Source organism: Chrysemys picta, chromosome 14 (assembly GCF_011386835.1).
Source record: "Chrysemys picta bellii isolate R12L10 chromosome 14, ASM1138683v2, whole genome shotgun sequence".
In the NCBI taxonomy this organism is placed as follows: Eukaryota; Metazoa; Chordata; order Testudines; family Emydidae; genus Chrysemys; species Chrysemys picta.
Window position 1 is genome coordinate 8,893,548 of NC_088804.1, and position 130,559 is coordinate 9,024,106.

Consider the following 130,559-nt stretch of genomic DNA (forward strand, 5'->3'; position numbering starts at 1 on the left):
CAGACACACCGCTTGGGATCTCATTTCCCTTGTCCCAGCACACATGGCTGTTCACGGACAATTGCTTGGAGATTGGGGTAGCTCCCTTCATAGGGGTAATGACTTGTCTAACAGTCACAGAAACATTTTCTTCACTGTCACAATTCTTCACGCTGGTAACAGGTAAGATATAGGGATACTCACGTTCCACCAGCCTTGCCTTCCCAGACTGCTGATTAGACAAAGCCATCAGCTCAGAAGGCAGCCTATGCTCATCTAAACTTTCTTTGTCTTCCCCTCCCTTAACAGATAAACTGCTGTTTCCACAAATAGTGTCTTATTACACTGATCTACTTTAAGCACATCACTTTTACCTGGGTCAGGCTTACTTTCCCAAGCTTTACTAGCCAACAATTTATCACTCACCAGGACTGTACCCCCTCCTTCCTCAGTTCGGGCTTTAACCCAATCACCAACTTCAATTTACTCTAGAGAAACATCTTCCTGAGCCTTATCTAATGCCAGATTCACTTCTGAGATACCAGGCAGACACTCAGAAATTTCTTCCACATATGCACTGCTTCTTAGTACAGATAAACAGCTATCTTCCCCAGACAAACATTTGGAGAAACCCTCCATAGGCAAATCCTTGCCCCTAGTAGACACAGATTCAGGACTATTTCTTTCCTGTGCCTGGTTTATGTCAACCTGACTGAACAAAGCTTTAATATCATCCCCAATCAAAAGATCCTTAGGCAATAACTTTCTAACACCAGCTATATTCTATTCAAGATGGATTCTGCCTAAAGGCACACGTACAGTAAACTCATAGAGGATTACAGTATTCACACTCTGATTTGGTAAATAATCTTCCTCTTTGACAAGATCTGCTTTAACGAGAGTTAGAAGCTGTAATTTGTCCTAAACCGCTTTTCCCATTGACTTTTACATTCTCTGCACAAGTTATGGGGTTACCTTCACCTGAGCTCACAGTAAAAGCATTTACATGAAAGGTGGCGGTGTTGGGGTAAGTTTGGTTACACGCAGACAGCTGCTTAGAGTCAAACATACCAACATTGTTACAAACTGGATAGATTCTGTCCCTATCCTTGCTGTTGAGAGGAGCTGGCTTTCCAGGATGATACAGTTCCGTTTGTTCCTATATTCCCTTGAGTTGGAGCTTAAGTCTGTCCACTTTTGCCTTCGCTTCTAGTTCCTGCAGTTGAATATCTGCCATTCTCTGTTCATGGTCAAACCACAGGCGTTCTCTTTCAGCAGCTTCTCCTTCCATAACAGCTATGTTTTGCTTTTGTTCAAGTTGTAGCTGCTGGTTTCTCACTACAAACATTTTCGCTGGGTCTGCTTCCTTAGCACTGGTCATTAACAGATTTTTTTCAGTTCCTGCTCTGGGGCCTTTTTCTTAAGACAACCCCCTCTAGGCTTTTTCTGTCAGGAACTTGATCATGGGTCTCTTACTGTAACTGATTTTTAACCCTTAAACTCTCCAATATCAAAATTAATTTTTTTGACAAGCGTGTGATTCTCATCCAAAACCCAATTAACCTGTGGTAATGTGTATCCCAGCACGACTACGCCACTGTGACCAGGTTCCTACTGGGGGTCAGCTATGGTCACTCAATTAGGGTGAACTGCAAAGAATGGGGCAGCCAACCCCCCAAAAGCTGGTGGATATTCCAATACTTAGATTTACCAAGCCAGCATAAAACAGCTTCTTTATTACCTCACAGGTTACTCAGAAGTCCAAACAACACAGTTCCCTTAAAGTGATGCAGCCTCAGGCCTCCATCCAGGTACCCACGTCAAATATGATGAAAATTTTTGTAAATCTTATTTCATCCTATAAAAGAAAAGGTTCTACCGATCCCAAAGGATCGGACACATTACTTCCCAGGTTAATGAATGTTTCAGATCTTACCCAAATACACGCTACAGCCAATTCTTATTCACTAAACTAAAATTCATTAAAAAACAAAAGAGAGAGAGAGAGTATGGTTAAAAGATCAATATACAGACAGACATGACTTCAGTCCATTGAGGGTCAGATTCATAGCAAAGATGGTGAGTTTTGTAGTTGCAAAGAGTTGCTTTAGAATTCAGTTCATAGGTCCTAGTCCAATGTCCATATCTCATATTCAGGGTGTACCAGCATAACGGGGACCTCGGTCTTGTGACTCAAAGTTCCCCTGATGAAGCCTTTGCAGATCTGAGATGACAGAATCAGTACCCAAGGATCTCTTATACAATTTCATGTCCTCTTTGACAAGTTGGGAGTTCCTCAGGGAACAAAAGATAATTAGGATGTCTTTGAAAGAGGTCTAGCACCGGTATTTAGCTATACGAATTAACATAAGGCCATTTGCTTGTTCCTCCACCATTCACAGATTATTTGCTATACATTTCAAAGAGAGATGAATACCGAGATAGCATTTAAATGAATTGTAAACATGGGCTAAGATCTTCTTTTGACCTCTAAATTATCAGAATAAAGGATAGACAGGGACTGCTGATTTCATTGTTGACCCGACTCATACATCGGTAAATACACAAAAACCCAAACATGATCTCCCCACATGTCTTCTGTGGGTTATTTATTTTGCGGGATGTTTAACTCTTTCTAGCCATGTATCATGGATAGTGTCAACAAAACTGTGTGTGTAGCTGGTGGCACTGGGATCGACTGGACTGCAGAACAGTGCAGAGAACAAACCAAGAGGCCAAAGACAGACGACTGCAAAGTCAAGGATTCTAACTGCACCTCAGGAGACGCCCCATCTCCCTGCTTCTCTTACGAGGAATTTGACCAGGTTGTGGGAGCCGCAGCGAGTGCAGAGCTCACAGCGCTGCATGAGGATCTGCTGAGTGGGGATTGGCACTTCCCCCATCAGGAGGAGACCCAGCTGCTGGATGAAGGGCAAGAGGTGACCCTGGGGGTGAGGCCGGTAACTGAAAGAGGCAATGCTGCCAGAGCAGCTACAGCACCTCCTGGGTCCGCACTCGGAGGGGCTGTTTGGGGACAGCCCTGGGAAGCAGCGCACTGCAGAACCAGCCTCACAGCAAGCAGGACCAGCTCCAGGATTTTTGCCACCCCAAGCGGCGGACACAAACAAACAAAAAAAGCCGCGATCGCAATTGCGATTGGCAGCACTCCGGTGGCAGCTCCACCGCACCGCTTTCTTCTGCGGCGGTAATTCAGTGGCAGGTGCTTCTTTCCAAGAGGGACCCGCCTCCGAATTACCGCCGAACAGCCCAATGTGCCACCCCTTCCCCTTGGCCGCCCCAAGCACCTGCTTGCTGGACTGGAGCCGGCGCTGACAGCAAGCACCAGAACTGGAGCTGGAGCCTGGGAAGTTTCTGCCGCTGTGTCTGCTGAGGGCCAGTGGAGCGGCGGCAGGGCCTTGCTGCTGGCCTGTCTGAGAGGAACAGTTAACAGAACAAGGGCAGCGAGGGATGCACTGGAGGCTGGAGGGGTGGGTGCGTGTTCACACTGGGCAGAGTGGGGTTCCCCTCCAGCTGGAAGGGTCGGGATGGGTGTCCAGGCTGAAGGACAGGAGAGGCTGGGTGTAGTGGAAGAGGCCAGAGCAGGATATGTGCTCTGTCACTAGACAAGACGGTGCGGGATTTTAAGGACTGTGTGCACTGGGGGTGATCAATGGACCATGTGTTGGGGTGTTTGTTACAGGTCAATGCCCGATGTCTGTGATATAAACTGGTCCCAAGGAGGGGCGGTACTGAGGCCAGGGAGTCTCTCATGGAGTCCTTAGGGCAGGGGTCCCCAAACTGTACAGGACCATTGGAGGAGGGTACGGGGGGGCTAAGGCCAGCCCCCATGGGGGTCAGGAGGGGAGTCAGGGAGTGGACCCCCTGGTGGAGGGTCCACTCCTAGCCTCATCCCCAGCCTCCAACTCCAGCCCCCAACTCCCAACCCTGCTCCTGCCTGCGGCCCCGACCACAGCCATGGCTCCACTCCCAGGCACAGCCCCGACCCCGGCCTCAACTCCCAGCCCCGACTGCAGCTCAGCTCTCCGCTCCCAGCTGCGGCTCCCAACCACGGTTTCCGGAGAGGGCGCAGACACGTTCCATTATGATTGGGGGGGGGGAGGCGTGATGGAAAATGTTTGGGGATCCTGTCTTAGGGAGATGGCAGGGGAAGTGGGATGGGAACGCTGGAGTTAGCTGCAAAAGGGGGCTGGGGCAAGGTGGAATCATTCACAATGGGGCTTGTCATAAACAGATAGTAAAGGGTTAATGCCTCTTTTACCTGTAAAGGGTTAAGAAGTTCACCTAGCCTAGCTGACACCTGACCAGAGGAACCAATGGGAGGACAAGATGGTTCAAAGGGAAGGAGAAAAGTTCCCTTTGTCTGTTGAGTTTCACTTTGGACCGGAGTGGGAAAGCTCCAGAATTCAGCCTCTTATTAAGTAGTGAGTATTAGTGAAGGAAATAAATAGGTTTAGGTTTATTTCTTTGTAACCTGTCTTGTGCAATTAGAGGAATAGTCAAATTGGGTATTTGGGTATTTTTTTGTGTGTGTGTGTGTGTGTAACTAAGGGTTTGCCCAGTGGAACATCCTCTGTGTTTGGAATCTGTTGTCTGTGAGAGTAGCTGGTATGCTAATCTCTCCCAAAGGTTTTTCTTTTACCTTTCTTTTCTTTAATTAAAAGCCTTTTTCTTAATACCTGATTGATTTTTCCTTGTTTTTAGTTCCAAGGGGGTTGGATCTGGATCCACCAGGAGTTGGTGGGAGAAAGGAGGGGGGATGGTTAATTTCTCCTTGTTTTAAGATCCAAGGGGTTTGGATCTATATTCACCAGGGAATTGGTGAAGAGTCTCCCAAGGCTACCCAGGGAAGGGAATTAGCACATTGGGAGTGGTGGCAGCGGACCAGATCTAAGCTGGTAATTAAGCTTAGAAGTTTTCATGCAGGCCCCCACATCTGTACCCTAAAGTTCAGAGTGGGGAAGGAGCCTTGACAGGGCTACTCAGCACGAGCAGGGGGGGCAGGATCTAGGGTGATCATAAAACAGCTTCTTTACCAGCTTTGCTGACACAGCGGTCAACATCTCCACTGATTTGTTCCCACAGACGTCAGTGGAGTTCTGCCAGCCGTGAATTCAGATCAGTCCATTGTTTTTTAAACTATGGCCAGGTCTGTGCTAGAAAAGCTTTGCTACTCTAACTACACCGGCAAACCCTCCTAGAGGAGACACCGCTCATAGCCGGGGGAAAGTGCTCTTGCTAGTACAGCTTCCACCAACTCCTTCAGCAAAATAAGCTACACTGGCCACAGCACTTTCCGGCTGGTAGAGCATCTACACTGGGGCTTTTGCTGATACAGAACGTCTTCATAAAAATCACACCACTCAGTGACAGTGCTGTGCTGGCAGGAGTTTCGAGTGTACACCTGGCATAAGAAGAAAATGCTGTAAATTGATTTTCAATGATGATGCTCAGATCAAAACCAATAACCCAGTCATTACCTCTCTACACCCTTTAATTCCACAGAAAGATTTGTTACAGTTCATCCCTCCTTCCCCCGAAACACTCGCTTCTCTGAAAGAGCCAAACCCCCCAAACTCACCAAGCCACGGAGACAGGAGAAGTGGCCAAAGCAGAGAGAGCCTTTCCAGCCGGGCTCTCATGTTCCTTCGAGAACCTTTCCGTGGCAGCGCTGTCGGGGGCCCTAACTGAGGAGGTGTCAGATCTGCTGCTAAAACAGCCGATGCTCTTAGTTCTTGCAGCTCATTGGCTGAGGTAACCCCAGAGCCACTGTTGCGCTCTCTCTTCCCGGCCCCTTTCCGCGCTGTCCCTTACGAACTCTCCTCTGCTCGATGGTATTTTTATCTGCTGACTCTTTGTTCCACGTGTGAGTTTGCTGCCGGTATCCCCTGCCCAGTTCCCTATTCTGTCACACTGAATGTTCTCAGATCACACAGACCTTATCTGTAAAACTCTACACTAACCCGGCCTTCTCAAAGTTTGAAATTATCAGACCAGCAACGTCCATGGCCCTGAATCTCCCTCGGCAAGGTCTGAGTAATTTCTTTTCCAGTTGTAATCCCTCAGAGGGGGTGTAGACAGGGGCAGCTCTAGCTTTTTTGCCGCCCCAAGCATGGCAGACAGGCTGCCTTCGGCGGCATGCCTGCGGGAGGTCCCTGGTCCTGCAGCTTCGGCGTACCCGCCACTGAATTGCCGCCGAATCCGCAGGACCAGCGGACCTCCCGCAGGCATGCCGCCGAAGGCAGCCTGACTGCGGCCCTCGCAGGGACCGTGGCTTGCCACCCCAGGCACAGGCTTGGAGCACTGGTGCCTGGAGCCGCTGCTGGACATGGATCAAGGTCCAGAATAACAAATATACCATGTAAAATACAGGTGTCATTCCCAAAGAGTGGTGCAGTGGGGCTGTAGTACAAAGAGTGAGCAAAATGGAGGGGCAGTTTTAACTTTGCTTTTGAAAATCTCATCAGGTTCTAGTCCCTTCTGCAAAACTAAACTCCAAACCCAGCCATGGGTCACACCTGAGTCCTATTTTACCAGCGCCCTCCCCCCCCCCCCCCCCAGATCATGAAGGGTTTGGGTGGGCAGTTCTGCTGTTGGCCCATCAGTCCCTCACACTGACATGCTGCCTGCATATGGAAGGCCTTGGTAGCTGCAGTATTAAATCCATGATTAATCCAGGAGATGGCAGACCAAGTGCACAGATACGATGTCCCTTCATACAAAATGATGCAACTTAACTCTGCACAGGAAATGACACACACCTGGCAATCTAAGTTTGAAAAGAAGAGTGTGTTTTACTTAACCAGAAGAGCAGTGCAGTGTCCATTGGTAAATAAGCAATGCCCCAATGGAGGGTAAGCAAAGCACGGGGTCACCCCTGTGAAGGCAGGAGGAGAGCAGCTGTACCTGGTGTGATAAGGAATGTCCCTGGTGATCATGTTTGGGAAGAAGGCAACACCGTTGGCCATACATGTCTAGGTGTGAGCAATGCAATAGGTCTCAGCTGTCACGACGGAGGTAACGAAGTATGTCACACCTGCCAAGAAGAAGGCAATGCAGAGGGCAAAAGGAAATCTCACGGTACTTCAGACAGACTAAGGCGAGATCTACACTAGTAACTGTATTCCGTGTCCAGGCGTGTGGTTGTGCAGTCACCCCCTGTTGTCCCCCAGAACCGTGTGTCTGCAGGCAAACAGAGAGCGAGGGAGCTAGGCCACCTGAGGGGTGCGGTGTACATGCCTCCGGCTGTGGCCTGTCCCCGTCCCCATGCCAACTGGCAGCATGGACGGGGTAAAGGGAGTGTACCAGGTCTCGAGTTTCAATCGTCCTCCACCCCCAGTCGCACAATGCACTTTTCTCCCTGGTCCTTACCCAATCTGTAAAGAGACGTGTCCCGTTTTCACCTGTAGACATGAACTGCGCTGACCACATCAGAACAGCTTTCGGCTGCACTCTTTGGTCAGTACAGGGGAACGTGGATCCTGTTCCAAGAGCAGCCACCTGGCTCACGGGCCACGCGTGGGTGCTGCTGATCAGTGTGTGGCTGGAGAACACCTTCTTCCCCGACTGCCCGGAGCAGCAGGAACATTCACCTGTATCGGGAATCTCCAGGGAGGCTGGAGCCGGTGGGCATTGAGCGGGCCATGGAGCATATCAAACACTTGAGGCTCCTGCAGTGGAGAGCAAAAGGCTCCAGCAGTTGCTGTGGGAGGCCTCGTCATCGTCCATGCCCCTTCTATGACGAGCTGGACCGGGCGCTGTCAAGGGCTCCCAGTCCAGAGCTCACGACCCCTTCCTCAGCCCTGCGGCCTCATTGGCTGATGGGATGCTGATGGGGGCCAGGGCGAGGAGGCAGCGGGAACTGCAGAGGACGCCCCAGAAGAGCCGGAGGATGAGGAGCATGTGATTCTGCTCCGCTACCCAGAGAAGGTGGTTGAGGAACCCACCCCACCCCCGCAACAAGCCCAAGGAGAACCTAGAACTGGTAAGTTTCAGTGGACTCCTCCTCCCCCCTCCCCCCCCCCCGCCAATATCCCTCTCGCTCTGGTGCTATATTCCTGGTTGTAAACCCAACTCCACTTCAGTCCTTAAATGGCCCCTGAGCAAGACGCGGCTATAGATCAATGATTTTATTGATTTCCAATCAACCATTATTATACCTTTGGCAGAAGCTGTAAAACAGATTAATAACGAACAATCCCAGTCCTGGTGCTGCACAGACTCGGAGAATGGAGGGGGTGGGTTTAGAAGAGTTCCTGTTGAGGGTGGGACCGTTGTAGAAAATGTACAGTTGTTTGTCTAATAGCCGTTTCCTTTCTTACTTCAGTTTCAGTGCTTCTCTTCTCCCCCTCCCCCAATCTTACCGTCCACTTACAAAGAGGAACTGCACAGAACAGGGGTGGCGTCTAGGGGTTAGGTCCAGGGAGGGGAAGGGGACACTAGTTATCTGAGGAAAAAGTTAGTCCCAGCAGTCCGCTCTTCCCTGGAAGATTTCAAAATTCTCCTCTCCCTGTCCCTGGGGTCTGGCTTCTCCCCGCACTGAGCCATGCTGCACAAGGTCGGAAATGAGGGTGCATAAGGAAGCCGGTCTGGCAGCTGGATAAACACAGTGCGATGTCCCATTGCTATGGACAGGTGAGGAGCTCATGGTGCTGCTCTGAAACTCCAGGGAACCAAATAAAGGGGCCGAGTCTCTTTCTTTCCCTGTACTTTTCCCTGGTGTTTTTGTTTTTTGGCGGGGATCCAGGAAGTCGGGGGCAGAAGTGGAGAATCCACAGGACCTGGAAGCCAAATGATTCCGGGGGACAACTAATGAGATAAAAGGGACAGGAGTGAGGTCAAAGGGTCAAACGAAGGGCACCAGAGGCAAAATTGCTGGAGCTAGAGGATTGCACATGTTGCTCCTGGCTGGCCAAAGGGAACTGCAGCACCATAGCGAGCTCAGTGCTGGCAGGGACTGGGGGAGCGAGAAAGGGCTCCTGGCTGGCTGCTGGGCCTGAACTTAGATGAGCCCTGAGGTGAGGGTGAAGCTTTGTCAAAGGCTGGGGCCATGGGAAAGTGGCCCAGGAAACTGAGAGCAGTGTTGTTAAATGGACACGGTGGCACGTGGCTGCTCTTCTTAAGATCCCTGGACTGGGACCTGGAGTAGTAGATGGGCCTGGGTCTCCCCCACTCCTCCAATAGGCCAGTGAGGAACTGGCTTAGAATCAGACAGCGAGAAACCCCTAGAAGGGGAAATGAGCTACTTCGTGGCCCAGCTGGGACCAGAGTAGACCAAGAGGGCGAAACCATTGCCTCCAGGGAGGAAGCCTTGCGGGTATGGCTTGATACCGGGACTGGGACTATTTAAAGATTGCAGACACACCCAACCAGAAGGGGGCGCCCATGAGAGGTGGGTGCCATGCCGTTACACACCGATGAACCCCTTCATGGAGCAGAAGGCACAGCATAGGGAAGAGGGCTTCCCTAATGGAGAGACTGATAGAATGGCTGAAACAAGTTTTGTGTCAAGTATCAGGGGGTAGCCGTGTTAGTCTGTATCTACAAAAACAACAAGGAGTCTGTTAGTCTTCAAGGTGCCACCAGACTCCTTGTTGTTTTTTAAACAAGTTTGGGATCCATCTGCTACCGTGGCCACTGCACCTGTCTGAACCACCCCCTACTTTGGCCACCGCCCCAGGTGCTGCTGAGGCAGAGGACCCAATCCCACCCAGAGTGACCGGGCAGGGTCTGCAGGACTCTCAGGACCACACCCTCCACTGGCACCCAAAACCCCTCACAGGGGGACCCCCATGAGCATCCATAAGGGGAACAACAAGCCTATAGGAGTCCTGGAACCTCACCAGTTGCCTGCCCAACAAACAGTATGCAGGAGACATCCCTATCTGTCCCCAAGATCAATTATCCCCCCCTTGTCATGGGGACGGCAAGGAGGCAGATGCAGAGACATTAACATTTGGCTGTTGTTCATGGATTCGGTCCCATGATGTTTTGTTGGTTTCCATCTCTTTCTTAAAATATTTTACTTACACCTTCCATATCGGCCTTTTATTAAATGTTAGCATTTCCTTGACCTGGGTGACGTCCCTGCTTCCTAGCCATGGTGAACATAAGATGTTTTCAGGCTCAGGATTGGGGTCCAGAATTCACAGCACATGAATTGGAATGGTGTAACTAGTTTGACACGAGTCTCATGAAAATTATTGTTTTCCTTACAGCCCCAGCTTCTGGGGGTCAAGAGGATATGTGTTGAGTTCAGCCTTCATTCTTAAAGAAAAAATAAGTTTCTGGCCCTCATGTGACCCCAGTGTACCCCAAAATTACTAACTTTTACATAATCTCATTGTTTTAAAGTCAATCTCATGACTTTTGGTGAGCATGACTCATGATTTTTGAATATTTGGGGTTGGCAATACTGTATCTTACTGCACATGCAAATGTCCCACACCCACTTCCCCTCCCCACATGGGTTACAAAAGATCCAAAGTCAAAGATGGGGAAAGTGCAGCTAGTGTCATGTGCTTACATAACCCACCGTTATCACCAAATGTAGCGGAACTCACAACACAGACAATGGGTAGAGAAATGTCTTTGCAGCTTGGTTGATGTGCAGAAAAATGAAATGCAATTCAAGTACCAATACAGGCAGCTGCCACCACCCTGTGATTAAAAGGCCCTTCCTAGTCCCCACTTCCCAACCTTGACCAGTTTCAGACTGAGTAGCGATTAGTGCTCAGTAATAGCCATTAAGCGCACTTAGCACTGCTGACAAAGAACGGTTAAAAAAATGGGTGCATGTCCCCACCCCCCACTTCCCCAAAGCAAATGGTGCTAAGCTGGTGACTGAGTACTGCTGATAAGAGGTGTGTGAACAGCTAAGAAAAAAGAATCACACAATGACTGTATTACAACTCAGCCGCCACCCTCCAAAGCCTAAAGATGTGTTAACCCAGAGTTACCCTGTTAAAACTTGAATGTGTGAATTGTCACAGGAATGAACACCCTCCCAAAGGTCTGTAGCCCCCAGGTATGTGCCAATGTTCCCTCAGGAGCTTTTCCGGCAGCTGGACAGGGTGTGATAGTGCCCCTTGGCACAGGCAGATGTCATCCTTTGCCTCCCTGCTGTGCCAAGATGCATCCAGATATGGCATCCCTGATTTCACTTGCATGCTGGGAACCAAGGCTAGTGTGCACATGGGTGGGATCTGGCTGTCTGTACAGAGTTTATAAATCTGACTTGTCTGGAGCCACTTTACCCTCACAAATGTTGTGGAGCGAGTGTGTCATAGGTCGCACCCCCACTCTGAACTTTAGGGTACAGATGTGGGGACCTGCATGAAAGAATCCCCTAAGATTAATTTCCAGCTTAGATCTAGTTGCTGCCACCACCAAATAGTTTAAACACACGTTTATGGGAGAGTCGTTTGGAAACTCTGGCCTGGTCGACACTACGAGTTTAGGTCGAATTTAGCAGCGTTAAATCGAATTAACTCTGTACCCATCCATACAACCAAGCCATTTACTTCTACATAAAGGGCTCTTAAAATCGATTTCTGTACTCCGACGAGGGGAGTAGTGCTGAAATTGACATTGCCGATTCGAATTAGGGTTAGTGTGGATGCAATTTGACGGTATTGGCCTCCGGGAGCTATCCCACAGTGCACCATTGTGACCGCTCTGGACAGCAATCTGCTCTAGGCATTTTCAAAACGTGGTCCTGGGGGGTGGATTCCGCTGAAGTCCCCTATGAGGCCTGTATCCTCATCCTCCTACTCCCAATAGATCACTGCTTGAAAGAAGCCTTTAGGAGAAATCACAAACATTTCTTCTTTTTACTTCTACTACTGTATCTGCTGATCAGAAAATTAACTCAATAGGTTTTTTTAATTAGAGGATTGGGCCAAAAGAAATCTGATGAGGTTCAACAGAGTCCTGCACTTAGGATGGAAGAATCCCATGTACTGCTACAGACTAGGGACTGACTGGCTATGCAGCAGTTCTGCAGAAAAGGACCTAGGAGTTACAGTGGATGAGAAGCTGGATATGAGTCAACAGTGTACCCTTGTTGCCAAGAAGGCTAATGGCATTTTTGGCTGTATAAGTAGGAGCATTACCAGCAGATCGAGGGACATGATCATTCCCCTCTAGTCGGCATTGGTGAGGCCTCATCCGGAGTACTGTGTTCAGTTTTGTGCCCCGCACTACAAGAAGGATGTGGAAAAACTGGAAAGAGTCCAGTGGAGGGCAACAAAAATGATTAGGGGGCTGGAACACATGACTTATGAGGAGAGGCTGAGGGAACTAGGTTTATTTAGTCTGCAGAAGAGAAGAATGAGGGGGGATTTGATAGCTGCTTTCAACTACCTGAAAGGGGTTTCAAAGAGGATGGAGCTAGACTGTTCTCAGCGGTAGCCGATGATAGAACAAGGAGTAATGATATCAAGTTGCATTGGGGGGGAGGTTTAGGAAAAACGTTTTCACTAGGAGGGTGGTGAAGCACTGGAATGGGTTAACTAGGGAGGTGGTGGAATCTTCTTCCTTATTGATTTTTTCAGCCCTGGCCTGGATGATTTAGGGGATTGGTGTGGCTTTGAGCAGGGGTTTGGACTAGATACCTCCTGAGGTCCCTTCCAACCCTGATACTCTATGATTCTATATCTTTTATTGGACCAGCTTCTGTTGGTGAGAGACAAAACCTTTTGAACTACACAGAGCTCTTCTTCAGCACATATTCTGGGGGAACTGTCCCTCGCTCTCTCACTAACAGAAGTTGGTCCAATAAAAGACAATTGACGGGTCCCTTAGAATATGTGCTAACTGCTCATGCTAAACTATCGGTCTGGTCTTGTATTTCGCTATGACACTCTTAGGCCTGGTCTACACTACGACTTTAATTCGGATTTAGTAGCGTTAATTCGAATTAACCCTGCACCCGTCCACACAACGGAGCCATTTATTTCGAAATAAAGGGCTCTTAAAATCGATTTCTGTACTCCACCCCGACGAGCGGAGTAGCGCCAAAATCAATTTTGTCAATTCAAATTAGGGTTAGTGTGGCCGCAATTCGATGGTATTGGCCTCCGGGAGCTGTCCCAGAGTGCACCATTGTGACCGCTCTGGACAGCAATCTGAACTCGCATGCACTGGCCAGGTAGACAGGAAAAGCCCCAGGAAAATTTGAATTTCATTTCCTGTTCATGACTGCTGTCTTGAGCTGAGCGGGCTCCATGCTTGCCGTGGTATGGCGTCTGCACTGTTCACCCAGGAAAAAGGCGCAAAACGGTTGTCTGCCATTGCTTCCTGGAGAGGGGGGAGGATATACCCAGAACTACCCGCGACAATGTTTTTGGCCCCATCAGGCATTGGGATCTCAACCCAGAATTCCAATGGGCGGAGGAGACTGCGGGAACTATGGGATAGCTATGGGATAGCTACCCACAGTGCAACGCTCCGGAAATCGACGCTAGCCCCGGTACATGGATGCACACTGCCGAATTAATGTGCTTAGTGTGGTTGCATACATTCGAATTTATACAACCTGTTTTCCAAATTCGAATTATATAAATTCGGATTAATCCCGTAGAGTAGACATACCCTTAGTACCGTGCCCAGGCCTGAGGAAGCATTTGGTGCAGCTGGAAAGCTCGTCTCTCTCACCAACAGAAGTTGGTCCAGTAAAAGATATGACCTCGCCCACCTGTCTGTGTACAAGCAGACAGTCAATGCAAAGAGCACCACCTACTGGCACATAAGCTATTCATTTAGGATCAATACTACACATACTTCAATAAGTTGTTGTTCTTCACTGGAAATGAGTGCTGAGGCCAGCTCTGAACAGTCTCTGATCATTAACGTGCTGTAGAATGAGTGTTCTCAGATGTGACTGTCTGCCCACACCCTGCTCCTTTTATACCCTGTGAACAGAGGCCATGTGCAGGGGAGCTGGAATGAGGGGTGCTGGGGGTGTGGCAGCACCCCCTGGCTTGAAGTGGTTTCCATCACATATGGGGTTTACAGTTTTGTTCAATGGGTTTCAGTCCTCAACCCCACTATACAAATTGTTCCAATGTCACTGGTGACGTATGCCGGGGGGGGGGGCACATGGGGTCACATGCTCCCCAGATTTGCTGCTTGGTTTGTACTGAGCATGCTCAGTAACAGCTGCTGAAGCCGCTGCCCTCACTCTGCCCCCCACTGTCAGCAGGTCCGGGTCATTTCTGCCTGTGAATGAGGGTGAGGACATGCCAAGGCCGTGCGAGTTCCTGCTGTTCAGTGCATGGGAAAATGCCCAGTGTTTAACTCTTCTTATCCCCGCTGCCCCTCTTGTACGTCAGAGCAAAACCTGATACAGCTCGGTGGAGTCACGGCCTTTGTGAAGAAGGCAGCAGCCGGTGCCCGTGCTTCGGGAGAGCGTCGGGGTGCACAGGGCGGAGAACCCGAAAGGAGGAGAGAGCACAGGTGGCAGGAGAAGGTGTGAAAACTCCTCCCTCTAGTTTCACTTTTGAGCAGCATCATCCTCTAGGTCAGGGCAGCGGCAGAGGCAAAGAGCAGGTAAAGGTACAGGAAACCAGCTGATGTCTCCTAGCAACCTGTCTAGGGCCTGCAACAGAAACCCCCCCAGTGTGGGAGAAGCAGGGAGACCTGTGAAGTGACTCCAGGGGAGGAACTTTTACAGGCAGATGGAGAATATGCGGATGAGATTCCTCATTCTGAGGAATTTGCAATCTAAGGAATATCCGTGATTTTTTCTCAATAACAAATAGATCAATGGGCAGTACTGGCAAGAGCTGCCCCTTTGACAGGAATTATGGGATGGTTTTAGTTCAGGGCTCTTAGAATTATAGTCCTAGCAAGGACTTAAAGCAGGACTGGAGTGAGCATAAGGCTGGGTGTTAAAGATGAGGGCTCATGCTGGAAAGGGTACTTTTTGGTCTGAGGGCCACATCTGGGTATAGAAGTTGTATGGTGGGCCATGAACGCTCATGAAATTGGGGGTTGGGGCATGGGGGATGCTCTGGGCTGGGACTGAGGGGTTCAGAGGCAGGAGGGAGATTAGGAGTGGGTCAAGGGGCTGAGGTGCAGGGGGGGTTGAGGGCACTGACAGGGGGTGCAGGCTCTGCAGTGGGGCTAGGGATGAGGGGATTGGGGTGCAGCAGGATGCTCCGGGCTAGAATTGAGGGGTTCAGAGGACAGGAGGGGAATCAGGGCTGGGGCAGGGGGTTGGGGCACAGTGGGATGCAGACTCTGGGTGGCGCTTACCTCAAGTAGCTCCCGGAAGCAGCATCATGCACCTCTCCAGCTCCTACGTGGAGGCATGGCACTGGCCAGGCGGCTCTGCATGCTGCCTCATCCACAGGCGCCGCCCCTGCAGCTCCCATTGGCCGTGAACGGCCAATGGGCGATGCAGAGACGGGGGGCAGCGCTTGGGGCATGGGCAGCATGCAGAGCCCCCTGGCTGTCCCTACACGTAGGAGCCAGAGCCAGAGGGGGGACATGCTGCCGCGTGGAAAGCCTCTGACCCCACTCCCCAGCAGCAGCTCGAGGGCCGGATTAAAAGTTCTGACAGGCCTGACACAGCCCATGGGCCGTAGTTTGCCCACCCCTGTTTTAGACAATCAGCTGGATATGCAGCAAGATCTCCACACACTTGCAGCGTGTTCATTTTCATTTGACTCTGTTACTTTTAAAGGTTGGCAGATCATAGCTCAGGTGAGACCTTGGAAGGCAAAACATCCTGCCACACCAGTAGATCCAAGATGATGGTGACGGGCACCTCTGACCGAGAGCCTTTAGAAAGTGTCTTGTTTACAAAATCCTGTTCAAACGTTACAGACCCAGATCCTCATCAGTTCTGACTCCATGAAGGCTCTGACCCAATGTACAGTCAGTGTACAGCCCTAGGCCTTAGCCTGGGGATGGCAAAGGGATATAATGTAGCGAGGTGCCCGGCTCCCTGGCCTTTCACTGAGAGTTGTGTCTAAAACTCACACTGGAGCTTCTGGAAACCCTACCTTTTACTCAAATACGCTGCTTTTAAAATAATGGAATAATTAATTTCATAGTGGAAAGAAGAAAGACCACGAATAAAAGAATTTGTTTTTGGTAATGAGTGTTTTTTATCCACATTGATGAACTGCTGATTTCCTGCCAAACTCTCCCTCTTCAGATAGACTGATACCGACACTGGTTCCGTTACACATAAAAAGCCCCTGGCACAGCAGCAGCAAGAATTTACCCTTTGACTTAACTTCCCCTTTTCACGGTGACTCATAAACTTCACTTTCCCACAGCAAGCAGCAGCCATTTTCACTGGGGAGGATCTGGCTTTTGCTAATGGCAAAAATAATAATAATGCACTGTCTTGTCAATAACCAAAGTCGGCTATTTCTAATCTTGTGGCATTTGAGGCATTTTAAGAAGCCCTTAAGTGGAAGTATTTGGTGTGGTAAGATGTTTATGCATGTAGCGCAGCGGTTCCCCGCTCCTGCCCTGCGGGGCTAGAGACAGCCCAGGAGAGGGCTGTGGCTGTGGCAAGAAGCCTGGGCTGATTGGGGAAAGTAGGCTCAGCCGGGGCCATGCCCCAATCAGGCCCAGCTGGCCCCTATAAAAGGCAGTGAGCCAGAGACCCAGGCAGTCTCCTCTGCCTGTAGGGGGGAAGGGCCTGGCTGCAAGGTGCCAAGAAGGGAACCTAGATTGGAGCAGGGCTGGGGAAAGGCCTAGGGATTCGGGGAGCTCCGGCCTAGGAAAGTCCCAGGCTGCAGGCCTGGTAAGGCCCATTAGGTATTGGGTTGCAGGGGGCAGCCCATGGGTAGGCAGAGGCAGCAGGTGTGAACCCCCTTTGTCTATGATGAGTGGCTTACACTGCAGTCCGCCCCAGTGAGCGGGGGCTAGATGGGGACTGGCAGTAGCTGAACACTGAGGCAAAGTGGGGATAGGGGGTGGGGGTTCCCCTGGGAGGGGGAGACCCTGAGACTGTGAGGGGTTACTGCCAGAGGGGCAGCACCCCAGGTAAATGGGGCACTGGGATCTTCGGAGGGACATGGGGGTCAGCGGTAAGGTGGATCACCGGCCTGCAGAGGGCGCTCTGGATGCTGGGAGAGCTAATTCCCTGAGGACGACCAGCAGGAGGTGCTACAGGCGGTGAGTCGAGCCCCTTACAATGCAGTATTGTATAGTAATGGCCTAAACCACTAGCAGTAATTCTGCTGCAAGCTGTAGAGTTTAGGGCAACCGCTGTATATTTTGTACACAGCTTAGTCATTCAGTGTGGTGTCTCTCAACCTCCAACTGTCATAAGGGGGGACTAGACAACAGGGGATAGATCACTTGAAATTGCCCTGTACTGTTCATTCCCTCTGAAGCATCTGGCACTGGTCAAAGACAGGATACTGGGCGAGATGAACCATTGATCTGACCCAGCATGGCCAGTCTTATCTATATTGTAAGGCACATGTAGAGTCTTGGTGTAAATGGGTGAAAACCTTAATGACTTCAGCCAGGCTTGAATTTGGTCTCCACCCAGCATATGTGGTGTTCATGGTGGGTATTTAGTCACCTAATTCTTCTTCTGGAAGGACTGCCTCTGCAGATTTGCCCTGGGTGGATCTGCAGAGGCCACATATCCAATGAACAACTGTTACCACTGAATAACCCATCGTTTGCATTAATGAAACTGATGGGGCTAAAGACCTACCCCACATAAGGGGACCAAACCCAGTCCTGGTGCAATCACAATGCAATTTGATAGCTGTCTTTTCTTTTGGGAGTTCAGGCTTGAAAACTGGTGATGCCATGTATTAGTTAATAATGAATTGATGCAGGTATTAATAATAAGCAGAACATTTTGCAGGTGTTCACATGGTTGCTGTGCTGTTTCTTCTGGTTGTCTCCTTATGGCATCCATGAGTTGTGATCTGCACCAGTTATATCTCATGCATCTGCAGTAGTCATACAAATCAATGCATTATGGGGAGACTTTCAAGGCACTCCTGTTGATTTTTTGGGGGGTCTCTCCATTTTTGGGAGCCCAACAGCCCCTTTGGGTTATTTTTTCTGGGGGTTTATCGAAAATTATTGGGGATATTTTCAAAAGCACAATCTATTTAAACCACTAGAAATGATGGCATGTTTTTTTTTTAAATTACACATTTCCTTTTTCAATTTACAGTAAAGCCACACAGACCCACGGGGACAAATCCATTCCTGGTGTAAGTAGGTACAACTCCATTTCAATCAGTGCAATTGCACACACTTAATCCTGGCCTAAACTTGCTGTAAAAGCTTTAGTTAATATTTAAAATCTGCTGGCGAAGCAAATCACATTGTTGTTGTTTGGCTCTTAAGTGGGTGGAATCCAGGGAAGCTGAATTCACTCCCAACAGAGAAGCCGACTTTGTGCTTAGAAAGATTCAACAATCATGTCAGTCTCATTCATGAACGTATGGGACATTGCTCTTGAGCCTTATCAGCATTATTGTACATCCTCCAGTGTAGGGAGCATGGCTCTTCGGAGGCTTTTCTTTCCTCACTCAGCACAGTTGGCATCTTCAGTGGAGGACAGTGCTTCCCACAACAAGATGGCAACATTTTCCATACTTGGGTGGCTCAAGGGCTTGGCTCTCGGTCACTTGTTCAAGTACAGTGCTGGTAAATAGCAACTAAAACTTGCTATAATCCGATGGCTGGTGAGTTTGTTAAATGAATTTCTGGTCTCGACTCAGTTCCTAGTGAAACACTGTCCACAGCACAACCCATTTCCTGGCTGCAATCGCAGCACATAGACCAAGAGTAGATGGGTTAACAGGACTCTCCGTTTGCCCACAGAATTGGTCTCTCCAGATCAGAGTTGAGGCATGTTGGTGGAGCAGGAAATGAGGGAATCTTGCACTGCTACTTGCTCCGTTCATAACTAGTGGACTTTGATCTCCAAGGACATCTTTTACTAAGAGCTAATTCGTTGCTCCATGGAGATTTGCATTTAATGGACATGTGAAATGCTGGTTACCCCTCCGTTAATTCCCACTAGCTCTTCCCCTAGCGATGACGAGGGTTGACTTTTGCGTAGATGTCATTGTCATCTCTCTGTTTTGGCCGTATCTTCACTTCCGTGTAAACAACCTCTTCCTCTGCGTTTGTGTCCCTTTTGTGGAAGTTCAAGTCAACGTAAGTCACCTCATCAGCTGGTAGAGGAGAAGACTGCAAAGCAAGACGAAAATGAGTGAAGACTGCTCGTTCCTGTCATGCCCATATCATACTGTTATAATGCTAGACCATCTTCCATTGACACAGGCATTGTAAAAGAGTGTGCTGACTTTTTAGGAAGCTGTATTCTGAAACACCTCTAATGTTCCTGGAGCATATGCTGCATTCTCCAGTGTATTGAGGTTTCTGGAGCTGCATAAGATTCCCCCTGCCTTGAACTTCCCAGTCCCACTGCCAAGAACCAATGCTGCATTCTCTATTATCACTGAAGATCCTGTGCAATCGCTAATTTGTCCTCTTTATCTTTGCTCTAAGGCTAATTAATTCTTAATCCCTTCTAACTTTTTAATGTCGTACCACTCCAATCCTATTCAGGACTAGTGCTGCATTTTCTGTTACTCTGAAGTTCTTGGAGCTGCTGTCTGTAAAAGCAGAACCGATTTCTTTATTACCTTGTATTCCCGGAGTTGATGCTCTACACCCAGTTCCCTTATGCTAGAGAGAAAAATTAAATGAGGCTTTTACGATAAGCTCTCCAACTCACCGTCTCCATCTGATTCATCTCTGCCTCTGACCTGCTTTGAAGTGGTCCTGGAAAAAAAATGAAGTTGTGGCCAAGCTGGTTATTCTCTGATGACCTTTGGGTCACTTAACTGAAGGAGTTAGTTGTCAGTCTCGTTAGTTCATAGTGGAGCAGTATCTACAGCCCACACGTTCCCACCCGAGCAATTGCCAATAATTGGTGGCTTTGTTGGCAATCCAGCCAAAGATGGAATAGACGTGGAGACTGAATCCACCTTTCACACCTTGAGGTGCTTCCTCAGGTCAGGGAGGAGACATAGAATAGTCCTACCATTGCCCAGGCGGCATCTGTGCTTAGGTATGAGACTTCACTAACTAGGGCTGCCAGTTCACCACCGCTGCTGTACGTTCACTGGCAAAAATTCCCCAAATTACTCTTTATTCAGCTAAAGGAAGGACACAAAGAAGAATCTATCGGCATCCTATGAGCTCCCCTCATGCAGAAATTGCTTACATTTATTGTCCAAGTAAATCTTACCTTTGGAGCACTGTCTCCATCTCCACAAAAGGATACCGAGCACCAGCAAGAAGAGAAGTGTCCCAGCCACAGCTCCAGGAACAATGTAAGAGCTCATTGGCCTTTGGTCAGGTGCTGTTGAAAGAAACATTAATTAGCTGCTGTCCTACTAGACGGGGCTACAGAGGCAGGGCAAGTTGAGTTATTACACTCCCAGCACCACTAGTTCTAGGGAAAGACAACATAGGTTGGGTCAGGCATTAGCACCTCTACAGGAGTCCTACTGGATAGGGGCAGGGGACGACGCTGTGAGCTAGGTCACTAGACTACCACCACCCAAGGAGTCCCGTGGAGAACAGCCGAAGGAGAAAAGGCAAACTGGGTCACTGCTCCACCACTACTGGAAGAATGATAACCGACACCAACCCAGTAGATTCATTTGTCAGAAGATGGTATTTGCAATCAGCTAATCAGTTAGGATAAAGTAAGGAGTAGCTTACACCCTCACCCAGAATCAAACTGGAACCTGTGCTGAGGTTCAACAAGATTTCCCTCATTTTAAAAGAAAACAGTATTCTACAGTTATGGTCCAAAACACTGCAGCTTACAATAGTGGTACTGCTGTGAATGGGTTTTTAGGGCTGTCCTCTAGACACTTTTTGTTTTTGTCCAAGACTGAAAGCAGAATCAGGAATATACCGAGAGGCATTTCCATCCCACTCAAAATTGGGAAATACTGGAAATTTTCTTACGTGAGAGCCTGTCATGGTGAAACTAACTATTCAATATGGGCGAGAAGAGCTTCTGAACCTGTAGGTGTTTCTCCGAACCTTTGTGATTCACCCAGTGGCTCAGAGAATTCTGGTGGGCAGCAATGCTGTGCTGCTGTGCGAGGGACATCAGGAAAAGGGGAGAGTTGTAAGTACTTGGATGACAAAAAAAAAAATGGGCAGGATCTGGAAAGCCACCGGGAATCACTGACTTCACACTGCAAATCTCTCCATAGCTCTTCCTTCTCCTTCTGTTTGACGGCAACTCCTGTCCCATCAATATCACCCCATGCAAAGTATTAGCATCAGCTCTTCCTTTCCTAGTCCTTATTCTTCCCTAGGAAATACAGTGAAGATCTGAGAGGACAATGCTGCTATTTACCATGGATGGTCACTCTGGTTCCATTTCCACCACCATTTTTACCAAAGTCACATCTGTAGAGCCCAGAGTCGTTCCTATTGATTTTGATCAAGGTGAGAGAGGCCAGGCCCTTTGAGGAATCTAGAGCTGTTGTGACAATGCCTGTTTCATTCTTCAGCTCTTTCTCATGTCCATCAGCCTCCTTCTTATACCACGTAACACTGTACGTGGTGCTGGAGTCTTTCACCACCTTGAATCTACACTCTACAGTGAGCTTTTCTCCTTCCGATCCATTTATTACGGCAGGCGTCTGATTCACCAGCAGGTCAACAGCTGCAGAGAGAGAAGCACAAGTGACTGTACCTTGGTGCAGGAACATTTCAGTTGAGGTGTGTGTGTGTGTGGTGTGTGTGTGTGTGTGTGGTGTGTATACACACATTAAATGTCATGGATAAAGATGACTGGGCAAGATCTCCAATGGGAGGAAGCAAGATTGCTACTGTGGGTGGAGGGTGTTTCTGCAGGGCTCTGCCAGTAATTTGTTCTTATTTGTTTGCTTTTGGTTCCTCTTTACTCAAGAAGCACGTGGAGATTCTTGGGTGCCTTGTGTTTCGGTCTGGCTAGAATTACAGGTCTTTCGTAGAAAATAGGTTCTTTTTTTCACACTCAGAGGCTCGGGAGGAGTTCTTGCTACAGCCCTCATACCTGGGGTGGGGGTAATTTTCAGAAACTCTCCGTGACAGCTGCTTTCAGGGTTTCTTCCTATCCCAGGTGTGAAGTTCCAGAGCCTTTGCTGGTGTAAATCAGCAGCATCACTCCCTTGGTATCAGCTGAGGATTTGGCTCACGGATCTGATGTGAAGGACACTATTTGCAAGCAGGGCTTGCCGGTGTAGGACATTCATTGAAATGTTCTCGAATGCTCTGGTCCTGCTATTTCAACCCAATTTACTCACCATCATCTAAAACAAACTGCACTATGCTGGAAATTCTTCCCAGTTCTGGTTGTGGATCTAAGTTTTGTTTTGATTTGGGGGCAGAGGGAAGCTTGTCCTCTCAGCTACTGACTCACGTGATCAAAATAAATCCTGACCCCTTGCTTCCTACAGCATCAAGAGCTCAGAACAAAGGGGAAGATCTGCCATTGTCCCTCTGGCCCCATCCCTTCCTGTTCATGCTCTTTACTTAAAAAACAAAAATTAGACCTCACGTTTAAACATGGAGCTCTGATATCCATGGAAAAACAATACCTTCCTGCAAGCAAAGAAGGATTGTATTAGGCTTTGTAATACATTCTTCCTCTTAAGTGGTATGTAGACATAGCTCATAATGCCCCATTATGGATCCACATAGAACAGGAACCCCTGCACTACTGTGGTGTTTAAGGTCCATGTATCGCAGAGATTCACAGGAACGATCACTGGAAATTGATGCTACTCAAAGAATCTAGCAGCCAGACTAAAATGTCTTCCATTGACATATGACAAGTCAATACTCTTGGGCATTCCAGCCCTGCTAATTGGAGTCAAATCAATGATGGGGAAGCAGGGGATAGAGAAGAGTCCTGCTCGTTGGCACAGGATAGTGGCTGGAACTAGGAGCGCCTGGTCTGGTATAGAGCGGTGCCCCCAGGACTCTCCCTGGAGACTCTTTGCCTTATCAGTTCTTATTGCCCCAGCTCTCCAGCTCGGTCACACCTGCAAGTTCAGTCCCCTTCTGGGGTAACAAAGTCCAGCAAATGGCCCTCTGCGGGGTCTTCAGCCCTTTAAATTCCAGCCCTGTGCTTGGGCGTCTAAATAAACTTCTCCCCTTCTCAGGGCTTTGGCCACCCTGACCCAGGCCCACCCACTACTCCGGGTCCCAAGCCAGGGACTCTACAAATAGCAGCCACGTGCTGCTTCCTGTCATAGTTGCTGCTGTTGTTCCCTGGGCTGCTTCCCATGTAGTCCCTTCCTCTTCACCCTTATCTCAGGGCTGAACTTCTTAACTCCTCTTTTTCCTTACCAAATGCCAATGCCACCAGAACCCATCTTCTGTTCTCCCTTGAGCTTCGTCAGGGAGCACCCTTCCTTACTCCTCTGGTCCCTGCCAGGAACTGACCTGCTCAGGCCCAGCAGTTCCTTTAACTAAGCCTGCTGTGCTCTGATTGGCTGCTTCCCTGCAGCCTTTCTAGGCAGGTCTGGAGGACCCACCTTCGCTGCTCCTTTTATGGGGCCTGGTACACAGACTCCTCCACCTTGTCTCTCTAACATCCAGGGCCCCACACGGCTACAACAACACTCCATAATTTACACACCACCTATCTCTGAGATAACACTGCGTCTCCCTGTCCTAGACTATGAAGTAGCTGTGGGGTTTCAGTGACCATGTAGGAAGTGTGAGTCAGTGGTGACCACAGTGTACTATCCTGACAATGCAGATCAGAGAAGATAATGCTGCTGTTTACCCTGGATTGTCACTCTGGTTCCATTCCCACGGCCATTTTTACCGAAGTCACATCTGTAGAACCCAGAATCACTCACGCTGGCTTTAGTCAAGGTGAGAGACGCCAGGCCCGTTGAGAAATCTAGAGTTGTGACTGAGCCCGTTTCGTTTTTCAGCTCCTTCTCATGTCCATCGGTCCCGTTTTTATACCATTTAACAGAGTACTTGGTGCTGGGTTTCTCCAGGGCCCTGAATCTACATTCTATGGTCAGCGCTTTCCCTTCCTCTTCCTTGACACAGGCAGGGCTCTGATTCACCAGCAGGTCAACAGCTGCAGAGAGAGAGAAACACAAGTGACTTCACTTTGATGCAGAAACATGTCAATCAGCTGAAGTATTTAAAGAAACAGTTTTTCTCTCCAGCATTTCAGGCCCCTTTGTAAAGCTTGGCCATTAAAATATCCCCTGTGGGTGTTAAGAAGTGAACTGATGCTCTCCGGTTTGTAGCCATAGCAAGATTTCTGTGTTTCCCAGAAACAATTCTGGCCATTGACAAAAAGCAGGAAAATTACAGCTTCCTAAACATCATCTTCAAACATCTCTTCGTATGAAGCCTTTTGATACAAAGTCATAGGCAGGCCCCCACAGAAGATGAGGCAAAGTGCCATAGCAAACTCTGTATGGACTGTAGAATTCTTCCGGCCATCTGCTGGGATAACTCCTCTTCTGAGTCGCACAATGAGTGAACCTGATCTCTTTGCTGTCCTGTGTTCTAATTTCACTGGAGACTTCATTTTTTCCCTATTAAGAGTATACCTGAACTTTGAGAGTCATACGTGATTTGAAGAGAATTCTTCTTGTTAATGCCACAAAAGAAGAACCACAAAGTACCCTTCTGGGTACGTGCCACTCCCAGCTACAATTACGGGTCACTACAAGGGGAAATGAGGCAACCATTAATGTGGCTTTGAAGCTCAATTTCACTTCACATGGGAAGAAGAGGGAGGGAGGGATAGCTCAGTGGTTTGAGCATTGGCCTGCTAAACCCAGGGTTGTGAGCTCAATTCTTCAGGGGGCCATTTAGGGATCTGGGGGAGGGGGAAAAAAATCTGTCAGGGACAGTACTTGGTCCTATTGTGAAGGCAGGGGACTGGACTTGATGACCTTTCAAGGTCCCTTCTAGTTCTATGTGATAGGTATATCTCCATATTAAGAGAGCTTTAGAAAGCAGGGGTGTCGCCAAACCCATCCAAAGAGAGCTGAGTGTACTTGGAAAAGAGGACTAATGTAGGGTATGTTGATACAGCAAAGAAAAACCCACAGCTGACCCATGCCAGCCAACTCAGGCTCTCTCAGGGCTGCGGCTGTGGGGCAGTTTCATTGTGGTGTAGACTTCCGGGCTCGAGCTGTGGTCCAGGCTCTAGGGCCCTGCAGTGAGGGGGAACTATGAGCCACAGAGACTGAAGGCAACTCATAAAAGTTCAGATCAGTTTGGATAATAGTCAGATAAGCATCCAGAGTGTGAAGGAATACACCAAATCTTTTGAGCTTGCATCTCACGCACTCTCAAAAGGAGAAAAACCTACCATAATATTAATGGTGTTATCTATGATTCTGGTGACGTTCAGAGAAATTTGTGGGTTCCTGTGTTAGACACTTAGATGTGGGTGAGAGGGAAACTTGACCTCAATATAGTCACTGAAGAGCGTTAGAGCACAAGGGGGGGAAGGCAATGAGGAAACTAAAACTGGCTGATGTTGGAAAGATGCTCAAGGACAGTTATCGAGCCTGGAGTGCAGGATGCGATTCGGGTACTTTGATCTTTGAGGTTTGCACACTCTATCAGCTGCTCCAGTAGAACAAAGGAGACAAAGGAACTGCGAATTGAGAACCCAACTCCATATCTCTTGTTTTAGAGTTACAGACAAATTGTCCTCAGACTAATGTGTCTGGAAACAAACTCAAATTTGCATGTACAAACAAATCATCTCATTTCTGTTCATGCATTAAACCTGCCCCATGCTGGCATTTCCAGTTGTGACTCGGAACCATCACAGATGAATACTGGCATGCCGGGCGTCAGAGCATTTACCAGGCACACCCTGATCTTGTGCTAGGCGCTGTACATACACGTAGAGAGCCAGTCCCTGCCCGGGAGTTTAAAGTCTAAATAGACAAGACAGACAGAAACTGGGAGAAGAAATATTATCTCCTTTTTTCAGATGGAGGCACAGGGAGACTAAATGACTTGCCTAAGGTCATACAGGCAGTCTGCGACAGTCAGAAATAAAACGAAAACCTCCTAATTCCTAGTCTCCTGCTCTAACCACTACCATGTACTGCCTCTGCTGTACCCATCTGCAACAGGGCGCCTGCCCCATGGGCTGGAGAGCCTGGGCTAAGCTAACCCTGATTACAGGAGAAGTCCCACCGGAGAGGAATCAGGTGCTTCCACTACAAAAAGCAGGAAGCTGCTGAGAAGGGGGCAAGCCCAGGAAACTGTGGCCATGTGTGTGGACACTGCAGCGAGTGAGACGACTCCTGCAGGGTTCGGAGCCAGCAGGGGAGAAGCTCAAGAAGCAGGAGAAAGTGAGGAAAGCTCTCCAGGCGGGGAGGCCTGGGAGACACCCTGTCCAAGCAGGGGAGAGACTGCCAAGCCCAGTGGGAAAGGCCTGTGGAGGAGGACAAACACCAGGTAGGAGGTGCTGGGAAGCAGGAAGACAGTCCCTCGGGGAGGTAGGGCTGTGCCCAGCTGAAACTGGGATGAAGACTGGGTGAGTTTGTGTTCTGTTTTTGAAAGTCTGTGTTTTGGATTATCAGGAGTGAAACGCTGCACTGGGGCCTAGAGGGCCAAGATGTCCCTGGGGACTCAATTTATTGGACTGCAGGAGGTGATGGTTTGAACTACCTTTAAACCGAGTGAGTTGTTAAAGGGCCCTGAAGAGGGGGAAACAGGCAAGGTGCTGAAAAGTGGCCTCTGGCCACAAATTGCTACTTGAGAGCTGCTCATGTTACACTCTCCTGTTCTCAATCTCAGGGTGTCAATTGAACATCTTCCACTTGCAACAAAAATCATCAGAACAATACACGCAATATGTATCACTACTCTGGTTTCTCAGCAGCACGTGCTCACCCCATTGCCAGGAGTGAGAATTGTGAGATTAGAGGAAGCAATCGGCATTAGAAACGTTGGGTCTATCGTGACCGGGATGTGGGGTTTTCAAATGTGCTTTTCCTCTTCACTTGGCAGATGGGAAGGATCCTTCAGAGCTAGAACCAGATTGGTGGATGGCCATCGAGAGTTACAGCAGAACCTCTCTGTACATATTGCCATGCCCTCATAGTGCAGATGCCACCTAGGCATAGAATCCTAGAGCCACAGGGTGAGAAGGGGCCACAAGGGTCAGCTAGTCTCCCCTGCTGGCAAGATGCAGGATTTGTTGTGTGTAAACCAGGGGGTCTCAAACTTCCTTGCACCGTGACTCCCAGGGGCGGCTCTATGTTTTTTGCCGCCCCAAGCATGGCAGTCAGGTGGCCTTCGACAGCACACCTGCGGACGGTCCACTGGTCACGTGGATTCGGCAGTGTTTCTGTGGGTGGTCTGCCGGTCCCACGCCTTTGGCATGCCCGCCGCCGAATTGCTGCTGATGACACGGGACCGGTGGACCTCCCACAGGCAGGCCGCTGAAAACTACCCGACTGCCGCCCTCACAGCGACTGGCAGGGTGCCTCCCGTGGCTTGCCACCCCAGGCACACGCTTGTTGCGCTGGTGCCTGGAGCCACCCCTGGTGACCCCCTTCTGACAACAAAAATTACTACACGACCCCAGGAGGGGGGACCGAAGCCTGAGCCTGCCCAAGCCCCACTGGCCCAGGTGGGGGGAGGGGGCAAAGCCCAAGGGCTTCAGACCCAGGCAGAGGGCCCAGAACCTGAGCCCCGCTGCCCAGGGCTGAAGCCCTCGGGTTTCGGCCCGTGGTGGTGGGGCTTCGGCTTTGGCTTTGGCCCCAGCAAGTCTTAGCCAGACCCAGCGACCCCATTAAAATGGGGTTGTGACCCACTTTAGGGTCCTGGCCCACAGTTTGAGAACCATCCAAGACCGATGCTCTCCAGCCTCCTTTTGAAAACCTCCAGTGAAGGAGCTTCCACAACCTCCCGAGGTGTCTGTTCCATGCTCACAGTTAGGAAGTTTTTCCTGAGATTTAATCTAAATCTGCTGTGCTACAGTTTGAACCCATTGCCTCTTGTCCTGCCCTCTGTGGCAAGAAAGAACAACTTTTCTCCACCTTTTTTGTGGCAGCCATTCAAGGATTTGAAGATCGCTATCATGTCCCCCACCTTTATCTTCTCTTTTCCAAACTGCACAGACCAGCCATTGCTCATATGGCTGCATTCCATCCCTTTGATCATCTTTGTCACTCGCCTCTGGATCCATTCCAGCTTTTCTCCATACTTTCCATACAGGGATGTGTTCGATGATGGATGAAGATGTTCTCACAGAAAAAGAAGCAACTCTTTAGCCATAAGATCGGTTTAGCGCTAGGTGCAGATGGACATTGGGGGCTGCTTCTTATCCCATCCAGTGCAGTGGTGAGTTAGGTTCATCACCCTCCTTAATGGTCTTATGACAGGCCTGAGTCCTGGGAGATTCTGAACACCCCTCTCCAGGGGCATTTGGGGGGAATTTTCAAAAGTAGCTACGTGACTTAGGAGCCTAAGTCCTGTTGGCAAAAGTTACTGATTTCAATGGGAGTTAGATACTGATATACTTTTGAAAAGCCCACCTACAACTTTTGGTGCCTAAACGCCATTAAAAATCTGCCCTGCAAGTGCCTAAGTCCCCTCTGAAAATTGGAAGCCCCTAAATCACTTAGGTATTTTGAACTATGTTATCTTCAGCTCCTCACAGGCTGGAGCCCATATTTTTATGGGTTATATACTGGACACAGCTGAGAATTCAGACCCGCTTTTGCCAGCTACAGTCGTTCATTCTTTGTCCTTTAGGCTGCCATTCGCTGTCGCTCACAGCAGGAAGATCAGATAGGAAAATACTGATACTTACGAGTGATGGTCACTTGGGTTCCGGCTCCTGACACAGACCAGTTCCTCGCTGTGCTCCCCACCTCACACACGTAGGTTCCTGTATCGGTTACATTCACGTTCTTCAGAGTGAACGAAGCAAAACCCTTTTCCAAAGCCAGGGCTGCTGGGTCCCTGACTCTTTCGCTCATCAGCTCCTTCTTCGTTCCCCCAGTTCCGCTATGTTTATACCATTTCACATACAAGGTCTTGTGTTTATTCCATACCGTGAATCTACACTCCATGGTGAGATCTGACCCTTCTGACACAGGGATATTGGCTGGGGTCTGATTCACCATCAGCTCGGGAAAATCTGCAGGAGAGAAACAGACGATTGCACCTTGATTCAGGAGAATTTCAGTGGCAATGGCTGGTGACTGGGAATGTATTCAAATAAATGTCTCCCCCGCCAGTATTTTGTGTTCTTTTCCCAGCCTGGCCATTTAACATCCCCTGCTTATCAGAGGTTAAATTGATGCTTTCACTTAGTTCCACTCATAGCTTTATGATGCCTGGCAAGACCAGCAAACCATCCCCGCACCTCCCCTCCATCCCCCCGAATGTTCAGTCTGGGCACGCAGGCAGGCTTTGAATCTACCAATGGGTGTGCATGCAACGTGGGCAAGCATAGGTTTAGAGACTAATTTGAGGCCATGTGAAACATTTGGCTGTAAAGAATCTAAAATGGAAACATTGTTCCCCATTAATACCTGCCTACAGGGCTCTATCTTGCAAGGAGTTTAGTGCTTCTGAGCAGGCGTGGAGCACCCTCAGCTCCCATTGAAGGTGGAACTGAAGACACTCAACACCTTCCAGGAGACGTGTGTTCTTGTTCTCACTCGCTCACCCCCATTTCCCCAAGAAAATCAGGTAGGAAAATCCGGCACTTACTCTCGATGGTCACTTGGGTTCCTGTTCCATTCCCAGAGAGGTTCCTTGCTGTGATCCCCACCTCACACACGTAGGTTCCTGTATCAGATGAATTTGCGTTCTTCAAAGTGAGAGAGGCAAACCCATTGTCCAAATGCAGGGTTGTGATCACATCGCTGTCATTCATCAGCTCTTTCTTTAGTCCCTCAGTCCCATAGTTATACCATCGCACATACATGGTGCTGTGGTTATTGACTGTCTTGAATGTACAATTCATGGTAAGTTCTGAGCCTTCGAAATCACTGACACTGGTTGGGGTTTGATTCACCATCAGGTCGGTAATTTCTGCAGAAAGAGAAACACAGATTATGGCACCTTCATTGAGAAATAGTTCAAAGTGCCAGCAAACAAGGGCACATGTATAAAATGAATCTCTCCAGTCCTGCCGTTTAGTTTCCCCTGCTTGTTAAGAGTTTAAATGGATGTTCTTTTGTTTGGCCCCATATAGAGCTGTTTCGTGCATGTCAAGACTTTTCTGCTCTGTTTAGTGAGCAGGTAACCCCAGAAGCTTCAGTCTAGACAAACCTCCTCCAACAATGTGACATCTTACCCGAACCTTGTGTACACCTGACATGCCTGCCAAATTCCTTACATTCAAACCCTTCTTGAGACCTATTTCCCTCCACCAGCCCAATGCAGGGCAAGAGAGAGGGTGGCCAATTCTCCTTCGTTACAGAAAAATGGGATTCCCTGAAGGACGTGCAATGGGCAGTTCTGAGACGTGATGCACTTCTGCTGGCAATGGCAGGGGAGTGAGGATCGAGGTGCAACTGTTATTCTGGGCAGGGCTGTGCTTACAGCATAGTGAGAGAGTGTCAGCAAGTCTTTAGCACTGGTTTTACTGGTGGAAACTTCAGCAGCTCCAGGGCCAGGCGGCAGCTGAGCAGGGGTTTTGAGGATCTCGATGGCCCCCAGATGTTGGATTTAAGGGCCTAAAGCCCTGTGTGGATTTAGTCCTTTAATCTCTCTGTGTCTCACTTCCCAATCTACTGTTAGGACGTCTGCCCGATCTCCCCCGTTTTGTCTGTCTTGTCTCTTTAGAGTGTAAATTCTTTGGCTCAGGGGCTCTCGCACTATGTCCATGTACAGTGGAGCTGATTGCAAATGTTCTGGCAAAACTTACCTTAGACTGAAAATGCCAATGCACTGAAGAGAACTGATTCACCAAATCTACTACAGATTTGACTCCACTTTCGTCAAAACACACACCGGTTTCTGTTGGTGTTCCAAGATCCACAGGGTTCAAAAAAGAACTAGATAAGTGCCTGGAGGATGGTCCATCAATGGCTGTTAGCCAGGATGGGCGGGGATGGGGATGCCAGAAGCTGGGAATGAGCGACAGGGGATGGATCACTGGATGATTCCCTGTTCTGTTCATTCCCTCTGGGGCACCTGGCAATGGCCACTGTCAGAAGACAGAAGACTGGACCTTTGGTCTCACCCAGTCTGGCCGTTCTTATGTTCTTCTGTCCCGCAAGCCCCAGCTCGGGGAGTCGGGAGTTGAGTCTCGGCGCGGGTGGGCTCCCCATGCTGTGGCAGAGCCAGGTCTCTAGGGGCTCTTGTTGTCTGCTCGGCTCCCTGCTCGAGCCAGGGCTCTTGGCGCTTCCAGTGTCCCTGCCATGGAGCTGGAAGCCTGGAAATTCCAGGACCAGCTCCCCAGGGTGCAGCTCTGGGGTCGCTCTGCCATGCAGACTGCCCCAGGCTGGAGATCCCAGGGCCTCTAGAGTCCTGGGCCAGTGACTCCCCAGGCTGCTCTACTTGTAACTGGCCTCTGGGACTCTGGAAGCCTTTGGGTCCCTGGCCCGGGTGCAGTCCTGATCCGTCTTGGTTTGGAATGAAGCCAGTTCTGAAACAATGAAACTTCTCACAAACTGAAACCGCCAGCTCTAGTGTACAGCGCCTAGCACAGTTGGCCCAACATGTTGGTTAAGGCCTCAAAGGGCTGGTCTACACTTTGGCGGGGGGGGGGGGGGATCGATCCAAGATACGCAACTTCAGCTACACGAATAGCAGAGCTGAAGTCGAAGTATCTTGGATCGAATTACCTGGGGTCCACACGGCGCAGGATCAATGGCCGCGGCTCCCCCATCGACTGCGCTACCGCCGCTCACTCTGGCAGAGTTCTGGAGTTGACGGTGAGCACATTCGGGGATCGATATATCGCGTCTTAACAAGACGGATAAATCGATTGCTACCCGCCGATACGGCGGGTAGTGAAGATGTACCCTAAGCACCATTGCAAAGCAAACACTCAATAACAACCTGTTACTGAGCATACAACTTCATCCTGACTCTACTCAGCCCTTTGTGGGTTTGGGTTAGACTCTGCGGGGGGCTAAACTAGAGGGATGCCCACGTTTTGTTGCTTCTGTAGGTCAAGCACATTGCATGCACCAGGGACTCTTTGCATACCACTGTCCCCACAAGGTCCCTGGGGGCCACCCTCCCATCCCCCTCTATTTCAGGGACTCCCTAGCGCCCCCCCCCCATGCCAGGAGCTCTGTGTGTCCCCCATTTCTTCCTGCCCCCATGCTACAGTCCCCAAGCCAGGAGCTCTCTGTGCCCTAATCCTCTCCCTTTCCACCATTCCAGGGTCCCCCATTCTCCCTGCATGCTCGGGGCTTTAGCTGTACCCTCATTCCAGCATTATCCCCAGACCAGGTCCCCCATTCTCCCCGTGTCAGGGGCTCTGTGAGCCTTCCCCTCCCCCCTTCCCCACTATTATTATTTCTCCTCTTTCTGCCTGGGACATAAATAATCCAGAGTGTCAGCATGTTACACTCTACTGGGGGAAGGAGCAGAGATGAGATGGGAATGTTTTCCTACTGGAAAGTGTTAATTGGTGCCACAAACTGGTTCTTTGATTTAGACAGTTACAGAGGTGCTTTGCTCCAAGCTGTTACTCTGCTAAACAGGGAGCAGGCACTCCACATGTCCCCCACTTTCCCCTTTGGGTTTTCTGATTTCCCCAATATCAACAGAGTTCTGCCCAGTGATGCCTTCAATACTCCCTGAAATGTTGGAATTGATGGGCTGCGGGGTTCCAAATTATCGTGTCACAGACCAAGAGAAATGCCATCACGTTGAGTGCACTGTAGCTGTGTCAGTCCCAGGATATTCGAGAGACAAGGTGGGTGAGGGAATAGCTATTATTGGACCAACTTCTGTCAGTGAGAGAGATGAACTTTCGAGCTCCATAGAGCTCCTCCTCGGGTCTGAGAGAGGTACTCCCAGCACCACAGCAAAATGCAATGCTTAAACTCCCGTCTAGATTTCCACCACAACTTCAACAACCACCACCCACCCAGCCATTAAACTCTCTGGGGAACACTCCCACACTAGCATCAACTTCCTGGACACCACCATCCACTTCAACAATGGAACCCTACAGACAACCCTAGACAAGAAACCCACAGATCACCACACCTCCCTTCATAAACCCAGTAACCACCCCCAAACAACCAAGAAATCTGTAATCTACAGCCAGGCATTGAGATAGCACAGAATACGCTGCTAGGAGACAGCCTGGGATACACACCTTAATGCACTCAAAACCGCCTGCACCAAACAAGGACATTCTACTAGAGAAGTAGATTGCATTATGGAATGGGCTGTCCAAATACCCTGAGAGACCATGCTTGAATACAGAAATAAAACCTCCTCTGACTGCACACCAGTTGCTACCTACCACACTACACTGGAACCTCTACGGGGTATCATCAAACAACTATAACCCATACTCGATGGGGACCACATCCTGAAACAAATCTTCCCTGAACCCCCACTTCTGACCTTCAAACAACCCCCCAGCCTCTCCAAGGGCATCATCAGATGAAAGCTCCACACAGACCAGGACACACCAACTCAAAGCAGCACCAGATCCTGCCAGAACAACAGATGCAAAATCTGGAGACATATCTCCACTGCTACAATGATCAACACCCCCCACAACTCACCTTTCAAGATCCACGGATCCTACACAAGCCTATCGCAACCTGTGGGGTACCTCATCCAGTGCACTAAATGCCCCAATAACAACGATGTGGGTGAAACCAGACAATCACGATGCTCTTGAATGAACTCACACAGGAAAATGATAAAAGACAAAACCACCCTGTCTCCTGTGGGGAACACGTCTCACAGGTCAGATACAGAGTGGTCCTCATCCTCAAAGGAAGCCTGCACAACACTTTCAAAAATCGAGCCTGGGAGCTTAAATTCATAACTCTGCTAGACACTAAAAATCATGGACTGAACAGAGACTGGATTTATGGCTCATTACAACAATCTGTAATCCACTAACCCCCTTTTTTTGTCCTATGATTGCAGAAGTGTTAACGGGCCACCCTGCCTTGAATGGTCCCTTGAAATAGGTGTTAACTACTTATTCTAAACCAGCCATTCTACCCTGTATTTACCTGTGAAACTCTGAGTAAGGGCACGTCGATACCGAAAACACTGCATCAGCCCAGCTGCACCATTGTCTACACAGGAGGTTCGGTCGGTGTAACTAGCTACGTCGCTCAGGGGTGTGGATTTTTCACACCCCGGAGCAACGTAGTTATGGCAACATAGGTCTGTAGTGTAGACCAGATCTATGTTTCCAGGAGCTGAAGAAGAGCTTGTCTCTCTCACCGACAGAAGTTGGTCCAATAGAAGATATTCCCTCACACACCTTGTCTCTCCAGTTGCGTGTAAGGCCTCACAAGCTTAGCCAATTAGAAACCTCCCCTCACACCCCATCTCAAAACAGTTTTTGAATATCTGGGGCTGGACCCTGCATTCCTTGTGCAGCCAAAACCCCCACAGAAATCAGTGGAATGCAGGATCAGGACCATTGTACGTACCACAGAATGTCCCCCAGTTTTCCCCACAGCTCTGCCCTTTACACTTTGTGATGCTCCATCTCCCCCAGCACCACCTGCCCTAGCTCTCTGGAACCAGGCCAGTGTCCTGAGCTCCCTGGAAGGGTTTCGTAGAACAGAGAAGGAAATGCTGGTATTTACCATCGATGGTCACTTGGGTTCCATTCCCATGAGATGTCCCATGTTTGTTCCCAACCCAACATACGTAGGTTCCAGAATCAGTGAGGTCGGCTTTCTTCACAGTGAGGGAAAGAGACCCCTTTGCTATATCTGCTGATATTATGATTCGATCTATTACATTGTTCACCTTTGCTGTTACATTGTTTCTGGTTTTATTCCATTCAGCAAACCACTTGGTTGAATTCTTGCTTGTGTTGAATGTACAGTTGATGGTGAACTCTGACCCTTCCATTGCACGGATAGAAGGGGGTGTCTGATTCACCCCAAAGACAGCAGTAGTATTTTCTGCAGCTCCTGAAACACAAAGTTCAGTGTCACTATTTGAAATTATTGCAACAGGAGGAAGAATTAAGTCAAACAAAATTATTTGCAAATGATCCACTGCAGAATGTTTCCATTTCTCTACAAGGAAGCCAAGTGCCCGAGCAGGAACTCTCTGCTGAAGATCATGGCATGAAGTTCAGAGCAGTGAGTGTGGAGGGCTCAGACTGGGCAGTTTGCACAGGCCCCACTGGCACTGTTAGCCGGCCTGTCCCACTGGCTCCAGCCTGCCATACGGGCTCCAGGGGCCTCTCCCTAAGTCCCAGCGAGAGAACTGGGTGGCTCCTAGGGATCTAGAGAGAAGCCCAGATGCAGGGAATTGGGCCTGCAGGCCCCACGGTGGAGTGTCTGCTCCAGGGAGGCAAATCTCAAGAATGGGCCAACCAGAGACTTGGGGGGGGGGGGGCGGTCAAAGAAGTGAGCTAGAGATGGGAGACAGGAGACAAAAGGAAGGTGGAGGGGGGAGAAGACTGAGGGAAAGAGAGAGCTGGGAGTGGAAAAGAAAGGATGGGAGAGAGAGAAAGAGAGTGTGTGCAAAGCACGGGAGAAGGATAGAAAGATGTAGGGGTCTATGCAAAGGGGAAGTAAAATAGACAAAGAAAAAGGAAATGAGGTGAGGTGAGGAAGAAAGTCTGAGATGGAAGGAAAGGACAATTCAAGTTATAATTTATTTCCTTTGCACCCAGAGTCCTCAACCACCCGTAGAGCCCCACTGTTTTAGGCCCAGCACGTACGTACTGTAAGAGACCGTCCCTGCCCTGAGGAGCTCAGTCTAAACAAAGAGTGGGAGAAGAAAGTCACAAAGGGGGAGTCTACATAGTCCCTATGCACCGGGGCGCCGCCAGCCTGTTCCTGGTGTGGGATCTGTGGGGGACCCAGAGGGAAAATTAGGGACTGTGCCCCCCTTGCCACAAGGCCCCGCCCCTCTCGATGGCCCTGCCTCCTGGCCAGGTCGGAGGCAGGAATCGGACAGGAATCGGGGCGCTGGCTGTTTGCAGCCAGTAAGAGCTTCCCACGTGGGGGGATCTGACTCCAGGGTCAGAAGAGTCCTTGGGGAGCAGTGACTGTGGGGCCAGGACCCCGGAGCCTTGGCTGGAGCAGGTCAGTCTGGTCTGCTGAGGGGAGCCCTGAACCCTCCACCTGCCCTGGGCAGTGCGCCCTGGCGAGCGAGGACAACCAAAACCACACTGGTTTTGATCAAATATAAAGCACATTTATTAATTACAGAAAGGCAGATTTTCAGTGATTATAAGTAGCAGGCATAGAGATCAAAGTTGTGCTTTGTCTACACTGACAACTTTCTGCACAGTAAAGCGGCTTTCTGCCGTGTAACTGCCGAGGTGCACACACTGCCAAGCCACTTAGTGCGCCGAAACTGCGCACTTGTAGCGCTGTAAAAAAACCACCCCGACGAGAGGCGTAGAGCTTTCTGCACCGGGGCTACAGCGCTGCGGTGCCAGTGTAGACACCGTGGTGATTACAGCGCTGTGATTGGCCTCCGGCAGGTTTCCCACAATGACTGTTCTCGCCTCTCTGGTCATTGGTTTGAACTCTACTGCCCTGCCTTCTGGTGACCAACCGTGAGACCCACTCATTAAATTCCTTGGGAATTTTGAAAGTCCCCTTCCTGTTTTCTCGGTGATGCGTGCAGTGGTCTCAGCACATCTTTCCAGGTGACCATGCCTGTTCCATGCACCAGGTGATCCCTGCTTGGAGCAATGCTGAGCTGCTGGACCTCATGAGCATTTGGGGAGAGGAGGTTGTCCAGTCCCAGCTGCACTCCAGCCGTAGGAATTATGATACCTACGGACAGATTTCACGATGCATGACAGAAAGGGGCCATGACCGGGACACACTGCAGTGCAGGGTCAAAGTGAAGGAGCTGCGGAGTGCCTACCACAAGGCGCGGGAGGCAAACCGCCACTCCGGTGCTGCGCCCACGAGCTGCCGGTTCTACAAAGAGCTGGGCGTGATACTCAGTGGCGACCCCACCTCCACTGCGAAGGCCACTGAGGATACTTTGGTGGCTCAGGGAACAGTTGAGAGTGAACTGAGCTAGGAGGAGGAAATCTTGGACGAGGATGTGGAGGAGAGGGACAAGGACCCAGAGGCAGAGGACGACTCAGAGGTCAGAGATGCATGCAGCCAGGAGCTCTTCTCTACCCCGGAGGAGACTAGCCAGTCACAGCTGTCGGATGTTGGCAAAGCGCAAAGAGGAGAAGAGGGCCCTGGTAAGTGGCTTTGATTTTGGGAATCGCTGAAGCGAGTGGTTGGGGGCAGGAGGGTTGCAGAAAGCAGGCTTGTGTCTGTATGATGCATGTACCACCACATGCCTAGTCTGAGCGGCGCAACAGGCTGTTGATTGACTCTCTCACTTCACAGAAATCTCCCTCAGAGATCTCCAGGAAACTCTCATGGAAATACTGGGCAATCTGCTGCCACAGGTTCTTCGGCAGAGTTGCTTTGTTTCTTGCCCCATTAACGGTAACTTTCCCGCACCACTGTGCCGTCACGGCGGGGAGGACGGGGACCATTGCTGCACACAGGCAAGCTGCATAGGGGCCAGGGCGGAAGCCACAGGCTTGGAGAAGACCCTCCCTTGAGTCCCTGCTCACCCTCAGCAGCGAGAGATCTTCCATATTGAACACAGCCTGTGGAAAGTGTGGGGACAGGAATGATTATCAGGCCCCCCCCATAGTGCTGGCTATCCCCAAGAGCCATGTCCCCAGTGTACAGCGGGGTCCAGGAAGAGTGATTTCCCCTGCCCCTGCGGTTACTCACCATGTGGGGGGTCTTGTGGCTCATGTGTGCTTGCCTGGGGTCAGCCAGTCAGTGATAGGTGTGTGAGTACTGGTTGTGTTTTAAAGCACTGAATCAGTGTTGTCTGTGCTGCAAACAATACTGCTTCTGTAAAATGTTGCATTTAAACTTCACAGAGACGACCTTGGGAGCCCAGCCTCCCTCTTTGTTATCGATGGCTGAACGGCTGTGCAGAATTAGAAAGTGGCCACGAAGAACTAAGAAGGACTTTCTGTGTGAGATCATGATGCACTCCGCCACCGAGAAACAGGAATTGAAGGAGTGGCGGGACAGCAAGAAGAAGGACTGAAAGGAGAATGCGGCGTGCTGGAATGAAGCCAGAGAGAGGCTCTTAAAGGTTATGGAGCGCCAAGTGGACACGCTCCAGGTGCTATTAGAAATGCAAACCGAGCAGCTCCACACCCGCCCTCCCCTGCAGCCGCTGTCGCAAAACACTTTCCCATGCACCCCCCAGACACCACCAACACACTCTTATCAACCTCTTGGCTCCAGTCTGTACCCACACCATTCCAATCCTCCTCCTCCGTCACAGTCCAGCACTGTGGACTCCCAGCAGCCATTGCACTCAACACCCGTCCCTTTGACAGGGCAAGCTCATTAATTAGTTTGCCACTCCTACAAAGGGTAGTGGATGTGTAACAGCCCTTGTTAACCTGAGCTGAGATTCCCCACACACTTCACCCAAAACCACACTGTTTTAGATAAAATATAAAACAGATTTATTAACTAAGAAAGACAGATTTTTAAGTGATTCTAAGTAGCAAGCATAGAGATCAGAGTAGGTTACATAAGAAATAAAAAAAATTAATCTGCAGTCTAAATTCTACAGAATAAGCAAGATTTGAATCAAGCAGTTTCTCACTCTAGTAGATGTTACAGGCAGCTCACAATTCTTAATACACAGACTGAATTCCCTTTCAGCCGGGGACCAATCTCCCCAGTTCAAAGTCTTGGTCTTCCAACTGATCTTCCAGGTGTTGAGATGGGGGAGGAGAGAGGCCCAGGTGTGATGTCATCAACCCTCACTTATACTTTCTCTCCAAGTGCTAGAACAATGCTTGCTGGGACGTGGGGGTCAGGCAGTCCCCATTGCGTATGTGCCCTCGCTTAGGAGTCTCTGGGAGAGCCACTGGGAGAGTGGATTCTCCTTAATGGGACATTAGTGCCTCTCTGGTCAGTGTTAGTTGCTCCCAACTTCACAACACATTTCAGTAATGCGCACATGGCAAAACTTCGTTACTTCAGATACAGTGATAGTGCCTACAATTCATCAGGATATTAATGTCCAACAGATCAAGATTGCTTAAATGATACCTCCCAAGGCATGCATTGTACAAAACATCGAATCACATCACAGTGGTGAATATGGGCCTTCCAGGGCGCTATTTGGAGGTACAGAGTGTCACAATATAACATGGGGGTTCAGCCATATGGGGCACTCTACGATATTTGCCTAAGCTGTGCCTCACTGGCTACGCTGGTATTTATAGCCGTGCTGTCTGGGCGTGTAGTGTCTGTACTGTACACACTGCCACAAGGGTAGGTGTGGCCTGAGTGAGAGGAAGAACACCATGTCCAGAAGTATCAGATTAACGATGGTGATTGAATCTCCAAGCAATGTACAAAACAACTCGTTCTATAGCTAGAGCATTAACATTTGCACACACGCAGTTTGAGACAGGACTGCCATGAGCAGAGGGCAGTGGCTTGGCCCATGCCAGGAGTGAGTAAGTGAGGAATGAAGAGACAGAAGCAAAGAAAGTCAAGGAATGGCCTATTTTTGAAGTTGTGATGATGATGATTTATGCGTCTTTTAGTGACACCCAGAGGATTAGGACCACATAGTGCCAGGCCCTGTACAAGCAAATAGAAGAGACAGTCTGCCAAATCTAAAATCAGTCTGGAATTTTTCCCCCTCAATTTCCTAGCCCTCAATTAGCGCAAATATTTAGGGAAATACAATCAACTGTAAAATGTTAAGCTCTTCAGGGCAGAGTGGGGCAGTAGCCTTATCAATAAACTAGCACATCCACACAATAGAGACAAGTGCCACACTTAGGAAGGAAAAATCAAATGCACAACCCCAAAATGTGAAAAGCATCTGGGGGTCACAGTGGATCACAAATTAAATATGAGTCAACAATGTGGCACAGTTCCCAGAAAGGTTAATATCAATCTGGGCTGTATTAACAGGAGTGACATGAGTCGGCCACAGGAGCTAATTGTCCCGCTCTACTCAGCACTGGTGAGGCCCCAGCTGAAGTTCTGAGTTCAGTTCTGGGCAGTGGGCACCACACTTTAGGACGCATGTGGACAAACTGGAGAGAGTCCAGAGGAGAGCAACAAAAATGATAGAAGGTTTAGAAACCTGACCCAGGAAGAAAGGTTGAAAAAACTGGGTATGTTTAGTCTTGAGAAAAAGACTGTTTTCAGGCCCCGCCTCAGTCTTCAAATATTAAGAGCTGTTTTAAAGAGAACTCAGATCAATTGCTCTCCATGGGCACTGCAGGTAGAACAAGACCTAGTGGGCTTAATTCTCAGCAAGGGACATTTAGGGTAGATATTAGGGAAAACTTTCTAACTATCCGGGTAGTTAAGCTCTGGAATAGGCTTCCAAGGGAGGTTGTGGAATCCCTGTAACTGGAGGTTTTTAAGAAGAGGTAGACAAACACTTATCAAGGATGGTCTAGGTTTCCTTGGTCCTGACTCAGCGGAGAGAGCTGGACTTGATGAATTATCAAGGTCCCTTCCAGCCCTATGCTTTTATGATTCTCTACCAGTATCTTCCGACTCCTTTTCACCAAGTGCAAGGTCTGTGAGTGGAAGGAGCAATGCAGCCAGGCCATGCCACCCTAGTTTCCCATCAAGGGGAGTTTTGGAATGGGAGGAAATCGTATGGATTGCAGACTGCATAAAAAGACGCAAGTTCACAACCCAGATAGTTTCCCTCAGAAAAGGGAAGTTCAGACACCACTTGTGCCATGATACCAGATACTTCACAAGGCAGAAATAATCAGATAAGCTTAGCTTATCTAAGCACCGTTTTGCAGTATAAAAATCACTCATTCCATAGTAATTAACCTTTGAACTGCTTAGTGTCTTAAAACAGAATTGTCAGCTAAAAAGACATTATGTGCTCTGCAATTTTAGATGATATTCAGATGTCTTTATAGTATTTATTGTATCAGTTAGATGGTTCCTGCACAACAAAACAATACCAAAAATCCAATTCCCATCTTTCCAGCTGCTTGGATTTACAGAGACACAGTCAACTTGAAACCTAGTCAATGGACAAGCAAATCAAGTTCAAGTATCTTTAGGCACTACCCATGCCTCTGAGTCTCCCCTGCCTGTTTCTGTGGTTATAGTCAAATTAGCTTGTTTAAAAAAAAAAAAAAAAAAGTCTCTCCTGTTAGAGAGTGAAAGACCCATGCAAATTGCAAGGGTAACTGACTACAGCCATGATCCTGAATCACCCCCACACGAGCAGACCCTTGCGTCTCTGCGGATCTGATTGATGTAAACAGCTAAGCATGGGAAACCATGAAACTGACTGTACAAAAGTTGTTAAATGCATCAAGAAAACCAACTTTCAAAAATATATACATATTTCTCTCAAATCTCTTTCATTTATGTTGCTGGTACAGACTAAAGTAAGTTCAAAAGTTTTCAAAAAGACCTGTGATTCCCCCCCCCCCCCCTTTTTTAAGTTGATGGCGAACTAAATAGGATAAAAGGAAGTTGGGAACATTGAGGTAGCCCGCGCGTCTAATCCTGCACTCTTTGAAATGGCAAAACCAAAAATCCAAAGACAAACCCCCCAGATCCAAAGACAACCAGGAAACTGTACGTCATTGGCTCCCATCATTCACTCTGCCAGTTCCCATGTGCTGTGGATATCACCCGCTTACAGAGCTTCTGCGTGTACCCCGGGAGAAAGGGTTTTGTTGTTGGGTTTCTTTCTTTCAGAAGCTTTTACTTTGCAAGCAATGGAGACTCCTGACTCTGAAACCGCAATGAAAACATAAATAAAATAAAATAAAATAAAATAAAATAATGGAGATATCCCATCTCCTAGAACTGGAAGGGACCTTGAAAGGTCATCGAGTCCAGCCCCCTGCCTTCACTAGCAGGACCAAGTACTGATTTTGCCCCAGATCCCTAAGTGGCCCCCTCAAGGATTGAACTCACAACCCTGGGATTGAACTCACAACACATTGTTCAAAGGGGAAACTCACCCAGATGCAGACAGAGGAGGAAGAGCAAAGGCAGGAAGATGTTTGCCAGCTGGAGGCTCATGTTGGCTTGTAGGATGTAGTCTTTCCTTGACACTGACTCTGCAGCAGCCAACAGGGGCTTCTATGAGCCACTCGCTGAGTCTGGGGCTTCCTGTCTCTCTCTCTCTCTCTCTCCCAGAATATTCACTTCTTGAGCCTCGGATGTCAGTGAATGCTTAAGCGCCCTCTCTCTCCTGCTGTTATTCTTGAGATTGCTCTCTCTGCTCCCTCCTTTTCTCACAGTTAGTTCCCCTTTCTACTCACATGCTTCCTCTTGTACTGCTTCCTGGCCATGGCATATGATTTCATCCGTTAGCTCTGTGTCTCGCTAGGTTCTGTGTGCAGTTTCATGCTTGGTCACGTGCTTGCTGCCAAAGAGAGAGCCAAAAAATAGTCCAAGAGGACTTTATTTTCAGTGGTGGCTTTCACAGGTCAGTGTAATGTCTCCTAGACACCCGCACCCAACGATTCTAGGCACCCACTCACTGTGACGTCAGGAATATCTGGAGTGACAAGTGTAGCACTACCAAAGGGAGATGTTAGGAAACAAGTGTGGATCTAGAATGAGCCTGCTGTCTCTGGACACTTGCAAGGCCCACACTGAAATCTGTGCTCCTATTGCACTCAATGGCAAGACATTCAGCAGGTGCTGAATTTTTGTAGAAGACAAAAAAGTGCCAGCCTGGGCCTTTAGGGAGTGTGACAAAATCAGGCCGGACGGCTGAAGGAGGATCTGGGAAAACAGGTATGTTAGCCCTACAATGCTAAAGGCCCTTTTTCCTATAAGCTGGGAAAGGGTTACTTCAGGTCAATTAGGGACACCTGAGTCCAATTAAGGGCTGCCTGAAACCTGTTAAAAGCTCTCTCCTAGGCAGGGGGGGAGGAGAGACAAACTGCTGCAAGGCTGGAGGCAGTAGGGAGATAGGTTTCTCCAGTGTGAGAGCCTGCGCGCCTCCCCAGAGAGCAGACACACAGTTGCCTCCCAGCAGGGCTGGTGAGTGGGGCTGGGAGGCAGGGCTTGGGGGAGTGGGGCTGGGAGGAACTTGGGGGAGTGCTGGGTTGTGCAGGGGGTGGGAAAGATGTGTGTGTTGGGGTACTAGGGAGTGGGGGTTCTGTGGGGGTGCTGGGCTGTGAGGGGGCAGGGAAGAGGTGTGTGTTGGGGCACTAGGGAGTGGGGGTTCTGTTGGGGATGCTGGGCAGTTGTGGTGGGGCTGTGGGCAGGGGTAATGTTGTACAGGGCGCTGTGCATTTGTAGGTGGGTCTGGGGAGTGGTGCTGGGCACAGTGGGTCTGGGGGGGATCTGGCCATAGGGATTTGGGGGGTGTTGGGTGAGGTGGAGGGGGCTGTGTGTTGTGCCATAGGCCCACCCCTGAGGGGAAGGGGCAGCTGGCAACACAGGGCTGGGTGGGCCACTGTGTGTCTGGCAACTGCCGGTTTGTAACTAGTGCCCTCGCACTGGGCAGAGCAGGGCTGCCCCTGCCCCGCCCCATTGCCTCTGGCTGACCCCTTGCTCTGGGGACTGACCTCCCCACGCCATGCTCCATTGCCCCCATGGGGGCCCACAAATATGTTTGGCGTCAGGCCCACAAAAGTTTAATCCAGCCCTGATGTGAGCACGCCAGGGTGGAGCGGTTGAGTTGCAACATGCAGACAGTAATGGAGGCTGGGGGGCAGAGAGGGTCACCCAGTGACAAAGAATAGTGAGAAAAGAAGGGGACTGAGGCCAGAGCTTGGCAGAGAGAGGAGTAGGAGCAGGTGCTGGTGGAGGGGGAGAGAGGAGAAACCAGAAAGCACAGAAGAGCTGAGGATGAAGGAATGACTAACAGTAGCAAAGGGCGCAGATCAAGCAAGGACCATGACAGAGAAAGGCCTTTAGATTTGGCCAAGAGAGGCTCATTGGACTCTCGGGAGCAGTTTGGGTGAGCAGAAAGGGCTGAGTCAGACTGCAGCCGAGGCAGGAGAAGATGTCAAAGCAGAGGGTGTGAGCTGCACGGGGAGGGAGTTGGGTAAAAGGAGAGGGAGGCAATAGGCCAGTCCTTGGAGAGGGGAAAGGGGTCAAGTGAGGGTTCTATGAGGGAACTAGTGTCTGTTGAAGGGGAATGGAAAGTTTTGGTACTAGGCACATCACAGAGAGGATGAGGGAGGGGGAGGGCACGTGAGAAGAAGCTAGTGAAGTCAATGAGAAGGGGATAGGGACAATGGGACAGGAAGAGGAGTCAGAAGAAGAGGGACATCTCCAGGTTAAAAATGAGCGTGGTGGAATGGAGGGAAACTGAGGCAAGTTCGGGGGGAATGCAGAGAGGAGAAGGAAAGTCTCACCAGAGACCCTCCAGGTTCTCCTTGGGGAAGCTGGTGCGACCATGGGGGGAGAGGGGAGGGTGCAAACTATGTGAAAACAGAATCACAAACTGAACTAGAGCCTCCTGGATTTAAAAGAGAGGGGGCTGCTGGTAGGGTGCTGTCCGTGACCGGGCCAGGACATGCGAACTCCCTCCCTGCTCCCTTGGCATAAAATAACCCAGATCTATTGACCTTCAGGGCATTCTCCAAACCCCCTCACTTTCCCCAGCATCTGGGGAAGGAGGGGAAGCTGAGGGCAGGGGTATGTGTGTGCTGTGGTCTCTGGTTTGGTCTGATTGTTTAAGTAGGACTCTGTTTAGTGTCTGTCAAAGGTGCCGAAGGGGCTGCCCTATGTTTTCTAGAAAGCTAGCTGAACACAAAGACAGACGTGATCACATTTTGAACACCTGCAGTCTGCCGTGGGCAGTGTGTGGTGCGTGGAGCTGGGAAAAGCATCGCCACTTTCTATCTTCAGTCTGCCCACTGGAGATTTCTCCTTTTCCAGCAATCCTACAGCACACACAGAAGGAAGTAAGAGAGAAGAAGTGAGACTGGGTGGAGACAGATGGGCCAGCAACCCGGGAGAGGATGTTGCCCGGCATAAGTGTTGATGAGCTAGACACGAGGGAGCCAAACGTGAAAGAAGAGCCCAGGGACGAGCGATCACAGCCACAGAGAGAGAAGTGATGGTTGGAGTGAACTTAGAAGGGCAAACGGGGGGAGAGGCTGTGCAGGGAGGGGGGAGGGATAGCTCAGTGGTTTGAGCATTGGCCTGCTAAACCCAGGGTTGTGAGTTCAATCCTTGAGGGGGCCACTTGGGGATCTGGGGCAAAATCAGTACTTGGTCCTGCTAGTGAAGGCAGGGGGCTGGACTCGATGACCTTTCAAGGTCCCTTCCAGTTCTAGGAGATGGGATATCTCCATTAATTTAATTTAATTTAAAAGAAACCGGAACTTGGGAACCTGAGACCTTCGTTCAGGGGGATGAGAGAGGAGGGAGCCGGTGCAGATGCTGAGTGAGATGGGGAGTGTGGGGAAGAAAGGGCAGGGATCAGGAAACACGGAGAAGAGGAAGTGGACTGAGGTGCAGGGGTTGCTGGGTGACAGCGAGAGATAAGGGGGAAATCATGGCCAGCTCCAGGCACCAGCCTGGCAAGCAGGTGCTTGGGGCGGCCGCTCCGGAGAGGGGCGGCACCTCCAGGTATTCGGCGGCAATTTGGCGGACGGTCCCTCACTCCCGCTCGGAGCAAAGGACCTCCTGCCGAATTGTTGCCGCAGATCACGATCGTGGCGCTTTTTTTTTTTTTTTTTTTTTTTTTTTGGCTGCTTGGGGTGGCCAAAACCCTGGAGCCGGCCCTGGGGGAAATCATGTGGTAGGAATAAGTTTTCTAACGGATAGGCTTACGGGGGAGCTCAGACAAGCCCAGAGCAGGAGGGGGGGATGTGGGGATGTGTGGGGGGCGAGTGTCGTCAGAAGCTGAGGGTGGAGGAAGATCTGCAAGGCCAAGAGGATGCATCAGCAGGTGGATGCTGAGGTGGGGCACGGAGAGCAGGTGGCAGGGCTCATGGTGCAGGGTGGGAAGCCGGGAGAGGAAGGTGATGCAAGGTGGAGGTGAGGAGGGGATGGAGGGTGACGGTGAAACGCCCTCCTCTCCCTTTCAGCAGGGCTGGGGGTGGGGAGAGACCGAGAGCAGTGACTTTGGTTTAGACAGAGCCACTGAGAGCCACAAACCCTCCATGGCGTGATGCCTTAACGCAGCATTGGGCTGCCTCTTTCACGCTGGCCTAGCAACGTCCAAGGTGACGTGATGGCTCCACATGACCGTCTCAGGGCTAGGCCAGCAAGTCGCACTGTGATGAGTCTTGGCCTCCCTGCACCTCTGTTCGATGGCAGCCTGGCTCTCTCCAGCCCATCAAGTCAGGGCCTAACGAGGCTGGGCACTGGGGTCCCAGTCATCCAGAAGGAGAGGCCGAGGCGTGGGGGCAGGTGGCTGTGGGCACAAACCCTGCTTCCCTAAGAGGACATGTGGGCCTGAGTGCTCGCATGTTCGCTCTCCGGTCAGGGATCCTGAGGCCCGCTAGCCCATGCAGTGGGGAAGTTCTTGCATAGCCCAGCCTGAGTTTCTCCCCTCTCTCTCTCTCTCTCTCGCACCTATTTTTACATTTCCTGCAGTCTGCCACAGGCGCTAGATGCAAATCAACCTTTGTGCAAATTCACCAATCAAGAAATTCAGTCAGCGATTCCTAGATGAGGAAGGAAAAGCGAAGGGAAGTGAGCACCGGCTGCACCACGGTCACACAGCTCTACATTTCCCACCTGCACTCCCCTGCTGAAAAGGCCTTTAGTTACGTGCCTGAATATGGACTCTGGAGGCTCTCAGCTATGAAAATGTTGGCCGGTCTTTCCTTGCTTTTTAAGAGCATGGGGTTACAATGCAGCCTTTTGGGGCCTGATTCCCAATTATTCCCACCAATCAGATTCCCACTGCAATTTATTCTCTACTTCCAAGCTCCAGAAGAGGCCGTGGGAAGCAGAACATAATTTAGAGCAGCCATGAGGTTGTTCTAATTGACAGCAAGGACCACATAGGGCCCTGAAGAGCCAGAGAACAGAGACTGCACAGGTAGCTTAAAGCCACCTTCACTTGCCTAACTTCAGTCTCTGCCCCAAGCACAGGAACTGAGAATCCGACTCTAGGAATCTGCAGGAGCCTTGTACTCCACAACAGCTTTCAGGGGATATAACAAATGCTTCAGCCGGGAGAACGACCTGGGAAACACTCAGCCCTGGTATAAGCTAGTGCAACTCTACTGGAGACACATCACATGCTCACTTACAGCCGGGCCGATTGTGGCCGAGGGCGCAAGGTCCCTTGGAGGCTGCTTTTTGCAACAGCAGCAAAACGAATGGTGGGAAATTGCATCATCCCCGTTTTAGCAGCTCAGTGCTGGGAAAGGCTGAAAGAACTGGCTTTGATGAGAAAACCCAGCCAGTGCCTTCCGGCTAACGTACCAGCTCTTCCGAAAAGTTACCTCCCGAACCCATTCCATGGCTTCCTAGTGCTCGAAATGACCTGAGCGCAGGAGAGACAGCATGGCAATGTAACAGCAACAGACCCCGGGCGGCGGCGGGCGGTATCGAACCTGGGGCCTCTCTGGAGCTTAGTGCATGAGCCAAAAGCCATCTGGCTCTTAGCTGAGGCTGTAGAGCAGACTCCTAATCTCTCTAAGTGGTCTCGGTGCCACTAGCTGGGACAGAGCACCACACACAGCTGTGTGGGTTACAATAAGGAACCAGGACAAAAAGGCACCAGGCAAACAGCCAGTGAGTCTTCCATGTGCCTGCTAAACCCGGCTCATCTCGTTACTCAGCTAAAATCAGTGACACTTGTGCAAATGCACCGAAGACCATAGGACGGCTGTGCACGTAGCAGGGAGAGCATCAGTGAGCCTGCTGGCCCTTGAGTGCTGGCCATGAGGCCTAAGGAGGAAAAGGCCCAGCTTGATTCTCAGAGCCCAGGCTCTGTTTATAGGCCCGGGAGCTGGGAAACAAACCCGTGTTTTTAATTGTTATCTGAGCACATGTAATCGTGGGTCCCTGAGATGATAAATATGGACCCTTACAAAGGTATTTTCACAGGTGCCTTTCAGGCTGGAAATGCCCTGTTACCTGGAAAGGGACAAATCTGACTCCAAGGGAGCCCTATTGTTTCAGTAAGAAGTGAAAGTTAACAAGTGACCTGCGAATTCTTAAAGGTCGGGTAGCTTCTCGGTTTCAAATACACTTTGTCAACAGGGCTTAACTAGCTGCCTGTAAACACTCCTGGTCATAAAGCAGATCTGTGGGGACAGGAGGTGAGTAGGGTGACCAGACAGCAAATGTGAAAAATCGGGACGGGGTGGGGGGTAATAGGCACTGATATAAGACAAAACCCCAAATAGCGGGACTGTCCCTATAAAAGCAGGACATCTGGTCACCCTAGTGGTGAGTGGGAGGCGGCTGGGGCAGAAAGGCGCCTGCAAGTTAGTGGTGAAAGTGAACTAAATACAAGGGAGGCAGCTCCATTCCCTGCTGTGTATTGACCCAGGGGAATCATGTTCTCTGCAGCTCTGCATTTCCTGCCTCTTCTCAGCATGGTCACATGCACAACCAGCCGCACAGAGCCCTCTGACAAAGGGCAGTGACTTTGATTTGAGCTGCTGGAGGTTCTGCAGTTTGACTTCAGTGGAGGGAAGTGGACGCGCGAGGGCAGCAGAGGGTCACAGAGGGGAAGGGGACTGATGTCGGCATGCGGAGGCCAAGGAAGGAGAATGGGCTGCTATACCTCAGAAGGGCCTGATGGAGGCAGCAGAGGCTCAGGAAGGGCAGACTGATGGCTACAGCCCAAAATTAGTGGAAGCAGCCTCAGGTGTGGGGGCCCATGTTGGGACTGTACCATCAGCAGGGCAAATAGTCCTACCCCCCCCGAGTGAGCCCACTGGTTTGCTCCCGCCCCAGGCAGTGGAATTCATGTGCGGAGTTGCCGTCCTGTGTTTTCAAAGCAGCGCTGTAAACGCTATTGCTCAGGCAACAGAACCAGCAGCTCCTCTCTGGGTGACAGGCCCAGACGTGTACGCTGCGTCCTGGCCCCGTCTCTGAGGTGATACAGGAGCACAGCCTGGCCCTGAGCCAATCCCAGGGTGTCCTGCTGTTTGCTGCTCTCTGGGAGGAGAACTCACCAGCAACATCGCTTGCTCTTCGGTCCCTGCCACCAGCACTCCTGACTAGTGTGGTCACCGGCCTTTCCTCGGGGTGATAAACTCAGGGCTACTCTGGGACCTGGAGGGTTTGGGGGGGTGCAAAATGGGAGGGGCACGCAAACATAGCCCTGCCCATCCTAACTTACAAAAGCCTCCCCCACAACACCCCTGAATGCTCCTGCCATGCGACACTAGGGCCGAGTTTGGATGGCGTGAGGTACTTCAAGCACAGCTTAGTTCCTGAGAGCGGAATACAGCCCATGATCTTCGAATGGCTCAATAAACAACCCAGCGCGCTTGGGGCCTGAGAATAAAGCTCCGACCCCCAGACCGATGCTGAGATTTTAATACATAGAAGATTAGGGTTGGAAGAGACCTCAGGAGATATCTAGTCCCACCCCTGTTCAAAGCAGGACCAACACCAACTAAATCATCCCAGCCAGGGCTTTGTCAAGCCGGGCCTTAAAAACCTCTATAGAAGGAGATTCCACCACCTCCCTAGGTAACCCATTCCAGTGCTTCACCACCCTCCTAGTGAAATAGTGTTTCTTAATATCCAACCTAGACCCCCCCCCCCCCCCCCGCACTGCAACTTGAGACCATTGCTCCTTGTTCTGTCATCTGCCACCACTGAGAGCAGCCGAGCTCCATCCTCTTTGGAACCCCCCTTCAGGTAGTTGAAGGCTGCTGTCAAATCCCCCCTCACTCTCTTCATGTATCTCTGTTTCCTGGACTGTAGCGCTCCTGGCATGTGTGGACTGCTTTCCCCTCCATTATCAACTCAGATCCCTCATGCATGCTGCCTGCCTCCCCCGGAGAGGGGCCATTCCCTTTGTCCTACACACTCCAGCGAACTTGCTGTGCTTATGGGGCTTGGGGAGTCTCTTTTCCCATGTGCATTTTGTCATGCCAAATCCCTTCTAAATGTACTGAGGTTGTGAGAGCAAATAGAGACTGGGGCGGGGGGGCGGTTTAGCCATGAAGCTGAGGTGGGGGCGGGGTTTCTATCTATGTGGTGCTAATGGGCAGGGCTCTTTCCAGGGAGCTGAGGGGAAGAGGGTCAGCAGCAGGGCCCTGTCCTCATTCTTAAGCATTTCCTGGAAAAGCTCAATTCCCCCCTTTGCCCACAGGATGGCAGCGTGGCCCAAAGAATAGGGCATTGGCCTGGGAGTCAGGGGATTTAGTGTCTACTCCTGGTTTTGCCTCTGACCCGCTGTGTGACCTGGGACAACCTGTAACCCGTAGTAGCTGTACAAGCAAAGATCCCACTGCCCAGCTGAGTTCCGGAGCAGTCAAAAATCTCCCTTCCCAGAGTGTGTGTGAGGCGGCGGTATGGGGGTGGGGGCGCCGGTGTTACCTGCTACCGGTCGTGTTCTAACTGAATTACACGAGCAACCAGTAGGGTTGATATGAACTTTTCGCATTCACCACAGAAATACACTAAGAGGAGTTTATGGCTCCACCCCAGGACCATGCATTATACAGGGAAGCCAGTTCTGCTACCTGAAAGCTGTGGGGATGCACCTCTACCTGGCATTCTGCTATAAACTGTTGGCGGTTCCACCTGCTTGGCCGGCCCCCTAATCCCGTGGGCAGCTCCTGTGGAGAAATGGCAGCCCCCCCTTGTGGGGGGGTCAAACAGTGGAGAGATATTGGGGGGTGCAAAATGAGTGCAGATGTGTGACTCCCGTGGGGGATGGGGGTAACCTGTGACTACACGCAGGACGGACCCGTAAGGAATAAATGGTCCGGCAATGGCAGTGAAGTAGTCACAGATGGGGAATACTGATCCCTGGCTCTGTTGAAGGATTGGGCTAAACCGGGGTTCTCAAACTGGGGGTCGGGACACCTCAGGGGATCGCGAGGTTATTACGTTGGGGGGTCATGAGCTGTCAGCCTCCACCCCAAACCCCGCTTTGCCTCCAGCATTTATAATGGTGTTAACTATATAAAAAGTGTTTTTAATTCATAAGGGGGGGGGTCGCACTCAGAGGCCTGCTGTGTGAAGGGGTCAGCGGTAGAAACGTTTGAGAACCACTGGGCTACACTCTGCGTCACCCTGTTTGAAGGTAGGTGCCAGAGATGAGAAGCTGGAGGCCGGGCAGCATTTCACTGAGCTGTAGCTTCCCTTCATCAAACACCTCTTTGGTAGGGGAGCTGGTTGCCCAGGGCACGTGCATGTCGTGCCATGAGGAATTGCCTTTGATTGGGTGGTGGCCTGCCCCCTACTGGCCTCATGGACTCTACACGAGTGCAATGAGCTGCAGCACTGCCCCCTACAGCTGGAGCTGGGAGGTCGACAGAAAGGAGCTTTCCCCCCCCCCCCGCCCCGACTTACAATGAGGCTTCCTGATTGTGGCCCTTTCAATGAATCTGCAAAGTGTAGCCCGACGAGCCGTTAATGCCAACCCGGGAGGATTAGGAACAATCACAAGCGCTTGCAGTGTAGCAATGAAGCTTTATTATATATGCATCTGTTACAGCTTGTGGGTGTTCTTGCAAGGACACTTACAGTCTGAAACACAATGTCTTTGGCTGTAGTGCACAGTGTGTCCTTCTGTAAGTGCACAGAGCTCGCTCACTCTGTCAGGACTGAGCTGTCTGTCTGTCAGTGCTGAAACAAGAACAGTCCAGTGAGGTATGTGGAATGAAGACAGGAAATGTGCAGAGACAACCGGAGGCAGTTGGGTCTGGCGTGGCTCTGGAGTGGAGTGTTTATCTGTGGTTCTAAGAAAGTGAGGTTTGTTTCCTCTTTGCCTCCAAGACCCTGATTGCCCTCTTCACCCAAGGCTTTGAGGGGTCAGCACAGACCTTGCGGTCAGCAACCGTCTCCAACCTGCAAATGGAAAGGCAAGAGAGCTCATTAAAAAGGGCCACCTTTGTATTTTTATTTGCAAACATCTTCCCCTTCCCCTTCCCTTTCCTTGCATCAGTTTCCCACGCCCTTGTCTGTCTTGTCAATTTAGATTGTAATCTCTTTGGAGCAGGGACTTTACTTTATATACGGATCTACAGCACCTGGCGCATCGGAGCCCTGATCAAGACTGGGGACTTTACATGCAATTATTATACAAATTATAATTAATAAGTGCTAGACCATCCATATAGATAGCTCATCCTCTTGAGTGTCGCTAGGCTATTGGTTTCAATAATACCCTGCAGCAAGATTAAAGATACTTCTCATTTTGGAGATTACCCAGTGTTACTCTCTTTATCAAGAAAACCGCCCATATACAAGAGCTTAACGGGACCCTGTGGTCTCTGTAACCTGATGTGACAGCTGGTATCTCAGGCGGACACCTTCTCTGGCTTGCCAGTGAGATGCACTGTAACAGGGTAGGAGGAGAATCAGCCCTGGAGGGAATTGTCTCTACTTACACAACAGCTGGTAAGTGACACTCGCGGGGGGTATTGTAGAAATCCACCAGTTTAGAAAGCTGAATGGCTCCAGTCATGTAATTAAAGCAACATTCCACGGGAGTAGCCGATAGGGCTGTGAAAGAGAGAGTTCGTTAATCCCAAAGCCATTGCATTAGAACTGACTGGTATTGGGATTTCTCAGGGGCTCTGTTCTCCCTTTTAGTCACCTCAGAAAAACTACATTAAAACTGTGTGTGGCTGACATTGTCTCCACGGGAGTGGGAATTCCCAAGCTAAGATGCAGTTAAGTTTAAGAATCTCTGTCCATTTTGGCTACTGTATTGGAGACCTGAATCTGAAAGGACACGTTAAAGTTGATGGCAAAGCTGCGTATGGGAACACACCTGGGCCACCTGGTACTTCACTGGCATCATTCTGAGACGCACTATGGCTACAATGAATTTCACAGCTACACTGGGCTTGAGCTCAGCTCTGGCCATGGTTCTCCAAAGGGGCTAATGATTTCAGGTGTCTCCAGTTTTGGGTGCACAGCTTGAGATTCCTTCAAGAGGCTGCTTTTCAGAACGTGCTGAACACCCACCATCTGAAAACTAGACCCCTGGAAAATGTCTCCCTTTGTGTACCCAGAACTTCAGCTACCCAAACTGACTTGTCACTTTGGAAAATGTGGGTCAGATTCTCCTGACTCAAAACAGCCTTTTACCACTTACACTACAGGGAACTCTCCATTAACTGTTAGCCCTATAGGACACATGACACACAGTTGAATACTACTAATTCCATCCTGTAGGGGGTAATGATACAAATACACAGTAGCCAGTACATTAGAGTAATTAGAAACAAATTTGCTGAAATGTATTATTCTGGCTTTCCCTCCCTTTATTCTCTAGTACTTAAGGACACTTCCATGAAAACAGATTTTTGTTTCCTAAAAGCTTGCTCTCTGCTGCTACGTAACCCCCACCTGAAGTCAGAATCCTGTGTCTGTCGTGTCACAATTACTTGCCCTGGAAATGATCATAAGGTCACAAGAGGATTATGGCAATCAAATGGGGGTCTAGCGGCAAGAGGAGATGAACCCTTAAACACAGATCCTATTTACATGCAAATCTCACTAATGAAGGAGGAAGGAATAAAATCTTAATGTTATATTCAGCCCTGCCATAACAGGGTGCAATTTCCATTGACTCCATTGAGAGCTGGACCTGCTCAGTTCAGGGCTGAATTATGTCTAGACTACTATTATTCTGGGCTGGGACAGTCTGCATTGGGGGATGGGAGACCGGCCTTGAGGGAGGATCTGAGCATGTAATGTGAGAACCCAGGAAGGGGGTTGGAGGCCAGGTGACACCTCTGCCCTGGAAACTGGACAAAGGCTGGGGGAGGAGCCGGGGAGAGGCTAGGGGAGAGACGCTGGAGAGAGAGTTTCAGGAACTGGCTGGTGTAATGGAGGGGAGCCCGGACGGGGCTCTGACCCCCCAATGGGGCTGTGGTGCCCCGGGACCCCAAGATGGACCTAACGGGGGGTGGTCCTGTTGTCTGTACCTGCAAGACCTGTCTTGCACTGTGTTCCTGTCGTCTAAATAAACCTGCTGGTGTACTGGCTGGCTGAGAGTCATGGTGAATCGCAGGAAGCCAGGGGTGCAGGGCCTTGTCTCCCCCCACACTCCGTGACAGACCCTAGCAGCAAAAACACGTGCAAACAGAAGATTCTTGAGACATCCTTAAAGAAAAGCCCCCAGTGGGCTCGGGATGGATGGCGAACGCACAGAGACTCTTGCTTGTGGGTCCACGGTTCAAATCTGAACAGCATTGTCGCTAAATGCCCCAATAGCAACTATGTGGGTAAAACCAGACAATCACCACGCTCCCAAATGAACTCACACAGGAAAATGATCAAAGACAAAAACACCCCATCACCTGTGTGTGAACACTTCTCACAGCGAGGTCAGACATAGCGTGTCCTCAGCCTCAAAGGAAACCTGCACAGCACTTTCAAAAGATTAGTCTGGGAGCTTAAATTCAGAACTAGATGAGACAGACTGAATAGAGCAGGGGTGGGCGAACTTTTTGGCCTGAGGGCCACATCTGGGTATGGAAATTGTACAGCGGGCCATGAATGCTCCCAAAATTAACAATTCACGTTCAAACAGAGAGAAATCAAAATCAAATTGCTCTTTTACAAGATGGCACGCACTGTGAAAAAACTAGGCCCTCTTTCTTTAGTCCCTCAGTCTCATCGTTATACCACTGCACATACATGGTGCTGTGGTTATTGACTGTCTTGAATGTACACTTCATGGTAAGTTCTGAGCCTTCTAAATCACTGACACTGGTTGGGGTTTGATTCACTATCAGGTGGGTAATTTCTGCAGAAAGAGAAACACAGATGATGGCCAGGGCCGGCTCCAGGGTTTCGGCCGCCCCAAGCAGCCAAACAAAACAAAACAAAACAAAAAGCCGCGATCGCGATCTGTGGCGGCAATTCAGCAGTAGGTCCTTCGCTCCGAGCAGGAGTGAGGGACCGTCCGCCGAATTGCCGCTGAACAGCTGGACCTGCCGCCCCTCTCCGAAGTGGCCGCCCCAAGCACCTGCTTGGTAAGCTGGTGCCTGGAGCCGGCCCTGATGATGGCACCTTCATTGAGAAATAGTTCAATGTGCCACCAGACAAGGGCAGATTTACAAAATAAATCTCTCCAGTCCTGTCATTTAGTGCCCTTATCCAAACCTGCCTATTATAGTTTCCCCTGCTTGTTTAGAGTTCTTTCGTTTGGCTCCATATAGAGCTGTTTCGTGCATGTCAAGACGTTTATTCTGTTTAGTGAGCAGGTAACCCCAGAAGCTTCAGTCTAGACAAACCCCCTCCAACAATGTGATTTATTACCCGAACCTTGTGTACGCCTGACATGCCTGCCAAATTCCTTACATTCGAACCCTTCTTGAGACCTATTTCCCTCCACCAGCCCAATGCAGGGCAAGAGAGAGGGTGGCCAATTCTCCTTTGTTACAGATAAATGGGATTCCCTGAAGGACGTGGCATGGGCAGTTCTGAGAAGTGATGCACTTCTGCTGGCAATGGCAGGGGAGTGAGGATCGAGGTGCAACCGTTACTCTGGGCAGGGCTGTGCTTACAGGATAGCGAGAGAGTGTCAGCAAGTCTTTAGCACTGGTTTTACTGGTGGAAACGTCAGCAGCTCCAGGGCCAGGCGGCAGCTGAGCAGGGGTTTTGAGGATCTCCATGGCTCCCAGATGTTGGATTTAAGGGCCTAAAGCCCTGTGTGGATTTAGTCCTTTAATCTCTCTGTGTCTCACTTCCCAATCTACTGTTAGTACGTCTGCCCGATCTCCCCCTTTTGTCTGTCTTGTCTGTTAGAGTGTAAATTCTTTGGCTCAGGGGCTCTCGCACTATGTCCATCTACAGTAGAGCTGATTGCAAATGTTCTGGCAAAATTTACCTTAGACTGAAAATGCCAATGCACTGACGAGAACTGATTCACCAAATCTACTACAGATTTGACTCCACTTTCCTCAAAACACACACCGGTTTCTGTTGGTGTTCCAAGAGCCACAGGGTTCAAAAAAGAACTAGATAAGTTCTGGAGGATGGTCCATCAATGGCTATTAGCCAGGATGGGTGGGGAGGGGGATGCCAGAGGCTGGGAATGAGCGACAGGAGACGGATCACTGGATGATTCTCTGTTCTGTTCATTCCCTCTGGGGCACCTGGCACTGGCCATTGGCAGAAGACAGGATACTGGGCTAGATGGACCTTTGGTCTGACCCAGTCTGGCCGTTCTTATGTTCTCTTGTCCCACGAGCCCCAGCTCGGGGAGTTGGGAGTCGAGTCTCGGGGCGGGTGGGCTCCCCACGCTGTGGCAGAGCCAGGTCTCTAGGGGCTCTTGTTGTCTGCTAGGCTCCCTGCTCGAGCCAGGGCTCTTGGCACTTCCAGTGTCCCTGCCATGGAGCTGGAAGCCTGGAAGTTCCAGGACCAGCTCCCAGGGGTGCAGCTCTGGGGTAGCTCCGCTATTCAGACTACCCCGGGCTGGAGATCCCAGGGCCTCTAGAGTTCTGGGCCAGTGACTCCCCAGGCTGCTCTACTTGTAACTGGCCTCTGGGACTCTGGAAGCCGTCGGGTCCCTGGCCCGGCTGCAGTCCTGATCCGTCTTGGTTTGGAATGAAGCCAGTTCTGAAATAATGCACCAGGGATTCTTTGCATCCTTCTGTCCCCACAAGGTCCCTGGGGGCCACCCTCCCATCCCCCTCTATTTCAGGGACTCCCTAACCCCCATCCTCATGCCAGGAGCTCTGTGTCCCCCCCATTTCTTTCCCCCCCCATGCTACAGTCCCCAATTCTGCCCCAAGCCAGGAGCATTCTGTGCCCTTATCCTCTCCATTTCCACCATTCCAGGGCCCCCCATTCTCCCTCCATGCTCGGGGCTTTGGCTGTACCCTCATTCCAGCATTATCCCCAGACCAGGTCCCCCATCCTCCCCGTGTCAGGGGCTCTGTGTGCCTTCCCCTCCTCCCTTCCCCACTATTATTATTTCTCCTCTTCCTGCCCGGGACATAAATCATCCAGTGTCAGCATGTTACACTCTACTGGGGAACTGAGCAGAGATGAGACGGGAATGTTTTTCTACTAGAAAGTGTTAATTGGTGCCACAAACTGGTTCTTTGATTTAGACAGTTACAGAGGTGGCTTTGCTCCAAGCTGTTACTCTGCTAAACAGGGAGCAGGCACTCCATGTGTCCCCCACTTTTCCTCTTTTGGGTTTTCTGATTTCCCCAATATCAACAGAGTTCTGCCCAGTGATGCCTTCAATACTCCCTGAAATGTTGGAATTGATGGGCTGCGGGGTTCCAAATTATCGTGTCACAAACCAAGAGAAATGCCATCACGTTGAGTGCACTGTAGCTATGTCAGTCCCAGGATATAGAGAGACAAGGTGAGTGAGGGAATAGCTATTATTGGACCAACTTCTGTTGGTGAGAGAGACGAGCTTTCGCGCTCCATAGAGCTCTTCCTTGGGTCTGGGAGAGGTACTCCCAGCACCGCAGCAAAATGCAACTCTTAAACTCCCGCATAGATTTCTACACAGGAGGTTCGGTTGGTGTAACTAACTACGTCGCTCAGGGGTGTGGATTTTTCACACCCCTGAACAACGTAGTTATGGCAACATAGGTCTGTAGTGTAGACCAGACCTAAGTTTCCAAGAGCTGAAGAAGAGCTCTGCGTAAGCTTGAAAGCTTGTCTCTCTCACCGACAGAAGTTGGTCCAATAGAAGATATTCCCTCACACACCTTGTCTCTCCAGTTGTGTATAAGGCCTCACAAGCTTAGCCAATTAGAAACCTCCCCTCACGCCCCATCTCAAAACAGTTTTTGAATATCTGGGGCTTGACCCTGCATTCCTTGTGCAGACAAAGCCCCCACAGAAATCAGTGGAATGCAGGATCAGGACCATTGTACGTACCACAGAATGTCCCCCAGTTTTCCCCACAGCTCTGCCCTTTACACTTCGTGCTGCTCCATCTCCCCCAGCACCACCTGCCCCAGTTCTCTGGAAGAAGGCCAGTGTCCTGAGCTCCCCCAGAAGGGTTTTGTAGAACAGAGAAGGAAATGCTGGTACTTACCATCGATGGTCACTTGGGTTCCATTTCCAGGAGATATCCCATCTTTGCTCCCAACCCCACACACGTAGGTTCCAGAATCAGTGACGTTGGCTTTCTTCACAGTGAGGGAAATAGACCTCTTTTCTATGTCTGCTGATAATCTGATTCGATCTGTTCCATTGGATAACTTTTCTGTTACATTGTTTCTGGTTTTATACCATTCAGCAAACCACTTGGTTGAATTATTGCTTGTGTTGAATGTACACTCGATGGTGAACTCTGACCCTTCCATTGCACGGATAGAAGGGGGTGTCTGATTCACCACAATGACAGCAGTAGTATTTTCTGCAGCTCCTGAAACACAAAGTTCAGTGTCACTATTTAAATTATTGCAACAGGAGGAAGAATTAAATCAAACAAAATTGTTTGCAAATGATCCACTGCAGAATGTTTCCATTTCTCTACAAGGAAGCCAAGTGCACGAGCAGGAACTCTCTGCTGAAGGTCACGGTATGAAGTTCAGAGCAGTGAGTGGGGAGGGCTCAGACTGGTCAGTTTGCACAGGCCCCACTGGCACTGTTAGCCGGCCTGCCCCACTCCAGCCTGCCGAACTCCCTAAGTGCTAGCAAGAGCACCGGCTGGCTCCTAGGGCTCTAGAGAGAATCCCAGATGCAGGGAATTGGGCCTGCAGGCCCACGGTGGAGTGTCTGCTCCAGGGAGGCAAATCTCAACCACAATGGGCCAACCAGAGACTTGGGGGGTGGGGTTCAAAGAAGGGAGCTAGAGATGGGAGACAGGAGACAAAAGGAAGGTGGAGGGGGGGAGAAGACTGAGGGAAAGAGAGAGCTGGGAGTGGAAAAAAAAGGATGGGAGAGAGAAAGAGAGTGTGTGCAAAGTAGTGGAGAGGGATAGAAAGATGTAGGGGTATAAGGAAAGGGGAAGTAAAATAGACAAAGAAAAAGGAAATGAGGTGAGGAAGAAAGTCTGAGATGGAAGGAAAGGACAATTCACGTTATAATTTATTCCCTTTGCAGCTAGAGTCCTCAACCACCTGTAGAGCCCCACTGTTTTAGGCCCGGCACGTACGTACTATAAGAGACCGTCCCTGCCCTGAGGAGCTCACTGTCTAAACAAAGAGTGGGAGAAGAAAGACACAAAGGGGGAGTCTACATCGTTCCTATGCACCGGGGTGCCGCCAGCCTGTTCCTGGTGTAGGGGCTGTGCGGGGCCAGACAGAAAATTGGGGGGCTGTGCCCCCCCTTGCCACAAGGCCCCGCCCCTCTCGATGGCCCTGCCTCCTGGCCAGGTTGGAGGCAGGAATCGGGGCGCTGGCTGTTCGCAGCCAGTAAGAGCTGCCCAGATGGGGGGATCTGACTCCGGGGCTAGAAGAGTCCTTGGGGAGCAGTGACTGTGGGGCCAGGGCCCTGGAGCCTGGGCTGGAGCAGGTCAGTCTGGTCTGCTGAGGGGAGCCCTGAACCCTCCACCTGCCCTGGGCAGTGCGCCCTGGCGAGCGAAGACAACCAAAACCACACTGTTTTTGAGAAAATATAAAAGATTTATTAACTACAGAAAGGCAGATTTTCAGTGATTAGAAGCAGCAGACAGAGATCAAAGTTGCACCTTGTCTATACTGGCAAGTTTCTGCACATTAAAGCAGCTTTGAGCACTGTAACTCCTGAGGTGTATACACTGCCAAGCCACTTAGTGCGCAGAAACTCCACAGTTGCACCGCTGTAAAAAAACCACCCCGACGAGAGGCGTAGAGCTTTCTGCACCGGGGCTACAGCGCTGCGGTGCCAGTGTAGACACCCTGGTTGATTACAGCGCTGCGATTGGCCTCCGGGAGGTTTCCCACAATGCCAGTTCTCACCTCTCTGGTCATTGGTTTGAACTCTACTGCCCTGCCGTCAGGTGACCAACCATCATCCCCACCCCTTAAATTCCTTGGGAATTTTGAAAGTCCCCTTCCTGTTTGCTCGGTGACACGTGCAGTGGTCTCAGCGCATCTTTCCAGGTGGCCATGCCTGATCCACACACCAGGCGATCCCCCTCTTGGAGCAATGCCGAGCTGCTGGACCTCATGGGCATTTGGGGAGAGGAGGCTGTCCAGTCCCAGCCGCACGCCAGCCGTAGCAATTACGATACCTACGGACAGATTTCATGATGTGCCCTCCCTGAGGAGTCCCTGGGAGGGCCACTGGGAGAGTGGATTCTCCTTAATGGGACATCAACCCCTCTCTGGTCAGTGTTAGTTGCTCCGAACGTCACAACACATTTCAGTAATGTGCGCGTGGCAAAACTTTGTAACTTCAGATACAGTGATAGTGCCTACAATTTATCAGGATATTAATGTTCAACAGATCAAGATTTCTTAAATGATACCTCCCAAGGCATGCATTGTACAAAACATCGAATCACATCACAGTGGTGAATATGGGCCTTCCAGGGTGCTATTTGGAGGTACAGAGTGTCACAATATAACATGGGGGTTCAGCCATATGGGGCACTCTACGATATTTGCCTAAGCTGTGCCTCACTGGCTACGCTGGTATTTATAGCCGTGCTGTCTGGGTGTGTAGTGTCTGTACTGTACACACTGCTGCAAGGGTAGGTGTGGCCTGAGTGAGAGGAAGAACACCATGTCCAGAAATACCAGATTAACGATGGTGATTGAATCTCCAAGCAATGTACAAAACAGCTCGTTCTATAGCTAGAGCATTAACATTTGCACACACGCAGTTTGAGACAGGACTGCCATGAGCAGAGGGCAGTGGCTTGGCCCATGCCAGGAGTGAATGAGTGAGTGAGGAATGAAGAGACAGAAGCAAAGAAAGTCAAGGCATGGCCTATTTTTGAGGTTGTGATGATGATGATTTATGCATCTTCTAGTGGCACCCAGAGGATTAGGACCACATAGTGCTAGGCCCTGTAAAAGCAAATAGAAGAGACAGTCTGCCAAATCTAAAATCAGTCTGGAAATTTTCCTCTTCAATTTCCTAGCCTTCAATTAGCCCAAATATTTAGGGAAATACAATCAACTGTAAAATGCCAGGGACATTTAGGGTAGATATTAGGGAAAACTTTCTAACTATCTAGGTAGTTAAGCTCTGAAATAGGCTTCCAAGGGAGGTTGTGGAATCCCTGTGACTGGAGGTTAGACAAACACTTATCAAGGATGGTCTAGGTTTCCTTGGTCCTGACTCAGCGGAGAGAGCTGGACTTGATGAATTCTCAAGGTCCCTTCCAGCCCTATGCTTTTATGATTCTCTACCAGTATCTTCCGACTCCTTTTCACGAAGTGCAAGGTCTGTGAGTGGAAGGAGCAACGCAGCCAGGCCATGCCACCCTAGTTTCCCATCTAGGGTAGTGGAAGGAAATCGTATGGAATGCAGACTGTATAAAAAGACATAATTTCGCAATCCAGATAATTTCCCTCAGAAAAGGGAAGTTCAGACACCACTTGTGCCATGATACCAGATACTTCACAAGGCAGAAATAATCAGATAAGCTTAGCTTATCTAAGCACCGTTTTGCAGTATAAAAATCTCTCATTCCATAGTAATTAACCTTTGAACTGCTTAGTGTCTTAAAACAGAATTGTCAGCTTAAAAGACATTATGGGCTCTGCAATTTTAGATGATATTGAGATGTCTTTATAGTATTTATTGTATCAGTTAGATGGTTCCTGCACAACAAAACAATACCAAAAATCCAATTCCCATCTTTCTAGCTGCTTGGATTTACAGAGACACAGTCAACTTGAAACCTAGTCAATGGACAAGCAAATCAAGTTCAAGTATCTTTAGGCACTACCCATGCCTCTGAGTCTCCCCTGCCTGTTTCTGTATAGCCAAAGTAGCTTGTTTAAAAAAAAAAAAAAAAAAAAGTCTCTCCTGTTACCCAGTGAAAGACCCATGCAAATTGCAAGGGTAACTGACTAAAGCCATGAGCCTGAATCACCCCCACACGAGCAGACCCTTGCGCCTCTGCGGATCTGATTGATCTAAACAGCTAAGCAAGGGAAACCGTGAAACTGACTGTACAAAAGTTGTTGTTAAATGATCAAAAAAAACAACTTTCAAAAAAATAAATACATATTTCTCTCAAATCTCTTTCATTTATGTTTAGGGTTACCAGATTTCAGCAAGCAAAAAAGAGGACGGAAGGAGCCCCGCCCTAGCCCCGCCCCGTCCTGCCCTAGCCACACCCCTCCCATTTCCCGCCCCCCTCAGAACTCCCAACCCTCTCCCCCACTCCTTGTCCCCTGACTGCCCCCTCCTGGGACCCCTGCCCCTAACTGCCCCCCAGGACTCCACCCCCTACCTAAGCCTCCCTGCCTCTTGTCCCCTGACTGCCCCCTCCTGAGACCCTCCCCGCATCCTAACTGGCCCCCTAGGACCCTACCCCCTACCTGTACCCTGACTGCTCCAACCCTTATCCACACCCCCACCCCCAGACAGACCACTGGGACTCCCGCGCCCCATCCAACCACTCCCCACCCCCTGACAGCCCCCCCAGAACTTCCGACCCATCTAAACCCCTCTGCTCCCTGTCCCATTGACTGCTCCGATCCCTCTCCCCACCCCTGCCCCGACAGCCCCGCCCCCAGAACTCTCGCCCCGCTCCTTGTCCCCTGACTGCCCCGTCCTGGGACCCCTGCTCCTAACTGCCCCCCAGGACCCTACCCCCTACCTGTACCCTAACTGCCCAAAACCTTATCCACTCCCCCAGAAAGCCCTCCCCCCGAACTCCCGACCCCGTCTCTTGACTGCCCCCTCCAAAACCTCCCTGCCCCTTCGACCCCCTGACCCCCTTGTTGCTGGCTTTCGCCTAATGTCTCTGTGAGCTTGCTCAAGAACGGCCGGAGCCGTTCGTCCCGGCACGCTGGGGAGCGGGGAAGGAGGAGCGGGGGAGGAGCTCCAGACTGCCGGAGGCGATCTGCGCATGCAGGGAGGGAGGGAGGGAGTGATCTCTGCTGCAGGGGAGAGGAGGAGGGGCTCTCTCTGGCTGTTGCAGCCCCATGTAAGTGGCACCATCCGGCCGGCTGCCCTGTTAGCCGCGCACGCTCTTGGCGGGGGGGGGAAGGGAAGTCCGGACATTTACAAATTCCCCCCGGACACTATTTTTAGCTCAAAAAGCCGGACATGTCTGGGGGAATCCGGTCGAATGGTAACCCTATTTATGTTGCTGGTACAGACTAAAGTAAGTTCAAAAGTTTTCAAAAAGACCTGTGATTTCCCCCGCCCCCTTTTTTTAAGTTGCTGGTGAACTAAATAGGATAAAAGGAAGTTGGGAACATTGAGGTAGCCCGTGCGTCTAATCCTGCGCTCTTTGAAATGGCAAAACCAAAAATCCAAAGACAAACCCCCCAAATCCAAAGACAACCAGGAAACTGTATGTCATTGGTTCCCACCATTCACTCTACCAGTTCCCATGTGCTGTGGATATCACCCGCTTACAGAGCTTCTGCGTGTACCCCGGGAGAAAGGGTTTTGTTGTTGGGTTTCTTTCTTTCAGAAGCTTTTACTTTGCAAGCAATGGAGATTCCTGACTCTGACACCACAATGAAAGCACATCGTTCAAAGGGAAAACTCACCCAGACGCAGACAGAGGAGGAAGATCAAAGGCAGGAAGATGTTTGCCAGCTGGAGGCTCATGGTGGCTTGTAGGATGTAGTCTTTCCTTGACACTGACTCTGCAGCAGCCAAGAGGGGCTTCTATGAGCCACTTGTTGAGTCTGGGGCTTCCTATCTCTCTCTCTCTCTCTACCAGAATATTCACTTCTTGAGCCTGGGATGTCAGCGAATGCTTAAGCGCCCTCTCTCTCCTGCCGTTATTCTTGAGATTGCTCTCTCTGCTCCCTCCTTTTCTCACAGTTAGTTCCCCTTTCCACTCACATGCTTCCTCTTGTACTGCTTCCTGGCCATGGCATATGATTTCATCCGTTAGCTCTGTGTCTCGCTAGGTTCTGTGTGCAGTTTCATGCTTGGTCACATGCTTGCTGCCAAAGAGAGAGCCAAAAAATAGTCCAAGAGGACTTTATTTTCAGTGGTGGCTTTCACAGGTCAGTGTAATGTCTCCTAGACACCCACACCCAACGATTCTAGGCACCCACTCACTGTGACGTCAGGAATATCTGGAGTGACAAGTGTAGCACTACCAAAGGGAGATGTTATGAAACAAGTGTGGATCTAGAATGAGCCTGCTGTCTCTGCACACTTGCAAGGCCCACACTGAAATCTGTGCTCCTATTGCACTCAATGGCAAGACATTCAACAGGTGCTGAATTTTTGTAGAAGACAAAAAAGTGCCAGCCTGGGGCTTTAGGGAGTGTGACAAAGTCAGGCCGGACGGCTGCAGGAGGATCTGGGAAAACGGGTATGTTAGCCCTACAATGCTAAAGGCCCTTTTTCCTATAAGCTGGGAAAGGGTTACTTCAGGTCAATTAGGGACACCTGAGTCCAATTAAGGGCTGCCTGAAACCTGTTAAAATCTCTCTCCTAGGCAGGGGGGAGGAGAGACAAACTGCTGCAAGGCTGGAGGCAGCAGGGAGATGAGTTTCTCCCTGGGGAGGCGCATAGGCCTCCCCAGAGAGGAGACACACAGTTGCCTCCCAGCAGGGCTGGTGAGTGGGGCTGAGAGGCAGGGCTTGGGGGAGTGAGGCTGGGAGGAGCTTGGGGGGGGTGCTGGGTTGTGCAGGGGGTGGGAAAGATGTGTGTGTTGGGGCACTAGGCAGTGGGGGTTCTGTGGGGGTGTTGGGCTGTGAGGGGGCAGGGAAGAGGTGTGTGTTGGGGCACTAGGGAATGGGGGTTCTGTGGGGGATGCTGGGCAGTTGTGGTGGGGCTGTGGGCAGGGGTGATGTTGTACAGGGCACTGTGCATTTGTAGGTGGGTCTGGGGAGTGGTGCTGGACACAGTGGGTCTGGGGGGGATCTGGCCATAGGGATTTGGGGGGTGTTGGGTGAGGTGGGGGGGGCTGTGTGTTGAGCCATAGGCCCACCCCGGAGGGGAAGGGGCACGCTGGCAGCACAGGGCTGGGTGGGCCACTGTGTGTCTGGCAACTGCTGGTTTGTAACTAGTGCCCTTGCACTGGGCCGTCCCTGCCATGCCCCATTGCCTCTGGCTGGCCCCTCGCTCTGGGGACTGACCTCCCCACGCCATGCTCCATTGCCCCCATGGGGGCCCACAAATATGTTTGGCGTCAGGCCCACAAAAGGTTAATCCAGCCCTGATGCGAGCATGCCAGGGTGGAGCGGTTGAGTTGCAGCATGCAGACAGTAATGGAGGCTGGGGGGCAGAGAGGGTCACCCAGTGACAAAGAATAGTGAGAAAAGATGGGGACTGAGGCCAGAGCTTGGCAGAGAGAGGAGTAGGAGCAGGTGCTGGTGGAGGGGGAGAGAGGAGAAACCAGAAAGCACAGAAGAGCTGAGGATGAAGGAATGACTAACAGTAGCAAAGGGCACAGATCGAGCAAGGACCATGACAGAGAAAGGCCTTTAGATTTGGCCAAGAGAGGCTCATTGGACTCTCGGGAGCAGTTTGGGTGAGCAGAAAGGGCTGAGTCAGACTGCAGCCGAGGCAGGAGAAGATGTCAAAGCAGAGGGTGTGAGCTGCATGGGGAGGGAGTTGGGTAAAAGGAGAGGGAGGCAATAGGCCAGTCCTTGGAGAGGGGAAAGGGGTCAAGTGAGGGTTTTATGACGGAACCAGTGGCTTTTGTAAGGGGAATGGAAAGTTTTGGTACTCGGCACATCATAGAGAGAATGAGGGAGGGGGAGGGCACGCGAGAAGAAGCTAGTGAAGTCAACGAGAAGGGGATAGGGACAATGGGACAGGAAGAGGAGTCAGAAGAAGAGGGACATCTCCAGGTTAAAAATGAGCATGGTGGAATGGAGGGAAACTGAGGCAAGTTCAGGGGGAATGCAGAGAGGAGAAGGAAAGTCTCACCAGAGACCCTCCAGGTTCTCCTTGGGGAAGCTGGTGAGACCATGGGGGGAGAGGGGAGGGTGCAAACTATGTGAAAACAGAATCACAAACTGAACTAGAGCCTCCTGGATTTAAAAGAGAGGGGGCTGCTGGTAGGGTGCTGTCCGTGACCGGGCCAGGACATGCGAACTCCCTCCCTGCTCCCTTGGCACAAAATAACCCAGATCTATTGACCTTCAGGGCATTCTCCAAAGCCCCTCACTTTCCCCTGCCCTCAGCTTCCCCTCCTTCCCCAGATGCTGGGGAATGTGTGTGCTGTGGTCTCTGGTTTGGTCTGGCTGTTTAAGTAGGACTCTGTTTAGTGTCTGTCAAAGGTGCCGAAGGGCCCTCAGGAAGGGGCTGCCCTATGTTTTCTAGAAAGCTAGCTGAACACAAAGACAGACGTGATCACATTTTGAACACCTGCAGTCTGCCGTGGGCAGTGTCTGGTGCGTGGAGCTGGGAAAAGCATCGCCACTTTCTATCTTCAGTCTGCCCACTGGTGATTTCTCCTTTTCCAGCAATCTTACGTCACACACATAAGGAAGTAAGAGAGAAGAAGTGAGACTGGGTGGAGACAGATGGGCCAGCAACCCGGGAGAGGATGTTGCCCGGCATAAGTGTTGATGAGCTAGACACGAGGGAGCCAAAGGTGAAAGAAGAGCCCAGGGACGAGCGATCACAGCCACAGAGAGAGAGAAGTGTCGGTTGGAGTGAACTTAGAAGGGCAAACGGGGGCAGGCTGTGCAGGGAGGGGCTAAAAGAAACAGGAACTTGGGAGCCTGAGACCTTCGTTCAGGGGGATGAGAGAGGAGGGAGCCGGTGCAGAGGCTGAGTGAGATGGGGAGTGTGGGGAAGAAAGGGCAGGGAGCAGGAAACACGGAGAAGAGGAAGTGGAGTGAGGTGCAGGGGTTGCTGGGAGACAGCAAGAGATAAGGGGGAAATCAGGGCCAGCTCCAGGCACCAGCCTGGCAAGCAGGTGCTTGGGGCGGCCGCTCCGGAGAGGGGCGGCATCTCCAGGTATTCGGCGGCAATTTGGCGGACGGTCCCTCACTCCCGCTCGGAGCAAAGGACCTCCTGCCGAATTGTTGCCGCAGATCACGATCGTGGCGCTTTTTTTTTTTTTTTTTTGGCTGCTTGGGGTGGCCAAAACCCTGGAGCCGGCCCTGGGGGAAATCATGTGGTAGGAATAAGTTTTCTAATGGACAGGCTTACCGGGGCGCTCAGACAAGCCCAGAGCAGGAGGGGGGGATGTGTGGATGTGTGGGGGGTGAGTGTCGTCAGAAGACAGAAGCTGAGGGTGGAGGAAGATCTGCAAGGCCAAGAGGATGCATCAGCAGGTGGATGCTGAGGTGGGCACGGAGAGCAGGTGGCAGGGCTCATGGTGCAGGGTGGGAAGCCGGGAGAGGAAGGTGATGCAAGGTGGAGGGGATGGAGGGTGACGGTGAAACGCCCCCTCTCCCTTTCAGCAGCTGGGGGTGGGGAGAGACCAAGAGCAGTGACTTTGGTTTAGACAGAGCCACTGAGAGCCACAAACCCTCCATGGCGTGATGCCTTAACGCAGCATTGGGCTGCCTCTTTCAGGCTGTCCTAGCAACATGCAAGGTGACATGATGGCTCCACATGACCGTCTCAGGGCTAGGCCAGCAAGTCTCACTGTGATGAGTCTTGGCCTCCCTGCACCTCTGTTCGATGGCAGCCTGGCTCTCTCCAGCCTATCAAGTCAGGGCCTAACGAGGCTGGGCACCGGGGTCCCAGTCATCCAGAAGGAGAGGCCGAGGCGTGGGGGCAGGTGGCTGTGGGCACAAACCCTGCTTCCCTAAGAGGAGACGTGGGCCTGAGTGCTCGCATGTTCGCACTCCAGTCAGGGATCCTGAGACCCGCTAGCCCATGTGGTGGGGAAGTTCTTGCCTAGCACAGCCTGAGTTTCTCCCCTCTCTCTCTCTCTCTCTCTCTCTCTCTCTCTCACCTATTTTTACATTTCCTGCAGTCTGCCACAGGCGCTAGATGCAAATCAACCTTTGTGCAGATTCACCAATCAAGAAATTCAGTCAGCGATTCCTAGATGAGGAAGGAAAAGCGAAGGGAAGTGAGCACCGGCTGCACCACGGTCACACAGCTCTACATTTCCCACCTGCACTCCCCTGCTGAAAAGGCCTTTAGTTACGTGCCTAAATATGGACTCTGGAGGCTCTCAGCTATGAAAATGTTGGCCGGTCTTTCCTTGCTTTTTAAGAGCATGGGGTTACAATGCAGCCTTTTGGGGCCTGATTCCCAATTATTCCCACCAATCAGATTCCCACTGCAATTTATTCTCTACTTCCAAGCTCCAGAAGAGGCCGTGGGAAGCAGAACATAATTTAGAGCAGCCATGAGGTTGCTCTAATTGACAGCAAGGACCACATAGGGCCCTGAAGAGCCAGAGAACAGAGACTGCACAGGTAGCTTAAAGCCACCTTCACTTGGCTAACTTCAGCCTCTGCCCCAAGCACAGGAACTGAGGAACTGAGAATCCGACCCGAGGAATCTGCAGGAGCCTTGTAGTCCACAACAGCTTTCAGGGGATGTAACAAATGCTTCAGCCTGGACAACGACCTGGGAAACACTCAGCCCTGGTATAAGCTAGTGCAGCTCTACTGGAGACACATCACGTGCTCACTTACAGCCGGGCCGATTGTGGCCGAGGACGCAAGGTCCCTTGGAGGCTGCTTTTTGCAACAGCAGCAAAACGAATGGTGGGAAATTGCATCATCCCCGTTTTAGCAGCTCAGTGCTGGGAAAGGCTGAAAGAACTGGCTTTGATGAGAAAACCCAGCCAGTGCCTTCCGGCTAACGTACCAGCTCTTCCGAAAAGTTACCTCCCGAACCCATTCCATGGCTTCCTAGTGCTCGAAATGACCTGAGCGCAGGAGAGACAGCATGGCAATGTAACGCCAACAGACCCCGGTCGGCGGCGGGCGGTATCGACCCTGGGGCCTCTCTGGAGCTTAGTGCATGAGCCAAAAGCCATCTGGCTCTTAGCTAAGGCTGTAGAGCAGACTCCTAATCTCTCTAAGTGGACTCGGTGCCACTAGCTGGGACAGAGCACCACACCCAGGTGTGTGGGTTACAATAAGGAACCAGGACAAAAAGGCACCAGGCAAACAGCCAGTGAGTCTTCCATGTGCCTGCTAAACCCGGCTCATCTCGTTACCAGATTGGTTACTCAGCTCCAATCAGTGACACTTGTGCAAATGCACCGAAGACCATAGGACGTCTGCGCACGTGGCAGGGAGAGCATCGGTTAGCCTGCTGGCCCTTGAGTGCTGGCCATGAGGCCTAAGGAGGAAAAGGCCCAGCTTGATTCTCAGAGCCCAGGCTCCATTTACAGGCCCGGAAGCTGGGAAACAAACCCGTGTTTTTAATTGTTATCTGAGCACATGTAATCGTGGGTCCCTGAGATGATAAATATGGACCCTTACAAAGGTATTTTCACAGGTGCCTTTCAGGCTGGAAATGCCCTGTTACCTGGAAAGGGACAAATCCGACTCCAAGGGAGCCCTGTTGTTTCAGTAAGAAGTGAAAGTTAACAAGTGACCTGCGAATTCTTAAAGGTCGGGTAGCTTCTCGGTTTCAAATACACTTTGTCAACAGGGCTTAACTAGCTGCCTGTAAACACTCCTGGTCATAAAGCAGATCTGTGGGGACAGGAGGTAAGTAGGGTGACCAGACAGCAAATGTGAAAAATCGGGACGGGGGGGGGGGGGGGTAATAGGCACTGATATAAGACAAAACCCCAAATAGCGGGACTGTCCCTATAAAAGCAGGACATCTGGTCACCCTAGTGGTGAGTGGGAGGCGGCTGGGGCAGAAAGGCGCCTGCAAGTTAGTGGTGAAAGTGAACTAAATACAAGGGAGGCAGCTCCATTCCCTGCTGTGTATTGACCCAGGGGAATCATGTTCTCTGCAGCTCTGCATTTCCTGCCTCTTCTCAGCATGGTCACATGCACAACCAGCCGCACAGAGCCCTTTGCCAAAGGGCAGTGACTTTGATTTGAGCTCTGGAGGTTCTGCAGTTTGACATCAGAGGGCAGCAGAGGGTCACAGAGGGGAAGGGGACTGATGTCGGCATGCGGAGGCCAAGGAATGAGAATGGGCTGCTATACCTCAGAAGGGCCTGATGGGGGCAGCAGAGGCTCAGGAAGGGCAGACTGATGGCTACAGCCCAAAATTAGTGGAAGCAGCCTCGGGTGTGGGGGCCCATGTTGGGACTGTACCATCAGCAGGGCAAATAGTCCTACCCCCCCGCCCCCTGAGTGAGCCCACTGGTTTGCTCCCGCCCCAGGCAGTGGACTTCATGTGCTGAGTTGCCGTCCTGTGCTTTCAAAGCAGCGCTGTAAACGCTATTGCTCAGGCAACAGAACCAGCAGCTCCCCTGTGGGTGACAGGCCCAGAAGTGGATGCTGCGTCCTGGCCCCGTCTCTGAGATGATACAGGAGCACAGCCTGGCCCTGAGCCAATCCCAGGGTGTCCTGCTGTTTGCTGCTCTCTGGGAGGAGAGCTCATGAGCAAAATCGCTTGCTCTTCGGTCCCTGCCACCAGCACTCCTGACTAGTGTGGTCACCGGCCTTTCCTCGGGGTGATAAACTCAGGGCTACTCTGGGACCTGGAGGGTTTGGGGGGGTGCAAAATGGGAGGGGCACGCAAACATAGCCCTGCCCATCCTGACTTACAAAAGCCTCCCCCACAACACCCCTGAATGCTCCTGCCATGCGACACTAGGGCCGAGTTTGGATGGCGTGAGGTACTTCAAGCACAGCTCAGTTCCTGAGAGCGGAATACAGCCCATGATCTTCGAAGGGCTCAATAAACAACCCAGCGCGCTTGGGGCCTGAGAATAAAGCTCCGACCTCCAGACCAATGCTGAGATTTTAATACATAGAAGATTAGGGTTGGAAGAGACCTCAGGAGATATCTAGTCCCACCCCTGTTCAAAGCAGGACCAACACCAACTAAATCATCCCAGCCAGGGCTTTGTCAAGCCGGGCCTTAAAAACCTCTATAGAAGGAGATTCCACCACCTCCCTAGGTAACCCATTCCAGTGCTTCACCACCCTCCTAGTGAAATAGTGTTTCTTAATATCCAACCTAGACACACCCCCCCCCCCCGCACTGCAACGTGAGACCATTGCTCCTTGTTCTGTCATCTGCCACCACTGAGAGCAGCTGAGCTCCATCCTCTTTGGAACCCCCCTTCAGGTAGTTGAAGGCTGCTGTCAAATCCCCCCTCACTCTCTTCATGTATCTCTGTTTCCTGGACTGTAGCGCTCCTGGCATGTGTGGACTGCTTTCCCCTCCATTATCAACGCAGATCCCTCATGCATGCTGCCTGCCTCCCCCGGAGAGGGGCCATTCCCTTTGTCCTACACACTCCAGCGAACTTGCTGTGCTTATGGGGCTTGGGGAGTCTCTTTTCCCATGTGCATTTTGTCATGCCAAATCCCTTCTAAATGTACTGAGGTTGTGAGAGCAAATAGAGACTGGGGCGGGGGGGCGGTTTAGCCATGAAGCTGAGGTGGGGGCGGGGTTTCTATCTATGTGGTGCTAATGGGCAGGGCTCTTTCCAGGGAGCTGAGGGGAAGAGGGTCAGCAGCAGGGCCCTGTCCTCATTCTTAAGCATTTCCTGGAAAAGCTCAATTCCCCCCTTTGCCCACAGGATGGCAGCGTGGCCCAAAGAATAGGGCATTGGCCTGGGAGTCAGGGGATTTAGTGTCTACTCCTGGTTTTGCCTCTGACCCGCTGTGTGACCTGGGACAACCTGTAACCCGTAGTAGCTGTGCAAGCAAAGATCCCACTGCCCAGCTGAGTTCCGGAGCAGTCAAAAATCTCCCTTCCCAGAGTGTGTGTGAGGCGGCGGTATGGGGGTGGGGGCGCCGGTGTTACCTGCTACCGGTCGTGTTCTAACTGAATTACACGAGCAGCCAGTAGGGTTGATATGAACTTTTCGCATTCACCACAGAAATACACTAAGAGGAGTTTATGGCTCCACCCCAGGACCATGCATTATACAGGGAAGCCAGTTCTGCTACCTGAGAGCTGTGGGGATGCACCTCTACCTGGCATTCTGCTATAAACTGTTGGCGGTTCCACCTGCTTGGCCGGCCCCCTAATCCCGTGGGCAGCTCCTGTGGAGAAATGGCAGCCCCCCCTTGTGGGGGGGTCAAACAGTGGAGAGATATTGGGGGGTGCAAAATGAGTGCAGATGTGTGACTCCCGTGGGGGATGGGGGTAACCTGTGACTACACGCAGGACGGACCCGTAAGGAATAAATGGTCCGGCAATGGCAGTGAAGTAGTCACAGATGGGGAATACTGATCCCTGGCTCTGTTGAAGGATTGGGCTAAACCGGGGTTCTCAAACTGGGGGTCGGGACACCTCAGGGGATCGTGAGGTTATTACGTTGGGGGGTCATGAGCTGTCAGCCTCCACCCCAAACCCCGCTTTGCCTCCAGCATTTATAATGGTGTTAACTATATAAAAAGTGTTTTTAATTCATAAGGGGGGGGGTCGCACTCAGAGGCCTGCTGTGTGAAGGGGTCAGCGGTAGAAATGTTTGAGAACCACTGGGCTACACTCTGCGTCACCCTGTTTGAAGGTAGGTGCCAGAGATGAGAAGCTGGAGGCCGGGCAGCATTTCACTGAGCTGTAGCTTCCCTTCATCAAACACCTCTTTGGTAGGGGAGCCAGTTGCCCAGGGCACATGCATGTCATGCCATGAGGAATTGCCTTTGATTGGGTGGTGGCCTGCCCTCTACTGGCCTCATGGGCTCTACACGAGTTCAATGAGCTGCAGAACTGCCCCCTACAGCTGGAGCTGGGAGGTCGACAGAAAGGAGCTTCCCCCCCGCCCCCGCCCCGACTTACAATGAGGCTTCCTGATTGTGGCTCTTTCAATGAATCTGCAAAGTGTAGCCCGACGAGCCGTTAATGCCAACCCGGGAGGATTAGGAACAATCACAAATGCTTGCAAAGTAGCAATGAAGCTTTATTATATGTGCGTCTGTTACAGCTTGTGGGTGTTCTTGCAAGGACACTTACAGTCTGAAACACAATGTCTTTGGCTGTAGTGCACAGTGTGTCCTTCTGTAAGTGCACAGAGCTCGCTCACTCTGTCAGGACTGAGCTGTCTGTCTGTCAGTGCTGAAACAAGAACAGTCCAGTGAGGTATGTGGAATGAAGACAGGAAATGTGCAGAGACAACCGGAGGCAGTTGGGTCTGGCGTGGCTCTGGGGTGGAGTGTTTATCTGTGGTTCTAAGAAAGTGAGGTTTGTTTCCTCTTTGCCTCCAAGACCCTGATTGCCCTCTTCACCCAAGGCTTTGAGGGGTCAGCACAGACCTTGCGGTCAGCAACCGTCTCCAACCTGCAAATGGAAAGGCAAGAGAGCTCATTAAAAAGGGCCACCTTTGTATTTTTATTTGCAAACATCTTCCCCTTCCCCTTCCCTTTCCTTGCATCAGTTTCCCACGCCCTTGTCTGTCTTGTCAATTTAGATTGTAATCTCTTTGGAGCAGGGACTTTACTTTATATACATATCTACAGCACCTGGCGCATCGGAGCCCTGATCAAGACTGGGGACTTTACATGCAATTATTATACAAATTATAATTAATAAGTGCTAGACCATCCATATAGATAGCTCATCCTCTTGAGTGTCGCTAGGCTATTGGTTTCAATAATACCCTGCAGTAAGATTAACGATACTTCTCACTTCTGGAGATTACCCAGTGTTACTCTCTTTATAAAGAAAACCTCCCATATACAAGAGCTTAACGGGACCCTGTGGTCTCTGTAACCTGATGTGACAGCTGGTATCTCAGGCGGACACCTTCTCTGGCTTGCCAGTGAGGTGCACTGTAACAGGGTAGGAGGACAATCAGCCCTGGAGGGAATTGTCTCTACTTACACAACAGCTGGTAAGTGACACTCGCGGGGGGTATTGTAGAAATCCACCAGTTTAGAAAGCTGAATGGCTCCAGTCATGTAATTAAAGCAACATTCCACGGGAGTAGACGATATGGCTGTGAAAGAGAGAGTTCGTTAATCCCAAAGCCATTGCATTAGAACTGACTGGTATTGGGATTTCTCAGGGGCTCTGTTCTCCCTTTTAGTCACCTCAGAAAAACTACATTAAAACTGTGTGTGGCTGACATTGTCTCCATGGGAGTGGGAATTCCCAAGCTAAGATGCAGTTAAGTTTAAGAATCTCTGTCCATTTTGGCTACTGTATTGGAGACCTGAATCTGAAAGGACACGTTAAAGTTGATGGCAAAGCTGCGTATGGGAACACACCTGGGCCACCTGGTACTTCACTGGCATCATTCTGAGACGCACTATGGCTACAATGAATTTCACAGCTACACTGGGCTTGAGCTCAGCTCTGGCCATGGTTCTCCAAAGGGGCTAATGATTTCAGGTGTCTCCAGTTTTGGGTGCACAGCTTGAGATTCCTTCAAGAGGCTGCTTTTCAGAACGTGCTGAACACCCACCATCTGAAAACTAGACCCCTGGAAAATGTCTCCCTTTGTGTACCCAGAACTTCAGCTACCCAAACTGACTTGTCACTTTGGAAAATGTGGGTCAGATTCTCCTGACTCAAAACAGCCTTTTACCACTTACACTACAGGGAACTCTCCATTAACTGTTAGCCCTATAGGACACATGACACACAGTTGAATACTACTAATTCCATCCTGTAGGGGGTAATGATACAAATACACAGTAGCCAGTACATTAGAGTAATGAGAAACAAATTTGCTGAAATGTATTATTCTGGCTTTCCCTCCCTTTATTCTCTAGTACTTAAGGACACTTCCATGAAAACAGATTTTTGTTTCCTAAAAGCTTGCTCTCTGCTGCTACGTAACCCCCACCTGAAGTCAGAATCCTGTGTCTGTCGTATCACAATTACTTGCCCTGGAAATGATCATAAGGTCACAAGAGGATTATGGCAATCAAATGGGGGTCTAGCGGCAAGAGGAGATGAACCCTTAAACACAGATCCTATTTACATGCAAATCTCATTAATGAAGGAGGAAGGAATAAAATCTTAATGTTATATTCAGCCCTGCCATAAGTGGGTGCAATTTCCATTGACTCCATTGAGAGCTGGACCTGCTCAGTTCAGGGCTGAATTATGTCTAGACTACTATTATTCTGGGCTGGGACAGTCTGCATTGGGGGATGGGAGACCGGCCTTGAGGGAGGATCTGAGCATGTAATGTGAGAACCCAGGAAGGGGGTTGGAGGCCAGGTGACACCTCTGCCCGGGAAACTGGACAAAGGCTGGGGGAGGAGCCGGGGAGAGGCTGGGGGAGAGACGCTGGAGAGAGAGTTTCAGGAACTGGCTGGTGTAATGGAGGGGAGCCCGGACGGGGCTCTGACCCCCCAATGGGGCTGTGGTGCCCCGGGACCCCAAGATGGACCTAACGGGGGGTGGTCCTGTTGTCTGTACCTGCAAGACCTGTCTTGCACTGTGTTCCTGTCGTCTAAATAAACCTGCTGGTGTACTGGCTGGCTGAGAGTCATGGTGAATCGCAGGAAGCCAGGGGTGCAGGGCCTTGTCTCCCCCCACACTCCGTGACAGACCCTAGCAGCAAAAACAAGTGCAAACAGAAGATTCTTGAGACATCCTTAAAGAAAAGCCCCCAGTGGGCTCGGGATGGATGGCGAACGCACAGAGACTCTTGCTTGTGGGTCCACGGTTCAAATCTGAACAGCATTGTCGCTAAATGCCCCAATAGCAACTATGTGGGTAAAACCAGACAATCACCACGCTCCCAAATGAACTCACACAGGAAAATGATCAAAGACAAAAACACCCCATCACCTGTGTGTGAACACTTCTCACAGCGAGGTCAGACATAGCGTGTCCTCAGCCTCAAAGGAAACCTGCACAGCACTTTCAAAAGATTAGTCTGGGAGCTTAAATTCAGAACTAGATGAGACAGACTGAATAGAGCAGGGGTGGGTGAACTTTTTGGCCTGGGGGCCACATCTGGGTATGGAAATTGTACAGCGGGCCATGAATGCTCACGAAATTAACAATTCACATTCAAACAGAGAGAACACAAGTTTGTTTCGAAATCAAATTGCTCTTTTACAGGATTGCACGCACTGTGAAAAACCTAGGCCCTCTTTCTTTAGTCCCTCAGTCTCATAGTTATACCACTGCACATACATGGTGCTGTGGTTATTGACTGTCTTGAATGTACAATTCATGGTAAGTTCTGAGCCTTCTAAATCACTGACACTGGTTGGGGTTTGATTCACCATCAGGTCGGTAATTTCTGCAGAAAGAGAAACACAGATGATGGCCAGGGCCAGCTCCAGGGTTTTGGCCGCCCCAAGCAGCCAAACAAAACAAAACAAAACAAAAAGCCGTGATCGCGATCTGTGGCGGCAATTCAGCAGCAGGTCCTTCGCTCCGAGCAGGAGTGAGGGACCGTCCGCCGAATTGCTGCCGAACAACTGGACGTGCCGCCCCTCTCCGAAGTGGCCGCCCCAAGCACCTGCTTGGTAAGCTGGTGCCTGGAGCCGGCCCTGATGATGGCACCTTCATTGAGAAATAGTTCAATGTGCCACCAGACAAGGGCAGATGTACAAAATGAATCTCTCCAGTCCTGTCGTTTAGTGCCCTTATCCAAACCTGCCTATTATAGTTTCCCCTGCTTGTTTAGAGTTCTTTCGTTTGGCCCCATATAGAGCTGTATCGTGCATGTCAAGACGTTTATTCTGTTTAGTGGGCAGGTAACCCCAGAAGCTTCAGTCTAGACAAACCCCCTACAACAATGTGATTTATTACCCGAACCTTGTGCATGCCTGACACGCCTGCCAAATTCCTTACATTCAAACCCTTCTTGAGACCTATTTCCCTCCACCAGCCCAATGCAGGGCAAGAGAGAGGGTGGCCAATTCTCCTTTGTTACAGAAAAATGGGATTCCCTGAAGGACGTGGAATGGGCAGTTCTGAGAAGTGATGCACTTCTGCTGGCAATGGCAGGGGAGTGAGGATCGAGGTGCAACCGTTACTCTGGGCAGGGCTGTGCTTACAGCATAGCGAGAGAGTATCAGCAAGTCTTTAGCACTGGTTTTACTGGTGGAAACGTCAGCAGCTCCAGGGCCAGGCGGCAGCTGAGCAGGGGTTTTGAGGATCTCCATGGCCCCCAGATGTTGGATTTAAGGGCCTAAAGCCCTGTGTGGATTTAGTCCTTTAATCTCTCTGTGTCTCACTTCCCAATCTACTGTTAGTACGTCTGCCCGTTCTCCCCCTTTTGTCTGTCTTGTCTGTTAGAGTGTAAATTCTTTGGCTCAGGGGCTCTCGCACTATGTCCATGTACAGTAGAACTAATTGCAAATGTTCTGGCAAAACTTACCTTAGACTGAAAATGCCAATGCACTGACAAGAACTGATTCACCAAATCTACTACAGATTTGACTCCACTTTTGTCAAAACACACACCGGTTTCTGTTGGTGTTCCAAGATCCACAGGGTTCAAAAAAGAACCAGGTAAGTTCCTGGAGGATGGGTCCATCAATGGCTGTTAGTCAGGATGGGCGGGGATGGGGATGCCAGAGGCTGGGAATGAGCGACAGGGGATGGATCACTGGATGATTCCCTGTTGTGTTCATTCCCTCTGGGGCACCTGGCACTGGCCACTGGCAGAAGACAGAAGACTGGACCTTTGGTCTCACCCAGTCTGCCCGTTCTTATGATTCACCAAATCTACTACAGATTTGACTCCACTTTCGTCAAAACACACACCGGTTTCTGTTGGTGTTCCAAGAGCCACAGGGTTCAAAAAAGAACCAGATAAGTGCCTGGAGGATGGGTCCATCAATGGCTATTAGTCAGGATGGGGATGCCAGAGGCTGGGAATGAGCGACAGGGGATGGATCACTGGATGATGCCTGTTCTGTTCATTCCCTCTGGGGCACCTGGCACTGGCCACTGGCAGAATACAGGACACTGGGCTAGATGGACCTTTGGTCTCACCCAGTCTGGCCGTTCTTATGTTCTCTTGTCCCATGAGCCCCAGCTCGGGGCGTCGGGAGTCGAGTCTCGGGGTGGGTGGGCTCCCCACGCTGTGGCAGAGCCAGGTCTCTAGGGGCTCTTGTTGTCTGCTTGGCTCCCTGCTCGAGCCAGGGCTCTTGGCGCTTCCAGTGTCCCTGCCATGGAGCTGGAAGCCTGGAAGTTCCAGAACCAGCTCCCAGGGGTGCAGCTCTGGGGTCGCTCCGCCATGCACACTGCCCCGGGCTGGAGATCCCAGGACCTCTAGAGTCCTGGGCCGGTGACTCCCCAGGCTGCTCTACTTGTAACTGGCCTCTGGGACTCTGGAAGCCGTCGGGTCCCTGGCCCGGCTGCAGTCCTGATCCGTCTTGGTTTGGAATGAAGCCAGTTCTGAAATAATGCACCAGGGATTCTTTGCATCCCTCTGTCCCCACAAGGTCCCTGGGGGACACCCTCCCATCCCCCTCTATTTCAGGGACTCCCTAGCCCCCACCCTCGTGCCAGGAGCTCTGTGTCCCCCCCCCATTTCTTTCCCCCCCCATGCTACAGTCCCCAATTCTGCCCCAAGCCAGGAGCTCTCTGTGCCCTTATTCTCTCCATTTCCACCATTCCAGGGCCCCCCATTCTCCCTGCATGCTTGGGGCTTTGGCTGTACCCTCATTCCAGCACTATCCCCAGACCAGGTCCCCCATCCTCCCCATGTCAGGGGCTCTGTGAGCCTTCCCCTCCTCCCTTTCCCCACTATTATTATTTCTCCTCTTTCTGCCCGGGACATAAATCACCCAGAGTGTCAGCATGTTACACTCTACTGGGGGAAGGAGCAGAGATGAGATGGGAATGTTTTTCTACTGGAAAGTGTTAATTGGTGCCACAAACTGGTTCTTTGATTTAGACAGTTACAGAGGTGCTTTGCTCCAAGCTGTTACTCTGCTAAACAGGGAGCAGGCACTCCATGTGTCCCCCACTTTTCCTCTTTTGGGTTTTCTGATTTCCCCAATATCAACAGAGTTCTGCCCAGTGATGCCTTCAATACTCCCTGAAATGTTGGAATTGATGGGCTGCAGGGTTCCAAATTATCGTGTCACAGACCAAGAGAAATGCCATCACGTTGAGTGCACTGTAGCTGTGTCAGTCCCAGGATATTAGAGACAAGGTGGGTGAGGGAACTTTTATTATTGGACCAACTTCTGTTGGTGAGAAAGACGAGCTTTCGCGCTCCATAGAGCTCTTCCTCGGGTCTGGGAGAGGTACTCCCAGCACCGCAGCAAAATGCAACGCTTAAACTCCCGCATAGATTTCTACACAGGAGGTTCGGTTGGTGTAACTAACTACGTCGCTCAGGGGTGTGGATTTTTCAACAACGTAGTTATGGCAACATAGGTCTGTAGTGTAGACCAGACCTAAGTTTCCAAGAGCTGAAGAAGAGCTCTGTGTAAGCTTGAAAGCTTGTCTCTCTCTCTCACCGACAGAAGTTGGTCCAATAGAAGATATTCCCTCACACACCTTGTCTCTCCAGTTGTGTATAAGGCCTCACAAGCTTAGCCAATTAGAAACCTCCCCTCACGCCCCATCTCAAAACAGTTTTTGAATATCTGGGGCTTGACCCTGCATTCCTTGTGCAGACAAAGCCCCCACAGAAATCAGTGGAATGCAGGATCAGGACCATTGTACGTACCACAGAATGTCCCCCAGTTTTCCCCACAGCTCTGCCCTTTACACTTCGTGCTGCTCCATCTCCCCCAGCACCACCTGCCCCAGTTCTCTGGAACCAGGCCAGTGTCCTGAGCTCCCCCAGAAGGGTTTTGTAGAACAGAGAAGGAAATGCTGGTACTTACCATCGATGGTCACTTGGGTTCCATTTCCAGGAGATATCCCATCTTTGCTCCCAACCCCACACACGTAGGTTCCAGAATCAGTGACGTTGGCTTTCTTCACAGTGAGGGAAATAGACCTCTTTTCTATGTCTGCTGATAATCTGATTCGATCTGTTCCATTGGATAACTTTTCTGTTACATTGTTTCTGGTTTTATACCATTCAACAAACCACTTGGTTGAATTATTGCTTGTGTTGAATGTACACTCGATGGTGAACTCTGACCCTTCCATTGCACGGATAGAAGGGGGTGTCTGATTCACCACAATGACAGCAGTAGTATTTTCTGCAGCTCCTGAAACACAAAGTTCAGTGTCACTATTTAAATTATTGCAACAGGAGGAAGAATTAAATCAAACAAAATTGTTTGCAAATGATCCACTGCAGAATGTTTCCATTTCTCTACAAGGAAGCCAAGTGCACGAGCAGGAACTCTCTGCTGAAGGTCACGGTATGAAGTTCAGAGCAGTGAGTGGGGAGGGCTCAGACTGGTCAGTTTGCACAGGCCCCACTGGCACTGTTAGCCGGCCTGCCCCACTCCAGCCTGCCGAACTCCCTAAGTGCTAGCAAGAGCACCGGCTGGCTCCTAGGGCTCTAGAGAGAATCCCAGATGCAGGGAATTGGGCCTGCAGGCCCACGGTGGAGTGTCTGCTCCAGGGAGGCAAATCTCAACCACAATGGGCCAACCAGAGACTTGGGGGGTGGGGTTCAAAGAAGGGAGCTAGAGATGGGAGACAGGAGACAAAAGGAAGGTGGAGGGGGGGAGAAGACTGAGGGAAAGAGAGAGCTGGGAGTGGAAAAGAAAGGATGGGAGAGAGAAAGAGAGTGTGTGCAAAGCAGTGGAGAGGGATAGAAAGATGTAGGGGTATAAGGAAAGGGGAAGTAAAATAGACAAAGAAAAAGGAAATGAGGTGAGGAAGAAAGTCTGAGATGGAAGGAAAGGACAATTCACGTTATAATTTATTCCCTTTGCAGCTAGAGTCCTCAACCACCTGTAGAGCCCCACTGTTTTAGGCCCGGCACGTACGTACTATAAGAGACCGTCCCTGCCCTGAGGAGCTCACTGTCTAAACAAAGAGTGGGAGAAGAAAGACACAAAGGGGGAGTCTACATCGTTCCTATGCACCGGGGTGCCGCCAGCCTGTTCCTGGTGTAGGGGCTGTGCGGGGCCAGACAGAAAATTGGGGGGCTGTGCCCCCCCTTGCCACAAGGCCCCGCCCCTCTCGATGGCCCTGCCTCCTGGCCAGGTTGGAGGCAGGAATCGGGGCGCTGGCTGTTCGCAGCCAGTAAGAGCTGCCCAGATGGGGGGATCTGACTCCGGGGCTAGAAGAGTCCTTGGGGAGCAGTGACTGTGGGGCCAGGGCCCTGGAGCCTGGGCTGGAGCAGGTCAGTCTGGTCTGCTGAGGGGAGCCCTGAACCCTCCACCTGCCCTGGGCAGTGCGCCCTGGCGAGCGAAGACAACCAAAACCACACTGTTTTTGAGAAAATATAAAAGATTTATTAACTACAGAAAGGCAGATTTTCAGTGATTAGAAGCAGCAGACAGAGATCAAAGTTGCACCTTGTCTATACTGGCAAGTTTCTGCACATTAAAGCAGCTTTGAGCTCTGTAACTCCTGAGGTGTATACACTGCCAAGCCACTTAGTGCGCAGAAACTCCACAGTTGCACCGCTGTAAAAAAACCACCCCAACGAGAGGCGTAGAGCTTTCTGCACCGGGGCTACAGCGCTGCGGTGCCAGTGTAGACACCCTGGTTGATTAAAGCACTGCGATTGGCCTCCGGGAGGTTTCCCACAATGCCTGTTCTCACCTCTCTGGTCATTGGTTTGAACTCTACTGCCCTGCCGTCAGGTGACCAACCATCATCCCCACCCCTTAAATTCCTTGGGAATTTTGAAAGTCCCCTTCCTGTTTGCTCGGTGACACGTGCAGTGGTCTCAGCGCATCTTTCCAGGTGGCCATGCCTGATCCACACACCAGGCGATCCCGGCTTGGAGCAATGCCGAGCTGCTGGACCTCATGGGCATTTGGGGAGAGGAGGCTGTCCAGTCCCAGCCGCACGCCAGCCGTAGCAATTACGATACCTACGGACAGATTTCATGATGTGCCCTCCCTGAGGAGTCCCTGGGAGGGCCACTGGGAGAGTGGATTCTCCTTAATGGGACATCAACCCCTCTCTGGTCAGTGTTAGTTGCTCCGAACGTCACAACACATTTCAGTAATGCGCGCGTGGCAAAACTTTGTAACTTCAGATACAGTGATAGTGCCTCTACAATTCATCAGGATATTAATGTTCAACAGATCAAGATTTCTTAAATGATACCTCCCAAGGCATGCATTGTACAAAACATCGAATCACATCACAGTGGTGAATATGGGCGTTCCAGGGCGCTATTTTGAGGTACAGAGTGTCACAATATAACATGGGGGTTCAGCCATATGGGGCACTCTACGATATTTGCCTAAGCTGTGCCTCACTGGCTACGCTGGTATTTATAGCCGTGCTGTCTGGGTGTGTAGTGTCTGTACTGTACACACTGCCGCAAGGGTAGGTGTGGCCTGAGTGAGAGGAAGAACACCATGTCCAGAAATACCAGATTAACAATAGTGATTGAATCTCCAAGCAATGTACAAAACAGCTCGTTCTATAGCTAGAGCATTAACATTTGCACACACGCAGTTTGAGACAGGACTGCCATGAGCAGAGGGCAGTGGCTTGGCCCATGCCAGGAGTGAGTGAGTGAGGAATGAAGAGACAGAAGCAAAGAAGTCAAGGAATGGCCTATTTTTGAGGTTGTGATGATGATGATTTATGCATCTTCTAGTGGCACCCAGAGGATTTGGGCCACATAGTGCCAGGCCCTGTACAAGCAAATAGAAGAGACAGTCTGCCAAATCTAAAACCAGCCTGGAAATTTTCCCCTTCAATTTCCTAGCCCTCAATTAGCCCAAATATTTAGGGAAATAAAATCAACTGTAAAATGTTAAGCTCTTCAGGGCAGAGTGGGGCAGTAGCTGTATCCGTAAACTAGCACATCCACACAATAGAGACAAGTGCCATACTTAGGAAGGAAAAATCAAATGCACACCCCCAAAATGTGAAAAGGATCTGGGGGTTACAGTGGATCACAAATTTAAATATGAGTCAACAATGTGGCACAGTTCCCAAAAAGGTTAATGTCAGTCTGGGCTGTATTAACAGGAGTGACGTGAGTCGGCCACAGGAGCTAATTGTCCCGCTCTACTCAGCACTGGTGAGGCCCCAGCTGAAGTTCTGAGTTCAGTTCTGGGCAGTGGGCACCACACTTTAGGACGCATGTGGACAAACTGGAGAGAGTCCAGAGGAGAGCAACAAAAATGATAGAAGGTTTAGAAAACCTGACCCAGGAAGAAAGGTTGAAAAAACTGGGTATGTTTAGTCTTGAGAAAAGAAGACTGTTTTCAGGCCCCACCTCAGTCTTCAAATATTAAGAGCTGTTTTAAAGAGAACTCAGATCAACTGCTCTCCATGGGCACTGCAGGTAGGACAAGACCTAGTGGGCTTAATTCTCAGCAAGGCACATTTAGGGTAGATATTAGGGAAAACTTTCTAACTATCCGGGTAGTTAAGCTCTGGAATAGGCTTCCAAGGGAGGTTGTGGAATCCCTGTGACTGGAGGTTTTTAAGAAGAGGTTAGACAAACACTTATCAAGGATGGTCTAGGTTTACTTGGTCCTGACTCAGCGGAGAGAGCTGGACTTGATGAATTCTCAAGGTCCCTTCCAGCCCTATGCTTTTATGATTCTCTACCAGTATCTTCCGACTCCTTTTCACCAAGTGCAAGGTCTGTGAGTGGAAGGAGCAATGCAGCCAGGCCATGCCACTCTAGTTTCCCATCGAGGGGAGTGGAAGGAAATCGTATGGATTGCAGACTGTATAAAAAGACATAATTTCGCAATCCAGATAATTTCCCTCAGAAAAGGGAAGTTCAGACACCACTTGTGCCATGATACCAGATACTTCACAAGGCAGAAATAATCAGATAAGCTTAGCTTATCTAAGCACCGTTTTGCAGTATAAAAATCACTCATTCCATAGTAATTAACCTTTGAACTGCTTAGTGTCTTAAAACAGAATTGTCAGCTTAAAAGACATTATGTGCTCTGCAATTGTAGATGATATTCAGGTGTCTTTATAGTATTTATTGTATCAGTTAGATGGTTCCTGCACAACAAAACAATACCAAAAATCCAATTCCCATCTTTCCAGCTGCTTGGATTTACAGAGACACAGTCAACTTGAAACCTAGTCAATGGACAAGCAAATCAAGTTCAAGTATCTTTAGGCACTACCCATGCCTCTGAGTCTCCCCTGCCTGTTTCTGTATAGCCAAAGTAGCTTGTTTTTTCAAAAAAAAAAAAAAAAAAAAAAAAGTCTCCCCTGTTACCCAGTGAAAGACCCATGCAAATTGCAAGGGTAACTGACTACAGCCATGATCCTGAATCACCCCCACACGAGCAGACCCTTGTGCCTGTGCGGATCTGATTGATCTAAACAACTAAGCATGGGAACCGTGAAACTGACTGTACAAAAGTTGTTGTTACATGATCAAAAAAACCAACTTTCAAAAAAAAAATACATATTTCTCTCAAATCTCTTTCATTTATGTTTAGGGTTACCATATTTCAGCAAGCAAAAAAGAGGACGGAAGGAGCCCTGCCCTAGCCCCGCCCCGTCCTGCCCTAGCCCCGCCCCTCCCACTTCCCGCCCCCCTCAGAACTCCCAACCCTCCCCCCCGCTCCTTGTCCCCTGACTGCCCCCTCCTGAGACCCTCCCCCCATCCTAACTGGCCCCCTAGGACACTACCCCCTACCTGTCCCCTGACTGCCCCAACCCTTATCCACACCCCCACCCCCAGACAGACCCCAGGGACTCCCACGCCCCATCCAACCACTCCCCACCCCCTGACAGCCCCCCCCCAGAACTCCCGACCCATCTAAACCCCTCTGCTCCATGTCCCATTGACTGCTCCGATCCCTCTCCCCACTCCTGCCCCCTGACAGCCCTGCCCCCAGAACTCCCAACGCCCCCCCCCCGCTCCTTGTCCCCTGACTGCCCCGTCCTGGGACCCCTGCTCCTAACTGCCCTCCAGAACCCCACCCCTTACCTAAGCCTCCCTGTTCCTTGTCCCCTAACTGCCCCCTACTAAGACCCCCCCACCCTAACTGCCCCCCAGGACCCTACCCCCTATCTGTACCCTAACTGCCCAAAACCTTATCCACCCCCCCAGAAAGCCCTCCCCCCGAACTCCCGACCCCCCGTCTCTTGACTGCCCCCTCCAGAACCTCCCTGCCCCTTCTCCGACCCCCTGACCCCCTTGTTGTTGGCCTTCGCCTAATGTCTCTGTGAACTTGCTCAGGAATGGCCGGAGCCGTTCATCCTGGCACGCTGGGGAGCAGGGGAGGAGGTGCAGAGGAGGAGCTCCAGACAGCCGGAGGCGATCTACGAATGCAGGGAGGGCGGGAGGGAGTGATCTCTGCTGCAGGGGGGAGGAGGGGCTCTCTCTGGCTGTCGGAGCCCCATGTAAGTGGCACCATACGGCCGGCTGCCATTAGCCGCGCGCGCTCTGCATGGCGGGGGAAGTCCGGACATTTACAAATTCCCCCCGACGCTATTTTTAGCTCAAAAAGCCGGACATGTCCGGGGGAATCCGGACGAATGGTAACCCTATTTATGTTGCTGGTACAGACTAAAGTAAGTTCAAAAGTTTTCAGAAAGACCTGTGATTCCCCCGCCCCCTTTTTTTAAGTTGCTGGTGAACTAAATAGGATAAAAGGAAGTTGGGAACATTGAGGTAGCCCGTGCGTCTAATCCTGCGCTCTTTGAAATGGCAAAACCAAAAATCCAAAGACAAACCCCCCAAATCCAAAGACAACCAGGAATCTGTACGTCATTGGCTCCCACCATTCACTCTACCAGTTCCCATGTGCTGTGGGTATCACCCGCTTACAGAGCTTCTGCGTGTACCCCGGGAGAAAGGGTTTTGTTGCTGGGTTTCTTTCTTTCAGAAGCTTTTACTTTGCCAGCAATGGAGACTCCTGACTCTGACACCACAATGAAAGCACATCGTTCAAAGGGGAAACTCACCCAGATGCAGACAGAGGAGGAAGATCAAAGGCAGGAAGATGTTTGCCAGCTGGAGGCTCATGGTGGCTTGTAGGATGTAGTCTTTCCTTGACACTGACTCTGCAGCAGCCAACAGGGGCTTCTATGAGCCACTCGCTGAGTCTGGGGCTTCCTGTCTCTCTCTCTCTCTCTCTACCAGAATATTCACTTCTTGAGCCTGGGATGTCAGCGAATGCTTAAGCGCCCTCTCTCTCCTGCCGTTATTCTTGAGATTGCTCTCTCTGCTCCCTCCTTTTCTCACAGTTAGTTCCCCTTTCCACTCACATGCTTCCTCTTGTACTGGTTCCTGGCCATGGCATATGATTTCATCCGTTAGCTCTGTGTCTCGCTAGGTTCTGTGTGCAGTTTCATGCTTGGTCACGTGCTTGCTGCCAAAGAGAGAGCCAAAAAAATAGTCCAAGAGGACTTTATTTTCAGTGGTGGATTTCACAGGTCAGTGAAATGTCTCCTAGACACCCGCACCCAACGATTCTAGGCACCCACTCACTGTGACGTCAGGAATATCTGGAGTGACAAGTGTAGCACTACCAAAGGGAGATGTTAGGAAACAAGTGTGGATCTAGAATGAGCCTGCTGTCTCTGGACACTTGCAAGGCCCACACTGAAATCTGTGCTCCTATTGCACTCAATGGCAAGACATTCAGCAGGTGCTGAATTTTTGTAGAAGACAAAAAAGTGCCAGCCTGGGGCTTTAGGGAGTGACAAAGTCAGGCCAGACGGCTGCAGGAGGATCTGGGAAAACAGGTATGTTAGCCCTACAATGCTAAAGGCCCTTTTCCCTATAAGCTGGGAAAGGGTTACTTCAGGTCAATTAGGGACACCTGAGTCCAATTAAGGGCTGCCTGAAACCTGTTAAAATCTCTCTCCTAGGCAGGGGGGAGGAGAGACAAACTGCTGCAAGGCTGGAGGCAGCAGGGAGATGAGTTTCTCCCTGGGGAGGCGCATAGGCCTCCCCAGAGAGGAGACACACAGTTGCCTCCCAGCAGGGCTGGTGAGTGGGGCTGAGAGGCAGGGCTTGGGGGAGTGAGGCTGGGAGGAGCTTGGGGGGGGGTGCTTGGTTGTGCAGGGGGTGGGAAAGATGTGTGTGTTGGGGCACTAGGCAGTGGGGGTTCTGCGGGGGTGTTGGGCTGTGAGGGGGCAGGGAAGAGGTGTGTGTTGGGGCACTAGGGAGTGGGGGTTCTGTGGGGGATGCTGGGCAGTTGTGGTGGGGCTGTGGGCAGGGGTGATGTTGTACAGGGCACTGTGCATTTGTAGGTGGGTCTGGGGAGTGGTGCTGGACACAGTGGGTCTGGGGGGGATCTGGCCATAGGGATTTGGGGGGTGTTGGGTGAGGTGGGGGGGGCTGTGTGTTGAGCCATAGGCCCACCCCGGAGGGGAAGGGGCACGCTGGCAGCACAGGGCTGGGTGGGCCACTGTGTGTCTGGCAACTGCCGGTTTGTAACTAGTGCCCTTGCACTGGGCCGTCCCTGCCATGCCCCATTGCCTCTGGCTGGCCCCTCGCTCTGGGAACTGACCTCCCCATGCCATGCTCCATTGCCCCCATGGGGGCCCACAAATATGTTTGGCGTCAGGCCCACAAAAGGTTAATCCAGCCCTGATGTGAGCACGCCAGGGTGGAGCGGTTGAGTTGCAGCATGCAGACAGTAATGGAGGCTGGGGGGCAGAGAGGGTCACCCAGTGACAAAGAATAGTGAGAAAAGAAGGGGACTGAGGCCAGAGCTTGGCAGAGAGAGGAGCAGGTGCTGGTGGAGGGGGAGAGAGGAGAAACCAGAAAGCACAGAAAAGCTGAGGATGAAGGAATGGCCAACAGTAGCAAAGGGCGCAGATCGAGCAAGGACCATGACAGAGAAAGGCCTTTAGATTTGGCCAAGAGAGGCTCATTGGACTCTCGGGAGTGGTTTGGGTGAGCAGAAAGGGCTGAGTCAGACTGCAGCCGAGGCAGGAGAAGATGTCAAAGCAGAGGGTGTGAGCTGCACGGGGAGGGAGTTGGGTAAAAGGAGAGGGAGGCAATAGGCCAGTCCTTGGAGAGGGGAAAGGGGTCAAGTGAGGGTTTTATGACGGAACCAGTGGCTGTTGTAAGGGGAATGGAAAGTTTTGGTACTCGGCACATCATAGAGAGAATGAGGGAGGGGGAGGGCACGCAAGAAGAAGCTAGTGAAGTCAACGAGAAGGGGATAGGGACAATGGAACAGGAAGAGGAGTCAGAAGAAGAGGGACATCTCCAGGTTAAAAATGAGCATGGTGGAATGGAGGGAAACTGAGGCAAATTCAGGGGGAATGCAGAGAGGAGAAGGAAAGTCTCACCGGAGACCCTCCAGGTTCTCCTTGGGGAAGCTGGTGAGACCATGGGGGGAGAGGGGAGGGTGCAAACAATGTGAAAACAGAATCACACACTGAACTAGAGCCTCCTGGATTTAAAAGAGAGGGGGCTGCTGGTAGGGTGCTGTCCGTGACCGGGCCAGGACCTGCGAACTCCCTCCCTGCTCCCTTGGCACAAAATAACCCAGATCTATTGACCTTCAGGGCATTCTCCAAAGCCCCTCACTTTCCCCAGCATCTGGGGAAGGAGGGGAAGCTGAGGGCAGGGGTATGTGTGTGCTGTGGTCTCTGGTTTGGTCTGGCTGTTTAAGTAGGACTCTGTTTAGTGTCTGTCAAAGGCGCCGAAGGGCCCTCAGGAAGGGGCTGCCCTATGTTTTCTAGAAAGCTAGCTGAACACAAAGACAGACGTGATCACATTTTGAACACCTGCAGTCTGCCGTGGGCAGTGTGTGGTGCGTGGAGCTGGGAAAAGCATTGCCACTTTCTATCTTCAGTCTGCCCACTGGAGATTTCTCCTTTTCCAGCAATCTTACGGCACACACATAAGGAAGTAAGAGAGAAGAAGTGAGACTGGGTGGACACAGATGGGCCAGCAACCCGGGAGAAGATGTTGCCCGGCATAAGTGTTGATGAGCTAGACACAAAGGAGCCAAAGGTGAAAGAAGAGCCCAGGGACGAGCGATCACAGCCACAGAGAGAGAAGTGACGGTTGGAGTGAACTTAGAAGGGCAAACGGGGGCAGGCTGTGCAGGGAGGGGCTAAAAGAAACAGGAACTTGGGAGCCTGAGACCTTCGTTCAGGGGGATGAGAGAGGAGGGAGCCGGTGCAGATGCTGAGTGAGATGGGGAGTGTGGGGAAGAAAGGGCAGGGAGCAGGAAAAACGGAGAAGAGGAAGTGGAGTGAGGTGCAGGGGTTGCTGGGAAACAGCGAGAGATAAGGGGGAAATCAGGGCCGGCACCAGCCTGGCAAGCAGGTGCTTGGGGCGGCCGCTCCGGAGAAGGGCAGCACCTCCAGGTATTCGGCGGCAATTCGGCGGACGGTCCCTCACTCCCGCTCGGAGCAAAGGAACTCCTGCCGAATTGTTGCCGCAGATCACGATCGTATTCCTTTTTTTTTTTTTTTGGCTGCTTGGGGTGGCCAAAACCCTGGAGCCGGCCCTGGGGGAAATCATGTGGTAGGAATACGTTTTCTAATGGACAGGCTTACGGGGGAGCTCAGACAAGCCCAGAGCAGGAGGGGGAGGATGTGGGGATGTGTGGGGGGTGACTGTCGTCAGAAGCTGAGGGTGGAGGAAGATCTGCAAGGCCAAGAGGATGCATCAGCAGGTGGATGCTGAGGTGGGCACGGAGAGCAGGTGGCAGGGCTCATGGTGCAGGGTGGGAAGCCGGGAGAGGAAGGTGATGCAAGGTGGAGGTGAGGAGGGGATGGAGGGTGACGGTGAAACGCCCCCTCTCCCTTTCAGCAGCTGGGGGTGGGGAGAGACCGAGAGCAGTGACTTTGGTTTAGACAGAGCCACTGAGAGCCACAAACCCTCCATGGCGTGATGCCTTAACGCAGCATTGGGCTGCCTCTTTCACGCTGTCCTAGCAACATGCAAGGTGACATGATGGCACCACATGACCGTCTCAGGGCTAGGCCAGCAAGTCGCACTGTGATGAGTCTTGGCCTCCCTGCGCGTCTATTCGATGGCAGCCTGGCTCTCTCCAGCCCATCAAGTCAGGGCCTAACGAGGCTGGGCACCGGGGTCCCAGTCATCCAGAAGGAGAGGCTGAGGCGTGGGGGCAGGTGGCTGTGGGCACAAACCCTGCTTCCCTAAGAGGAGACGTGGGCCTGAGTGCTCGCATGTTCGCTCTCCGGTCAGGGATCCTGAGGCCCGCTAGCCCATGTGGTGGGGAAGTTCTTGCCTAGCCCAGCCTGAGTTTCCCCTCTCTCTCTCTCTCTCTCTCTCTCGCACCTATTTTTACATTTCCTGCAGTCTGCCACAGGAGCTAGATGCAAATCAACCTTTGTGCAAATTCACCAATCAAGAAATTCAGTCAGCGATTCCTAGATGAGGAAGGAAAAGCAAAGGGAAGTGAGCACTGGCTGCACCACGGTCACACAGCTCTACATTTCCCACCTGCACGCCCCTGCTGAAAAGGCCTTTAGTTACGTGCCTGAATATGGACTCTGGAGGCTCCCAGATATGAAAATGTTGGCCGGTCTTTCCTTGCTTTTTAAGAGCATGGGGTTACAATGCAGCCTTTTGGGGCCTGATTCCCAATTATTCCCACCAATCAGATTCCCACTGCCATTTATTCTCTACTTCCAAGCTCCAGAAGAGGCCGTGGGAAGCAGAACATAATTTAGAGCAGCCATGAGGTTGCTGTAATTGACAGCAAGGACCAGACAGGGCCCTGAGGAGCCAGAGAACAGAGACTGCACAGGTAGCTTAAAGCCACCTTCACTTGGCTAACTTCAGCCTCTGCCCCAAGCACAGGAACTGAGAATCAGACTCTAGGAATCTGCAGGAGCCTTGTAGTCCACAACAGCTTTCAGGGCATGTAACAAATGCTTCAGCCGGGAGAACGACCTGGGAAACACTCAGCCCTGGTATAAGCTAGTGCAACTCTACTGGAGACACATCACGTGCTCACTTACAGCCGGGCCGATTGTGGCCGAGGACGCAAGGTCCCTTGGAGGCTGCTTTTTGCAACAGCAGCAAAACGAATGGTGGGAAATTGCATCATCCCCGTTTTAGCAGCTCAGTGCTGGGAAAGGCTGAAAGAACTGGCTTTGATGAGAAAACCCAGCCAGTGCCTTCCGGCTAACGTACCAGCTCTTCCGAAAAGTTACCTCCCGAACCCATTCCATGGCTTCCTAGTGCTCGAAATGACCTGAGCGCAGGAGAGACAGCATGGCAATGTAACACCAACAGACCCCGGTCGGCGGCGGGCGGTATCGACCCTGGGGCCTCTCTGGAGCTTAGTGCATGAGCCAAAAGCCATCTGGCTCTTAGCTAAGGCTGTAGAGCAGACTCCTAATCTCTCTAAGTGGACTCGGTGCCACTAGCTGGGACAGAGCACCACACCCAGGTGTGTGGGTTACAATAAGGAACCAGGACAAAAAGGCACCAGGCAAACAGCCAGTGAGTCTTCCATGTGCCTGCTAAACCCGGCTCATCTCGTTACCAGATTGGTTACTCAGCTCCAATCAGTGACACTTGCGCAAATGCACCGAAGACCATAGGACGGCTGCGCACGTGGCAGGGAGAGCATCGGTGAGCCTGCTGGCCCTTGAGTGCTGGCCATGAGGCCTAAGGAGGAAAAGGCCCAGCTTGATTCTCAGAGCCCAGGCTCCGTTTACAGGCCCAGGAGCTGGGAAACAAACCCGTGTTTTTAATTGTTAACGGAGCACATGTAATCGTGGGTCCCTGAGATGGCACATATGGACCCTTACAAGGGTATTTTCACAGGTGCCTTTCAGGCTGGAAATGCCCTGTTACCTGGAAAGGGACAAATCTAACTCCAAGGGAGCCCTATTGTTTCAGTAAGAAGTGAAAGTTAACAAGTGACCTGTGAATTCTTAAAGGTCGGGTAGCTTCTCGGTTTCAAATACACTTTGTCAACAGGGCTTAACTAGCTGCCTGTAAACACTCCTGGTCATAAAGCAGATCGGTGGGGACAGGAGGTGAGTGGGAGGCAACTGGGGCAGAAAGGCGCCTGCAAGTTAGTGGTGCAAGTGAACTAAATACAAGGGAGGCAGCCCCCTTCCCTGCTGTGTATTGGCCCAGGGGAATCATGTTCTCAGCAGCTCTGCATTTCCTGCCTCTTCTCAGCATGGTCACATGCACAACCAGCCGCACAGAGCCCTCTGACAAAGGGCAGTGACTTTGATTTGAGCTGCTGGAGGTTCTGCAGTTTGACATCAGAGGGTCACAGAGGGGAAGGGGGCTGGTGTCGGCATGTGGGGGGCCAAGGAAGGAGAATGGGCTGCTATACCTCAGAAGGGCCTGATGGGGGCAGCAGAGGCTCAGGAAGGGCAGACTGATGGCTACAGCCCAAAATTAGTGGAAGCAGCCTCAGGTGTGGGGGGCCCATGTTGCGACTGTACCATCAGCAGGGCAAATAGTCCTACCCCCGCCCCAGAGTGAGCCCACTGGTTTGCTCCCGCCCCAGGCAGTGGACTTCATGTGCTGAGTTGCCGTCCTGTGCTTTCAAAGCAGCGCTGTAAACGCTATTGCTCAGGCAACAGAACCAGCAGCTCCCCTGTGGGTGACAGGCCCAGACGTGTACCCTGCGTCCTGGCCCCGTCTCTGAGATGATACAGGAGCACAGCCTGGCCCTGCGCCAATCCCAGGGTGTCCTGCTGTTTGCTGCTCTCTGAGGAGAGCTCACCAGCAAAATCGCTTGCTCTTCGGTCCCTGCCACCAGCACTCCTGACTAGTGTGGTCACCGGCCTTTCCACGGAGCACAGCTGTCCATGGGTGATAAACTCAGGGCTACTCTGGGACCTGGAGGGTTTGGGGGGGTGCAAAATGGGAGGGGCACGCAAACATAGCCCTGCCCATCGTGACTTACAAAAGCCTCCCCCACAACACCCCTGAATGCTCCTGCCATGCGACACTAGGGCCGAGTTTGGATGGCGTGAGGTACTTCAAGCACAGCTCAGTTCCTGAGAGCGGAATACAGCCCATGATCTTCGAATGGCTCAATAAACAACCCAGCGCGCTTGGGGCCTGAGAATAAAGCTCCGACCTCCAGACCAATGCTGAGATTTTAATACATAGAAGATTAGGGTTGGAAGAGACCTCAGGAGATATCTAGTCCCACCCCCTGCTCAAAGCAGGACCAACACCAACTAAATCATCCCAGCCAGGGCTTTGTCAAGCCGGGCCTTAAAAACCTCTATAGAAGGAGATTCCACCACCTCCCTAGGTAACCCATTCCAGTGCTTCACCACCCTCCTAGTGAAATAGTGTTTCTTAATATCCAACCTAGACCCCCCCCGCCCCCCGCACTGCAACTTGAGACCATTGCTCCTTGTTCTGTCATCTGCCACCACTGAGAGCAGCCGAGCTCCATCCTCTTTGGAACCCCCCTTCAGGTAGTTGAAGGCTGCTGTCAAATCCCCCCTCACTCTCTTCATGTATCTCTGTTTCCTGGACTGTAGCGCTCCTGGCATGTGTGGACTGCTTTCCCCTCCATTATCAACTCAGATCCCTCATGCATGCTGCCTGCCTCCCCCGGAGAGGGGCCATTGCCTTTGTCCTACACACTCCAGCGAACTTGCTGTGCTTATGGGGCTTGGGGAGTCTCTTTTCCCATGTGCATTTTGTCATGCCAAATCCCTTCTAAATGTACTGAGGTTGTGAGAGCAAATAGAGACTGGGGCGGGGGGGCGGTTTAGCCATGAAGCTGAGGTGGGGGCGGGGTTTCTATCTATGTGGTGCTAATGGGCAGGGCTCTTTCCAGGGAGCTGAGGGGAAGAGGGTCAGCGGCAGGGCCTTGTCCTCATTCTTAAGCACTTCCTGGAAAAGCTCAATTCCCCCCTTTGTCCACAGGATGGCAGCGTGGCTGAAAGAATAGGGCATTGGCCTGGGAGTCAGGGGATTTAGTGTCTACTCCTGGTTTTGCCTCTGACCGCTGTGTGACCTGGGACAACCTGTAACCCGTAGCAGCTGTGCAAGCAAAGATCCCACTGCCCAGCTGAGTTCTGGAGCAGTCAAAAATCTCCCTTCCCAGAGTGTGTGTGAGGCGGGGGCGGCGGGGTGGGGGGGTGTTACCTGCTACCGGTCGTCTTCTAACTGAATTACATGAGCAGCCAGTAGGGTTGATATGAACTTTTCGCACGCACCACAGAAATACACTAAGAGGAGTTTATGTCTCCACCCCAGGCCCATGGATTATACAGGGAAGCCAGTTCTGCTACCTGACAGCTGTGGGGGTGCACCTCTACCTGGCATTCTGCTTTAAACTATTGGGGGTTCCACCTGCTTGGCCGGCCCCCTAATCCCATGGGCAGCTCCTGTGGAGAAATGGCAGCCCCCTTTTGTGTGGGGGGGCAAACAGTGCAGAGATATTGGGGGGTGCATAATGAGTGCAGAGGAGTGACTCCCATGGGCGTGGGGGTAACCTGTGGCTACACGCAGGATGGACCGTAAGGAATAAATGGTCCGGCAATGGCAGTGAAGTAGTCACAGATGGGGAATACTGATCCCTGGCTCTGTTGAAGGATTGGGCTAAACTGGGGTTCTCAAACTGGGGGTCAGGACCCCTCAGGGGATCGCGAGGTTATTACATGGGGGGGTGGGGGGGTCACGAGCTGTCAGCCTCCACCCCAAACCCCGCTTTGCCACCAGCATTTATAATGGTGTTAACAATATAAAAAGTGTTTTTAATTCATAAGGGGGGGTCGCACTCAGAGGCTTGCTGTGTGAAGGGGTCACCGGTACAAACGTTTGAGAACCACTGGGCTACACTCTGCGTCACCCTGTTTGAAGGTAGGTGCCAGAGATGAGAAGCTGGAGGCCGGGCAGCATTTCACTGAGCTGTACCTTCCCTTCATCAAACACGTCTTTGGTAGGGGAGCCGGTTGCCCAGGGCACATGCATGTCGTGCCATGAGGAATTGCCTTTGATTGGGTGGTGGCCTGCCCTCTACTGGCCTCATGGGCTCTACACGAGTGCAATGAGCTGCAGCACTGCCCCCTACAGCTGCAGCTGGGAGGTCGACAGAAAGGAGCTTCCCCCCCCCCCCCCCCCCCCCCCGCCCCGACTTACAATGAGGCTTCCTGATTGTGGCTCTTTCAATGAATCTGCAAAGTGTAGCCCGACGAGCCGTTAATGCCAACCCATGAGGATTAGGAACAATCACAAACGCTTGCAGTGTAGCAATGAAGCTTTATTATATGTGCGTCTGTTACAGCTTGTGGGTGTTCTTGCAAGGACACTTACAGTCTGAAACACAATGTCTTTGGCTGTAGTGCACAGTGTGTCCTTCTGTAAGTGCACAGAGCTCGCTCACTGTCAGGACTGAGCTGTCTGTCTGTCAGTGCTGAAACAAGAACAGTCCAGTGAGGTATGTGGAATGAAGACAGGAAATGTGCAGAGACAACCGGAGGCAGTTGGGTCTGGCGTGGCTCTGGGGTGGAGTGTTTATCTGTGGTTCTCAGAAAGTGAGGTTTGTTTCCTCTTTGCCTCCAAGACCCTGATTGCCCTCTTCACCCAAGGCTTTGAGGGGTCAGCACAGACCTTGCGGTCAGCAACGGTCTCCAACCTGCAAATGGAAAACAAGAGAGCTCATTAAAAAGGGGCACCTTTGTATTTTTATTTGCAAACATCTTCCCCTTCCCTTTCCTTGCATCAGTTTCCCACGCCCTTGTCTGTCTTGTCAATTTAGATTGTAATCTCTTTGGAGCAGGGACTTTACTTTATATACGTATCTACAGCACCTGGCGCATCGGGGCCCTGATCAAGACTGGGGCTTTACATGCAATTATTATACAAATTATAATTAATAAGTGCTAGACCATCCATATAGATAGCTCATCCTCTTGAGTGTCGCTAGGCTATTGGTTTCAATAATACCCTGCAGTAAGATTAACGATACTTCTCACTTCTGGAGATTACCCAGTGTTACTCTCTTTATAAAGAAAACCGCCCATATACAAGAGCTTAACGGGACCCTGTGGTCTCTGTAACCTGCTGTGACAGCTGGTATCTCAGGCTGACACCTTCTCTGGCTTGCCAGTGAGATGCACTGTAACAGGGTAGGAGGACAATCAGCCCTGGAGGGAATTGTCTCTACTTACACAACAGCTGGTAAGTGACACTCGCGGGGGGTATTGTAGAAATCCACCAGTTTAGAAAGCTGAATGGCTCCAGTCATGTAATTAAAGCAACACTCCACGGGAGTAGACGATATGGCTGTGAAAGAGAGAGTTCGTTAATCCCAAAGCCATTGCATTAGAACTGACTGGTATTGGGATTTCTCAGGGGCTCTGTTCTCCCTTTTAGTCACCTCAGAAAAACTACATTAAAACTGTGTGTGTCTGACATTGTCTCCACGGGAGTGGGAATTCCCAAGCTAAGATGCAGTTAAGTTTAAGAATCTCTGTCCATTTTGGCTACTGTATTGGAGACCTGAATCTGAAAGGACACGTTAAAGTTGATGGCAAAGCTGCGTGTGGGAACACACCTGGGCCACCTGGTACTTCACTGGCGTCATTCTGAGACGCACTATGGCTACAATGAATTTCACAGCTACACTGGGTTTGAGCTCAGCTCTGGCCATGGTTCTCCAAAGGGGCTAATCATTTCAGGTGTCTCCAGTTTTGGGTGCACAACTTGAGATGCCTTCAAGAGGCTGCTTTTCAGAACGTGCTGAACACCCACCATCTGAAAACTAGACCCCTGGAAAATGTCGCCCTTTGTGTACCCAGAACTTCAGGTACCCAAACTGACTTGTCACTTTGGAAAATGTGGGTCAGATTCTCCTGACTCAAAACAGCCCAGCCTTTTACCACTTACACTAAAGGGAACTCTCCATTAACTGTTAGCAGTATAGGACACATGACACACAGTTGAATAATACTAATTCCATCCTGTAGGGGGCAATGGTACAAATACACAGTAGCCAGTACATTAGAGTAATTAGAAACAAATTTGCTGAAATGTATTATTCTGGCTTTCCCTCTCTTTATTCTCTAGTACTTAAGGACACTTCCATGAAAACAGATTTTTGTTTCCTAAAAGCTTGCTCTCTGCTGCTACGTAATCCCCACCTGAAGTCAGAATCCTGTGTCTGTCGTGTCACAATTACTTGCCCTGGAAATGATCATAAGGTCACAAGAGGATTATGGCAATCAAATGGGGGTCTAGCGGCAAGAGGAGATGAACCCTTAAACACAGATCCTATTTACATGCAAATCTCATTAATGAAGGAGGAAGGAATAAAATCTTAATGTTATATTCAGCCCCTGCCATAAGTGGGTGCAATTTCCATTGACACCACTGAGAGCTTGACCTGCTCAGTTCAGGGCTGAATTATGACTAGTCTACTATTATTCTCTCAGGTGGTTTCTAGGACCCTCCCAAAAACCTCTGCTGCAGGCCACCAGCTCCCTCATTCCAGACACTTGGGGCTAGACCCTTGGCTGATGTAAATCGATATAGCTCCACCGATTTCAATGGAACTACTCCTGACTACACTAGCCGAGGATCTGGCCTCTGCTCCTGTATCAAGGTTGCTACTTACCTGTTGCATAATGATAAGAAGCCCCCAGGAGGAAGGTGGCCAGGAGAGCTGTCCTTAGGCTGATCATGGTGACTTTGAAGTGGGTTTCCTTCTGCTGTAGAACTGTTCCTTTCTTCCCCAGGAAGCAGTGAAGTTAGAACTTGGAGGCAAAGTCAGGCAATTTATTCTGTCTTTGCTGCCTTCACAAGCCACGTGTCAGCAGAGTTCAGAGAAAAACCAACCCGGAAAGTGTGGCGAGATTCTACAAAATGTGTTTGATTTTAACTCTTGAGGAAGGAAACCCTGAGACCCCTGGAAACCAGAACCCATCACTTCTGCATTCTGAGTAAAACAGCCAGTGGTCTGATAGCCTGGCTTCTGACAGCTTTGGCCACCACTTGCAGGGTGACCTTCGCACACTCCCAGTCCTGGATTTCCCGCACAGAAAAGTGTATTCTGCACTGCCCAGCCCTTTTTTGGACAGATCAGCTATTTTAGCTTCATCTACCCGTAAGGAAATAATATCGAGCAGTCTGCTACTTTAACTGGAATTACCACCCAGCCTAGTTTAACCATATTGCTGGATTGGTTTTGATTAAAGAATAAAACCAGTCTATTTAACTCCAAAGAGAGGGATTTTAAGTGAGTGCAAGTACAAGGCATTGAAGCCAGAAATGGTTACAAGAGAAATACAGATAAAAAGCTTTCTAGTGCTAAAACTTAAATTAGACTTGGTTCAAGATGAAATCTGTACCTTGTGCTACCAGCAACAGGGCTGATCACATTTCACATCCCCTTAATTGTGAAAACCTATACAATGGGTAGAAGGGTCTTCCTGACCTCAGCTGATGATCAGTTTATATCCTGGAGGATGAGGACTGATAGCAAGTATAATTTGGGTCCTCTCTTGTGTCACCGCAGACGCTAGGCTTAGCGGTTCGACAGTGTGAACCAAGTGCTTTTCAAACTCTGGACATCACCGTGATCCAAAAAACACTTTGTGGTAGGTCATCAGGTCATTAGAACAGGACATAAACTGCAGCGGGGAAGGCCAGGGAAGCAAGAGGCTGGGAGTGGGCTGGGAGATGATCTCTCTTATGGAAGGACCCTTGCAATGCCCAGGGGTTATCCCCGCCAGATACCGGACCAGGATTTAGGAACAGTGAAAGAACAGTCCTGAGAATACATCCCAGATTTTATGAGGAACCCAGTGGTGGCTGGGACAAGAGTTGAAGAGTTAGGACAGGTCTGCACTACAGACCTATATCGGTATCAGTACCTCACCCAGGGGTGTGAAAAATTTACTCTCCTGAGCAACATAGTTGTCCCAACCAAATCCCCAGGGTAGACACCTCTCGGGGAGGTGGATGAACTAAGCGGACGGGAGAGGCGCTGTACGTGAAGACAAGCCCTTAGTGTGGGGAATAAAACGGTGGTGCTTAGCTCTGCCTAAGCCGGCCATACAAACACAAGTCCTGTGATTACAGACATTGCTGCACCACAGCCTTTCCTCTCCTCTGCCTCCGCTTCTTCCTAGTTCTTCTAGCCGTGAAGTCGTGTGAGCCAGTGGACCTTGAAGACAAAATAGAAATCAGGAGCAAATCCTGAATTAAACCAGCGAATAGCATGCAAAGGTTTGTCTTCCTGTACTGGAGCTGTGGAGAGATGAGGTGGAAGAGGTTTCTTTGTTAACTTTGCAGCGAGCTTGCTCAGGAATGGAAGATTTGATATCGGGTGGTACATTGCAGCCAAATACAGTTACTTCATCATTGGCCAGAGTTGTGCATGCTTTTTGGAAGGTTTCCAAGGCAAAGAAGCCCAATTTCTCCAGACAGGAACCCAGTTGCTCCTGGCATCCCTAACGATCCAGGAAAGACCGGGGTCTGAATTGCAGGCAGTGAGTCATGTCTCTAAAGCGTCCTGCAGATGAAGTTGTGGATGATGGTGACCTGGTTGTTGACCTCTGTAGAGGAACCTGATCCATGTGTCCTGGGAACTCTTCCCAAATGCAGGTGACCTTCCCAGAGAAGAAGGACAATAGCTTGGGCCTAGGTTCTGCTGCAGATTGCAGGCACTCACAGTTGATGTGAATAATAAGAATGTAATGAGTATTCATACAAAATAGAAAGCACATATATATATATATTCATTTCAAGGAGTCTGATGTCACCTCAAAGATTTATGTGGGCATAAGATTTCATGGGTAAAAAAAACACTCCTTCAGATGCATGGAGTAAAAATTACAAGTACAGGCATAAATATACTGGCACACAGAGAGAAGGGAGATACCTTACAAGTGGAGAACCGGTAATGACAAGGCCAGTGCAGTCAGGGTGGATGTGGTCCACTCCTAATAACTGATGAGGAGGTGTCAAAATCAAGAGAAAGAAAATTGCTTTTGTAGTTAGCCAGCCACTCCTAGTCCCTATTCAAGCCCAAACGAATGGTGTTAAGTTAGCAAATGAATTGTAGCTCTGCAGTTTCTCTTTGAAGTCTGTTTTTGATTGTTGAAGGATGGCTACTTTTAAATCTGTTATTGAATGTCCAGGGTGACTGAAGTGGTCTCCTACTGGCCTTTGTATGCTACCATTCCTGATGTCTGATTTGTGTCCATTTATTCTTTTACGTAGAGACTGTCCGGTCTGGCCAATGTACATGGCAGAGGGGCATTGCTGGCACATGATGGCATATATCACATTAGTAGATGTGCAGGTGAATGAGCCCCTGATGGTGTGGCTGGGTCCTATGATGGTGTCGCTAGAGTAGATATGGGGACAGAGTAGGCAACAGGGTTTGTTACAGGGATTGGTTCCTGGGTTAGTGTTTCTGTGGTGTGGTGTGTAGTTGCTGGTGAGCATTTGCTTTAGGTTGGGGGGCTGTCTGTAAGCGAGGATTGGCCTGCCTCCCAAGATCTGTGAGAGTGAGGGATCGTTTTCCAGGATAGGTTGAGATAGTTGATGATTTGCTGGAGAGGTTTTAGCTGGGGGCTGTACGTGATGGGCGGTGGTGTTCTGTTATTTTCCTTGTTGGGCCTGTCGGGTAGTAGGTGACTTCTGGGTACCCGCCTCGCTCTGTCAATCTGTTTCCTCACTTCCCCAGGTGGGTACTGTAGTTTTAAGAAACCTTAATACAGATCTTGTAGGTGTTTGTCTCTGTCTGAGGGATTTGAGCAAATACAGTTGTATCTTAGGGCTTGGCTGTAGACAATGGATCATGTGATGTGTCCTGGATGGGAGCTGGAGGCATGTAGGTAAGAATAGTGGTCAGTCAGTTTCTGGTGTAGGGTGGTGGTTATGTGACCATCACTTATTTGCACTGTAGTGTCCAGGAAGTGGATCTCTTGTGTGGACTGGTCCAGGCTGAGGTTGATGGTGGGGTGGAAATTGTTGAAATCCAGGTGGAATTCTTCAAGGTCCTCCTTCCCATGGGTCCATATGGTGAAGATGTCATCAATGTAGTGCAAGTAGAGGAGGGGCACCAGGCGACGAGAGCTGAGGAAGTGTTGTTCCAAGTCAGCCATGAAAATGTTGGCATACTGTGGGGCCATGTGGGTACCCATAGCAGTGCTGCTGACTTGAAGGTATAAGTTGTCCCCAAATCTGAAAGGGTTGTGGGTGAGGACAAAGACACAAAGCTCACCCACCAGGTGTGCCATGGCCTCATCAGGGATACTGTTCCTGTCAGTCTTTAAGGTGCCACCAGATTTCTCGTTGATTTTGTGGGTACAGACAAACACGGCTACCCCTCAGGATAAGCACAACCATTGCTCCCAGGAAGAATCAGACTGCTACCCCTATTGATCAGATCAAATAAAATGAAAAAGGACGATTTGATTCCTAAATTAATATTTTCAAGTCAAACTCGTTCACCTACTTTAATTATATTCTACACAATAAGTTCACCATCTTGAGCAGCTCTTTAAGGCATGTTTTGGTAGGGCCTACCAAGGTGGAGATGAGTGATCTCTTAGCCTGCAATGTAGCCTCCGCATAAGCTTGGAGAAATCATTTATGTATCTGTCTGACTGTTTCAGACCTATCTGTTTAACACCGATGCTCAGTTTTCCATCCCCCGCTCTTCACTGGAAACCAGGAAGGTCTGTGCAGGCAATGAGGAGCAAAAAGCTAATTCAAGACCCGTGTGTCAAAGATAACGGCCAGTGTCTGATGACAATCATTCACAGCTCCTTGTCCTGTCGGTGGTTACAGCTGTCCTTGGGCATGGTTTGGAATTTGGTAGGTTTAAGCCAGGATTCTGACCTTTGTATTACCTGGAGATGCAGAGAGCTCTGAGCACTGCCTGAATGAGATAATGGCTTGTCCAAGACTGGGACTGGGTGGTGATGTGCACATCTAGTCCAAAGACAAAGGGCCAGGGTGTGACCGGCTGTGTGGGTTCGATCGCAGGTGGCCTGTGAAATTTATCAGGAGATAAGACAGGAGCTGGATATGAGGATGGAGGTTGCATCTAAGACCATGTCAACATAGGAGAAAGAGCCTGTGTATTCCAGGCTGTTCTACGGACTGTCTAGTCTAGGACTTGCGCTCAAGATGGATATCAACTGCCCAACCTGCAATTGCTGCTACAGTCAGTGACCGGCTAAACCTGGTGCAGGTTGTCAGGGAGATTTCCAATCCATCCTTCCATACACTAACTACATTATTCTGTGATGGACTATGCACAGTTCTGTGAATGCCTTGCCAACTCAGCGGTGATGTTCAGAGCTCTCTCCTGTAGGAAATACTGCATCCCAGGTGTGACCAAATGCACCTCTGCATTCACACCCTACATATCATTGTAACAATATGCCTTGTGAGCAGTGTTCCCTCTCATTTTTCCCACCCATGTGCGGAATGAATTTTGTTATGAGTGCAATCAGTTGCACACATACAAAATGGAAAATTACTGCCTAGGAAGGAATACTGCGGAAAGGGATCTGGGGGTCATAGTGGATCACAAGCTAAATATGAGTCAAAAGTGTAACGCTGTTGCAAAAAAAGCAAACATCATTCAGGGATGTATTAGCAGGAGTATTGTAAGCAAGACACGAGAAGTAATTCTGCTCTACTCCGCGCCGATTAGGCCTCAACTGGAGAATTTTGTCCTGTTGTGGGCGCCACATTTCAGGAAAGATGTGGACAAATTGGAGAAAGTCCAGAGAAGAGCGACAAAAATGATTGAAGGTCTAGAAAACATGACCTATGAGGGAAGATTGAAAAAATTGGGTTTGTTTAGTCTGGACAAGAGAAGACTGAGAGGGGACATGATAACAGTTTTCAAGTACATAAAAGGTTGTTACAAGGAGGAGGGAGAACAATTGTTCTTCTTAACCTGTGAGGATAAAACAAGAAGCAATGGGCTTTAATTGCAGCAAGGGCGGTTTAGGTTGGACATTAGGAAAAACGTCCTAACTGTCAGGGTGGTTAAACACTGGAATAAATTGCCTAGGGAGGCTGTGGAATCTCCATCACTGGGGATTTTTAAGAGCAGGTTGGACAAACACCTGTCAGGGATGGTCTAGATAATACTTAGACCTGCCATGAGTGCAGGGGACTGGACTAGATGACCTCTCGAGGTCCCTTCCAGTTCTATGATTCTATGTGCACCAACATGGAGGTGACGTGTGACACATCACCTTTATATCGGTGCACATAACAAAATTCATGTGGTGGGGGTGGGGCCGAGGGGTTCTCACTCCTTTCCTGTGCTGCAGTGGACACACTCAGAGACTAGGATCCTCAAGTGCCCCCTGAATGAGGGGAACCAAAGTTGCTGCACTACTGTTCAGGTTCTTACACTGCGCCCATCACCGTGGTATCTGAACACACACACATAGTGACTAATATCTTTCCAAGGGGGAGCCTCTCTGCACCATCCTGCCACAAGGGGAAAGACATGTTTTTAATGAGTTATGGATGATGATTTCGCTGGTGTGCTGTGTGAGGGTATGCAGGAAGGCCAGGCTGCCGATGTGCGCTTTGCATTTGCACTGCGATGCGGGGAGGTTTGTGGTGGGTCTTCGTTCCAACAGGAGAGAGGTCCACAGTTGCAAGCCAGCCCCTGAGAAAGCTCTGTCTCCTGCACACCCGACCACCACTCTTATTGTGGGCAGCTCCACTGAGCCTCAGGAGAGGAGTTGTGGGGGTGATCAGGGTCTCAGCATCAGGAGTTCCTGCAGGGGTCTTGGGCCCAAGCCAATCAGAGCTTTGGAAATAGGACAGAAACCCAGATCCTCGGTATTGTTAGGAATCCAAAAAACTTGGAAGCTCTGGACCAGAGACCCTACACTTGGCCCTCAATTCTACAGGACGTGAGGAAGGGATGAAGGCCAGGTCTTCTTGCCAGGATGGGATGCACTCCCCTAGCCACCCAGAGATGGTGCGACACTTTGTTATAGAACTGGACCCTCTAAGCACTCCGCCTCGGTGAGGGGTGCAGTGGAACTCCTCGACGGTGAGCTGATTGTAGGCTTGGTGGGGACACGTCCTAGAGCAGTGGTCACCTGCATGCTGCAGCGCCTTTAAAATGCCTCCTTCTGCCTACAAGCACAATCTCTGTTTGATTTTAGCAGCTCTTCCTCCCCCCGGTGCGGCTATCGGTCAGTGGCTGCGCTGGCTGGACGCCTGTGGTGTTACCTTAGATTGTGAAGCACAATAGAGTCGTGTCGCATCGGCCTCGTGCCGGCAACTGAGCTACAGAATCTTGTGGAAATATTGAATAGCGTCACGGAGAGAACGGAGCCTTTTGGGACTCAGCCCGGGATGGGTCTAGTGGCCGAGGTGCAGGTTCCCTTCGCTACCCCTGGCCTTCAAGGAACAATTCAAACTGTATTCAAGTGATTCCTTGGACCCAAGCTCACCTCCCTCAGGCCACGTCGTGACAGACCCGCCTGAGTGCTATGGAGAGGTCCATGATGTGAGAACTGACGTCTGCCCCAGACTCATGGACAGCGAGAACGTCCATCAACCCAGGACAGATCGAGGCAGGGGCTATTTTGGCTGTAGAAGGGGAGGTGTGAGATGACTTGGGGAATAAACAGGTCACCTTGGGCCAGATCCTCTGCTGGTGTAAATCTGTGTAGCTCCCTTGACGCCCACAGAGCTACCTCAGTTTACACTAGCTGAGGATCTGGCCCATTGTCCCTCGGAAGCAGGCCCCACTCTCCCTCCCCACCACCAGCACACTCCCCAGATGCTCCTGCCGTAGCATTGCCATGCAGTTAAGCAACTTGGCAGCTCTGGATAAGCGTTGTTCTCCCTGGGTTGCACAAGCACATACAGATTCTTCATTGCGGGGGCAGGAAGGAGCTGAGAGTTTATTTGCAAACTTAAACCTCTAGAAGCTTGAGAAAGTCCCTGCACTAGCTGAGGTTTCCTTTTCATCTGAACGGACCTCTGGAGAATTCTGCGGTGCACATGCACCAGGGGGGGGGAAAAAAACATCCTGATTCTGCAAATAGGGAAGGAGGAATTCAAGGGAAACGTGTTCTGGCTTGGTGAGAGTTGCTTGACCCTAAAATGCAGTGTGGAAAGGAAGGGGCCAGGGAGAATGTGCACACAGCACCATTGTTTCATCCCCTGTCCTGATTGAAACAAAGCAGGGAACAGATACAGATCTCTAGACACTTCCTTAGGAGGATACCTGCTGGGTCAGCACAGGGTCAGAAAGAGCCCAGCCCAAAATATGCAGGGGACAGAGCCTTAACCATTCAACTCCCTTCTACCTGGGTTTTACTCCTGATTTCCCCTTCTCTCAGGAATGACTCTGAGTTTAATTCACCCCTGCCTACGAGGCGTTTAAACCCCACTGAGAGCCAGGACCTGGCTCAAGTAATAATAATACCTAGTAGATCTCACAGTGCTTTACAAAGGAGGTCAGTCACCTAATCCCAATGTATACACGGGGAAACTGAGGAACGGAGGGATGACGTGATTTGCCCAACCTCCTGGGGAATTAAATGGTACCTAGGCCTCATGCTGGCATTCTGCATTCTGAATTTCACCCTCTGTCCACTTCCTTTTGTTTGTCTGTCCCTCTGTCTTCTTTCTCACTGGGCACCCACCTGGGTCCCCAGCTGCTGCTGCTGTAGTTTGTGGCTCTCAAAGTGTTGTCATGTATTTTCGGAAAGATCTTATTGACCCTTATTTAAAACAGGGGTTGTCAACCCCATGAGTTCAAAAACCATGAGCGAGGCTTTTTACTAAATTAAATTGCAGCAAAGACAGTTTAGGTTGAACATTAGGAAAAACTTCCTATCTGTCAGGGTGGTGAAGCACTGGAATAAATTCCCTAGGGAGGCTGTGGAATGTCCATCATTGGAGGTTTTTAAGAGCAGGTTGGTCAGACACCTGTCAGGGATGGTCTACATCAGGGGTCTCAAACACGCCACGGAGTTCTTCCTTGTGGCCCGTGGAGCTCCCCACGCCCCTTCCCCCCCCCCGTTACTTCCTGTCGCCGCCAAACTCCCCTCACCTCCACCCTCCCAAGTTATTTTCTGTGCCTGTTAAGCTCCCCGTGCGCTGCTCCCCAATGTTTGGGGCACCTGCCACCCCCATGCGCCCCCCTCCCCCTCCGGAGTGTCTCCCGGCACCCACTTGCTGCCTCCTCACTGCCCCAGAGCCTGGGGCCTGCAGCACACCTTGAATCCGCTCCGCTCTGCAGGCTGCCGGCTTCCAGCAGGTCCTAATGTCCCTGTTCACTAGGGCCAGGGCAGGCTGCCCTTCCCCTGCCCTTCTGCCCTAGTCCTGAGCCTCTCTCTTCAGTGAAGTGCTGCCACCCTGGAGTCGCTCTAGGTAAGCGGCACCAGGCCGGAGCCCACACCCCGCACCCCAACCCCCTGTCTGGAGCCCCCTGCCACATCCCACACACCCCTCCTGCACCCCAACCCCCTGTCTGGAGCCCCCTGCCACATCCCACACACCCCTCCTGCACCCCAACTCCCTGCCCTGAGCCCCCTGCCACACCCTGTACCCCGACCCCCTGCCACACCCCGCACCCCTCCTGCACCTCACACCCCAATTCCCTGCCCTGAGCCCCTGCTGCACAACTCCTGCACCCCAACCCCCTGCCCTGAGCCCCCGTCACACCCCGCACCCCTCCTGCACCGCCTGGGTGCAGAAAGGGGGCAGAGCTGGGGTGAGGACTTCAGGGAAAGGGTTGGAATGGGGGCAGGGAAGAGGTGGGGCAGGGGCGGGGCCTCATGGAAGGGGTGGAGTGGGGGCGGGGCCGGGAGCAGCAAGGGGTGGGTGTCAGTGAAGCGGCCCCCGGGCCAGTGCACTAGTCCTCATGCGGCCCTCATGGTCATTTGAGTTTGAGACCCCTGGTCTACATAATACTTAGTCCTCCCATGAGTGCAGGGGACTGGACTAGATGACCTCTCGAGGTCCCTTCCAGTCCTACGTTTCTATGAAGTGACAGAGGGAGGAAGAAGGAAATTCTGGGAAGGTTGGGAGAAGTATCAGGTGAGCATCTAAACTCTCTTTTTTGGAGGGAGAGTTCTTCAGCTTGATGTGTGTGTGTCGATTCTTTGCCCGGCCATATTGGGGGTAACTACAGCGAGGAGATACAAGGTCCCTAGCGAGTGCAGGCAGCACATGGAATATTGGGCAAATACAGAGAGGGACGGATCGAAGAGCGTTGAACCTACTTCACCTTCAAACATAATTTCTCCTTCTTGGCCATCACTGCCGGATGCACGACAGTCTGTTGTAGTGTTTCATGAACAATCTATATGCAAACACCAAGGCAAATTCTGCTCTCAGTTACCCAGGCAACTCCACATTAGCTTCACTGGGGCTACACAGGTAGAAGCGAGAGCAGAATTCAGAGCAATGTTCGCAATCTCAAGTAATGCTAAGGGATTTCTGGTCTCATTTACATGGACTCAATAGGGCTGCTCTGGATTTATATCTGTTTAAATGAGATCAGGTTCCAGCCCAAGGAATTCTCTTCCTCACACCAAGGAAAGGAGAACAGGCTGCCGAGACATAACAGTGAGTCAGAAACAGATGCTGTTCTAATCACTTAGCCCTGTGAAAGACCACTTTTCCTTTCAGCAAGTCTGGTTAATTGCTGTAGAAAATCCCATCCGTTGTTTACTTCCCTGACCTTTGTCTATCTGGCCAGCCTTAGCCTGTGAGCTCCTTGGGGAAGGGACCATCCCTTCTCGTGTGGCTGGAAAGCGCCTTGCTCACTTCTGCAAACAAAGGAGGAATAACCATAGCGATGAATAGAAGTGTGACTGATACACTCCCAGCCAAACTCTGTCCCCTGTCCCAGCTCTGCAGTCTCAGGGAGTTGACCCTTGTTTAAAATATATGGGGATCAAATCTTTCAGCCCTTACTCTGATGGGACTCTCAATGACTCCAGCTGACATTGGCAGGCATTTCCCCAGAAGGCTGCAAGTTTTAGACCCAATATTCAGCAAGGCCAATATCCTCAAAGGTATTTAGGCACTGAACTCCCATTGAAGTCTATGGGAGTTAGGCACCTGAATAGCTCTGAGGATCCAGGCCCAAGGGCCTTCAGCTTGTAAGTCCTCACTTGAAGAGTGTAATTAGTCCCGCAGGAGTCAATGGGAGTGCGAATGGACTTAATCAGGCCTGTGCAAGTGTACAAAGAAGAAAAAAAAATTGCAACAAGGAAGTGTAAAAGATTAAAGTGTGGGGTTTTCTCCGCACCAAATGGAAACCCTGAACGGTCTGAGGCTGTTATTCAGGGGCATGTAAAGGGGGTGCTCATCTCTTTAGTGCCTCCTGCTGTTGTGTGGGACCAAAGTCTTTCCCCCACTCTTGGTGCCCCCTCTAGGTTGTCAACCTCAGTTGGCAGGTCTTCAGTGGCTCAACCCTCCGGGCAGGTCGCTCAGTCAAAATGGCAGAGTCCACCAAGAACTATCTATCTGCCCTCATCAGGGTCTTCACCTCTGGGGCCTTTAAACTCAGCCCTTCTCTCAGGCTTCCAGATGAGCCTTGTCCATTTCTCAGGGCTTACACCACGTTGTCGGTGGCCGTGGGGGAACATGTTATCATGTCCCCTCTCAGTCTTCTCTTGTCCAGACTAAATAAACCCAATTTTTTAAATCTTCCCTCATAGGTCAAGTTTTCTAGACCTTTAATCATTTTTGTTGCTCTTCTCTGGACTTTCTCCAAATCTTTCCTGAAATGTGGCACCCAGAACTGGACGCAATACTCCAGTTGAGGCCTAATCGGCTCGGAGTAGAGCAGAAGAATTACTTCTTGTGTCTTGCTTACAACACTCCTGCTAATACATCCCACTATTCTGGGTTCGAACCCAGGGAGCCTATCTGCAGCTGCCCCATACCTCTCACTTCAATTCATTGCTGCTAATTCCCTGGGCCTCTTCCCAGCTGGCCCCTTTTTCTCCACCCCCGACTTTAGGGGTCAAGTTCTCAGAGTCTTTCTCTCCCAGCTTAAGAAATGCAGCTAGAGCCAAGCTCTGGTTGTCCCTTGAGCTCCTTTGGCCAGAGAGATGCTCCCTTCCGTATAACCTCTGGTCCCAGCCAGGAACTGACCTGCCGTGCCTTTTATCTGAGCCTGCTGGGCTCTGATTGGCTGCTTCCGTAAGGCCTCTCTAGGCAGACCTGGAGAACTCACCTTCACTGCTCTTTCCTGGGGGTGGGGGGGTATAGTAGGGCCCTGGGGCCTCCTGTAGGAAGCCACAAAGGCCTGGTAGACCTTGTCACAGGGCACATGTTAACAGGGTGTTTGTTCCTAGAGAACACTCCAACATGGAAGGAAGACGGCGATAAACTTCTGTAGCATCTACTGGGAAAAGGGACATTGGCCCAAAAACTCCAAGGTGTTTAGCTTCCTAACTGCCATTGCAATCAATGGTATCGAAGGGCTACCTAAGCTAGCCAATGGGAGATGATGAACAGTGGGGTGTGTGCTAAGTCCCACCCCTCTCATGGAGATCAGCACCTAAATCCAGCCTGCAGGGAGGCACCTGTGCTAGTGATTCCCAGCTGTGAACCCCCTCCTAGCGCACGGTTTGTGAATTGCAGTGATCTTCTAAGCACCTAGAAGGTAGGTGCTGTGACAGTCAGCGTCACAACGCCTAACTCGTCTTGTGGATCCGGGCCCTAGCCCCTTATTATCTTAAGAACAAAGGTTTTTCACAAGCTCCCATAGGTGTATTTTGTTGTCAGGAGTGTGACTGCTTGTTTCCGTGTGTTGGTTTCTGTTGACTGATTACTGAGCTGCAGGGGAAACGCTGTGAAACCGCAGTGCACAGGATGTGATTCCGCAGCGTTGCCAACTCTTGTGATTTGATTGCCAATCTCGTGATATTTTCCTAAAGGGACCCAGGTGGGTGCCCAGTGAGAAAGAAGACAGAGGGACAGACAGATGAAAGGAGGTGGTCAGAGGGTGAAATTCAGAATGCAGAGTGCCAGCATGAGGCGTAGGTACCATTTAATTCCCCAGGAGGCTGGGCAAATCACTTCATTGTTCTGTGCCTCAGTTTCCCCATGTATACATTGGGATTAGGTGACTGACCTCCTTTGTAAAGCACTGTGAGATCTACTAGGTATTGTTATTACTTGAGCCAGGTCCTGGCTCTCAGTGGGGTTTAAATGCCTCGTAGGCAGCGGTGAATTAAACTCAGAGTCATTCCTGAGAGAAGGGGAAAGCAGGAGTAAAACCCAGGTAGAAGGGAGTTGAATGGTTAAGGCTCTGTCCCCTGCATATTTTGGGCTGGGCTCTTTCTGACCCTGTGCTGACCCGGCAGGTATCCTCCTAAGGAAGTGTCTAGAGATCTGTATCTGTTCCCTGCTTTGTTTCAATCAGGACAGGGGATGAAACAATGGTGCTGTGTGCACATTCTCCCTGGCCCCTTCCTTTCCACACTGCATTTAAGGGTCAAGCAACTCTCACCAAGCCAGAACACGTTTCCCTTGAATTCCTCCTTCCCTATTTGCAGAATCAGGATGTTTCTTTTTTTCCCCCTGGTGCATGTGCACCGCAGAATTCTCCAGAGGTCCGTTCAGATGAAAAGGAAACCTCAGCTAGTGCAGGGACTTTCTCAAGCTTCTAGACCAGGGGTCGGCAACCTTTCAGAAGTGGTGTGTCGAGTCTTCATTTATTCACTCTGATTTAAGGTTTCACGAGCCAGTCATACATTTTAACGTTTTTAGAAGGTCTCTTTCTATAAGTCTATCCTATATAACTAAACTATTGTTGTATGTAAAGTAAATAAGGTTTTTTAAATGTTTAAGAAGCTTCATTTAAAATTAAATTAAAATGCAGAGCCCCCCGGACTGGTGGCGAGGACCCGGGCAGTGTGAGTGCCACTGAAAATCAGCTCGCATGCCGCCTTCGGCGCACGTACCATAGGTTGCCTACCCCTGCTCTAGAGGTTAAAGGTTGCAAATCAACTCTCAGTTCCTGCCCTCTTCCCCTCCCCACCCCCGCAATGAAGAATCTGTACGTGTTTGTGCAACCCAGGGAGAACAACGCTTATCCAGAGCTGCCAAGTTGCTTAACTGCATGACAATGCTACGGCAGGAGCATCTTGGGAGTGTGCTGGTGGTGGGGAGGGAGAGTGGGGCCTGCTTCTGAGGGACAATGGGCCAGATCCTGAGCTAGTGTAAACTGAGGTAGCTCTGCGGGCGTCAAGGGAGCTACACAGATTTTCACCAGCAGAGGATCTGGCCCAAGGTGACCTGTTTATTCCCCAAGTCATCTCACACCTCCCCTTCTACAGCCAACATAGCCCCTGCCTCGATCTGTCCTGGGTTGATGGACGTTCTCGCTGTCCATGGGTCTGGGGCAGACGTCAGTTCTCACATCATGGACCTCTCCATAGCACTCAGGAGGGTCTGTCACGACGTGGCCTGAGGGAGGTGAGCTTGGGTCCAAGGAATCACTTGAATACAGTTTGAATTGTTCCTTGAAGGCCAGGGGTAGCGAAGGGAACCTGCACCTCGGCCACTAGACCCATCCCGGGCTGAGTCCCAAAAGGCTCCGTTCTCTCCGTGACGCTATTCAATATTTCCACAAGATTCTGTAGCTCAGTTGCCGGCACGAGGCCCATGCGACACGACTCTATTGTGCTTCACAATCTAAGGTAACACCACAGGCGTCCAGCCAGCGAGCAACTGACCGATAGCTGCACCGGGGGAGGAAGAGCTGCTAAAATCAAACAGAGATTGTGCTCGTAGGCAGAAGGAGGCATTTTAAAGGCGCTGCAGCATGCAGGTGACCACTGCTCTAGGACGTCTCCCCACAAACCCTACTTACAGCTCCCCCGTGGAGCACATAGCCCGGTTTCCGCCCTGGAGTGGCGCGCTGGGCAGCAGGGGAGGGGGAGCAGGGGGAGGAGCTCCAGACTGCTGGAGGCCCGATGCGAATGGTCGACGATCTGCGAACGCAGGGATGGGGAGAGGGGGAGAGAGAGGAGGGGAGTGATCTGAAGCTGCAGGGGAGAGGAGGGGGGAAGCGGAGGAGGGGCTCTGGCTGCCGGAGTCCCATGCGAGTAGCTCGATCCGGCTGGCTACCCTGTCAGCCATTCCGCGCTCTGCATGGGGGGGCGGGGAAATCCGGACATTTACAAATTCCCCCCGGACGCTATTTTTAAACTCAAAAAGCCGGACATGTCCGGGAGAATCCAGACGAATGGTAACCCTATACGACTGTATTTCCTCAAATCCCTCAGACAGAGACAAACACCTACAAGATCTGTATTAAGGTTTCTTAAAACTACAGTACCCACCTGGGGAAGTGAGGAAACAGACTGACAGAGCGAGGCGGGCACCCAGAAGTCACCTACTACCCGACAGGCCCAACAAGGAAAATAACAGAACACCACTGCCCATCACGTACACCCCCAGCTAAAACCTCTCCAGCAAATCATCAACTATCTCAACCTATCATGGAAAACAATCCCTCACTCTCACAGACCTTGGGAGGCAGGCCAATCCTCGCTTACAGACAGCCCACCAACCTAAAGCAAATGCTCACCAGCAACTACACACCACACCACAGAAACACTAACCCAGGAACCAATTCCTGTAACAAACCCTGTTGCCTACTCTGTCCCCATATCTACTCTAGCGACACCATCATAGGACCCAGCCACACCATCAGGGGCTCATTCACCTGCACATCTACTAATGTGATATATGCCATCATGTGCCAGTAATGCCCCTCTGCCATGTACATTGGCCAAACCAGACAGTCTCTACGTAAAAGAATAAATGAACACAAATCAGACATCAGGAATGGTGCCATACAAAAGCCAGTAGGAGACCACTTCAATCTCCCTGGACATTCAATAACAGATTTAAAAGTAGCCATCCTTCAACAAAAAACTTCAAAAACAGACTTCAAAGAGAAACTGCAGAGCTACAATTCGTTTGCTAACTTAACACCATTTGTTTGGGCTTGAATAGGGACTAGGAGTGCCTGGCTCACTACAAAAGCAATTTTCCCTCTCTTGGTATTGACACCTCCTCATCAATTATTGGGAGTGGACCACATCCACCCTGACTGCATTGGCCTTGTTCTCCATTTGTAAGGTAACTCCCTTTTCTTCGTGTGCCAGTATATTTATTCCTCTACCTGTAATTTTCACTCCATGCATTTGAAGAAATGTTTTTTTTTACCCATGAAAGCTTATGCCCACATAAGTCTTTAAGGTGCCACTGGACTCCTCAGAATGAATATATATATATATATATATATATATATATATATATATATATATATATATATATGTGCTTTCTATTTGGTATGAATACTCATTATATTCTTATTATTCACATCAACTATCAGTGCCTGAAATCCGCAGCAGAACCTAGGCCCAAGCTATTGTCCTTCTTCTCTGGGAAGGTCACCTGCATTTGGGAAGGGTTCCCAGGACACATGGATCAGGTTCCCCTACAGAGGTCAACAACCAGGTCACCATCATCCACAACTTCATCTGCAGGACGCTTTAGAGACATGACTCACTGCCTGCAATTCAGACCCCGGTCTTTCCTGGATCGTTAGGGATACCAGGAGCAACTGGGTTCCTGTCTGGCAGAAATTGGGCTTCTTTGCCTTGGAAACCTTCCAAAAAGCATGCACAACTCTGGCCAATGATGAAGTAACTGTATTTGGCTGCAATGTACCACCCGATATCAAATCTTCCATTCCTGAGCAAGCTCGCTGCAAAGTTAACAAAGAAATCTCTTCCACCTCATCTCTCCACAGCTCCAGTACAGGAAGACAAACCTTTGCATGCTATTCGCTGGTTTAATTCAGGATTTGCTCCTGATTTCTATTTTGTCTTCAAGGTCCACTAGCTCACACGACTTCACGGCTAGAAGAACTAGGAAGAAGCGGAGGCAGAGAAGAGGAAAGGCTGTGGTGCAGCAATGTCTGTAATCACAGGACTTGTGTTTGTATGGCCAGCTTAGGCAGAGCTAAGCACCACCGTTTTATTCCCCACACTAAGGGCGTGTCTTCACATACAGCGCTTCTCCCGTCCGCTTAGTTCATCCACCTCCCCGAGAGGTGTCTACCTTGGGGATTTGGTCGGGATAACTATGTTGCATAGGAGGGTGAATTTTTCACACCCCTGAGCAACGTACTGATACCAATATAGGTCTGTAGTGCAGACCTGGCCTAACTCTTAAACTATTGTCCCAGCCACCACTGGGCTCCTCATAAAATCTGGGATGTATTCTCAGGACTGTTCTTTCACTGTTCCTAAATCCTGGTCCGGTATCTGGCGGGGATAACCCCTGGGCATTGCAAGGGTCCTTCCATAAGAGAGATCATCTCCCAGCCCACTCCCAGTCTCTTGCTTCCCTGGCCTTCCCAGCTGCAGTTTATGTCCTGTTCTAATGACATGATAACCTACCACAAAGTGTTTTTTGGATCACGGTGATGTCCAGAGTTTGAAAAGCACTTGGTTCACACTGTCGAACCGCTAAGCCTAGCGTCTGCGGTGACACAAGAGAGGACCCAAATTATACTTGCTATCAGTCCTCATCCTCCAGGATATAAACTGATCATCAGCTGCGGTCAAGAAGACCCTTCTACCCATTGTATAGGTTTGCACAATTAAGGGGATGTGAAATGTGATCAGCCCTGTTGCTGGTAGCACGAGGTACAGATTTCATCTTGAACCAAGTCTAATTTAAGTTTTAGCACTAGAAAGCTTTTTATCTGTATTTCTCTTGTAACCATTTCTGGCTTCAATGCCTTGTACTTGCACTCACTTAAAATCCCTCTCTTTGGAGTTAAGTAAACTGGTTTTATTCTTTAATCAAAACTAATCCAGTGGCATGGTTAAACTGGGCTGGGTGGTAATTCCAGTTAAAGTAGCAGACTGCTCGATATTATTTCCTTACGGGGCGATGGAGCTAAAATAGCTGATCTGTCTAAAAAAGGGCTGGGCAGTGCAGAATACACTTTTCTGTGCGGGAAATCCAGGACTGGGAGTGTGCGGAGGTCACCCTGCAAGTGGTGGCCAAAGCTGTCAGAAGCCAGGCTATCAGACCACTGGCTGTTTTACTCAGAATGCAGAAGTGATATGTTCTGGTTTCCAGGGCTGTTCTCAGGGTTTCCTTTCTCAAGAGTTAAAATCAAACACATTTTGTAGAATCTCACCACACTTTCCGGGTTGGTTTTTCTCATGAACTCTGCTGACACGTGGCTTGTGAAGGCAGCAAAGACAGAATAAATTGCCTGCCTTTGCCTCCAAGCTCTAACTTCACTGCTTCCTGGGGAAGAAAGGAACAGTTCTACAGCAGAAGAAAACCCACTTCAAAGTCACCATGATCAGCCTGAGGACAGCTCTCCTGGCCACCTTCCTCCTGGGGGTTTCTTATCAATATGCAACAGGTAAGTAGGAACCTTGATACAGGAGCAGAGGCCAGATCCCGAGCTGGTGGAGGCAGGAGTAGCTGCATTGAAATCGGTCGAGCTATATCGATTTACATCAGCCAAGGGTCTAGCCCCAAGTGTCTGGAATGAGGGAGCTGGTGGCCTGCAGCAGAGGTTTTTGGGAGGGTCCTAGAAACCACCTGAGAGAATAATAGTAGACTAGTCATAATTCAGCCCGGAACTGAGCAGGTCAAGCTCTCAATGGAGTCAATGGAAATTGCACCCACTTATGGCAGGGCTGAATATAACATTAAGATTTTATTCCTTCCTCCTACATTAATGAGATTTGCATGTAAATAGGATCTGTGTTTAAGGGTTCATCTCCTCTTGCCGCTAGACCCCCATTTGATTGCCATAATCCTCTTGTGACCTTATGATCATTTCCAGGGCAAGTAATTGTGACACGACAGACACAGGATTCTGACTTCAGGTGGGGGTTACGTAGCAGCAGAGAGCAAGCTTTTAGGAAACAAAAATCTGTTTTCATGGAAGTGTCCTTAAGTACTAGAGAATAAAGGGAGGGAAAGCCAGAATAATACATTTCAGCAAATTTGTTTCTAATTACTCTAATGTACTGGCTACTGTGTATTTGTACCATTGCCCCCTACAGGATGGAAGTAGTTTTATTCAACTGTGTGTCATGTGTCCTATAGAGCTAACAGTTAATGGAGAGTTCCCTTTAGTTTAAGTGGTAAAAGCCTGGGCTGTTTTGAATCAGGAGAATCTGACCCACATTTTCCAAAGTGACAAGTTATTTTGGGTACCTGAAGTTCTGGGTACACAAAGGGAGACATTTTCCAGGGGTCTAGTTTTCAGATGGTGGGTGCTCAGCACGTTCTGAAAAGCAGCCTCTTGAAAGAATCTCAAGTTGTGCACCCAAAACTGGAGACACCTGAAATGATTAGCCCCTTTGGAGAACCATGGCCAGAGCTGAGCTCAAACCCAGTGTAGCTGTGAAATTCATTGTAACCATAGTGCGTCTCAGAATGACGCCAGTGAAGTACCAGGTGGCCCAGGTGTGTTCCCACACGCAGCTTTGCCATCAACTTTAACGTGTCCTTTCAGATTCAGGTCTCCAATACAGTAGCCAAAATGGACAGAGATTCTTAAACTTCACTGCATCTTAGCTTGGGAATTCCCACTCCTGTGGAGACAATGTCAGACACACTTTTCACAGTTTTAATGTAGTTTTTCTGAGATGACTAAAAAGGAGAACAGAGCCCCTGAGAAATCCCAATACCAGTCAGTTCTAATGCAATGGCTTTGAGATTAACGAACTCTCTCTTTCACAGCCCTATCGTCTACTCCCGTGGAGTGTTGCTTTAATTACGTGACTGGAGCCATTCAGCTTTCTAAACTGGTGGATTTCTACAATACCCCCCGCGAGTGTCACTTACCAGCTGTTGTGTAAGTAGAGACTATTCCCTCCAGGGCTGATTGTCCTCCTACCCTGTTACAGTGCATCTCACTGGCAAGCCAGAGAAGGTGTCTGCCTGAGATACCAGCTGTCACATCAGGTTACAGAGACCACAGGGTCCCGTTAAGCTCTTGTATATGGGCGGTTTTCTTTATAAAGAGAGTAACACTGGGTAATCTCCAGAAGTGAGAAGTATCGTTAATCTTACTGCAGGGTATTATTGAAACAAATAGCCTAGCGACACTCAAGAGGATGAGCTATCTATATGGATGGTCTAGCACTTATTAATTATAATTTGTATAATAATTGCATGTAAAATCCCCAGTCTTGATCAGGGCCCCGATGCGCCAGGTGCTGTAGATACGTATATAAAGTAAAGTCCCTGCTCCAAAGAGATTACAATCTAAATTGACAAGACAGACAAGGGCGTGGGAAACTGATGCAAGGAAAGGGAAGGGGAAGGGGAAGATGTTTGCAAATAAAAATACAAAGGTGCCCCTTTTTAATGAGCTCTCTTGTTTTCCATTTGCAGGTTGGAGACGGTTGCTGGCCGCGAGGTCTGTGCTGACCCCTCAAAGCCTTGGGTGAAGAGGGCAATCAGGGTCTTGGAGGCAAAGAGGAAACAAATCTCACTTTCTAAGAACCAAAGATAAATGCTCCACTCCAGAGCCACGCCAGACCCAACTGCCTCCGGTTGTCTCTGCACATTTCCTGTCTTCATTCCACATACCTCACTGGACTGTTCTTGTTTCAGCACTGACAGACAGACAGCTCAGTCCTGACAGAGTGAGCGAGCTCTGTGCACTTACAGAAGGACACACTGTGCACTACAGCCAAAGACATTGTGTTTCAGACTGTAAGTGTCCTTGCAAGAACACCCACAAGCTGTAACAGACGCACATATAATAAAGCTTCATTGCTACACTGCAAGCGCTTGTGATTGTTCCTAATCCTCATGGGTTGGCATTAACGGCTCGTCGGGCTACACTTTGCTGATTCATTGAAAGAGCCACAATCAGGAAGCCTCATTATAAGTGGGTGGGGGAGGAGGGGGAAGCTCCTTTCTGTCGACCTCCCAGCTCCAGCTGTAGGGGGCAGTGCTGCAGCTCATTGCACTCGTGTAGAGCCCATGAGGCCAGTAGAGGGCAGGCCACCACCCAATCAAGGGCAATTCCTCATGGCACGACATGCATGTGCCCTGGGCAACCAGCTCCCCTACCAAAGAGGTGTTTGATGAAGGGAAGCTACAGCTCAGTGAAATGCTGCCTGGCCTCCAGCTTCTCATCTCTGGCACCTACCTTCAAACAGGGTGACGCAGAGTGTAGCCCAGTGGTTCTCAAACGTTTGTACCGGTGACCCCTTCACACAGCAGGCCTCTGAGTGCGACCCCCCCTTATGAATTAAAACCACTTTTTATATAGTTAACACCATTATAAATGCTGGCGGCAAAGCGGGGTTTGGGGTGGAGGCTGACAGCTTGTGACCCCCCCACGTAAGAACCTCGCGATCCCCTGAGGGGTCCCGACCCCCAGTTTGAGAACCCTGGTTTAGTCCAATCCTTCAACAGAGCCAGGGATAAGTATTCCCCATCTGTGACTACTTCACTGCCATTGCCGGACCATTTATTCCTTACAGTCCATCCTGCGTGTAGCCACAGGTTACCCCCACCCCCATGGGAGTCACTCCTCTGCACTCATTTTTCACCCCCCAATATCTCTGCACTGTTTGCCCCCCCACACAAGGGGGGGCTGCCATTTCTCCACAGGAGCTGCCCATGGGATTAGGGGGCCAGCCAAGCAGGTGGAACCGCCAACAGTTTAAAGCAGAATGCCAGGTAGAGGTGCTTCACCGCTTCCAGGGGAAGAAAGGAACAGTTCTACACCAGAAGGAAACCCATTTCAAAGTCACCATGATCAGCCTGAGGACAGCTCTCCTGGCCACCTTCCTCCTGGGGGTTTCTTATCAATATGCAACAGGTAAGTAGGAACCTTGGTACAGGAGCAGAGGCCAGATCCTCAGTGGTGGACGCCGGAGTAGTTCCATTGAAATCGGTGGAGCTATATCGATTTACATCAGCCACGGGTCTAGCCCCAAGTGTCTGGAATTAGGGAGCTGGTGGCCCGCAGCAGCCTGGCCTCCCCACATGCCCTCATACAGCACACCAGCGAAATCAACATCCATAACTCATTAAAAACGTGTCTTTCCCCTTGTGGCAGGATGGTGCAGAGAGGCTCCCCCTTGGAAAGATATTAGTCACTATGTGTGTGTGTTCAGATACCACGGTGATGGGCGCAGTGTAAGAACCTGAACAGTAGTGCAGCAACTTTGGTTCCCCTCATTCAGGGGGCACTTGAGGATCCTAGTCTCTGAGTGTGTCCACTGCAGCACAGGAAAGGAGTGAGAGCATTGAAACACAGCCCCCTTACAAAACTCATCACAATGACCGGTAGTCAGCAAGTCCCACTCTCTGCACCTGTGGGTCACATGGGAAATTAGGAATTCCCCTAGCAGAACAAACCAGGGATCTCACTGCTCTTACTGGCTGGTCAAGATGTCTTCCCAAAGTCAAATGGATGCTTCCTTCATCATCTTAGGTGAAAAAGAAAGAGAGTTAGGGTACGTCTTCACTACCTGCCGTATCGGCGGGTAGCAATCGATTTATCCGGGATCAATATATCGTGTCTCGTTAAGATGCGATATATTGATCCCCGAACGCGCTCACTGTCGACTCCGGAACTCCACCAGAGCAAGCGGTAGCACAGTCGACGGGGGAGCCGCAGCCGTCGATCCCGCGCCGTGTGGACCCCCGGTAATTCGATCCAAAATACTTCAAATTCAGCTACGCTATCCGCGTAGCTGAAGTTGCGTATCTTGGATCGATCCCCCCCCCCCCAGTGTAGACCAGCCCATAGATAGGGAGCAATACCTTGGGGGGGGGGTTGGCCCTCTTCTTCACCAAACAGTGGCCACTTGACAGGTGATTGGCCATCATCTTTGATGACATCCAGCTAGAGGCATCAGCTTGTCCTTTGTCTTTGAGACACAGGCTTGTTCACTCCCCACACTTGTCTAGTAACCACATTTCAGTCCTGATTTCAGCGTCTGTTCCTAACTTTACACACAGTGGTGTTACACACATTTCACCATATCACTGAGCAGTGAGTTCTTCGTTTTCAAACGACACCTCACAAGCCAAGTTCCCTCTAAGCTGCACGGCCGCGCAGCCGCCTATTTAGCGCCGCAGTCCTGGAGCTGCCACAGCCGGGATAGAGGCACCTATCCCCCCCAGCCCAGGTGCTGCTGCAGGGAGAGAAAGCTGGGGGGAGTCCTCTTTCCCTGCCGTAGCCCCGGAGCACCCTCCTGCACCCTCATCCCCGGTCCCACCCCAGAGCCCACACCGCCAGCCAGAGCCCTCACACCCCTGCACCCCAACCCTCTGTCCCAGCCCTGAGCCCCCTCCCCCACTCCGAACCCCCTCGGCCCCACCCCCACCACATGAATTTTATGTGCATCGATATAAAGGTGTCACACATCACCTCCATGTTGGTGCACATAGACTCATAGGACTGGAAGGGACCTCGAGAGGTGATCTAGTCCAGTCCCCTGCCTCATGGCAGGTCTAAGTATTATGTAGACCATCCCTGACAGGTGTTTGTCTAACCTGCTCTTAAAATTCCCCAATGATGGCGATTCCACCACCTCCCTAGGCAATTAATTCCAGTGCTTCACCACCCTGACAGTTAGGAAGTTTTTCCTAATGTCCAACCTAAACCTCCCTTGCTGCAATTTAAGCCCATTGCTTCTTGTCCTATCCTCAGAGGTTAAGAAGAACAATTGTTCTCCCTCCTCCTTGTAACAACCTTTTATGTACTTGAAAACTGTTATCATGTTTCCTCTTAGTCTTCTCTTGTCCAGACTAAATAAACCCAATTTTTTCAATCTTACCTCATAGGTCATGTTTTCTAGACCTTTAATCATTTTTGTTGCTCTTCTCTGGAATTTCTCCAATTTGTCCACATCTTTTCTGAAATGTGGCACCCAGAACGGGACACAATATTCCAATTGAGGCCTAATCAGCGCGGAGTAGAAAGGAAGAATTACTTCTCGTGTCTTGCTTACAATATTTCTGCTAATACATCCCAGAATGATGTTTGGTTTTTTTGCAACAGTGTTACACTGTTGACTCATATTAAGCTTGTAGTCCACTATGACCACCCAGATCACTTTCTGCCGTACTCCTTCCTAGGCAGTCATTTCCCATTTTATTTGTGTGCAACTGATTGTTCCTTCCTAAGTGGAGGACTTTGCATTTGTCCTTATTGAATTTCATCCTATTTATTTCAGACCATTTCTCCAGTTTCTCCAGATCATTTTGAATTTTAATCCTATCCTCCAAAGCACTTGCAACCTCTCCCAGTTTGGTATCGTCCACAAACTTTATCAGTGTACTCTCTATGCCATTAGCTAAATCACTGATAAAGATACTGAACAGAACTGGGCCCAGAACCGATCCCTGCAGGACCCCACTCGTTATGCCCTTCCAGCATGACTGTGAACCATTGATAACTACTCTCTGGGAACGGGTTTCCAACCAGTTTTGCACCCACCTTATAGTAGCTCCATGTAGGTTGCATTTCCCCTAGTTTGTTTATGAGAAGGTCAGTCTACCCCAGGTGGATTGACTCCCTTCCCCTGCTCCCTGCATCAGCTTTTCTTTCTCAAACCCCCTGAGCCCCAACTCCTCCCAAATCCCCAGTTCTCTGACAGTGGGTCTCATGTCTGGAACTCCCTGAGCCCTCTCCTCAGATCCACTGCAGCCCCTTTGTACCACTCCAACTTAACCACTCTTCCCCTGGAGTAGGACAAATGCTGGAGCAATGTAGAACTGACAGAGCAACTTTATGCCACTTCTCCACAGTGCGGGGGCTGGAGAAAAGTGAAAATGTGTCTTTCTTGCTGCTGGAATAGCGGCCAGAGCTGCCAGGCATAGGTTAGAGCAGCCCTGGGGCTGCTGTAACTTATGTCAGGGGTCACGCTGACTCCCAGGTGGCCTCTGAATAATGGAGCCACAACTGATGTAAAGCCCTTGTTCCAACCCGCCCACCTTCTCCACCTCTCCTTCATGTCCTGCACTGACCCCAACATGCCAAGAGCGCCTATTTGGTCTGCGGAGCCGGGTTAACCACACCCGTGGGGCTGGTCTACACGCCTGTTCCCACTGAAGGAGCTGTGCTGCTGCTTCGCCGCAGTGGGGAATTTCCCAGACACCCCAGAGGAGCTGCAGTCCTAGGCTCGCTCCTGCGATTGTAGCTGTACCTGAGACCACCTACACCCAGGCTTAGCCTGGGTTACACGATTAGTACTGAAGAACTGTGTATAGGTGCAGTTTGCCAGGTGGCCACTAGGAGACGCCATTTCTCCGGGAATAAGGCATTATGCAGCAAGGCAGCCTGGCTTCCAGCGAATTGGAAAGCCATTTCCAGTCACTAAAGCAATTAGCTTTATAATTAGATATTATTGACAATTCAATAAGTGCCTAAATTGCAGTTAATTGACCATCCCTTGGTTCACAGTACGCACGTGTGTGTCCCGGTACACGGACAAGGAACAGGGCTAAGACAGCCCTGGCATCACTACGGCCTCCCGCCTGGCAACGGAGACCCCCCTGGAGGATGTGAATGGCGTCCAAAGCGGACAGCGATGATCTGAGGGAGGATCTAGGAGACCCTGGAGACCCAGGAGAGTTTGTTGGCCCTGATGTAGCAAGAGGGTCACAAAAGACTTGCTGCCCCTGGGTAGGGATCTCTGCTGGAGGCTTTCACGCAGGACGGATAGTAGTGTTCCGTCATGTCCACCTGAGGATTTAAACCTCCTGTCAACCCAGTCCTTTCTCGGGGACTCTGGAGCTAGTTGATGGCCTGGAAGATTCCCCAAGACAGGAAGCGTGACCCTGAGGCCAGCGCTGGAGCAGGGCAAGCAGGGGCGGCGATGCACGCTAGAGACTGCCAGGGGTAGAGGAGGAGGACAGGCGACAATAAGCGCGTTGTTTTGTTTTCGGGAGCTGCTTGGCTAATGAATGGAGCTACTGACCACTGCTGATGTGTGGTGTACTGTGTGGGTGTCACTGCTGTGAAGAGACGAGCCTGTCTAAGCTCCTCACGATTGCGTGAGGGAGCACATCCTCCGCTCTTACATTCCACTGACGGCCTATGGTACAGTAAGGTCATAGGAACTTCCCCTGCGGATCAGACCAGGGAATCCCTCTAGCCCAGTAACCTGCCTTCAACAGTGACCAGTACGCACTGCTTCAGATGAAGGTGTAACACCCACAATGCACCTGGCCAGTGGTGTCATGCTGTGGGATTCTTTCCCAGACCCACAGAGTGAATCCAGAGACCTAAACCTGAGAAGTAGTCGGGGCCTGCACCCCTACCGCCACCAATGAGAGCCCAGCGTGCTCGGCAGTGCTCCGGCTTAGCATTACCCCCGAACAACCCAGCCATCGCTGGTTCACGCCTCTGTCCTGCCTTCAGCACCTAGCGTGACTGGGCCCCTATTGAGTTCTCTCTTGATCAGCTTTCTGCCTCTCCCCACCCACCTAGAATCTCCTATAACCCCACTCTCCCTTTGGCTGGACTCAGCTTGCATTCCTTAGCCCCCGGGGTCCCTCCTGTAGCCCTCTTGCTCCAGTTCCACTCATCATACAGCTGCTCTTTCTACCAAATGTACGGAGCTCTGGGAATTTCTTGGGCCTGCGGGACCTTAGTGAGTTTCCCTGCTTCCCCATCTCTCCCCGCGATCAGCTTCCCAGCTCAAAGCTGTGCTGTAGCCTGGCAGGGCTGGCTGTGGAGTTCCTCTGCTGTGATATCTCCCCTCAGATCCTTCGCAGTGCTTTACTCCCCTGCTACACTAAAGGAATTCCCCTGCTTGGTTATCTTCCCCCCACAGGTTTACCGTCACAGTCCTCCCAGCGCTGCCCTGCTTTCTCCTCGGCCGGTGGTGGGTGGGAAAAGCACACAAAGCTTCCAGCTCCAGCATAAAGGAAAGTAGATGGTGCTTGAATGTGTAAATCAAAAGCCATGTTGGAAACTATGGCAGAGCCCGGTCAGGATATTATATAACCGGAAAGGCTTTGAGGAGCAAGAACAAAGGACCCAGACAACTTCCGGTGGCACACAAAGCTGTGGTCCCAGAAACCAGACCTCAACAGCTGAGCAATTTGTAAACACATGTATGGTCAGCTCCAGCTGTGCATTGTGCAACTGCTCTGCATGTGTCCTCTCTCTCAGGCTCCCACTCAGCCAAGAGGCCCATTGGGACAGAGAGCACACCAGCACGGTCGGTGCTAGGACACTAGCAGAACAGGGGTGCAAGGACCTGACACTAGCTTTCAACACGTGATCCTTCTGGGGCTCATCACAAGATCGGCTTCCTCCTCGCGCTCCTTTCCTTTCCTTTCACAAACCAGAAAAACAAGGCCTCTCCGTCCCAAAAAAACCCTTCCCCACACAACAACCAAATCCTGAGTCCCAAACAGGACATCAGCTCCCCCCGTGGGCAGAATCTGGTCTCGTTCCCTCCCGGAGTAGCTGTTCCTTTCTTCTGGTCTTTCATGCTGAATCCAGTAGAGTTTAAGCTCCCAGCTGCATCTCCTGTCCAGCCACTTACCCCCTCCCTGTCCAATTGCAAACCCTCAGAGACTGGGTGAGGGTACCAAGGTTTGGGGCTTTGGTCTACTTAGACAGCCCCATCCCAACGGCCCAAGGGATTTGTAGGACACAGATGGGAAGTTTTGCCCATCACAGGGTTGTCCCAGTGGACCTGAGGTTCTCTCTGGCCTTGCCATGTGACAGGGCTAGGTTCTGTCTTTGGCTCCCTGAGCTGGTGGAGGCAGGAAGTGCCGTGGAAGAAGACTGCTCAGCCCCTCGGGGGAGCAGCATTTTTCATGGCTCCAGAGCAGCTGTGAAGACGGAGCTTCTGCGCTCATCACCCTTTCCCCAAGGAAGGTCACGGCAAGGTGGGACCATGAGGGAGGAGGAGATCATTCTTCTCTGGAGGACAAAATCGGCATGAAAAAAGGAATGATTCTAGGCTATTTAGTGAAGCCAGAGAACAAAATGTCAAGGCACTGGGGATAACCCATAGAAAGGGGAAGTATCCCCATGTCCTCCACTGCCGCCAGAAGAGAATGCACAGACATCCGTCCAGCTCGCAGGGGCAGTGTGAGTGTCACTCGAGACACCAAGGGAAGGATAGTAGGTCAGGTAGGAGCTTGGGAAGTTCTGCCAGGGGACCCCTGCAATCTATAGTGTATGCGCAGATCTCCTCAGTGTTCCTGGAACAAGCCGAATAAACCCAACTGCCACAAAGCTGGCCCAGGTTTCGCACAAGAGCGAGTGCAGGCCAGGGTAGACGCTGGTCGGTTCTACGGGGGCAGCCAGCCCAATGTGAAGTGCTCGGTAAAAATGCTGGTTCCTTATCGCCACAGCCTTGTGGCTTAACAATAGAGTCCTCGTCAAGGGGGGAACATTCACCCCACCCTTCACACCGAAGTGCAGACCGTGCCTGGCAAGCGGAGTTGCTGTTGGACACACTGGCGATACTGAAACACTCCATTGAAACCCGATCCGCGGGGCATTTATTCTGAATGCCTGGAAAATGTTGTTCGGGGAAGTGGGCAGAGCCTGGCTAGACAAGAGAGACAGAGGGGCTAGTGGATTTCCAGGTTGGAACATGTGAAAGAAGAAAACGCCCCTCTGGGGCAGCATGAAGAAGAAGAAGAAAGCAAGCAAAGGAAGCTTTTGTAACTAAGCAGGAAGGAGCTCTCCTGAGATACATAGACACAAATGTTCACGATGAGCCTTCCGGCCCCAGGGAGGATGGGAGTGGTGAGGAGATGCCTGATCTTCCAGTTAGTCAGAGTGCAGGGGACCTGGCAGCTACTGCAGCATCCATATCTCCATCTCAAATGGATGTAACCATGCCCATTCCTGAAGAAAAGTGTCGATCAGAGAGGAGTGTGGTGGAGGTGCAAGAAACAGCTGCTGCTGAGTTTGGTTCCTTAAGTCTAGATGAGCCAGGACTGTGGACAGTTTCCTGTAACAGTTGCCAGTGGAGAACGCAGCTTCTCCAAGCTGAAGTCAATAAGAACACCTCTACGCTCCACAATGACACAGGAGAGGCTGGTCGGCCTTGCAACCACCTCAATAGAGCATGAGCTGGCCCCGACTGTGGACCTTGAGCAGGAAGCAGTTCAAATCTTTGCAGCCGAGAAGGCACGGAAAGCACCACTTTGATTACTCAAACAGATAAAAATGCCAGTGTTTACTATGCGGACAAGAAAAGTTACATTTGCTGTTCAGGCGTCTGAAAGTTAAATGTTACTAAAAGTTTTTGAACAAGGCATTTTAAGTTGTTAGATCTCCTTTATTGGGGTAGGTAGCAGAGCAGTGCCATGAGAGGAGTAGAGCAGGAAGAAGGCAGAATTGAGACCTTTCAAGGTTTTGGCCCAAGCGAGGGGGCGTCATTTGAGCTCCCCGCCTCAGGTGCCAAAAATGTTGTGGGCCGGCCCTGGCTTGGACACATGCAGGCGTTAGCTGCTGGGCCCAAGTCTTGCAGTGCCCTGACCCCGGGGCAGTCCTGTTAACGCCAAAAAGGTCATTTCAGACAGGCCGAGCTTTGTCCTGGATGAATGAGACACTGTAAAGGACAGACGTAACGTGTGCATGCCTCCCCCGGCCATCTGCACCGAGCTGCATGCAAAGTAGCTGCCTCTCTCTGGAAACAGCAGAGTCCTTAGAGATTTAAAGGGGCAGCACACCACAAACAAAGCCATTGCAGTCACTAAGCAAAATACATTGACGTTCCCAATGTGGAGCACTATATAAGTGCTAACTGTTATGAGTTGGATTATTTTATTTTTATGGAGTGTTCCCCTCCCTCCTCTGCCCCTTCCCTAATAGCATGTGCAGGTACAGTATGCAAGTGACTTCCTCTTCCAAGTCTGACTCTTCTCCACAGAATAACCTGGCTTGTCTGCTGAGGGATACCAGGGGAGCTTGCTTAGGCCTCCCATTCTTCCCATCTTCCCAGGGTAACCCCCACGAGCGATCCCAAGGGCCAGTGGTGTGAGAGAGAGGCAGCCCTGCTGCACCTGAGACGTGTAGGCGGGAGGAAACAAGGCCAGAACAAGATGTGCACGGGTCAATGGGAACCTTCCTCTTTCTGACTTCTGGCCCTCTAGGCCTGGTTGTGCTACCCAGGAGTGTGTTAAACAGACGGGGAAGCAAAACCTGAGCCACGCAGAGCCTTGGAGAGGCTCCACTCTGTATTAGCTTCCTCGGAGAATGTCGAAGTACGTAATCAACAGCTCTCACTTCCTCATACTCTCACAAGGCAAGGCAGGAAGACACATTGGAGGGACACAAAGGGGGGCACCAGCTAAAGGGGGGGGGCACATGTCCCCCCACGTGGCCTGCACGTTAAGGACAGTTACATTATTCAGTTGCATCCGTCCCACTGATGACTGGAGATAATTTTTTAAGTCTTCTGAAGCTGGAGAATGAGTTCAGGATGATACAGGCACAGTGAGAAGGGCTGTCGATTTATCGCAGTTAACTCACGCGATTCCATCAAAAAATTAAGTGCAGTTTTAATCGCACTGTTAAACAATAGAATACCAACTGAAATTTGTTACATATTTTGGATGTTTTTCTACATTTTCAAATATTTGATTTCAATTTACAACGCAGAATACAAAGTGCATAGATTTAGTGCTCACTTTAGATTATTATTTTATTACAAATATTTGCACTGTAAAAATGATAAACAAAAGAAACAGTATTTTTCAATTCACCTCATACAAATACTGCAGTGCAATCTCTATGGGGAAAGTGCAACTTACAAATGTAGATTTTTGTTACATAACTGAACTCAAAAACAAAACAATGTAAAACTTCAGAGCCTACAAGTCCACTCAGTCCTACTTCTTGTTCAGCCAATCGCTAAGACAAACAAGTTTGTTTACATTTACGGGAGATAATGCTGCCCGCTTCTTATTTACAATGTCACCTGAAAGTGAGAACAGACATTCACATGGCACTGTTTTAGCTGGCATTGCTAGGTATTTACATGCCAGATATGCTAAACATTCGTATGCCTCTTCATGCTTCGGCCACCATTCCAGAGGACATGACTCCATGCTGATGATGCTTGTTAAAAAAATGTGTTAATTAAATTTGTGATTCACCTCCTTGGAGGACAATTGTATGTCTCCTACTCTGATTTACCTGCATTCTGCCATATATTTCATGTTATGGCAGTCTCAGATAACGACCCAGGACATGTTGTTTGATTTAAGAGCACTTTCACTGCAGATTTGACAAAACGCAAAGAAGGTACCAATGTGAGATTCCTAAAGACAGCTACAGTACTCGACCCAAGGTTTAAGAATCTGAAGTGTCTTCCAAAATCTGAGATGGACGAGGTGCGGCGCATGCTTTCAGAAGAGCAACACTCCAATGTGGAAACTACAGACCCCAAACCACCAAAAAACAAAATCAACCTTCTGCTGGTGGCATCTGACTCAGATGATGAAAATGAACATGCGTCAGTCCGCTCCGCTTTGGATTGTTACCGAGCAGAACCCGTCATCAGCATGGACGCATGTCCCCTGGAATGGTGGTTGAAGAATGAAGGGACATACGAATCTTTAGCACATCTAGCACGTAAATATCTTGCAACGCCAGCTTAGGGTGACCAGACATCCCGATGTTATCAGGACAGACCCGATTTTAACATGTTCGTCCTGCGTCCCGACCACACATTGGTCAGGATGCCCTTTGTTCCGATATCGGGACCGCTCACCATCACTGCCAAAGTCCTGGGGCTGGCATGGTGGCGCTTCCTCGGACAGCTCCCGGCGCCCGCCTACCGGCAGAAGCCTGCAGTGCTGGCGACCCCTAGGCACAGAGTTGGAGGGGGTCTCCGCGTGCTGCACTGGCTCCCTCCTGCCCAATCAGAGCTGTGGGGGCGGGGCTTGCAGGCGCCGGCAGTGGGCAGAGAGCCCTCCACCCCCCAACCCACCCACCCGACCCTAGGGACCTGCTGGATGCTTCCCGGGAGCCACCCCAGGTAAGCACCACCAGGACTCCCCACCTTGCCCCCCGGCAGGTCCCTCTGGCTCTTAGGGTTGGGGCCCCATGCACGGCACAGAGCGGTGGAGACCGCCGCCCCGGGCTCCTGCCATCCCAGGAAGCGCAGCGAGCTAGCGTGGCTGCGAGCTGGGGGAGAAGCCCGCCCCAAAGTGGCGGCGCAGCGCTACTGGGGGAGCGGCTGCCGCCTGGCTCCAGGCAGCTGGAGAGGGCCTCGGCACCGCCCTGCCCCACAGACTGCGTAGCTCCGCTCCCCATTCACTGTGCAGACAGCTCCCTGAGGCACGTGGGTTCTGTTCAGTGTTGGGCGCCACACGCGCCAGCGGGGTAAATCGCTCCCCAGCCCCCGCCACGCTGCCCGCGCGCAGCTGCCCCACCCGACACAGCCGTGACCCAACGAGGGCGTTTGGCCGGTGATTGCAGCCTGCAGCGGCCGGAGGCGGGGAGGGCACCGAGGGGTCCGCGGCCGAGAGCAGGGGTGGGTGGTGCCTCGATGTGGGGCAGTTTCCCATGTGCCTCCCCCAACTATCTCCCATGGTGGGGGTGGTTATAAAGCCAGGCGGGAGAGTCAGTGGCCACCTTGGGAGACTCTGCGCCGCAGTTTAAGCGCAGGGTTAGTGGGACTTGAGTCAGCTGAGCTGTGTTAGGGAGCCCTGGGCTTAGGGTGACCAAAGGTGCCAATATTAGAGGCTTTGTCTTATATAGACAATTATTCCCCCCACACACACCCCCGCCGCCCCCCCAAAAAAAGTGTCCCAATTTTTTTACACTTGCTATCTGGTCACCCTACACCAGCCATGCGAATGCCTGTTCTCACTTTCAGGTGAGATTGTAAACAAGAAGCGGGCAGCATTATCTCCTGCAAATGTAAATAATCTTCTTTGTCCTAGCAATTGGCTGAACAAGAAGTAGGACTGAGTGGCCTTGTAGGCTCTAAAGTTTTACATTGTTTTATTTTTGAATGCAGTTATTTTTTGCACATAATTCTACATTTGTAAGTTCAACTTCCATGATAAAGAGATTGCACTACAGTACTTGTATTAAGTGAATTGAAAAGTACCATTTCTTTTTTCTTTTTTACAGTGCAAATATTTGTAATCAAAAATAAATATAAAGTGAGCACTGTACACTTCGTAATCTGTGTTGTAATGGAAATCAATATATTTGAAAATGTAGAAAATAT

At 50.6% G+C, this 130,559-nt stretch overlaps 5 protein-coding genes and 1 long non-coding RNA gene across 7 annotated transcripts; 2 read left to right on the forward strand and 4 right to left on the reverse strand.

The window, feature by feature from the left end:
* Nucleotides 1-18,115: 18,115 nt before the first annotated feature.
* LOC112060206 (polymeric immunoglobulin receptor-like) lies at nucleotides 18,116-42,640 on the reverse strand. 2 transcript variants are annotated; one of them, XM_065566919.1, is made up of 9 exons: nucleotides 42,221-42,640; nucleotides 34,803-35,135; nucleotides 29,758-30,081; nucleotides 28,850-29,179; nucleotides 23,813-24,121; nucleotides 21,389-21,700; nucleotides 20,258-20,371; nucleotides 19,742-19,788; nucleotides 18,116-19,191 (listed from the first exon to the last, which is right to left on the reverse strand). In XM_065566919.1, the coding sequence occupies exons 1-9, from the start codon at nucleotides 42,279-42,281 to the stop codon at nucleotides 19,030-19,032; spliced, it is 1,992 nt and encodes a 663-aa protein (XP_065422991.1). In that variant the 5' UTR covers nucleotides 42,282-42,640; the 3' UTR covers nucleotides 18,116-19,029. The 2 variants fall into 2 exon arrangements, with proteins under 2 accessions (XP_065422991.1, XP_065422992.1); XM_065566920.1 differs by lacking the exon at nucleotides 21,389-21,700 and having other exon boundaries at nucleotides 42,221-42,639.
* Nucleotides 42,641-51,777: 9,137 nt separating this feature from the next.
* On the reverse strand, nucleotides 51,778-64,351 carry LOC135975587 (uncharacterized). Its single transcript, XM_065566925.1, has 4 exons — nucleotides 63,929-64,351; nucleotides 58,354-58,686; nucleotides 52,718-52,832; nucleotides 51,778-52,175 (listed from the first exon to the last, which is right to left on the reverse strand). Exons 1-4 carry the CDS (start codon nucleotides 63,987-63,989, stop codon nucleotides 52,067-52,069), a joined length of 618 nt encoding a protein of 205 aa, XP_065422997.1. The 5' UTR covers nucleotides 63,990-64,351; the 3' UTR covers nucleotides 51,778-52,066.
* An 8,951-nt stretch (nucleotides 64,352-73,302) lies between these two features.
* On the reverse strand, nucleotides 73,303-86,750 carry LOC122172153 (natural cytotoxicity triggering receptor 3-like). The gene is made up of 4 exons (XM_065566926.1): nucleotides 86,343-86,750; nucleotides 80,177-80,509; nucleotides 74,238-74,352; nucleotides 73,303-73,694 (listed from the first exon to the last, which is right to left on the reverse strand). Exons 1-4 carry the CDS (start codon nucleotides 86,401-86,403, stop codon nucleotides 73,586-73,588), a joined length of 618 nt encoding a protein of 205 aa, XP_065422998.1. The 5' UTR covers nucleotides 86,404-86,750; the 3' UTR covers nucleotides 73,303-73,585.
* A 512-nt stretch (nucleotides 86,751-87,262) lies between these two features.
* On the forward strand, nucleotides 87,263-93,411 carry LOC135975588 (uncharacterized). Its single transcript, XR_010592516.1, has 3 exons — nucleotides 87,263-87,372; nucleotides 89,225-89,355; nucleotides 90,676-93,411. It is a non-coding gene; the product is annotated as an uncharacterized LOC135975588 (long non-coding RNA).
* A 2,149-nt stretch (nucleotides 93,412-95,560) lies between these two features.
* LOC135975678 (C-C motif chemokine 17-like) lies at nucleotides 95,561-98,131 on the reverse strand. Its single transcript, XM_065567626.1, has 3 exons — nucleotides 97,937-98,131; nucleotides 96,492-96,606; nucleotides 95,561-95,956 (listed from the first exon to the last, which is right to left on the reverse strand). The coding sequence occupies exons 1-3, from the start codon at nucleotides 98,001-98,003 to the stop codon at nucleotides 95,836-95,838; spliced, it is 303 nt and encodes a 100-aa protein (XP_065423698.1). The 5' UTR covers nucleotides 98,004-98,131; the 3' UTR covers nucleotides 95,561-95,835.
* Nucleotides 98,132-115,472: 17,341 nt separating this feature from the next.
* LOC135975679 (C-C motif chemokine 17-like) lies at nucleotides 115,473-118,154 on the forward strand. Its single transcript, XM_065567627.1, has 3 exons — nucleotides 115,473-115,765; nucleotides 117,100-117,214; nucleotides 117,757-118,154. Exons 1-3 carry the CDS (start codon nucleotides 115,699-115,701, stop codon nucleotides 117,875-117,877), a joined length of 303 nt encoding a protein of 100 aa, XP_065423699.1. The 5' UTR covers nucleotides 115,473-115,698; the 3' UTR covers nucleotides 117,878-118,154.
* Nucleotides 118,155-130,559: the final 12,405 nt, after the last annotated feature.

Bases quoted from the DNA above. Each gene is read 5' to 3' on its own strand.
- LOC122172153 (XM_065566926.1), bottom strand. From the start codon at position 86,403: ATGAGCCTCCAGCTGGCAAACATCTTCCTGCCTTTGATCTTCCTCCTC. The intron at 80,510-86,342 runs GTGAGTTTCCCC...TTTGTGTTTCAG, and splicing joins CCTCCTCTGTCTGCATCTGG to GAGCTGCAGAAAATACTACT. The intron at 73,695-74,237 runs GTAAGTAGAGAC...TTCCATTTGCAG, and splicing joins TGTCACTTACCAGCTGTTGT to GTTGGAGACGGTTGCTGACC.
- LOC112060206 (XM_065566919.1), bottom strand. From the start codon at position 42,281: ATGAGCCTCCAGCTGGCAAACATCTTCCTGCCTTTGCTCTTCCTCCTC. The intron at 35,136-42,220 runs GTGAGTTTCCCC...TTTGTGTTTCAG, and splicing joins CCTCCTCTGTCTGCATCTGG to GAGCTGCAGAAAATACTACT. The intron at 20,372-21,388 runs GTAAATAGCAGC...TTCTTTCAACAG, and splicing joins AACCAGAGTGACCATCCATG to CACCTGACCAAAGGCCAATG.
- LOC135975678 (XM_065567626.1), bottom strand. From the start codon at position 98,003: ATGATCAGCCTAAGGACAGCTCTCCTGGCCACCTTCCTCCTGGGGGCT. The intron at 96,607-97,936 runs GTAAGTAGCAAC...TCTCTTTCACAG, and splicing joins TTCTTATCATTATGCAACAG to CCATATCGTCTACTCCCGTG. The intron at 95,957-96,491 runs GTAAGTAGAGAC...TTCCATTTGCAG, and splicing joins TGTCACTTACCAGCTGTTGT to GTTGGAGACCGTTGCTGACC.
- LOC135975587 (XM_065566925.1), bottom strand. From the start codon at position 63,989: ATGAGCCTCCAGCTGGCAAACATCTTCCTGCCTTTGATCTTCCTCCTC. The intron at 58,687-63,928 runs GTGAGTTTTCCC...TTTGTGTTTCAG, and splicing joins CCTCCTCTGTCTGCGTCTGG to GAGCTGCAGAAAATACTACT. The intron at 52,833-58,353 runs GTAAGTACCAGC...TCTCTTTCACAG, and splicing joins AACCCAAGTGACCATCGATG to CCCTATCGGCTACTCCCGTG.
- LOC135975679 (XM_065567627.1), top strand. From the start codon at position 115,699: ATGATCAGCCTGAGGACAGCTCTCCTGGCCACCTTCCTCCTGGGGGTT. The intron at 115,766-117,099 runs GTAAGTAGGAAC...TCTCTTTCACAG, and splicing joins TTCTTATCAATATGCAACAG to CCCTATCGTCTACTCCCGTG. The intron at 117,215-117,756 runs GTAAGTAGAGAC...TTCCATTTGCAG, and splicing joins TGTCACTTACCAGCTGTTGT to GTTGGAGACGGTTGCTGGCC.